We start from the raw sequence: 141,451 nt of genomic DNA, 5'->3' as shown, positions 1-141,451 counted from the left end.
CTTTGCTGTGTACAGATGTTAGTGTAACAGTGTGCTCATTGTTAAAAGTGGAGACAAACGAGTCAGAGGGATAATATCTGAGGTCAAAAAGAGGGTGGGGTGGATTGAGTTTCTAATGGCTCAGATGTGGAATTTTTACTTGTCATGTGTAAAAGTTTCAAACATATTTCTAGTTTTCTCAGTTTTTTGTGCTGCCGTGTCTTGTTTAACATCTGACCATAGATTCTTAGTTTGAGTTTGTATATTATAAGAAAATATGAAACGATTAATCAGCTATTGCACAACCACTACAGAATTCTTTTCTGAGTTTTTGCTGAACTTGACCTGTGTTAAACTTTAAACATTCTTCTATTGTTTCAGGTCGAGGCGAGATGTGCTGACATGCACTACTTGGAAAGCTCCCATTATCTGGGAGGGAATGTTTGACCCTAATCTTTATGACCAGTTTCACAAGCAGGAGGGAACCTCTGTCACTCTGACCGTGTTTGCAGTGGGCAGGTTCGTCACTGTTGCCATGCACTTCATAGATTGTGTTCCATATGAGCTGCCATTTATTTAGTAAATGTATGCGTAGGTGGGGTACGTGGTGAGATGTTGAAACTGCTCTCGTCTCTGTTACGATCAAAGGTACCTGGATGCTTACCTCAACACCTTCCTGAAGTCTTCAGAACGTCACTTCATGTTGGGTTTGCCCGTGACGTACTATGTATTTACGGACATGCCAGAGAAGGTGCCAGACATCAGGCTTGGTCCTCAGCGAAGCCTGAAAGTGATCAAAGTGGAGAAGCACTCTCGGTGGCAGGACATCTCTATGATGCGAATGAAGACAATTTCTGATGTCATAGAGTCGGATATTCGCCACCACTCCACACACGTCTTCTGTTTCGATGTGGATCAGGAGTTTACTGGGAGATTTGGCTCTGAGGCTCTGGGAGAGTCTGTGGCTCTGCTGCACGCAGGCTACTACCGCCTTCCAAAGAAGCTCTTTACCTACGACAACAACCCAAAGTCCAAGGCGTACATGGAAACCGGGGATTTCTATTACCACGCTGCCATCTTTGGAGGCTCGTGGAAAAGCGTGAAAGCTTTGACTGACGCCTGCTACCAAAGCATCATGGAGGATAAAAAACATAATGTGGAGGCTCTGTGGCATGACGAGAGTCATCTAAACAAGTACTTCTGGGTTCACAAACCAAGCAGGCTGCTTTCCCCAGAGTACTGCTGGGACGGCAAATTCGGCTACTGGAGAGACATTCGCGTCACCCGACTACAGTGGGCACCAAAATATTATGAGACACTGCGCAAACCCTAGTGTATTTTAGATGCCTGTGTATCAAGCTTGTCCTGCACTAACATATGTTACAGTCCCCCTGCATCTTGGTCCTCATGCAAATATCCCTGCAAAGGCACACATTTACATACATACAAATACTAAAGAGAAAAACATCAACATCTTTTGCCTTTTTCACTGAAGTGTATTACTTTCAAATGTTCAATGTGTACACTCCGTCCTCCAGTTACATTTACAGTATGTGATATTTTATAATTTAACAGTTACGGCTTTGTTGATGGACAATTTCATTCACCCTGAGGTGTAAATAATGAATTGAGAATTATCAATGTGAGTTAATCCTGTCCGTCTTTCCTTTTTTGGAAGGCACTTCATTTTTCTTTAGAGTTTCAGATGGAACTTTCCTATCCAAGATATTAAAATGTGAAAAAAGTTTACAATGTGAGTGACGGACATGATAACAAATCCTATTCAATTCCATCCATGCATTTCATACCAGTTACCAGCTGGCACCGTCAGAGTGATGTTCAGTCTGTTGTTTACTGAGATGGAAGGCCTGGACATGGGATCTGTTGTGATGATGATTGGGTATGAGAGATATGAGACATAGCAAAACCCTCAAACAAGGTTTTAAGTGGACTGAAATGACAAAGCTAATATTCTTTAGGGGTGGGAGTGGACTGATTAAAAAATAATTAATCTACTTAATTAGAGGCTTTGTGATTAATTAATCTCGATTAATCACATTTTAATCGCATAACAATATTTGCCCCACAAAGCAACATTTTTTAATTTACATGGATTTTTGTGGACAACTGAATCAAATAATAGACACAGACATGAATATTGTAAACTCAAACTCTTTTAAAGTCTGAAAAAATGCATTTAATTGTATTTCAATTCAAAACAGTAGAAAAAGAAAGAAAATATCCCTGGCCAAAACTGAACAGACCTAAATTTTTCTGGTTTCTGTGCTCGCTGCAACATGTTTTGCATTTAGATGGTACTGTAGAGAACAGAAGTGCTTTCATCAAGTTTCCATGAAGTAGTATTTTTTTAAATAAAATTTGCCTTCCCTCAGTCCTAGCAACAGCTCTGACGCGTGCAACTGTGTAATCGGTGTACCAGGAAATCGTGCACTGACAAATGTTCTGCGTTGGTTAGAAAGCAAACTGCGATTAAATGAGTTAATTTTTTGTAATTAATTAATCGTAATTAACGCGTTAAAGTCCCACCCCTAATTTTCTTTTCTTTTTAGTTTTCCAGTTGACTTGCTGGTTGCAATTTTCTTGTACTGGCCATGTATAAAAACGCTTAATTAGCTTTACCGTTGAGTTTTTAAAAAGCACTGAAGTGTCACTCAGGACTGTCGATATTGATCATTTTTATGCTTATATGAGCTCTGAAACATTATTATTTATGCATTACAACAGTGCCTGATGAGAATTTTAAGCAGATGTTGAAGTAAAATCCTTCTGTTGCTGTATTTGTTTTTATGTTTTATTTCTTTTTAAAGATGTGGTACTGAAATGTTCTTCTCTCAAACTCTTTCAATGATAAATGCACCAAACACCAAAACCCCCACGCTGTCCCAGAGATGTTTCTCAGTAAAAACTCAGTAAAATCAAATCACACATCAGACTCTGTGTGGACGTCAGGTTCATGTATCCCATCTCTGCTGATCGACACGAGCTCCCAGAGATGCAACAGCGAGAGGAAGGAGTCATATCCATCTGCTTGCTGAGACTGCTTTGTGTACTGTCCAATATGCCCTGAATTTCAGCCAGTTCAGATGACATCACACTGTGGACACAAAGTTCACAGACAAGCGATGGTGTATTATTTTGACAAACAAGTGCATCCCGAGATGTCCTGATGCAGCATCATACCGACCTTGACGTTTGCAGAGGGACAGATGTAAAAACCTTTTGGTGAGTTGACATTTTCTTCAGCTCCTAATCAGACTAAAGATATGGTCAAGTGTTTCCCAAAGGTCACAACAGTGTGAGTCGGTCAGAGTTTGACAAATTATGATCTAGAGTAAATATTTGATGTTCTATTATGAAAGGCGGGACAAATCATTCTTGATGACAAATGCTGATATTTGAACCCTGATATTTATCCCTTCCCTTCAACTTGATGCCAGAGGTTAAACTGTTGCACAAGATATTTTCTCTCATCTTCTTATTAAATAGTAGGGGAAAGGTCCCAGAGATAAGGCACAGATTCACCCAGTCTACAGCTCCTTTGTTATGACTAGCTGATTTCTAACAAGGCTGTCTCTCTGTAATATATAGGTCAGGACCTACTGTATAAAAGTGAATGTAACCTTACTATTGGCAGTTGATTCTGTACTTGCTATAGTGCATGTGTCAACTCCTTGCTGCAAGTAAAACTTTTGAACGAGACTCGAGTGACACTGTAATTCTTCATAAAAGAATTTCCCTAACATCAACTGATGTTTCAAAGTCAAGTTGCCTCTCCGTTCGTTACAGCAGTAATTCCACATCATGGTGTTGCTCATATATATAGATAAAACGGATTTAAACATTACCTCAGCAAAGTGCAGTGACTGCATGTTTTGTTTCCCAGCTTCTTGTTCTCCATCTCTAAAAAATCCACCCTGGAGATCAAAACAGTTTCAATCAGCACGTTTCCAACAAGTATGTTAACTGAGAATTTTGATTTTGAAACTACTTTTGCCATTTTCATTGAATATGTGTGTGGACTAGATGTTTTATCATGCAGTGAATTTATGTAATGTCAGCAACCTGCTTTTGGACAAAGATACTGTTAGGTTATGGTCTTTCTTGTTGTGCTTCTCCTCATCAAGCTGTTATGCTTGTGGCAAGTTCTTTCTCCTGGAGAGACAGAAAAAGCAATGAGATTTCCACTTATCATTTACACCACACACTTACACATCAACTACAGCAAGAGTCAACTGCCACTTCCCGGATTAGTGCTTTAGTTCATCAGCATTGCCACACCTAAAACCACATCCATCACAGAGTCTTACTTTACAACGAAAAACAAGGTGTAAACATGTCAGAGATAGAAATAAACAGTGATATTTGAATTCACTGCGAGCATCCAAAAGACTAAAAGGGCAGCACTGTTTAGAGAACACATCAAGATTAAGTCAAGATACATTTTTGAAAATCTGAAGTTCAAAAAGCTTTGAACACAAGCATGTTTAGAGTCGTTGGAATTCAGCTGCCCCACTTTGAACGTCTCTATTTCTTTCGTGCAGATTCACCTTTGTTAATGAGTGGGAACACAAGGACAGTTCTCTCTCTAGACATTTTATCTTCTCGTCACGCCATGAGGTCTCCTCATCAAATTTCTGTTTGGCTCGACATACTTTAGACTTGTGTTTTTCCTTCATCTCATGGTATTTACTGTAAGCAGATGGATACAAATATGACTTATTGAATCAGTTTTGGATTAAAAATTAAAATTAAAAGCAGGTTTCACTGTGGCGAAAAAAAAGCTAAGCGTTATCCTGGGATCCGTCACCATACGTTTTTTAGTAAGTGTTCAGTGTTTGCTCAAATACACATTTTATTAGATAGATTAATCATAACTACTGTTTTATCAACCTTATAAGAATATTATGTTTGCTGAATATCCTGAATATAACATACACTACATTGTCTAATAATATGTAGTAATGTGTCCGTTACCTTCGTTCTTTGTCTGGGCATTTAAGGTGCCTCACACTCATTTTGGGTGGACAACAGAGTCTTCATTGCTTCTTGATCATCAGAACACTCCTAGCATCCAAAATGGAAACATAAACAAGAACGGAAAAACAATTAACTGTCTCAGAGTTGAACACACAGAGGGAAACTGTGTTTCAGTACTCATGAATAGTCAAACTTAAACAACTAATATGAAACTAAATACGATCCTGACAATAACATAAGAAATGTGTGTTTGCTTTGTACAGCTGTGTCTGTAATTCTTTATCCTCTGTCGTAAACTGGTCTTCCAACTGACAGCAAGGGTTTCCACAAAGTTGTGAATCTGCCTGTTTTTGTTTAGACAGTCTACAAACACAGACATTGACAGATGTATAAACCTTTGCTTACTGTGACAGCTGGCATGCAAATACCGTATGAAGCTGTAAGATATAGAGATAAAATATCCTACCTTTGATCCTGAATGTTGGTGCAGATTTCAGCCATAAAGTTAACGTTGTGGGAATTATTCAGTAGCTGCTGAAGTGAATGTATCTGAAAGGATAAGACATCATTAGACAATATGTATTAGATTATAACAAAATCCACGACACAGGGATTACCCCGCCTCTCGCCCGATGACAGCTGGGATAGGCTACAGCAGACCCTGCGACCCTTAACAGGAACAAGTGGTTACAGAAGAAGATGAGTGAAAATACACGGCAGAGTATTTAAAATCATAAACATAATTATCTGAAAGGTCTCCACATTCTTTAATTTTTTTCTCACTTCTGACTTCTTCTCCAAAAGACATCTCATGTGAGAACTGAACTCATTCTCTAAATCTCTGAAGGTCTGATTGCTCTCAATCAACTCAGTTGCATTTGACTACAACCAACAGGTATATTTACTTAAATACCATATTTGATTGAGTAATAGTTTGGTTTGAACATAATGCTCAGGCACAGTGGGACGTACTTCAGCTAACTTATCATCTCTCTCGGCTTCAACTTGTTCAGTGATGAGCTGCTGCTCCTGTAGGACTGACTCGAGTCGCTCCACCTCCTTCTGCAAAGATTCAACCTGAGACACCAAATGTCTGTCTTGACACATGGTTCACACTGACAATCTTTTTTTAAAGTTTGAATGGGAATTTTTACATTTATTGGCATTTAATTAGTTTTTACAGATTTATAGAATTAGATACTCAGCAATTCAAGATTTCACGTTGACAGTTAGTGGAGGTTTAAGCAGATACACAGCATGTTGCACTGAATAATAATAATATTATATATATATATATATATATATATATATATATATATATATATATATATATATATAAAATAATTAATGAATTACTAAAATGCAGTGCTTCTATTTGTATTTACTTACAATTTCCTCTTTTTCCAAAAGGAGTCTTGTCTGTGCAGAAAGCTTCTCTTGAAAGTTACAACAGATCTGCTTCCTTTGTGCCAATTCTGCAGTTTGAGCCTGATAAACGACACAGTATGGCACATGTTCAACACATAGGAGCTTCCTTTGGGTGTGTCATTTTTGAAGGATTACAAAACGAAGAGGTTTCTGCAGGTGAAAATGTCTCTTTCTATCCAGTGTGTACTGTGTATTGTTAAGATAAGAAGTGGGGAAATTTACAGTGGTATAGCAGCACACAGTACAAAGGACAGTGCACACAAGAGATAAAACAAGGAATTTTTTTTTTTTTAAATAATGTTTGCAATGACAGCCCTTATGTGAGCTGTTTGGTACAGAGTTAAAAGTGTGACTGTGGCCTGACTTGCTTTCGCTTGACTTGTATTAAAAATGCTGCAGCATTTGATGTTCTGTTTTTTTTTTCCTACATTTCCAGCACATCTGCTAAATTAACCTTGAGCTATTGTCCTCAAACACGGAAGATAAGGAGTAGGCTACCTGTAAACTCTCTTGTCTGATAAAGTGACTAAACTGCCCACAGCTTTAATGTTGACTATGTTTGTCTAGGTTTTTATCTACACTGCCTGGCCAAAACAAAAAAAAAAGGTCACACACTTTGATATTTCACTGGACCGCCTTTAGCTTTGATTACAGCCCGTATTCTCTGTGGCATTGTTTCAGTAAGCCTCTGCAGTGTCACAAGATTTATTTCCGTCCAGTGTTGCATTCATTTTTCACCAAGATCTTGTATTGATGATGGGAGAGTCTGACCGCTGAGAAAGCCTTCTCTAGCACATCACAAAGATCCTCAATGGGGTTAAGGTCTGGACTCTGTGGTGGCCAATCCATGTGTGATAATGATGTCTCATGCTCCCTGAACCACTCTTTCACAATCTGAGCCCCATGAATCCTGGTATTGTCATCTTGGAATATGCCCGTGCCATCAGGGAAGAAAAAATCCATTGATGGAATAACCTGGTCATTCAGTATATTCAGGTAGTCAGCTGACCTCATTCTTTGGACACATAATGTTGCTGAACCTAGACCTGACCAACTGCAGCAACCCCAGATCATAGCACTGACCCCACAGGCTTGTACAGTAGGCACTAGGTATGATGGGTGCATCACTTCATCTGCCTCTCTTCTTACCCTGGTTCGTTGGTTCCCCACTATCCTTCCAGTTTTTAATAATGCGTTGGATAATTCTTAACCCAGTTTTAGTAGTTTCTACAATCTCCTTAGATGTTTTCTCTGCTTGATGCATGCCAATGATTTGACCCTTCTCAAACGGGCTAACATCTTTTCAACGACCACGGGATGTGTCTTCCAACACGGTTATTTAAGAAATGAGAAGCTACTCATTGCATCAGTTGGGGTTAAATAAGTTGTTGCCAGCTGAAAGATAATCACCGATGCAGTAATTATCCAATAGGAGGCTCGTACCTATTTGCTAAGTCAAATCCAGGTGGCGGCCTTTTTTTTAGCCAGGCAGTGTATTTATTACTGAGCAACTACTAAATGCAACTGCTTCTGTTAGCTGTGTTTTCTCACATATTGATCTAAACCTTTTGCAAAATTAAGCTGTTCTGTGTCTGTACCATCAGCATACATTCTTAGCACACCTGAGACAAAAAAATTTAATATCTGTATTAATGTAATAATGTAATATATATATATGTAATCTCTATTGAGCTACCAACTTGTTTTACTTGGGGAGTAAACTAGATCTGATTTTGTTATTTCAAACTCATGCTTCAAAGATTGTGGAAATAAAAATGGCTTTAATGTAGTGTTTTCTCATGACAATGTTAAAACTGTGTGAGGACTATTTATTAACTACCTCCTTCCAGCAGCAATCTTACCCTCTGCAGCAGAGAGCTTTTCTCCGCATCCAGTGAGCGTACTCTGCTCCTCAAGGCTCTGATCTCAAAGTCCAGACGATCATTCAGCTCTTTGGCCTTTCGCAGTTCCACCATTTCTTGTGAAATAAAGTCAAATTGTTTACTTATCATTTAAAAGACTTGCTTTCTTGTCTGTAAACAACTTTGAAGGTTCTTTTGTATATGGTTTACAATCAGTAATTCTTGCTGCTGTCAGTAATTCCTGATTTTCATATAGGCCATTCAAACAGGGTTAACTAACATGCTTCCAGTCAGAGATACAATATGCACAGTCATAAAATATTTTATGTTTGTTAAAATAGTTATTTAATAGTTAATTGTAAACCTGTCCAAGATAGACCTTGTCCCCCACACTGTGTATGCAGGAATGTTGGCTACAATAACTACCATTATTCTCTGCCTTTTACTGTAAACACATCCTGTGACATTTGGCAGTTATTTGAAAACAACTTACAGAATTCTTGCATAAAGAAATCTTACCATATCTTTCTACTTCCTGTCTGAGCTGCTCCACCTCCTCCTGGGCTGATTGCAGCTCAGGCTCTGAAAATAATAATAATAATAAATAAATAATAGCTGCTCGAATGAAAGTACTTCAGCCGAACTCTTCACGGTGCCTTCTTCTCATTAGTGCAGGGAAACTCATTTTTAGTTCAAGTCTGTTTAGGTATGATGGTAATATAAGTTTTGAACAACACAGTATTTATTATGGATTGTGCTGTGTCTGTGGTTTAGTCACAGCTGCTTGCTTTGAAAATATACTGAGACAGGCATGACATCAGACTACAGTGTAATCACTACGAGAAACTGCTTAATGGATGAAAGTTTGCTTAATAGTGGTAAGTGATGGTATACGCTCTTTGGGTTAAATGGGCAGATTCCAGCTCATCAGTCAAACGCCGGATCTCCTTGTGAGTCATGGCAAGCCGGCGGGAGCCCTCCTCCACATCCCGCTCCAGACGGGAACACTCCCTCCCCAAAATGCTTGCCTGGCCTGCCAAATATCTGGCCTCATTCTTCCAACACAGGCAGCACACAACATTAGAAAAGAACTGAGCTGGAGAAGGAATATGAGCAAGAGTGTTCAGAAATACATGCAAGGACAGACAGGACACCTTGAGAAGTGGACTGGATCAAGATGCATCAGTCGTGTAGTATCTATCTATTAATTTCTCCTTGCCATGCAAAGTGCACTAGCTTGTGCTTGTAACCAGTGTTGGGCATGTTACTTTTAAAAAGTAATTAATTATAGTTATTAGTTACTTCCCCCAAAAAGTAACTGAGTTAGTAACTGAATTACTCCACTATAAAAGTAACTAGTTACCAGGGAAAGTAACTACTACGTTTTTTAAAAAAATGTTTAAATACGTCTAAGAATTAGATTTTTTTCTGAGCGTAATGTACACTTCACGTGTACGTTCTTGCCTTTTACCTCAATGAGGTTAAAGTAGTGCCTATACTTCCACCTTGAAAACGGCAACTTTACCTCTGAATGCTCCGATCTCGCCATTGCTGCAGACTATCTCTGATCGCTTGTGTGATAATACTGCTAAGCACGCGTTTGTGTGTAAACAACACCCGCCCAACTGAACACTGCCCTGCCGCTGATTGGCTTACCATCTTACCCTACCTTAGCCAATCATCATCACTTATGCGGCAACCATAATTTTCAGCTAATCAATGAGAGCTGTGTTAGTTGTTGTTAGTACTGTTGTTAGATGCACATACATCAAATACATACAGGAATAAATGTATGTTTGCTCTGTGAAGCCTTGTGGAGTCCAAAGAGTCTTTTCCATGCGCTCTGCCCATGACGGTGTCCCCCCTTGTGGGTAGACTGTGAAACAACAGTGGATGAATACAGAGTAAGACATCTGACAAAATTAAAGATTTTTGAAAAATCATCAGCTTATCAGACAGTCAGTCATACTCTGCGGAGGCTACAAGAAAATATATGACCTACTGTGTCTCTTGCTCTCGCATAATGTGTTTAGCAGACTGGTTGTGTTTCCGTCACATGTCAGCTTGTGTGGATCCTCACTGGTCTCAAGTAGGGAGGCCCTCTCCACCAGGAGGTAAGCCACCTCAGGTCCTCCTTAGGGGAGTCAGGAGAGAGTCCTTCCTCACTAAATCCAGAGGCAATCTGTTCCAGCTCCTGTTAATAACAATATGACAAACATGCCGCTCACTGACAGGAGAACATTTTATTCATATAAATGTTTGTTTTATACTGTGTGCTACATGCGTATTTAATATAAACAGTTTGTAATTTTACCACAGATGATTTTTCCACACCGATGAGCAGTATGTATACACTACTCTACTTGCTGGCATGTTTTTGGGGAACAGCTGTTTGTTTCCGTGTAGACAGCTGACATTAAAGTGTCTGCTTATTCCTTCTGTGTCTGTGGTGGTCTGTAACCAGGAATAACTGCATTCAAACGGAATTGTACTTGACTTTATTGTGTTTACGTTAACAACGACTAAATAACGCTGCAACTACACTGGCTAAACAAACAAACAATCAAAAAAAAAAAACTTTATGACAGATTTAAGTAGAATAATATGTGGCAATTGATAACATTTCCACTTAATGTGAAGATACAGACACAAAAAAACAAGTTAATAATGAAGCTGTGTAAGGTGATGGCAACGTTTATCGTAGGTTTTGGCTAACGTTTAGGTTTTAGCTAGCTAGCTTTCAAGTTGGTTGTAACGAAGAAGAACTTGATGCGTTTGTTACCTCTGCTTGCTCCATTTGTTCTGCGGTGAGCAACAACTTTGTGCCGTGATTTACTCTCACATTTTAGCCTTCGTTTTCGTCCGCAAATGTCCGACACAGACTCCAAAAATAAACTCCCATTGGCACCGAGACCAACCGACGAGCGGAGCGTCTCCTCCCACAACACTGTAAACACACACGAGCCTGCCGTTGTTTTCTCTCTCCGTTGTAACGGTTCGAGCGGCACGTTCACTGTACTCCAGGCAAATTTAGGGATTTAATAAAAAAGAAAAACACTTAAAACGTTCACAACCGAACTAGGCCCAGAGTTAAAACATAACGTCGGTTCATGCTGCAGTGATGTTTTATACACTTGAATGGGTTGTGGTGGTGAGATGTTATTTCTTGTAGAAAAAAAAAAAAAAAAAAAAAACTCACTGTGATCCCGGTTTGTCCGTGCGTACCTAAAGGCGTCGTGGAAGACATTTAATATTGTGAATAGTTTACGGCCACTGCTAAACATCAGTAAAAACGTCAATTTAAAAAAAAAATCCGTTTCACATTTAAATTACGAATTTAGTTTAATTATTACTGTAATGTGTTATAGGTGACGGTTTAGGGCTGGCATTTGAGGTGCCACCTTTTTTATTTTTATTTTAAAAGCTTTTATTTAATCTTTTCAGACCACTACATTTTTAATTTATTTGACAGTTATAGTTAATATCTACTGTACTTAATTTGAGCTCTACCTATATCAACTATGAATACCTTAATGTGATGTTTTGCTCTTATGTGACTGCCCAACAGTATAAAATAGTTTTTTATAATTGCCACCACTTCCATGAATCACCGTGAAATGCTTCTTCATTTGAGAAAAAAATAATCCAACACTTACCTAAGTGAAAAAAGTAGGCTAGCCTATAAGGAGTAGAAAATACTGAAAACAAATGAAATATTAACTTATACGGTATCGCTACACTTACTTAAGTAAAGGATCTGAAATCCTCAACTAGTGGGTGTAGTTTTTAATGCTGTGGCAAAGCCATAGAAATACACATGTATTTATGTGTATTTCTATGTGGCAAAGCATGCTCATTATTGATAAGAGGTGCATGCATACATATCGCAGCTATGAACAATCCATACAATTAACAAACATTGATTTGTGATAAATACTGAATACTTATGGGTTGTAACATTTAATTCCTTGTCATGCTGATGAGACATTTTCCTCCTTCCCTTGTGAGACAATTAAGTTTATTTTATCAAAGCAGAATTTATGGGTAAATCTTATATTGCACGATGTGTGCTGTGTCTTGGGTGGTCTGAGATTTCCTGCACATTTACAGTCAAAAGTGGGCAGTAATGAGCCTCTATTTCCTGCCTTTCAGTCACCTCATGTAGGAACTAGTGTAGTGGTTTTCATGCTAAGCTGCACAACCGGGTGGACAGCAGGAGTACATGTGCAGCACTGGCACAAACATTTGGAAAAACAGATGTTACCACTGCCAGCCCACTCGTATAGCACTTCTTAGATGAATATGTTTCAGTCACTGTGTTTTCCCCCCATTTCAGAGCAGTTTGGATGGCCGCAGTGCAACTTCAGAGAATATATTTTTTGCTGCATGTCCAGAGGAATGTTATTTTTGGTGCTGAGTTGGTCCAGACCACAGATTTGAGGGGGAGGGCCGGGAACGTTTGAAGTAAATGGGTGTTGAGAACTCCTCCTAAATGTAAGTACACATTCCTCCTCTGTACACTTCTCTGAAAGTTCTGGAGCTGAAACATCAGCAAGGAAAGAAAGGGCAGAGAAATAGGAAGGAAGCGACAAAGAAAACAAAAGTCTGAGGGTCACTGAGAGGTTTAAGGAAACTAACTGGTAAGAATCCAATAAAAATTGGACTGTGCAGAAATTCTGTGCCTGGATTTTCTGACTCATGCAGCTGTAGTCTGATGAAACTAATGACTAAAGAGATGCATTCTTACTAATGTGCTGTCTTGTGGCATGCTCTTATTGTGATCTATTGTCCCGTCCTATCATGTTTTTGTGTTACCTGCCTAGGGACTGCGGATCCAAATTAGCATTGTTGCTATAATCCGGCATATTTACGTATATTGCTGTCTGAATAGATGTTCATTAATGTGCACTGTCCCCATCAAATAAATAAAAAAATAAATAAAAAAGAAGTGGACACTAAAAAATTTATTTGTACCAGAAAAACTACTACTACGACTACTAAAAAATATATTTTGAACATTTATGAAGATTTTGTTTTTCCATCATGATGCTTGCATTTTCTGTGGTTGTTATTTATGTTCTGTCTGCACCAGCTGTACCTCAAACTGTCACCCAAACACATGCTGTTTTATTAGTCCACAGTCTATAGTAATGAAAGCAGTATTTTTCCTCTTCGGACAGAGAACAGTGGGAAAACCAAACAAGACATATTCAAACTCCTGACAGTCTATTGGTACACTGAAGGGAATGCGATATACAGAAGTCTCTGTCTGTGTGTTTGCTGGCATGCTTGTGGCTTTACAAATGACCAGAGATTGTCAGAGCAGATGCAGAGATGCATGATGAAAGTGGCCAAAGTTTCCTCAAGAGGCAGACAGAGGGTCCATATGCTGGCCACTGCAGGAAGAGACAGAAAGTGTTTAGCAGTTGAAAATAATAGTCATTTGACTTGGGTGACATCCGTATCTCGTCTAATTCTGCTTGACAATGAGCCTTCCTGAGAAAATGTATTTTCTCTTTTCTTTCTTTCCCTCCTCTTGGTGGATATGGGCAGACTCAGAAATCTCTGACCTTTGGTATAACTGCTACCATGATAATGCCACAAATACCTGGATGTGTGCTGCTACCAATGAAAGTGGTAAATAATCAGAGTATTTGCTTTTCTGCATACATTTGCATGTTGTCTGGTTGAATTTTCCTTTTCTGTGTGACTGGTTATTGAATAGAATTTTTTTTATTGTGCTCTTCCAGACTGGCTGCAGTCTGTCCAGGCCCTCATGGTCCTCTCTGTGGTCTTCTCCTCCATTTCCTTCCTGGTTTTCCTGGGTCAGCTGTTCACCATGTCCAGAGGAGCTCTCTTCTACTTCACAGGCCTCTGTCAGGCCTTTGCAGGTAAAAACCAAAATCCAAATAACGACGTTAAACGACACAAAGTTTTAACTCTCATGTTTTCTCCTGTCATTGACAACTGTTGTTAAATTGTTTGAAATTACCGTATGCTTATATTAGATGTTAAGAGAGTAAACACATATAGAGGTGTTAGAGGTGATTAAAATAAGTTTCCAACTTGTTATATTCTATTCTTTAAAAATCATGCTTCTGTCGTCTTTTATAAATGGAGGTTTTGGTTTTAAAGGTCCACTCTGTAGAAGCACCCTCTAGTGGTGAGGTTGTAGATTACATCCAACTGAGTATGCCTCCTCACCCCTCAACCAAGTGGCAACTTCTGGGGCTGAAAAATGAAGCTCCTCAAATGACCACTCAAGGCTTTACCCAAAAACCAGTTGATCCTTAAAGGGGAACTACTGTTTTTTATATAGGTTTACTCACCTATATAACTTTGGTGTCATTTGGAGTCGTTCGGAAGATATTTAGATCCGTGTATATCCATATAGTGGGAGTGACTGGGGCACCTAAATGCAGCCTCTAAATAACACATTATCTGCCACGAAACTCGTTCATTTCACCAATATTTTGTTATGCTATGCTAGTGCTATTCCCCGTGTTTCGGTGCCCCAGTCACTCCCACTATATGGATATATGCAGATCTAAATATTGTCCGAACGACTCCAAATGACACAAAGCTATATGGGTGAGAAAAAAACGGTATTTCCCCTTTAAATACCATAAGCTGCACTGCATCCTTTTGAAATTATGAAACTGAACAAATGCACAATCCAAAGAATATCTTGTGGTTCACGGGACCACACATGCTCTCTTGTACACTGCTGTGCGCAGTAACTTCTGCATGCTGCGTCTCTCGTGCATCTTCCTCACATGTGTTCTCTGTTAGGGAGGAATTTGTGGTGATGCCGATGAAGAAGAAGAAGTACCAAAGTCCTGTATGTCTTATGCTGAAGGAGTTTATTTAATGTTTAGCTCAGTCTATTGTGTTTTTAGTGTTCAATTTCATTTTTAGTGTTCTGTTTTGCTGATTTGATGTTCTTTTTATGTAAAGTGTCTTTGAGTATCTTGAAAAGCGCTTTTAAATAAAATGTATTATTATTATTATTATTATTTAGGCTCGATCGAGGAGAACAGAAGATTCGTCATCACAACATAAGTGCATGAGTCCACCTCAATTCTAAGGGTCAAACAGTAAAGCTCAGACTCTTATACTGGAAAGGTGGGCAGAGGCAGCAAAGGGGAGATGTGTTAACATCCAATTGGCTATAGTACATAAACATGAAGATAAGGATTCACACCAGCTAGGAAATACAAAGTGTCATCCAGTGACGGAGGGCGTTATCATCTAACTCTACAGCTGTGTCTGCCAGAGAGTGAGATTGAAGACGCCAAAGAGCGACCATGGCCTTGGCATGTTCCTAAAAGAGAAAATAGGGCAGATAACTGACCCCAGCAGTAATCTAACATTAACTACACAAACTATCTATAGGGAAGAGAAATTATTCTCTAACATTCTCCATCTGTGTCACTGTCTCCTTGATGCAGGTGTAAAATGTGCCCGCTGACCTTCTTCTCCAAGTCAGACATGCAGATCCACTCCAAAACGCACACGGAGGCGAAGTCCTCACTGCACAAAGTCCTTTGTGAATGCGTCCTACCTGGCCCGTCACCTATCAAACCTTACCGCTGCTCCTACTGTGAGAAGTGTTTTCGCCAGCTCTCCCACCTGCAACAGCACACCAGGTCTGACATTTGAAACTGTTTCAGCATGTTTGCGACGACTGGTTTTGTCAGATTTTTGTAATCCACCAAAACTACTTTGAATCAGAGAGTGGGATCCTCTGTGAACCTTCAAGTTAGTGTTAACATGTTGTCATGACCTGGCTCAAGTGGCCACAACAACAGAGAGACACAGCATTTCAATCAAACAATACTTTATTTGTTTACCAAATTAATCCAAGTTAATATGCCAAATCAAGAACAAACATGTGAGATGTGGAAATCAGTAAAGTCGGTGGTGTATAATGGGCATGAGTGAAGAGTATGTGTGCAAATGTTGTGAAGTGTAAAAGACAAACAGCAGTATAAGCTGACATTTCACATGGATAGATTTTCTCTTGGCATGATGATACAAAATTAAATGTACAAAAAAATAATTAAATATGCAAAACTTCAAACTATTAGCACGTTAAACGTTTTAAAAAGGAAAGAGATTGGAGAATTTCTGCCTCCTCCTCCTCATTACTTCACGTGTTGAATTACCAGATTTGTGCATCAAGACAACCACACAAGTTTTTCTAGCTTCTTGTCTAACCTGTTTCTGGGCACTCATTGTTACTGTTACAGAATCCACACGGGCAATCGGCCTTATAAATGCGCCCATCCAGGATGTGAAAAAGCTTTTACTCAGCTGTCTAATCTGCAGGTAAATATGAACTGTTTTACCTGCACTGCCTGGCTTTGTGACATAACGTGAGGTGTTGCCGTTTGCAGAGCTGTATAAAGATGTCTCATTTTGTACGTCCTATTTTTTTTTTCCCCCGCTGAAGTCTCACCAGAGGCAGCACAACAAAGACAAACCCTTCAAATGCTTCAACTGTTACCGTGCCTATTCAGACTCTGCAGTCTGAATAGGCAGATCCACCTGTCTGCACATGCCATCAAAAATGCCAAGGCCTACTGCTGCAGCATGTGTGGCTGGGCGTACACCTCAGTGAGTTACAAGTTACAGTATTTAAATCTGAATGCACTGCTGCAGTCATATCTGAAACGCATTGTTTGTCTCTTGTTCTTTCCAGGAGACGTATCTTATGAAGCACATGTCTCATCACTCCCCTCAGCACAGGACAGAGTCTCCCTCCATCCCTATACGGATCTCCCTCATCTAAACCCCTTACCCGTCTTCTGCTGTCCTATCAGAGACATCTCCTGTGATCCCGCCTCTCTGGTCCTTCAATGGACCACACGACCCATGACCGGGTTCGAGAAATGTGCCAGAACAGTATTTTGAGAAGAGGTGCTTTTAATGAGTATGTCCTCCTTTCCTTTCTTGCTGACCAGATAGTATTATCGGGGGGACATCCAAAGATGATTTCTTAGCACTTTCAGGCCTGAAAATGACGGGCCTAAAAAAGTTTTTTCCTTTTTCTTTTTCTTTTTTTTCTATGTGACTTAACAGACATAAAGTATTGCTCCAGGCAGCTACACAGAAAACAAAAAAAACAAAACTGAATTTAAATTGTGACACAGTGTGACAAACTGTGTTTTAGGTAATTCAAAAAAGTGTATATTTCAAATTCAAATTCTAAACAAATTTTGCAGCGTTGCCATTCTGCAGCTGCCATACAGGCGGTTGTGTTACTGCCTAGAAAAACAAGGACTGGCGTATCAATGAATATTGTTTTTTTAGTGATATTTGACAGAATATTTTGCCAACAGGGCGGCACAGTGGCGAGGTGATTAGCACTGATGCCTCACAGCAAGAAGGTCCCGGGTTTGAATCCACTGGGCCTTTCTGTGTGGAGTTTGCATGTTCTCCCTGTATCAGCATGGGTTCTCTCCGGGTACTCCGGCTTCCTCCCACCGTCCAAAGACATGCTTGTTAGGTTCATCGGTGATTCTAAATTGGCTGTAGGTGTGAGTGTGAATGGTTGTCTGTCTCTCTGTGTTAGCCCTGCGATAGACTGGAGACCTGTCCAGGGTGTACCCCGCCTTTTGCCCGATGACAGCTGGGATAGGCTCCAGCACCCCCCGCGACACTTCACAAGAACAAGCGGTTATGGAAGATGAATGAATGAATGAATTTTGCCGTCATGTATGCATGTATGCATGATTGTTTTTTCACTTCATGTTTGTCTTTTACGTCTTAGCATGGTCTATACTGTAAATAAGCTATATTAACTGTCGACCTGTTGCAATAAATTGTTCTATAATCACAGTTTTCTCCTTAGTTTTCCTGGATGTGCCTAAACAAAGCTAACTCTTCATCACGACGCATGGCTGGAGGATTTTCAGGTGCAGTGGCAGTGCTCCCCCTATGATGGCCATAGCACCTGCCCAGCATCCTCAAGAAATGTCTGTGATTTGTTATATTCATATTTTAATGTCGTATTTGAATAGTCTTTTTCGTGTAGTTTAAAAATGTGAATTAAATAATAATTTAAAAAATATATTTTAGTCTAAAAAAAACACGAGACCCAAACAGGTGATCTTCTTTGGCCAGTGCTCGTCATCACAGAGCACAGATAACATCATTGATGCCTTCGCACTCAATCACTAGTGATACCTTTCCGATCCGATACCGAGTAAAATTCAGGCTGGTAACGGCAATACCAATCCGATACTTTGTGCAACTACACCTAATGTGTCTGGTAAATCTAAAAAAAGTTGTGTATTTCAAATCATAGCTTCATAAGGAATACAAGAGCTGAAATAGCTCCACACATGACTCCGTTTACGCTCTGCCACTGTTAGCGGTGGAAAAAAGATTCGGGATCCGGCTCATTGAATCGGCCACCAAAGAAGACTCAAGAATCATGAATCTAGACATCTATTGAATCGGCTCAGTTGAGTCCAGGGGCGATTCTAGACCTAGAGCTTTGCTGGGGCACAGGCCCCCAACTCCCAATACATTAAAAAAAAAATAAAAAAAAAATAAATTAAATGTGTGCGCAATATGAAATAAATGGCTAGCCTACGGGTACAAGCTTCAAAATCATTATTGTCACTGTCATACTGTAGGCCAGGGATTCCCAAAGTGTGGTGCGCGCACCCCTGGGGGTGCGTGAACTGCCTCTAGGGGGTGCGCGAGATGAAAAATGCAATGGCGGAGAAGAAGTTATCTTCTTCTACGCACCGTATATGCGCAACTAACAGAGCCAGCTGCGCTGCACTTGAAAATCGTCAGATGGATCCTCATTTTTATATCTGTTCCTGAGCCTATGCTCTTTGTTATTTATGTTGTGGGTCTTGTGTAACTTACAATTTAGTTAAAATTACTGGCGTTCTAATTCTGAGCGGCTAACGGCCGGTGATGCTAAAAACAACTAGCGACATACATTAAACAGTAAAGTAAGTAAAGTTGTAACAATTAAATTCACATGGAAATAGCGACACAGGGGTGAAACCAAACGACAATGATGGACAGTTTATCCGGAACTCACCTGTAAGACAGGTGGAAAGAAATAGCGCTCAGACACGTAGACGTCACGTCCCGAAGTTGTTTCTGAAGTGAGTGCGGGACCCCAATCACAGCCAAAGTCGCGTGAATAAATTACCATATTAAGTAGCCATGTGTTCATTGTGTATGGAGTGAATAAAGCAGCAATGAGTTGCCACATTAGGTACATACCGGTATGTGTAAATTCTGTAAATTATGCCATGTAGACATAAAACCCTAAAGTGATTTTTTTTTTACTAGTGAAATTTATACTGGGGCACTACAGACCAATACTGGGGCACGTGCCCCAGTGAAATCTGTCTGATGACGCCACTGGTTGAGTCCTACCACATTTGATTAATATATAATCAATAAACGGCACCATTCAAACATACGCACATTTTGCTTCTCTGCCGAGTGAGATCACAAAATGTACTACTCGACCTGACCGCTAGCAGCGCCACCTGCACTCAGCCAGCAGGGATTCATGAGTCGCGAAGTGATGAGTCCGATCCGTCACTCATGAATCCGCTGCGGATCCGCCACTCATGAGTCTCTGCTTAACCGAGAGCAGGGAGTCAACAGCCATTCACTCGGTCGGCAGAGAAACGAAACTTACCGTTGTGAGTGAATTAATAGCATCTGCATCCACTCCACATATATTTTAGACCATAAGAAAATAAAATATTATTTCGTAGTAGTGACCCTGTCCTCATTTTTGCACAGTTTAATTTTGAGCTTTAGGTTTAGGCTTAGGCTATTTAAGATACTTGATATGATTTTCAGTGGCTATATCACAACTGATAAATGGCAATAACCGGTAACTGTAATAATCCTGTTTAGCTGTTTACTCTGCTTTATTATGTCTCGAGTGAATGTACTGGAAACACTTTCTTTCGCAATCGGGCCATTTTGGGTCAAGTGACTCAAGTGACTCAAGTGACTCGCAAAACACGACTCATACAAGTGAGTGACTCAGACCGATCCGAATCCCTCAAAAGATCCGGGTTTTACACTACCAGCCACTGTGTCTACAGACTGACTCATTGACTGACTGATTGATTACGCACTTACCCAGGCGGAAGAAAAAGTAGTTCCCACCAACCGCGTATCATTTAGACAAGATCTCAGTAGTTTAGTTACTTTCCACTGTGCTCCTGTTAATGATATAGATTACTTCAAATGACTGAAGTATCAAAAGTATCGATATTTTGATTTGAGAATCGAATTTTGGGCATAAAGATCTGGTATCGGAGGTATTGATATTCCAGTATCGATCCGCACATCACTATCGATCTCAGCAACAGACGTATTGTTTTGTTGTGAAGACTTCTGTGGTAAGTGCAGGATTTTCCCCTCTATCGGCTATAAATTTAATTAATTTGGAGGTTAAAGCACACATCTTGGCTCTTCATAGTTACATCTATGATGCTCCAACAATAGGAACACTGCTGATTCATCATTAGACTAGTGTTGGTAACTGGCTGTGTGATTACGTGATCTGAGCGTTTTGGGCCGAAGCGTGCACAGTGTCTGTTGCTGCTGTTTCCTGCTTCGTTTTATTCAGGGCTCGACTGTGACAGAAATGTGTGAAATATTATTTTCAGAGGTTTACATTGGCAGGCTTATGTATGTTGTATCTGTAGCCCATGTGTTGAATACTTTAACATATATTCGCGGAACGAGTATAGTTAATGAGGGCGTGTACGCGTGTGTATATACCAAGGGTGGTCCGATGCGACCTCCATAATGAAACGCCCCCAAATTCAAAGCAACTTCTCTGAAGTGTTGAGCATCCCCATAGCACCTGCAACAGAAAATCTCTGGAGCTGCCACTGTTCAGGTGTGACAGAGCAAGATGAAGATACAGAAAATAACACTCTTTCAGCAACCGTATTAATGTTCATGAATAAAATATCAGTTCCCTGTAAGACACCTTTTAGTGATAGTTCATCTTACCCAAAAGTGTAAGGTTACGTTAGTGGAGATAGGCGATTCAAACCTGACTCATTGATTCTCCTCTTACTGAGGAGAGCCAAACAATTGAAATGTTTCACTTCCCTTCAACAAAGACTGAGACTGTGGAAAAAGGAACATATGTGTAACTGCATTTTAACCACAAGGCAAACTGCCATTTGCACAGTTAACACTAGAACTTGAGAAGTGTTAGAACAAAAGGGGAAGAGGAAAAAATAAAATGCTGAATTAAACATACTAGATTACAACACAATAAAAAAACTATTAAAATTAATAAGATTGGGCTTTAAGGAGAGGACAAAAGAATCAAGCAGATAAATTGCATCCTGATGAAAGATACATAGTGCAGTTATTAGCACTCCCACCAAAACAATCATGGCTTTCAAAAGACTTTAATCAACACATTTTAATAATAATTCAAAATCTGAAAATCGTATCACGTGTTTGTGTGTTCTTCTATGTACTGCCTTCCCCCTACCTTGAGCACACCTGCCTCTATTTGCTCATTGCGTTCAAGAGTGCAAGGACTGGGAGAGGATCTGCCATCATTGCTGTGATGGCCTATTTAGCAGGAGCTGTATGTATTTTTTTTGTTTGTTTTGTCACAGGATGTTAATGAGTTGAAAGATACTTAAAACAAACAACTAACATATGGCTATTTAATTCACTGTTCTTTAGGTCTTTTTCTACAAATAACCCTGATTTTACAACCACTGTTTTAAATTTACACCGTTCAGGCATTATCTCATAACCTCTGTGGATCGTAACATCCACACGAATGCTAGGTCTAAAAGTTTCCCAGCAGAACATTCAATTGTCACAAGATGGCCGATGTTATGTACTCCACTTGTCAGTGGTTTTAATGTTATGTCTGATCGGTGTATCTTCTTCTCTGGCACTGGCTCGTGTGCACTCCATGGGAACACACCCCCATGAAGTAGAGGTGGTGGTACACAGAGGTGCAAAAGAGAAGAACAATGCAACAAAAATAATTTTATGTCTAATGTGTCAAACTTCACGAAATCACCATGTCTGTTGTTCAACTTTGTTAAAGAGAAGCATATGCTTAACAATTTCTGGAGTGTTGAATTTCCACCTATGGAAGATATTCACATTTTATTGTATGTGCGATCACTTCTCACTCAGACAATTTCATTGTTAAATTTTGCTTACCTGCTCACTGCCATGGCTGACTGGGTTAAACGAACTGAACCATTGTCAACAAAGTCTGCCTCACCAGTGTTTTCTTTGCTACGACAAGTCAAAATGTCTGTTGTGAAAAGGACTATTGAGCCTGCCCACACACACTTTCTCCTGTGTGTGTTTGTTTGAAAGGAGCTGGGGAAGGTGTGTTGGAGCAAAAGCTCACCAGTTACAACTTGTTCCATAAATATGGAAGTCTGTACTCCCACAGCCAGTAATTTCCCCAGTGACTTATTGTGACTTCTAGCTGTTGCCGATCTGACAGTTCCAGCCTTCTCCTTCCTGGTTGCCCCTGCTTCCTGGTTCTGCAACAACTGTCAAAATAAATAAATAAACAAGATTCAACACGCACTGTGCAGTGATTTCTTGCTGCCTTTTCTTATTCATGGACCATCTGAAAGGGCAGAACTGGAGATAAGCAAACAAAACACAGCAAACTCAGGAGTGCTTACATCCTACAGTGTCCACCAATGGGTGTAGAAATCAGGCTGCTATTGTGTAATGCAGGTGCAGCTTTCCAATGATGGAGGTTTATAAAAAACAGGCTGTCCCAAGAATGTATGGCACTCCCTGTTTAGGTAACATTCAAGTAATTGCAAAAGTGTCCCCAGGATAAGAACACTTACTTGTGACAGCACACTCCCAAATGGGTTTGGATTAGCACTGTGATGGCCTACATTTACAGCTCACTTGTCCCAGATCGGTCTAATTTGGCACATTCCACACCCCACCCAAGGACAATAACTTGGGTGTGTTCTCTCCCCACTCTAGCTTTCTGTGTATATCAGTGGCACTGTTCATTCAACTTGTATTTGATTCTGTCTTCCCACATCTCTCTGCGTAACTGGATGGATGGTCGTAGAAGTCAAGACAAAAACCTGGTGTCAGGATTGGTTAGTGTGTTGGGGTAAACTGGACCAGCAAAACAGCAATGTTAGTTAACTAATCCAGAAACATTTTTGTGTGTTGAATTGACACACATGAACCATTCCTCTAAATAAAGGGTCTATAAATGTCACAGGATCTTTTTTTTTTAAAGATATTTTATTTTCACTGACCCCTTGCAATTACACCACGGACCACTAGGGGTCCGCGGACCCCCGGTTGAGAATCCATGGTCTTGAGCATACAGCGTGAGTGGGGTTCTCTTCACGAGGTACGTCCTTTCATGACCTTGTAAGTAGGAACTTTCAATAAGATCCAGGTTTATGAGTTGTGAAGTGTTTGATGGGTATTTTTTTTAGAAATGGAAGCTGTCAAGTTTATATGTTGTAATTTACTCATACAGAAGAATATGTCTTAAGAAAATGTTATTCACAACCAAATCATGCTTTCATTTTGTCTTTCCTTCATTAAGTTGGTTGTCATCTTGCCGAACGGTCTATACATCAACACTTGCCTTGCAGCGGTGTTGTCACGAGTAATGCTGTGTTGGTTGACACTAATTGATTAAAAAGAGCAACTGGCCACAATTTATTTTCAGTGGAAGCGTGTATGTAGCGACAAACCCATTACTTGCAGTACATCAAGGTTGAACTTCAACTTTTTCCAACCATGCAAAGATGCAACGACCACTCGTGTGTTTGTTTGACCAGACAATCTTAAACAAACACGCCACTGGTTCCCAGGTTCCTCCAGAAATAGAAACGTGACATTAAGACGTTCTTTTTACTGCTGTTGCTGCAGTAGTTCATCAGATTTAAGTTTCCATGAAGGGGGGGAAGTGGTTAAAACAAAAAGTTAAACAGTCTCTGTAAAGTCAACTTCCTCATTTGATGCTTGCTCCTCCCACTTCCTTGGAGTCACATCAGTGAGGCATCCAGCTGTGTTGAAGCTCAGTATCACAGGTCCTTCTCAAAAATAAATAAATACAAGATTGAATAAAATAAATAAATTGTAAATTAACCACGAACCTATTCATACCATATGGTGCAGTGTGACCTCATGTGCCACTACATGAGTGAGTGAGCAGCACCTGAGCAGAGGGACGGTGCAGCGTTTAAGAGTCATGTAGCCCCTCCTTGTGCAATGAGGCTCCATCTACTTGCGGACAGGGCAGACCGCAGTTACAAGTTGTCATAAACTCTTACTGAATATCCAAGCACAATTCGGGTAAATGAAACACCCACGGCATTTTTGAACGAACTGTGGATATTTAAAAGTAACTGGCTGCGACTCACAGGTATGATTTCTTATCATTTTTTGTTGTCGTCGTATTTGGAATACCTTAAAGCAAAGGTTTGAGCTCTGCGTATTTGTTCGCTTTAACTCTATTTATATCTAAGATTCACAGCTTTTTATTTTTATTATTTATCGTTTTCTTATAATAAACTGAATTGTAACTGACTGCGCTACCGGTAATGTACGGGGCTTGTTGGGATTTATTCAGACCTGGGGACATATGTGATTTAGAAATTGCACAGGATACGCGAACTCTGTGCTTTACTTAGCTTCCTATCCGTCAGAGGACCTTTCATACATCTACACTTTTTGACAGCTTTAGTTACTTTGCAAATTCGGATATATATTTATATGTGAGACTGTATGGAACCGAATTTACAAACGGTCACTAAATAAATCCAATCTGCAGCCACACTTCAACTATCTCATCATCCTTCCTGGTTTCGTTAGTCTGATGGCTTTGATTCACTGTATAACACAGTCTTCATAATTGTTAAGACCTTCGCAATTTTTACAAATTACGAGAGGTCCCCAGGTAAAACTAGTCCAGTGATGTGTCTTTGAATCTGAGATTTCATGCAGGCAGGGGCGGCACACCATACCGTCAACCATGCGGGACAGAATATGATCATATTGTAGTGGTAGGCCTACTTTAAATCAAGTGAAGAAATGGACGAAAACTGAACATCCAAGATGAGACACCTGGTGTTTCTAAATGCCAGCTTAATGACTTTTATTGCTGAATTGCTTACCAACAACAAGCCACTCATAATGCTAAACCAGGGTAAAATAGTGAAACTAAATGTAGAGCTATTTGGTAGCAGTAAGAGCCGGCCCACCCATTAGGAAGCTACTGTTTCCTGCCCGGTGCCCTGCTGCTTCAGACTTAGAAGTGGCTGCTATAGTACGCCAATTAATGTAGTCATTATCCCCTTCTTATAGCTGTGTAGATTTGCATCTTTTAACTTAAAAGCTGAGCCACTTTGTGATTCACTTCCTCCTCAGAGTCATCATTGCATCTATGAGCCCACAGCTGTCTTTGTTTGCAGACTACTGCAGAACACCAGCATTTTCCAGCTATGGGGTATCTATATCTATATCTTACATATTTAAATTTATAGTTAACATTATTGTGCCACATGGTTTTGCGTACTCAAAACATTTGGTTTTCCCTATGTGCTTAAATTCAATGTCTTTACTGTTCAATCTGATTGTCTCATCTTGCAGAAACTTTCAGAAGACAAAGATCGTTCTCAAATGTTTGCTTTGTTTTCCGATTGCTTTCACGGTTTTCTACTTATCATCTCCGACTTTCCGGTGAGTACCTAAACCAGCTGTTGTGGAAACTTAAGTCTTCAGCTTCCTTCAGTACAGAAACAGATTTCTGGATGCATTCTGTGACTTTAGGGTTTTATTGCGTGAAGATGGTGAGAGACTCAGACTCAAAGTCTACCTTATCTCTGCTGATGCACTGTAGGTTCATCTAAACGAGTGGAAGGGCAATGTTCATCAGTGCCATATAAGAGGTTGCTATTCGTTGTAGAAATGCTCAGTTTAACGTTTCAGTTTAAGAGAGTCTAAAACATCAGCTCTGGAATAAAGCGCAGTTGTTTCAATAGTATAATCATTAAATATGCAACTCGGTGTAGTTCCATTAATTAGAACAAATACAAGTATTTTTATTGTTATCATAATGTATTTTAATAAATTAAAACATGTTCTTTTTTATATATATATATCAGAATTTTAATAGGTCTCCTACCTATGGAGAGATGTTCTCTGGAAAGTGCACAGATGCTGAGTCTGGACAACCGTGTCGATGCCACCCTGAAGCTTGAGTAAGACTATTACGACCAACTCACGTCACACAAACCAACGTTTTAGTGTTTCACAACTGACACAGAACTGGTCTGCCAATTTTAAGGTGAAACCTAAAATGGTGAAAATGTCTGAGTCACAGGTTTGCCACAAGTTTCTCTTCAGCATGGTCCAACTTTTGGACTTTAGTAAACTGTGCAGGAGACATGTGAATCTCTTACAGCGACGGATGTGATATACTAAGCAGCAAGTAAACAGTTTGACCTCAAAGTTGTCTGTGTTATAGACAGGAAACACAGGCAAGTGGGAGGATTTGAGTGACTTTGATGTGACTTTTGATGACTAGGCGACTGGGTCAGAGCATCTCTAAAACGGCAGCTCTTGCGGGATGTTCAATATCAAAAGTGGCGCAGTAATGAAAAACCTGTGAACTGGAGACAGGGTCAAAGCTCATTAATGTACGTGGTGAGCGAAGGCTGGCTCGTGTGCTCTGATCCAACAGATTAGCTACTGTCAGTCTGTACAGCTGGGGACCAGTCGGGGTGTCCATGCTGACCCCTGTCCACTGATCACACTGCACCAGGATGTACTATAGGAAGAAGGCAAGCTGGTGGAGGCAGTTTTAAATGGGTTGTTTTAACGCACTAAATGGATTCAGCTTCATTATGCTTTGTTATTTACTAATTTCCTCCACTGTATGTAGGTTATCTGTTGAAAAACACATGAGTGCGTGCTTTCAGAGTTGCTGAGTGATCTGGGCTGTGTACAGATGTTAGTGTAATAGTGTGCTCATTGTTAAAAGTTGAGACAAACGAGTCAGAGGGAAAATATCTGAGGTGTGTCAAAAAGAGGGTTGGGTGGATTGATAGTTTCTAATGGCTCAGATGTGGAATTTTTACTTGTTTGTCATGTGTAAAAGTTTCAAACATATTTCTAGTTTTGTTTTTTGTGCTGCCGTGTCTTGTTTAACATCTGACGATAGAGTTTGTGAATTTAGTATCTGAATAATATAATGTAAGAAATTATGAAACGATTAATCAGCAATTGCACAAAATGAAGTTGATAATAAAAAAAAACACCCACGTAAGATGGCACAACCACTACAGAATTCTTTTCTGAGTTTTTGCTGAACTTGACCTGCGTTAAACTTTAAACATTCTTCTATTGTTTCAGGTCGAGGCGAGATGTGCTGACATGCACTACTTGGAAAGCTCCCATTATCTGGGAGGGAATGTTTGACCCTAATCTTTATGACCAGTTTCACAAGCAGGAGGGAACCTCGGTCGCTCTGACCGTGTTTGCAGTGGGCAGGTTCGTCACTGTTGCCATGCACATCATAGATTGTGTTCCATATGAGCTGCCATTTATTTAGTAAATGTATGTGTAGGTGGGGTACGTGGTGAGATGTTGAAACTGCTCTCGTCTCTGTTACGATCAAAGGTACCTGGATGCTTACCTCAACACCTTCCTGAAGTCTTCAGAACGTCACTTCATGTTGGGTTTGCCCGTGACGTACTATGTATTTACGGACATGCCAGAGAAGGTGCCAGACATCAGGCTTGGTCCTCAGCGAAGCCTGAAAGTGATCAAAGTGGAGAAGCACTCTAGGTGGCAGGACATCTCTATGATGCGAATGAAGACAATTTCTGATGTCATAGAGTCGGATATTCGCCACAACTCCACACACGTCTTCTGTTTCGATGTGGATCAGGAGTTTACTGGGAGATTTGGCTCTGAGGCTCTGGGAGAGTCTGTGGCTCTGCTGCACGCCTACTACTACCGCCTTCCAAAGAAGCTCTTTACCTACGACAACAACCCAAAGTCCAAGGCGTACATGGAAACCGGGGATTTCTATTACCACGCTGCCATCTTTGGAGGCTCGTGGAAAAGCGTGAAAGCTTTGACTGAGGCCTGCTACGAAAGCATCATGGAGGATAAAAAACATAATGTGGAGGCTCTGTGGCATGACGAGAGTCATCTAAACAAGTACCTCTGGGTTCACAAACCAAGCAGGCTGCTTTCTCCAGAGTACTGCTGGGACCCCGACAATGGCTACAGGAGAGACATTCGCGTCACCCGACTACAGTGGGCACCAAAACATTATGAGACACTGCGCAAACCCTAGTGTATTTTAGATGCCTGTGTATCAAGCTTGTCCTGCACTAACATTTGTTACAGTCCCCCTGCATCTTGGTCCTCATGCAAATATCCCTGCAAAGGCACACATTTACATACATACAAATAGTAAAGAGAAAAACATCAACATCTTTTGCCTTTTTCACTGAAGTGTATTACTTTCAAATGTTCAATGTGTACACTCCGTCCTCCAGTTACATTTACAGTATGTGATATTTTATAATTTAACAGTTACGTCTTTGTTGATGGACAGTTTCATTCACCCTGAGGTGTAAATAATGAATTGAGAATTATCAATGTGAGTTAATCCTGTCCGTCTTTCCTTTTTTGGAAGGCACTTCATTTTTCTTTAGAGTTTCAGATGGAACTTTCCTATCCAAGATATTAAAATGTGAAAAAAGTTTACAATGTGAGTGACGGACATGATAACAACAAATCCTATTCAAGTCCATCCATGCATTTCATACCAGTTACCAGCTGGCACCGTCAGAGTGATGTTCAGTCTGTTGTTTACTGAGATGGAGGGCCTGGACATGGGATCTGTTGTGATGATGATTGGGTATGAGAGATATGAGACATAGCAAAACCCTCAAACAAGGTTTTAAGTGGACTGAAATGACAAAGCTAATATTCTTTAGGGGTGGGAGTGGACTGATTAAAAAAAAATTAATCTACTTAATTAGAGGCTTTGTGATTAATTAATCTCGATTAATCACATTTTAATCGCATAACAATATTTGCCCCACAAAGCAACATTTTTTAATTTACATGGATTTTTGTGGACAACTGAATCAAATAATAGACACAGACATGAATATTGTAAACTCAAACTCTTTTAAAGTCTGAAAAAATGCATTTAATTGTATTTCAATTCAAAACAGTAGAAAAAGAAAGAAAATATCCCTGGCCAAAACTGAACAGACCTAAGTTAAACGGCTCCAGCGGTTTCTGTGCTCGCTGCAACATGTTTTGCATTTAGATGGTACTGTAGAGAACAGAAGTGCTTTCATCAAGTTTCCATGAGATAGTATTTTTTTAAATAAAATTTGCCTTCCCTCAGTCCTAGCAACAATAAGTGCCACTTAGGACTGTTTAAACAACTGTCGATATTGATAATGTTTAATTTTTATGTTTATATGAGCTCTGAAACCTTATCATTTAGGCATTATGGCTAAATAATTAGGCATGGCCCCTATCCATGCCAGTGCATCTCATTTTTCAATAAAATTGTTCTTCAGCTTGCAGAAAAAGAAATAAAGCCTTGCTAAAGCCTACACGAGATGTAAGGATGTAATTTACTGACTCTGGACTACGACAACATTGTCCAGAATGTCCAATATGTTGGGAGGGCTGCGACACAAAGTTCATTGTCTCAGTTGATGTTATCGATATATTTGAAATACATTATGACACCAATTAACTGAAGGGCCCAATTCGTTCACAAACCAAGCACCCTACTCGGGCCCTGGGTAGTCAGGTCCCCTTTTCCCCCCACTACCACGCCCACGTACATAATACTGTTCAATAGTGTTCAGAATGCAGAAAGATGAAAATATATACTGAGTTTCGATGGAAACATTTAATTTCTCAATCTTTTGAGGTTACACCACTATGTGTTATGTCTTAGTTTCAGGGTACTGCTTCTGCAGGGGATAATAAAACAATTTAATTTGCCTTTTTTCCGTTTGTCTGTATACTGTTAAAGTTGAGCAGCAGTAGCAGTGTTGGATACATGTTTGAGCTCAGTCCTCATTAAATTAACCAATTTAACTAGTTTTAAATAAAAGTGAATCTATAAATTCAAAGACTGAAATGGAAGTGAGGTGTGAAGTTTTAGCTGATCAACAGATGCAGTATCTTCTTGATTTTAGTTCAGATTAGTTCGATCAGTTTGTTTTAATGGACAAATAGATTCTGTTTGTGTTCTGTTTATTCATTAATTTCCCTTACTTACAAATAAAATACTTTGTGTACAGTATATTTAAGGGGCAGAGAGAAAACCTCAGGAATGCGCAGTTTCAGAGGTGCTGAATGAAGCCGAGTGATCAGGGAGACTCCGCATGGACGTCAGGTTCATGTATCCCATCTCTGCTGATCGACACGAGCTCCCAGAGATGCAACAGCGAGAGGAAGGAGTCATATCCATCTGCTTGCTGAGACTGCTTTGTGTACTGTCCAATATGCCCTGAATTTCAGCCAGTTCAGATGACATCACACTGTGGACACAAAGTTCACAGACAAGCGATGGTGTATTATTTTGACAAACAAGTGCATCCCGAGATGTCCTGATGCAGCATCATACCGACCTTGACGTTTGCAGAGGGACAGATGTAAAAACCTTTCGGTGAGTTGACATTTTCTTCAGCTCCTAATCAGACAAAAGATATGGTCAAGTGTTTCCCAAAGGTCACAACAGTGTGAGTCGGTCAGAGTTTGACAAACTATGATCTAGAGTCAACAATCAAATCAGGCAAATCATTCTTGATGACGAATGCTGATATTTGAACCCTGATTTTTATCCCTTCCCTTCAATACCCTTCAAACAAACACACCCTTCTATTTAATGCTCCATTGGGATTGGGAGGTCCATCTAGATTTGTGGACAAACATTGCCAAGGTAACAACACTAACCAGAGAGAGCAAACAGTGACACCACAAGTTATGTGACGAACACTGGCTAGGTGATGGATTAGGAAACTGCTGCTGCAGCTGCTGCTAACATTCAGAGAGGATGAAACGAATTCCCATATCCAGCACTCCACATGTGGACTGCAATAATCACAGCTAGATAATGAGGAGATATTCACAAAAGTTTGACAAAAAGTTTATTAAATCAGAATGGCTTAATCCACCTTGACAGTTAAAGAGACATTTGCAGGACCTAGAGGTTTTATCACAATAATTTGACATGTTCCTTGTCTAACACTCTCAAGTCAATTACAAAATATTAGTAAAACTAATGAGTGAATTTCTTGGTTATTTGGCAAGTTGACATGCTAATATACCAAAACTGTGTCTACTTGATGTCACTTAAATTAAAGTAGGTAACAATGTCTCCTGTCCTAAGGTACCACACTCAGACCAGGCTTTGCTTGGTCAAAAGCAAACTTATCATCAGCTGTTGGAAAAACACAAAGGTTAAACTGTTGCACAAGATATTTTCTCTCATCTTCTTATTAAATAGTAGGGGAAAGGTCCCAGAGATAAGGCACAGATTCACCCACTCTACAGCTCCTTTGTTATGACTAGCTGATTTCTAACACGGCTGTCTCTCTGTAATCGTCTATAGGTCAGGACCTAGTGTATAAAAGTGAATGTAACGATACTTTTGGCAGTTGATACTGTACTTGCTATAGTGCATATGTCGATTCCTTGCTGCAAGTAAAAACTTTTGAACGAGAGAAAAGAATTTCCCTAACATCAACTGATGTTTCAAAGTCGAGTTGCCTCTCTGTTCGTTACAGCAGTAATTCCACATCATGGTGTTGCGTAAATATAGATAAAACAGATTTAACTGTTACCTCAGCAAAGTGCAGCGACTGCATGTTTTGTAGACTGCGTTCCAGGGCGGCTAGCTGGTTGGACATGTGGAATATTTTGTTTCCCAGCTTCTTGTTCTCCATCTCTAAAAAATCCACCCTGGACATCAAAACAGTTTCAATCAGTTAACTGAGAATTTTGATTTTGAAACTACTTTTGCCATTTTCATTGAATATGTGTGTGGACTAGATGTTTTATCATGCAGCGAATTTATGTAATGTCAGCAACCTGCTTTTGGACAAAGATACTGTTAGGTTATGGTCTTTCTTGTTGTACTCCTCCTCATCAAGCTGTTGAAGTAGTCGCCTCCTCTCAAAAAGCAGTTTCTCATTTTCCATAGTTATGCGTGTGACAAGTTCTTTCTCCTGGAAAGACAAAAAAAGCAATGAGCTTTAGTTCATCAGCATTGCCACACCTAAAACCACATCCTTCACAGAGTCTTACTTTACAACGAAAAACAAGCTGTAAACATGTCAGAGATAGAAATAAACAGTGATATTTCAATTCACTGCGAGCATCCAAAAGACTAAAAGGGCAGCACTGTTTAGAGAACACATCGAGATTAAGTCAAGATACATTTTTGAAAATCTGAAGTTCAAAAAGCTTTGAACACAAGCATGTTTAGAGTCGTTGGAATTCAGCTGCCCCACTTTGAACGTCTCTATTTCTTTCGTGCAGATTCACCTTTGTTAATGAGTGGGAACACAAGGACAGTTCTCTCTCTAGACATTTTATCTTCTCGTCACGCCATGAGGTCTCCTCATCAAATTTCTGTTTGGCTCGACATACTTTAGACTTGTGTTTTTCCTTCATCTCATGGTATTTACTGTAAGCAGATGGATATGGTTTTTGAAATTAAAAGCAGGTTTCACTGTGGTAAAAAAAAAAGCTAAGCGTTATCCTGCCATGTATCGGCATATGTTTTTTAGTAAGTGTTCAGTGTTTGCTCAAACATACACATTTTATTTGATTAATCATAACTACTATTTTATCAACGTTAAGAATATTATGTTTGCTGAATATCCTGAATATAACATACACTACATTGTCTAATAATATGTAGTAATGTGTCCGTTACCTTCGTTCTTTGTCTAGGCATTTAAGGGTATCACAAATCTCCTTCTTAAGTGCCTCACACTCATAATGCTCAGGCACAGCGGGACGTACTTCAGCTAACTTATCATCTCTCTCGGCTTCAACTTGTTCAGTGATGAGCTGCTGCTCCTGTAGGACTGACTCGAGTCGCTCCACCTCCTTCTGCAAAGATTCAACCTGAGACACCAAATGTCTGTCTTGACACATGGTTCACACTGACGATCCTTTTTTAAAGTTTGAATGGGAATTTTTACATTTAATGGCATTTAATTAGTTTTTACAGATTTATAGAATTAGATACTCAACAATTCAAGATTCCACGCTGACAGAGTTAGTGGAGGTTTAAGCAGATACACAGCAGCATGTTGCACTGATAAGTTAAATTGTGCAAATTAATGAATTACTAAAATGCAGCGCTTCTATTTGTATTTACTTACAATTTCCTCTTTTTCCAAAAGGAGTCTTGTCTGTGCAGAAAGCTTCTCTTGAAAGTTACAACAGATCTGCTTCCTTTGTGCCAATTCTGCAGTTTGAGCCTGATAAACGACACAGTATGGCACATGTTCAACACATAGGAGCTTCCTTTGGGTGTGTCATTTTTGAAGGATTACGAAACGAAGAGGTTTCTGCAGGTGAAAATGTGTGTCTTTCTATCCAGTGTGTACTGTGTATTGTTAAGATAAGAAGTGGGGAAATTTACAGTGGTATAGCAGCACACAGTACAAAGGACAGTGCGCACAAGAGATAAAACAAGGAATTTTTTTTTTAAATGTTTGCAATGACAGCCCTTATATGAGCTGTTTGGTACAGAGTTAAAAGTGTGACTGTTGGATGGGATGAGCATACAGGTTCACCGTCAGATGTTATGTTCACATTTCGGTATAGTGTGACTTACTTTGGCTAATTCATTGGCCTGGTTGGCCTGCACTTGGACAGTAAGTAGTTGCTGCTGCTGCTCCTGCAGGGCTAACTCCAGCTGCCCTGCCTTCTTCTGCAGAGATTCAACCTTAGAAAAATATATTAAAACAAATATGCTTAAGTCCATCCACTGTATGTTTGGACAATGACAATATTTTTAGCTGTTAATTGAGCTGTACAATTTTAAGTAAGACTCTCCACTTTATTTTGAGGGTATTCACATCCAAATTTTGATGAGGTTTTTTTTTAATGGTACCAAAGGTGATTAGACACTTTACTCAAAAGCTTTTTCACGGAAAGGTGTGAGATATTCATACACTTCTTCTCCATCAGTTACTTAGGTAGCATCTATTCAGAACATATGTTCATAGGTCCTGAAAACACTATTTGAACAAGCAATTTTTAGGTGGCTTTTTAGGTTTTATTACAGAAAAATACCTTAGAGAGATAGCAGGAACATTAGTAGTGACAACAGTTTGGTACATTCTGAGGAAAAGAATGAGCTATACCAGACAAAAAATAATACCAGACAGATGTTGTCCGAAGACAACAGTGGTGGATCATACCAGGATCCTTTCCATGGTAAAAAAATCCAAGCATCCAAGACGAAGGCATATCATTATCCAAGCTTTCCATAAACAGAAGCTACACATGGTTCATCACATGGTCATAAACCTCAGGAACAGAATACTAAATTAACCTTTGACCAAAAAAAAAAGCCAGAGCAGGTCTACAACAGCATTCTTTGGACAAATTAAACTGTACCAAAACGAGGGGAAGAAAAATTAAGACAGTATTAGACAGCATGAAACAGTTGATGTTCCAAAACATACATCATCTGTAAAGCATTGTGGAGGCAGGTAGACGCATGGACATATCTAAAACAAAGCTTAAACAAAGACAGCTGGACTTGTTTTTTGAAGATGAGTTCAGTTATCCATTATGGAACGACAGTGACTTGGGTCAGTTAACGCCTCTGCAATTAGAGGATGTTGTTCAAATGAATCTGGATATTATCTTCAAATCATCTGTCTTCTCTGGCTAAAGTATGTACTTTGTTCAGTCCAGTTGCCTTTGTTTTAGATATACCATCATCTGAATGGCTGAGAATCGTTACGGACACGATGCATGGGCATGATTGGCTTCCAATGACACTGGATCACTAGTGTTTATGTATGATGTGACAGAACACAGAAGCAGGTATTCTGAAGTATGTACAGATACACTGTCTGGTAAGATTCAGCCAAGTGATGTAAAGTTGACTGGACTTCACAGTGCAGGTGTTAACACCCATGTAGTGTACTTCGGCAGCATAAAAATAGAAATCTGACTCTCCTCAGTCAGTTTAAAGTAGCCGCTGAACAGTGGGTTACTATTTTATGTTTAAACAAAGACACTTACTTCAGTCATCTCTGTTGCCTGTTTGGCCTGAACCTGCACAGATATGAACTGCTGCTCCTGCTCCTGCAAAGCTGACTCCAGCTGCTCCACCTCCTCCTGCAGAGACACCACCTGACACAAAAAGACATATAGCAGGGTACAGTTCACCTGCAACTATCGCTCATATCTTATTATATTTTCGAATTATTTTCATGTTTAACCAATTTAAATTTCTCTCTACTCACAGATTCTACTAACAAACTCATTGCTTTTGCTCGACTTTCCTTAAAAATGCTGCAGCATTTGATGTCATGTTTTTCTTGTTAAAACCCGGTTCCTACATTCCCCACACATCTGCTAAATTAACCTTGAGCTATAGGAAGATAAGGAGTAGGCTTCCTGTAAACTCACTTCTCTGATAAAGTGACTAAAATAGAGGCACATTACTCAGACTGCCCTATGCCCTATGACTATGTTTGTCTAGGTTTTTATCTACACTGAAAAAAAGTCGCCACCAAAAAAAAAGATCACACACTCTAATATTTCGTTGGACCACCAATTATTTCCATCCAGTGTTACATTAATTATTCACCAAGATCTTGTATTGATGATGGGAGAGTCTGACCACTGAGCAAAGCCTTCTCCAGCACATCCCAAAGATTCTCAATGAGGTTAAGGTCTGAACTCTGTGGTGGCCAATCTATGTGTGAAAATGATGTGTCATGCTCCCTGAACCACTCTTTCACAATTTGAGCCCAATGAATCCTGGTATTGTCATCTTGGAATATGCCCGTGCCATCAGGGAAGAAAAAACCCATTGATGGAATAACCTGGGGCCTCATGTACGAAGGTTGCGTGCGCACAAAAACGTTCCGTACATACTTGTTCACGGAAAAGTTCAGATGTATCAAGAGTGAAATTGTAAGTGCCTCATGCTAACGCCATGGCTGGCATACGCTGGCTTCTACAGATGTTGATCCTTTGGCGACACTTAGAGGTGATGCTGGGAAACTGTCATAAATGTGAAAACAATTAGTCGACCCTGAGCGGAGCCATGCAAGCCGTGTGGGACGGAATTATCCGCATGTCAGTCAGGTATATCAAATTCCCATACAATGCATCAGAACAGGTCAACATTAAAGCACAATTTGCAGCGAGAGTCGGTTTTCTGAATGTAATCTGAGCTATCGACTGCACACACATTTCCATAAAAGCATCATCACATGATGAATTTGCAAATGTCAACAGGAAACATTTTCATTCGATCAATATACAAATTAATGTGATACGCAAATGCAGTTAACAAACATTGTGGCCAGCTGCCAAAGAGCTGTGATTTTTGCCTCCACTCCAGTGAGTAGCATCTCCACTTCGCTTTCTGTCAAATTCTTCTTTTTTCTCGTCTTACTCATTCTTATGCTTTCATTTTCTGATCGTGCAGAGAGGGGAATCTCAGGTGCATGGTCAGTTTAAATTGTATTTGCATATTTAAAAGGGACGTGGATAGGGAGGGGTCGGGTACAACATGTGCACTCAATTCCACGTTTATTGGGATGTACAAAGGAACTGTGCTTCTGGATCTGAGCGTGCGCCACGTTTTAGAAGGAAATCCACGCAAGTTTTTGTACATGAGGACCCTGGTCTTTCAGTATATTCAGGTAGTCAGATGACCTCATTCTTTGGCCACATACTGTTGCTGAACCTAGACCTGAACAACTGCAGCAACCCCAGAGCATAGCACTCCCCCCACAGGCTTGTACAGTAGACACTAGGCATGATGGGTGCATCACTTCATCTGCCTCTCTTCTTACCCTGGTTCGTTGGTTCCCCACTATCCATCCTTCCAGTTTTTAATAATGCGTTGGACAGTTCTTAACCCAATTTTAGTAGTTTCTACAATCTCCTTAGATGTTTTCTCTGCTTGATGCATGCCAATGATTTGACCCTTCTCAAACAGACTAACATCTTTTCAACGACCACGGGATGTGTCTTCCAAGATGGTTATTTAAGAAATGAGAAGCTACTCATTGCATCAGTTGGGGTTAAATAAGTTGTTGCCAGCTGAAAGATAATCACCGATGCAGTAATTATCCAATAGCAGGCTCGTACCTATTTGCTTAGTTAAATCCAGGTGGCGGCCTTTTTTTTAGCCAGGCAGTGTATTTATTACTGAGCAACTACTAAATGCAACTGCTTCTGTTAGCTGTGTTTTCTCACATATTGATCTAAACCTTTTGCAAAATTAAACTGTTCTGTGTCTGTCCCATCAGCATACATTCTTAGCACACCTCAGACAAATAATGTAATATTTGTATTAATGTAATAATGTAATGGCTTTAATGTAGTGTTTTCTCATGACAATGTTAAAACTGTGTGAGGACTATTTATTAACTACCTCCTTCCAGCAGCAATCTTACCCTCTGCAGCAGAGAGCTTTTCTCCGCATCCAGTGAGCGTACTCTGCTCCTCAAGACTCTGATCTCAAAGTCCAGACGATCATTCAGCTCTTTGGCCTTTCGCAGTTCCACCATTTCTTGTGAAATAAAGTCAAATTGTTTACTTATCATTCAAAAGACTTGCTTTCTTGTCTGTAAACAACTTTGAAGGTTCTTTTGTATATGGTTTACAATCAGTAATTCTTGCTGCTGTCAGTAATTCCTGATTTTCATATAGGCCATTCAAACAGGGTTAACTAACATGCTTCCAGTCAGAGATACAATATGCACAGTCATAAAATATTTTATAGGGATGCACCGAAATGAAAAATGCAATGGCCGGAGAAGAAGTTATCGTAGAAGAAGGAAGAAGATAACTTCTTCCTACTGTGTATGCAGCCAACTGGGCTGCTCTTGAAAATCTTCAGATGGATCCTTTTTTTTTATTTTATTTTCGCTCTTTATTATTCATGTTGTGGGTTGTGTGTAACTTTATTGCAATTTAATTCACATGACTGGCGTTATCATTTTATTTCCATAACTGTAACTGCGGTGTTATGATGACGGGGTTGTGTTAAGGCAATGAATTCCATTATCTGGTGTGTAATGCCCTTTGCCTTGGCCTTTAACCTTTAACCCGCCACAGATGGAGTGGGCGTGCTCTTAATCTTTGTTCTTAATTGTTAACCTGTCCAAGATGCACCTTGTCCCCCACAGTGTATGCAGGAATGTTGGCTACAATAACTACACTTCCGGTCAAAAGTTTTAGAACACCCTAATTTTTCCAGTTACTTATTGTAATTCAAGTCATGCCTGTCCAATGAATAGCTTGAAATGGTACAAGGGTAAGTACTGAACAGCCAGAGGTTAAAAAAAAAGGTTTGGTTAGCCAAAACTGAAAAATAATGTACATTTCAGAATTATACAAAAAGGCCTCTTTCAGGGAACACGAAGTGGGTTAACAATTTAAAGCTGTTCTGCAGCAATGAAGGTTGAATCAGCCTTGAAAGCTGGTCCTACTAATTCCAACAGATGTTTCAACTTTTCTTGATTACTTACAACCCCCTCTGTCTGCATAAAAGCAGTGTTGGAACACCGTGTGGTACCAGACCCTCATGAGCATCAGGTGAACAGTATTGTACTGCAGAAAGTAGTGTGTTGCTACAAAAATGGCGAGAAAAAGGCAATTAACAATGGAAGAGAGACAGACCATCATAACACTTAAAAATGTAGGTCTTTTCTACAGGCAAATTGCAAAGAAAGTCAAGGTGTCAGTGAGTACAGTTTTCTTCACCATCAAAAGGCACTCAGTTTCTGAGAGTTAACAGCTTGTGTGATAGGCGGCTCACAGGACAACAGCTTCAAGCACAGCTTAATAGTGGTCGTAGTAAGCAAGTCTCAGTTTCAACTGTGATGAGAAGACTTCGAGCTGCAGGTTTGACAGGACGAGTTGCAGCAAGAAAGCCATTGCTAAGATGTCAGAATACGACAAAGAGCCTTGCCTGGGCCATGAAACACCGCATATTGGACTACTGAAGACTGGAAGAAGGTATTATGGACTGATGAATCAAAATTTCAAATCTTTGGTTCATCACGCAGGATCTTTGTACGCCGTTGAGTAGGCGAGAGGATGCTTCCACAGTGTGTGACATCAACTGTCAAACATGGAGGAGGAAGTGTGATGGTCTGGGGCTGTTTTGCTGGATCCAGGGTCGGTGACTTGTACAGAGTGAGAGGCACCCTGACTCTCAATGCTACCACAGTAGGGCTGAACGATTAATTGCATTTGCGATAATATCGCGATATGATAAAACGCAATTTTCTAATCGCAATTTGCGCGATTACAAGGTGGTCACGTGACGCGAGCGACGCGGATGATAAGCTTCTGACCTGGACGATGTCTCGCACCCACGACGGTCGGCTTGTTTACCTGCAATCTGCTACTGCTAGTTTTTTGCAACATGGCTGAATATTTGTCCGACTCTGAGGTTGTGGACGAACCTTATCGTAGCAAATTACAGGTAAACAAGCCGACCGTCGCGGGTGCGCGCGCCGCTCAGAGATGACATCATCTGGGATGATGTTAACACGTAACTCCGGACTCAACGGGGAATAGCACTAGCGTATCATAGAAAAGTATTGGCGGAATGAACGAGTTTCGCTGCAGATAATGCGTTATTTAGAGGCTGCGTTTCGATGCCTTGACCACTCCCCCTATGTGGATATACGCTGATCTAATTATTTCCTGAACAAGTGCAAATGAAACAAAAGTGATATTGGTGAGTAAACGATATTTTATGCTAGAAATAAGGTCCAGGTTGTAAAAAACAGTAGTTTCCCTTTAAATGCACAGTGGCAAAGCCACATATGTTTCTGTAATGAGCAGTTAAATAAAAATGTCATACATCTTTGAATTTAGTTCTAACAAATAGGCCCAGCCTATGGGAAAGAACATTTTACACTAAATGTATCTAATATTGTGTTGTTCATATTTAAATCATTCATTATGTTTTGCTGGGAAAAACAGGATAAAATAATCGCATATTAAATCGCAATCGCAATATTGGGGGAAAAAATCGCAATTAGATTATTTTCCCAAATCGTTCAGCCCTATACCACAGCATTCTGCAGCGCCATGCAATACCCTCTGGTATGGGCTTAGCTGGTCAGAGGTTCATCCTCCAGCAAGATAATGACCCAAAACACAAGTCCAAGCTATGCCTCAACTACCTCAGGAAAAAAGAACAAGATGGTAAACTTGAAAACATGGAGTGGCCAGCACAGTCTCCAGACTTAAACCCCATCGAGCTGGTTTAGGATGGACTGGACAGAAGAGCGAAAGCCAAGCAACCTACAAGTGCCACACATTTATGGGAACTTCTGCAACAGGCTTGGGAAGAACTTTCTGAAGAATATTTGATTTCTATTGTAGAAAGAATGCCACAAGTGCCACAATACATTTTGGTCTATAAGTTGATTCCATGATTTCTTGTTCAACTCAAATTGCTTATTTGTTCTATGCTTTCATTTCAGAGTGCAATGAGACACTAAACTGAATAATTTTCAGTAAAAAAATGGAAAAAGTGTGGTGTTATAAAACTTTTGACCGGTAGTGTATATATCTATGTATGCATAAAAGATTCATTTGAACTGCATTAGGGCTGTAGTAAATTATTCTCTGCCTTTTACTGTATACACATCCTGTGACATTTGGCAGTTATTTGAAAACTACTTACAGAATTCATGCATAAAGACATCTTACCATATTTCTTCAATTTTTCTACTTCCTGTCTGAGCTGATCCACCTCCTCCTGGGCTGATTGCAGCTCAGGCTCTGAAAAATAACAATAATAATAATAATAGCTGCTAGAATGAAAGTACTTCAACTGAACTATTCAAAGTTTCTTCTTCTCATTAGTGCAGGGAAAAACTACAGTTTTAGTTCAGAATCTGTTCAGGCATGATGGTAATATAAGTTTTGAACAACACAGTATTTATTATGGATTGGGCTGTGTCTGTGGTTTAGTCACAGCTGCTTGCTTTGAAAATATACTGAGACAGGCATGACATCAGACTACAGTGTAATCACTACGAGAAACTGCTTAATGGATGAAAGTTTGCTTAATAGTGGTTGATGAATATCTCTCACCATACGCTCTTTGGGTTAAATGGGCAGATTCCAGCTCATCAGTCAAACGCCGGATCTCCTTGTGAGCCATGGCAAGCCGGCGGGAGCCCTCCTCCACATCCCGCTCCAGACGGGAACACTCCCTCCCCAAAATGCTTGCCTGGCCTGCCAAATACCTGGCCTCAGTCTTCCAACACAGGCAACACATTAAAGTGATTGACGAGCTCTAAAAGGAACTGAGCTAGAGAAGGAATATGAGCAAGAAGGTTCAGAAATACATGCAAGGACAGACAGGACACCTTGAGAAGTGGACTGGATCAAGATGCATCAGTCGTGTAGTATCTTGAATTTCTCCTTGCCATGCAAAGTGCCCTAGCTTGTGCTTGTAACAGAGCTTAATGACACTGGAACAGAAAAGAGGTTGCAGTTAATGTGGATGCTGCTGAACTTTTTAAACATGCAAAAATGTCTCTTCAATTCTACATTACACACAAACTACAGTCAGAGTAAGTTTCAGCTAATCAGTGAGAGCTGTTTTAGTTGTTGTTAGTACTTAATGGGATGCACATACATCAAATACATACAGGAATAAATGTATGTTTGCTCTGTGAAGCCTTGTGGAGTCCAAAGAGTCTTTTCCATGCGCTCTGCCCATGACGGGGTGCCCCCTTGTGGGTAGACTGTGAAACAACAGTGGATGAATACAGAGTAAGACATCTGATTTTTGAAAAATCATCAGCTTATCAGTCAATCATAGTCTGCGGAGGCTACAAGAAAATATATGACCTACTGTGTCTCTTGCTCTCGCACAATGTGTTTATCATCAAATGAAAATGCCAAAGTGGAAATAACGGCTGACAAAGGAAGAAAACACTCGTTCTAACCTGGTGTTCACTGGTGTTCAATGCTTGTGCTTCTGTTCCCAGCAGACTGGTTGTGTTTCGATCACATTTCAGCTTGTGTGGATCCTCACTGGTCTCAAGTAGGGAGGCCCTCTCCACCAGGAGGTAAGCCACCTGTTCACTGGGGCTGCTGTGAATCAACTCTGTGAGTCCCTGCTGGTACAACATTTTAGCCACCTCGCTTATCTGGGCATCTGTCATGATAAAAAAAGATAGAGGAAGGGGGAATCTGTAATGTTTGTTTACTGATTGAAATAAGGGGACTTATGTTGTTCTAAGAAGAAAGCTAACATGATTTTGTATTACCTCTATAATTTGTGTGTAATCAAATTGACAGATTTATGAAAGAAGGTGGCAGAAAGTGCTTCTGTGTATCATGGGAAAATACCATTAAATAATTTTGATTTGATTATGAGTGGCAATCCCAAGGATTTCAGTACTGGTTGATTAAGTGACACCTGTAGTCACTGGTGAAAACAGCAAATATGGTTTAATAAAGTAGCTAAAAGAATTCAGTGAGCAGCAAAACAAAGAACTGTCATTTCAGTAAAGTCTGACAATAATTTGCATTTTCTCCCATTCTGTGAACAGTTTTCATCTGATTTTATGTTGTATTTATGTATATAAGCCTGCAAACAGCACTATTAGTGAAAGCAGTTTGTAACCCCACAGAGAAGTTGCAGGTTTGCAACCTGTCACCTGCAGCTCTTCATCCAACAGCTCACTATGGATGCTCCTTCTTAAAATTTCAAACTGACTGGCCCATCAAAAATGACAGTTTCTTGTTTTCTGGATGCATTATTGACGAACGACAGCAGTAACTGACAAATAAAAGTTCCTTTCCTGGAACTTGTTCCTAATGATTAAATAATTCAAGTCTGTATGTGAAAACTTTCCAACCTTGGAGTGACACTAGGCGCCGCATCTGCTCCTGGAGCTGGTCGTTCTCATCTTGTATCTCCTGAGCCAAAACATCTTTGTGCTCTGTGAAAATTCGGATTTGCTCCAGAGACTTGCGTACCTTACAGGCAGAAAGGAAACCAACATTGTTGTCGCTCATCTTCACAATTCCTGACATTCTCTAGTGATTAAGTGTCCAAAAAACAAAGCTAAAAACAAAGCACTTGTTGAGCTGAGTAAATGACTCGTAGGGAGTGTGGGTTTTTATTTGGTGGGCACCACCCACAGATGTTCCAAATAAAAATCCAAACATCCCACAAGTCATTTTAGAACCGAAGAAACCACTTGGATGAGTTGGGTCTTCAAGAAAGCTCAGTTCCTTTGCCTTTTTTTTCAGGATGACCACGACCTGGATGACTGATAACCCTCACAGATAACTTACCTCTGCCATCTCTGCCACATGTTGTGAGCGGTGGGTTTCCAGCTCCCTTGTCACTTTGCTCAGATGGTTTCTCGTGTGCTGGAGGGCCCGCCATAGGAAACACAGCTGATCCTCCTTCGGGGAGTCAGGAGAGAGTCCTTCCTCACTAAACCAAGAGGCAATCTGTTCCAGCTCCTGTTAATAACAGTATGACAAACATGCCGGTCACTGACAGGAGGACATTTTATTCCTATAAATGTTTGTTCTATACTGTGCTAAACACGTATTTAATATAAACAGTTTGTAATTTTACCACAGATGATTTTTCCATACCGATGACACAAGCTGCAGATTATGTAGCTATACACTACTCTACTTGTTGGCATATTTTTGGGAAACAGCTGTTTGTTTCTGTGTAGACAGCTGACATTAAAGTGTCTGCTTCTTCCTTCTGTGTCTGTGGTGGTCTGTAACCAGGAATAACTGCATTCAAACGGAATTGTACTTGACTTTATTGTGTTTACGTTAACAACGACTAAATAACGCTGCAACTACACTGGCTTAACAAACAAAAAAAAAACTTTATGACAGACTTAAGTAGAATAATATATGGCAAATGATAACATTTCCACTTAATGTGAAGATACAGACACACACAAAAGAAAAAACAACAAGTAGACCTGGAACAAGTTAATAATGAAGCTGTGTAAGGAGGTGGCAACGTTTATCGCAGGTTTTGGCTAACGTTTAGGTTTTAGCTAGCTAGCTTTCAAGTTGGTTGTAACGAAGAACTTGATGCGTTTGTTACCTCTGCTTGCTCCATTTGTTCTGCGGTGAGCAACAACTTTGTGCCGTGATTTACTTTCACATTTTAGCCTTCGTTTTCGTCCGCAAATGTCCGACACAGACTCCAAAAATAAACTCCCATTGGCACCGAGACCAAGCGACGAGCGGAGCGTCTCCTCCCAGAACACTGTAAACACGCACGAGCCTGCCGTTGTTTTCTCTCTCCGTTGTAACGGTTCGTGGCAAAGAGCGGCACGTTCACTGTACTCCAGGCAAATTTAGGGATTTAATAAAAAAAACACTGAAAACCTTCTCAACCGAACTAGGCCCAGAGTTAAAACATAACGTTGGTTCATGCTGCAGTGATGTTTCATACACTTGAATGGGTTGTGGTGGTGAGATGTTATTGTAGAAAAAAAAACTCACTGTGATCCCGGTTTGTCCGTGCGTACCTAAAGGCGTCGTGGAAGACATTTAACTGTGTGACTAGTTTACGGCCACTGCTAAACATCAGTAAAAACGACAATTTGTAAAAATCCGTTTCCCATTTAAATTATGACTTTAGTTTAATTATTACTGTAATATGTTATAGAAAAAAATTAGGTGACGGGTTAGGGCTGTTATTTGAGGTGCTACGTTTTTAATTTCTATTTTGAAAGGTTTTATTTAATCTTTTCAGACCACTACATTTTTAATTTATTAAAAAATGTACTGCATTATTTTACTATACTCAATTTGAGCTCTACCTATGTCAACTATGACGAGCTTAATGTGATGTTTTGCTCTTATGTGACTGCCCAACAGTATAAAATAGTTTTTAAAATTGCAGCCACTTCCATGTATCACCGTGAAATGTTTCTTCATTTGAGAAAAAATAATCCAACACTTACCTAAGTGAAAGAAAGTAGGCTAGCCTATAAGGAGTAGAAAATACTGAAAACAAATGAAATATTAACTTATACGGTATCGCTACGCTTACTTAAGTAAAGGATCTGAATTCCTCAACTAGTGGGTGTAGTTTTTAATGTTGTGGCAAAGCATGCTCATTATTGATAAGAGGTGCATGCATACATATTGCAGCTATGAACAATCCATACAATTAACAAACACTGATTTGTAATAAATGCTGAATATTTATGGTTTGTAACATTTGATTCCTTCTCATCCATGATACATTTTCCTCCTTCCCTTGTGAGACAATTAAGTTTATTTTATCAAAGCAGAATTTATGGGTAAATCTTATATTGCACGATGTGTGCTGTGTCTTGGGTGGTCTGAGATTTCCTGCACATTTACAGTCAAAAGTGGGCAGTAATGAGCCTCTATTTCCTGCCTTTCAATCACCTCATGTAGGAACTAGTGTAGTGGTTTTCATGCTAAGCTGCACAACCGGGTGGACAGCAGGAGTACATGTGCAGCACTGGCACAAACATTTGGAAAAACAAATGTTACCACTGCCAGCCCACACGTATAGCACTTCTTAGATGAATATGTTTCAGTCACTGTGTTTTCCCCTCATTTCAGAGCAGTTTGGATGCCCGTAGTGCAACTTCAGAGAATATATTTTTTGCTGCATGTCCAGAGGAATGTTATTTTTGGTGCTGAGTTGGTCCAGACCACAGATTTGAAGGGGAGGGCCGGGAACATTTGGAGGAAATGGGTGTTGAGAACTCCTCCTAAATGTAAGTACACATTCCTCCTCTGTACACTTCTCTGAAAGTTCTGGAGCTGAAACATTACCAAGGAAAGAAAGGGCAGAGAAATAGGAAGGAAGCGACAAAGAAAACAAAAGTCTGAGGATCACTGAGAGGTTTAAGGAAACTAACTGGTAAGAATTTTAACTGAAAAAAAAATCTTGCTTGTGTTGGACTGTGCAGAAATTCTGTGCCTGGATTTTCTGACTCATGCAGCTGTAGTCCGATGAAACTAATGACTAAAGAGATGCAGGGCACACCCAGAAGTGGACACTAAAAAATGTATTTGTACCAGAAAAACTACTACTACTACTACTAAAAAATTTATTTTGAACGTTTAAGAAGATTTTGTTTTTCCATCATGATGTTTGCATTTTCTGTGGTTGTTACTTACGTTCAGTCTGCGCCAGCTGTACCTCAAACTGTCACCCAAACACATGCTGTTTTTATTAGTCCACAGTCTACAGTAATGAAAGCAGTATTTTTCCTCTTTGGACAGAGCACAGTGGGAAAACCAAACAAGACATATTCAAACACCTGACAGTCTATTGGTACACTGAAGGGAATGTGATGAACAAAAGTCTCAGTTTTGATTTTTTACATGCAAATTTTGATTATAAAATTGAAATATTTTTATTACGTGCATTATCCCCTGTCTAATCTAGCTTCCAACAATAGTAGAAAAACTGGAGGCAACATTAAAAACTTTCTACTGTAGTTTGACAAAAGCAGCCAACAATTTAAAGAAAAAAAATCTGCTTTTACCAATTTTTAACTGCTGAGTGAACGGAAAGTAAAACTCTTACTTAATGATGTTACTTCCCCTTGGAAGTCTATTAAAGGGAGTACATTTGTGCCAAGATTCATGACAAAAGGAAACAACGGTAAGTCATAGCATTGGTTGTCAGGGTTTCACTACATTCTTGTTTACAGAGGATACAGGGTGCCGATGGTCAGATGTTTTCCTTAGAGACCGGACAGACTCTGAAGATATGGTGAACACCCTCCCCTCTCTCTGCCTCTGTGTTTGCTGGCATGCTTGTGGCTTTATAAATGACCAGAGATTGTCAGAGCAGATGCAGAGATGCATGATGAAAGTGGCCAGAGTTTCCTGGCCACAGGCAGACAGAGGGTCCACTGTTCTGCCTCTCCACTATAAATGACAGGAAGAGACAGAAAGTGTTTAGCAGTGGAAAATAATAGTCATTTGACTTGGGTGACATCCGTATCTCGTCTAATTCTGCTTGATTTATTTATCCATTCATTTATAAAAGGTTTTATCCATTAAAATGTATTATACAGTAATTGTATCATTTGCAAATAACATCACAGTGTGCTTTGTATACCAGGCTCTTCTTCACATCCCACAGCAGCCATGGTCTGTCTGCTCGTCTCTCTAACTGTGCTACATTTGGGCACGTTGGCCATGCTCCTCATCGCCACGCTGGAGAAGGTGAGACCCAAGTGGAAACTGGAGCGTTAAAGTATGTTTCCACCTTTCCACAGTAGATGTCACTGTTACTCTGCGTTGTATTTAAGGAAAGCCTAACTCAGAAATGCTACACATCAACATACTAACTGTGGTTTAGCAGCGATGGGCCTTTCTGAGAAAATGTATTTTCTCTTTTCTTTCTTTCCCTCCTGTAGTCTTGGTGGATATGGGCAGACTCAGAAATCTCTGACCTTTGGTATAACTGCTACCATGATAATGCCACAAATACCTGGATGTGTGCTGCTACCAATGAAAGTGGTAAATAATCAGAGTATTTGCTTTTCTGCATACATTTGCATGTTGTCTGGTCGAATTTTCCTTTTCTGTGTGACTGGTTATTGAATAACATTTTTTTTAATGTGCTCTTCCAGACTGGCTGCAGTCTGTCCAGGCCCTCATGGTCCTCTCTGTGGTCTTCTCCTCCATCTCCTTCCTGGTTTTCCTGGGTCAGCTGTTCACCATGTCCAGAGGAGCTCTTTTCTACTTCACAGGCCTCTGTCAGGCCTTTGCAGGTAAAAACCTAAACCCAAACTCTCTTGTTTTCTTCCATCATTGACAATTGTTGTTAAATTGTTTGAAATTATCGTATGCTTATATTAGATGTTAAGAAAGTAAACACATATAGAGGTGTTATTTGATTAGTCTCCAACTTGTTATATTCTATTCTTTAAAAATCGTGCTTCTGTCATCTTTTATAAATGGAGGTTTCGGTTTTAAAGGTCCACTGTGTAGAAGCATCCTCTAGTGGTGAGGTTGTAGATTACATCCAACTGAATATGCCCCCTCACCCCTCAACCAAGTGGCAACTTCTAGGACTGATTAAGCCAGCACGCAAGTGCCAAAAACTGCAGTTCCTCAAATGACCACTTGAGGCTTTACCCCAAAAGCCAGCTGATCTTTAAGCGCGGTTTATACCTCTGCGGGTCATAGATGGCGTAACCTATGCATCACGTCAGTGTGAACCGTTTATACTTGTGTGCTCGTCAGACTGGCTCGCGCACTAGTTGGCGTTGTGTCTTTTTTGCCATTCGGGTTCATTTTTACTTTTACTTCCTGCTTCGCTTTCAACAATGGTGACTGAAACATTTCGCCCAAGACAAGTAATGCAAATGTTGGTATGTCCGACCTCCTCTGTTAACCTTTCCTCAGTGTGTTCCATCTTTATTGATCCAAAACAATAAATTAGAAAATTGTGGAAATGGAGAAGCAGCCGCAAATACTAAAGCGGAAACACACTTCTACCAAGTGGACCTGTCACAGCTCTTGCTGTCTGCGTCACCGTGACGTGCAGATTCCATTTCTGAGGAGGCGCACGTCAGGCCACAATGTTAGGCTATGCCATAACTACGGCGTTAAATTGGCGCAGAAGTTTAAACTGCGCATTGTAGACCTCCATGTTAAAATCCCAATTTTACAGCAGAAACAAACATGAACAGGCTGGTACAAAACAGATTTTATCTCTGTTTTAAGACAATTAAATTTTTAAAATTTTAATTTAGGTTAAGAATAATTAAGGGCATGGCCACTTTGAGTAACATGCGAGTGCCATCTCAGATTCCTGCCATCTCAGATTCCTGGTGGTCTAGCTAGACGGCATCTGCCTGCCTCAGCGCCTCAGAATTGATACTCCATTCTGGGCTACGGCAGAAATACGGCCAACAGATGTCCCTAAATCCCACAGACTGGTCCTTCAACAAATGTTAAAGCCTGTTGTTGTAAACGAATCTCATGATGTTGTCAAAACCAGATATGAACTGACCCAAAAAACAAGAAACCCGTTGTCTGTGTAAGCCTAAAGTAGCTTGTAAAATAAAAATTTTAAAAAAGCGCTCAGAGCTGCAGATCTACATTTTAAACCAAACGAGTACAGTGGCAAACCAGCAATCCGCACTATTAGGTCAGTGCCCATCTAACACTTTCAGTGCCCGGCTGTTTTAGAAAATAATCACTTTAACCTCTAAATGTGTGGCCCATTTATGAATGGCCCATTTTTAAAGATTCATAGGGAACAGTGGGCTTGAGATTGAGTGTAAGCTTAGGGAAAGATGGGCTGGCACGTTTTATCTTATAAAAATCACTCAAACTGTGACTTTGTGACAAAAATAAAGAAATAAATAATAGATAAATTAAACTGTCTTTGTGACTCTTGCAGGTTTCACGGACTTCGCCGCATGCCTCATCTTCACCTTCCACAGAAAGGAGATCTTGAACGACTCCAGAGATCTGAGCAAAGGACGCTTTGGCTACTGCTTCATCCTGGCCTGGCTGTGCGTCCCTCTCCTCCTCGTGAGTTCAGTCCTGTACATCCACCTGCGCAAGAAGCAGTGAGGCAAACCACAGAAGTGGAAACGTCTTATTAGGGTTATGGACCTCCGTTAAACCTCTTCGGTTTAACGGTTAGCGCATTTTAGGACTGAGAATGAAGTTGCTTTTTATTTCTTGACTTAACATCTACGGCCCCACATACTACAATACATGGTCTGTGAGACATTGAGTTAGCGTGGCGGCTTCTCGGTCTGAGAGGCATGTTGTTGGAACACTGACCAGATCTAAAAAAAAAATAAAAAATACAAATAAGTCCTGGTTTAAAATACAAAGCTCATATTAATGTGTTACATGAAGGATTCTGACAGAAATATTCGTTAATAAATGCAGATTCACGTGTTCAAAATGTGCTCAGTCGTGATTATTGTTTTGAACTCAGATAACTTTTTTTGTATATGTGTTTACGTATTAAAGGGCTTTACTAAGGAGTACTCGTGTGTTTGAAAGGTTAAACCTGCCTAAACCCATGTTTTGTTATGCATAAAGTGTCACGTGTGTAACACAGACTAGGTACAATCCTCTGACATTATGCTGTAGTTGTGAAATGCTGCTCCATCTTTGTCATCTGATCACTCATCATATTTAGTCATTGTTTACTTTGTTAAAGTATGCACAAAATATCTTCTAGAGAATAAGATTAAATGACAGGAATCTGGCCGGCAGCACTTCCGTGACATCAGGTCTCAGAAACACGCAAGCAATTTCCATATTAAATCAAAAGGAAACTGCTGTGGTTGCGCCTGTTTCAACTTTAGATGAGGAGTCAGATAGAGCATTACATATGCTCTGCCTACAATAAACCTACCTGTCAGGCTGGACCAGTCTACGCTACGAGGTCCATGCTAGGCGTCTTAGAGCATAAAAGGTTATATTGTTCACATACATCTAGGTGAGGCAGAGGCTGAAATCAGAATATTATATCAAGAGACTGTGGTTTAGTTTCAGATATTCCTGTTGAAGCTAAGAGTTTTAGGACTGGGTGTCAGAGCAGAGAGACAATCTGTCAGTGGCGCAGAATGACTGGAATCTGAGAACAATGTCAGCAGCAAGGAGTGGAAGGGTTAAGATGAGTGAGACGACACGCCGGGGAGGGGACAAGACAAGAAACTCCGCGCCTCAGAGATCATTTGTAGTATTTGAGCCGGAGAGACATAACAGCACTGGAGGTGAGTTTCACAATGTGTTGATTTGTTCATATTGTCTTTTTCTTTTTTTCTTTTTTTTAAAGCTTGCAAAATAACTGATAAATCTTTTTTTATTTTTCTCATGTATTTTGGGACAAGGCTGCTGCAGAGAGGTGAAACCACCAAGGCTGATGTGTTTCTCGACTGAGGTGCTAATAGAGTTTTTGCAAGAGGAATGAATGAAATTATCATTTTAACTAGATTAAAGGGCGACAGGAGTTGACCTGGGATGGTCTTGATCACACTCGACTGCAGTCAGTAGTGGGAACTTGGAGAGTTAGCACTTATTCCCAGAGACACACCGGGCTGCGGTCATGTCAAACTCCCAAGAACAAAGTCTGAATGAGAATGTCGTTTTCCTGCCGGTGGATGAGTCCTCGCCGGAGTTCCTCCACTGTGAGAGGGAGCGCGAAGCCGTGGAGAGGCTCCTGAATGCAGGACCAGAGGCCTTCTACGGCTCCATCGACACAGAGCGCTCCGGCTGCTTCTTATCTTCAGAGGAGGTCGGCCAGATAACCAGCTGGGCTCAGAGTTTTCATCATAGCCAAGCGCAGGAGGAGAATGGAGTGGAGGGAAACTTGGAGATGGGGGAGTTCTGCTCAACGTACTTCCCTGGCCACACAGACCTGCCTACCCCAAACCTGGAGCTGGGCTGGCCTGAAAAAAACCCCTGGGTGCCAAATGGAGGCGTAGCAGTCTACACGAGTCCTCCTGCTATGGGAGACCCTCCTGTCCGGGAGATAATCCGACGGCACTTGCAAAATGCCCGCCAAGTATGCAAACATGAATTCACTTTTAATAGACAGCACATGTTTATTTTGTTATATAAAATACAAGTATTTAGTTACTACATTTTAAACATTTAAATGAATGAGATAGAAATATACGTTTTGTTTAGTTGTAAATTAGGGCTTTAGGATTTTTGGGATTTTACCCTTGAAGCTACATGCACCATCTACAACACCAAAAAACACAGCTTAACTTTGAATCCATAACAATGTGCTGATTTAGAACCTTTTTTTTTGGTACTGCACAGGCTAAGCAACATTTTGTGTGCTGTACAGGTCATAGCAGTTGTGATGGACAGATTGACAGATGGTCCCATTATTGGCGATTTGCACAATGCTGCCTCCCGGGGTGTCCCTGTCTACGTCATCCTGAACCAAAGGTCCAGTCAAGAGAATTTCACGTTCAACAGGCTCAGGCATCCGGTGAGTCAACACTTGCCCAGCGGCACACACCTAGCAGCCATCCTGTGGTGCATGTTTGAATAGGGCATAAATAGAGGCACAGAGCAGCGTGTTGTGGCCTGTTCTTTTTAACGAAAGTAAGTCTACATTAAGAGACATTAAGAACCTGACACCTTGCATTCAAGCTCCAGTGAGGTATACCGTAAACTGCAAGTGTGTCTTCTTTGCTTCGGCATGCTTGTGTTAGGAATGTGACAAGTAGATTTAGTGGAACAGGTTGCACGGCATTCAGAGCTGTCTGTGTTTTCTTGAAGTGGTGAAAACCTGCCTGACAATAAAACAGAAAAAAAAGTAAAACATATTTTCATGAATGCTGTGTATGAAATGGATGAACATGCAAGCTAAATTTCAGAGTGGTCAAAGGATCTCAGGCAAAAAAACTATTCTAGTTGTGTTAGCTGCATGGCGTCAGGGATGGCAGCGCCAGCTGGACGTGGGCCCAGACTGAAATGACTCGTCTGGGAGAGGCAATGCCAGAGTTTATTTGGAGTTTTTTCAAGGCAAAGATTTCTAGAAGTTTGGTCACGAATAACAAAACTAACCACACTGCGCTGCTAGCTAAGTCGACTAATTTTATCTGTTCAATAAATGAACAATGATATTAAAAGCAGTTGTCCCTCCCACATAGTTAAGACTAGCAGTTATTATCATTATCTCCATTCTTTTCTCTTCTTCTTCTTTATTTTTCCTTATTTTTTCACTCATGTAAAGATAACTTCTACTAATTTTTATTCCTGCGCAGTTGTCATACTTAACGCAGTTGTCATACTTCATGTGCAGGGTTCGTTTCAGGTGGGGCCTTCCAAGGTCTCCTGTTGTCATTGATGAACTAAACACACTGTCACTGCTATAGTTTAAAGTTTGTCAGCATTAGGGGGCCTCCTACTGTCCTGGGGCCCCAAGCAGTTGCCTGCCTTGCTTATGAAAAGCTGCATCTCCTTCTGTTGGACGCTCTTTCCGTGTAAAATCTATACACATATTCACGGTTCTAAGAGGAAGAAGCTAACACACTATTTCATGGATTAGCACAAAATTTGGTCTCAACCTTCGCGGTTCTCAGATGATGTGTCCCCGTGATTCATATGATCCCCTGAGCTTTGTCCAAGCAAAATTACTGGGTCAGAATTTCAGTGCTGTTGATAACTTAACATTATTATAACAGGCCCAGTTAAAGCTTTGTGTTTAATGCTAATTAGTGCAAACTCAACCAAGAATATACACTGATCAGCCCCAACATGAAAAAAAACAAGAAACAAACAAAGACAGGAGAAGTAAATAACACTGACCATCTTGTGACAATCCAATGTTCTGCTGGGAAACTTTTGGACCTGGCATTCATATGGATGTTACTTAGACATGTACCACCCACCTAGACCAGACCAGGCACCCCCACCCCATAGCAATGACACTCCTTGATGTGCTGCCATCAAGGCACAGACACACACACAAAAACTGGCCTCCATATTCACCTTTATGCCTGATTGGTATTGCTGGAGACATGGTATTCATATGCGTCCTGAGTGATCTGATCACAAATGGCCAGCTTAAAGCTTACAGATCTGAATTTACCCATCTGGGTTTCAATCACTCCACATTTGGAGGTGCCTAGTTCACACATTCTGTCGACTGATTTCTCCCACTATGCTTAAATATATTTCATTGCAGTAGTCTTGAGTGAGTTAAACATTTAAACCTTTATGACCCGGAAGCCAGTGCAACAGGATCAAGATTTATCTGCTATTGGAATGCAACTTGCCTCCCTTTTTGGGACCTTTCCAAGTATGGGGCATGCATTGAAGATGCCGCTTGGTTTGTTTCTGTTGCAGTTGAGGGGTATTAGGTGAGATTCAGTGAGTCCTTGTCATGACGCAGCGGTTCTCAAAGTCGAATTATGCTCTTGATTTTTGCCCAAGTTCTGAGTTCTGTAACGACTGGCTTTAACATTTGAAACACCTTTGCCTCAGTTCCTCACAGACCCTTATCTTCTTTACATACCGAGTCCTTGTTTATCAAAATAATACGCTGCCATTCGACACCAAGTGGACCATTAAAATTACGTTGTAGATTTTCAAACAGTTTTCAATCTTGTGATATGACAGAACATGCGGGTCCGAGTCCTTGGAGGAAAAACCTTTTGCTCGAGAACAGGAAGAATGGTGGTTGGGGAGATGAAAGAAAACTTCCTCCTGCTGGATTTAGAGACAGTGATTCATGGCAGCTACAGGTAAACAGGCGTGACTTTTTAACGTTGATCCCTCACATGCAATACAATCACACGAGCGTGACGTAACGAGTCTGTTGCTGTGCTCCTCACAGCCTCACGTGGACAGACGCCCACCTGCACCGACAGCTCATCACCGTCCTTCGTGGACCAGTTGTTGACTCTTTTGACAGGGAGTTCAGGACTCTGTTTGCCGCTTCCCTCCCGGTCCCTGACACATGGAGGGCCACAGATACCCTAGTAAATATGCCTCGCAAGCTAAAAGACTTCTCAGATATCAGGTTCCAAAAACAGCTCTTTCCGGAGCGTGAGATTCGACACTCACCATCCCCGCCTGCTGTTTGCATCCTGGACTGGGAAGCCATGGGTGTTGTTAAGACAGACTCTCTCGGCAGCCATCTTGATGAGGAAATCACAGCCAAGGAAATGCAACTGCAAAACAACATGCTGTTAAAGGATAAAAGCACACCCGATATGGATGGATTTACTAGCGATGAAAACCAAATTGTGGAAAAGAGAAGGTACTGTGCATGGATCTTCTGGACTAAACCAAGCTTTACACCATCATTTCTTGACGTTGCATACTTAGGTTTTAAATTATGATTTATTTCTTACTTAAACTTAATTCTATATTTTGAGATATATTTTTAGTTTCTTTGTAATTTTTTAGTTTCCCCCTTAGAGAACAGCATAGTTTCCCAGTTTTTGTGCTACAGGTTGCTTCCAACAGCTTCCAACGATTTATTTTGTGCATTGACAGGATCTATGAAAATACATCTCCAGTGACAACCACCACGCCACATAAATCAACTTTCAGGTGAGTCTTGTTTTTGACCTGTTCTGTCATCACTCATTATGAAAAAGTTTTTCTCTGATGTTTTATGCAAACCTCTAAATATTCTCATTGCAGCGCGGATCCCCCGCCAACAGATGACGCAACTATTGAAAGGATGAAAAGGTAACAAAAAAAAAAGGAAATATGGAAAATAAACGATTGTTAAAATGTTGTGTTCAGACTAATAATAATAAAAAATAACCTGCAGCAGGTTGGAGCAAAGAATAGAGAGAGCCGTTTCCAGGAGCGCGTCCCTAGACCGGAGGACTCATTTACATGACAGAAACACGGAGCCAACACAGAAACTTTTCCCTGGTAAGAGAAGAGAGCTGACACGGAGGCGGTCTATTTTGGAAAAGGAGGAGAGCAGAGCAGATGACATCAGCTCCAAAGTGGAGAACACGCCGTCTTCTAGAGTAAGTAACTGTCCTTTGCTGACAAAAACATTCGAGTTAGCCTTGACACAGAGCTCCATTTGGAAGTGAGATGCATTTTTTCACCTCTCAGAGACCTGTAATCTTGAGGGTGCCGCAGTCCGAGAGCTTCAGCTCTCTGAGTGACATTATGAAGAGGATTCAGCAGGGTTCTTCTGGACTGCTTAGGAGAAAATCTAATTCTGCAGTGGCGGAGCAAACACAGTCCATGATGGACCTGAGCATACAAAGCAAAGAAGCAACCCCCAAAGAGAAAGGAGCCCCAGTGCCGAGGTTTAAAACCACCGTAAGTGAAACTGACAGAAAGAAGATTAGGAGCTTGGTTTTTAATCTTTAATGCTCCTCATTAGAGGAAAACCAATAAAGGGTTCATTCATTTATTCATTTTTCTGTAACTACTTGTCCTCTGGAGGGTCGCGGGGGGCTGGAGCCTATCCCAGCTGTCATTGGGCAAGAGGTGGGGTACAACTTGGACAGGTCGCCAGTCTAGAACAGGGCTAGCCCTGCAGGGTTTGACCTACAGCCAATTTAGAGTCACTAATTAACTTAACAATCTAACTGTGGGAGGAGGACAGAGCACCAGGAGGAAACCCACACACAGAACATGCACTGAAGGGCCGGTGGATTTGAACACGGATCCTTCTTGCTGCAAGGAATCAGTGCTAATCACTGCACCTCTGTGCTGCCCCTAGTAAAGGGTTGTTTCACTCAAATCAGTGAATAAACACATTTTTCCGCTCCATTTGTGCTCCATTTTTAAATATGATCCCTGTACATTCAGTGATCCACAGAAAGAACTTGGCAGTGTTCACCTGGTTTATTTTTGTACAAAACAGGTTTTGCCATTGTGTGGTCTTGAAAATTACAAAGCAGTAGCATCTTTTGTATTTCATCATATGTTGAGCCCTCAAGACTTGAACAATGATTGCTGAAGGCATCTCCAGACGCAAGATCCTACTAGTGGGAAAGGATAAAAAAAATAATAAAAAGTTTATTAATTTGTTGAAAATTTAGAGGAATAAAAAACTGTCTTCAAAATCTTACTAAGTAAAGGTTTAGTGAAGGAAAACTGAAATATACTAAAATACTGTTCCTATAGCAATGTTTCCATCCTTTTTGGTTTGAGATCTCTGTCTACTCGTGATAATTCATCCCCCATCCTGGATCTCACCACGTGTCAAACTGTTTCCTTTGAAATAAACTTAAGAACCACTGTAGCTATAAAGTAAAACACAATTTCCACATATGTTAACAGTATTTGACGCTGTCATCTGTTTCTTTGACAGTATGACCCGGATCAAATGACACCTGCTTTAGCCCTGATGAAGAAGAGAAATGATCAGTACAAATCAGAGTGGTACAGAGGTCAGAAAAGCTTCCTGCCCAGGGAGAGGCCTCGCAGCTCCAGCTTTGCTCACAGCATGGACTGGAGGAGGCCGATGCCAGAGAGGGAAGAAGAACAGGAATAATGAACGAGGAGGAAGAAGAGGAGTGTTGTGAACAACTTAATCTGTTACGAAGGAAAGGCAGCTGCCAGCACTGTATATGTAGTGTTAATAATTTAAACTATAAACCGAAATAGACTCTGGAAATCAAAAATAATGTTAATATGCTGAATGTATGCAAGCTGTATCTGTTGATCTAATGTCCCACTGAATCTGATCATTAGTAAATATTTGTCACAGTGTTTTAAATAATAAAAGACTTAATGCTGCTCAACCTGAGCACTATAAAATGTTTTAATTGATAAAAGGCTGCATTTTTCCGTCCTTGCGGTCAAGTAAATATGGATAAGAGATTGTGGAAGAGCATCATGACTGATATTTGTATCATCCCTGATTCAATAAAGACTGTTTAATAAGTCACACATAGCAGAGAATATGAGATAAAATTAGTTTGAGTCATAGATTTGATGTCAAAGATATTAAGGTTATGTTGGAGGGTATCATGAAAAAGGAAGTATATGTTAAATATAAGTTTGTTTGTGAGTGACATGCTGGTGCTTAGATGGTAAGATCAGTACAGAAATAGATAACAGGGATATATCTAATACTGTAGACAATGATATTCTTATTTTTTTATTTTATTTATTTTTTTTGTCATGATTGTGTGGAACTAATAGTCGCATTTATATTTAAAATGTATTCATAACTTGTAAATTGGAAAGATATGGACGTGATTCAGTCACGGCACATCCACTGTGTGTTGTTCATTGTTTGTGATTGTTTAGTCAGTGCCAGTGCCTTTAAGATAGGAACACATGCAGAATAAAGATTAAAAAAAAATATTAAAAGTTTACAGCGCACTCGACCTGGATGTGTGAAATAAAGTGACGAAACTGGTGGAATATCTAATATTTGGGGTTATGGGAAAAGACTTGTTGCTGCAAACAGTTGGAAAAGTCACTATTAATGTCGAACAGTAGGGGGCAGCAGTGCGACGAGGTGCGCCTCACCAAAGAAGAAGAAGAAGAAGAAATCACGGAAGCACATGGTAGTCTGTGTGGAAATATTTTCTGTTTAGTTCTAGTGATATAGATATTTACTTCTTTTTTTTAAACTTCGTTTGAAGATAAAAAAAAAAAGACTGGCACAGAAAGCTGCCAAGTTTCTAACGTCCTGCTTTGTTTGCTGTCGTGCAGCAAACTAGCTGAATTTATTCCCATCATGGTCCGAACACAACGGTGAGTTTGACTAAAGTTAGCTTATTATTTTATTATTATTGTGGATTACATGTGTAATATAACTGATTCTTTTATTTATTTTATTGATATCATTAAACTGTTTATGGCTCGTATTGTTTTGTCTTTTGTCTGCTGTGTCTGATACGCTCTTAGTTTTAACCCAGAAGCATCACATTTAACACTAACACCTACTAAACACCACTCCTGGGTCGTTATATTTAGCATTAGGTGACCTAGTTTAGCTCTAATAAATTTAGCAATAAGTAGAAATGATGCGCAGAAATAAAGCTGGAGTTCTTTAATGCAAACGTCCTTTAAATGCAGCAGACTAAACATTAAACACCTTCTTTTACTGCTCAGGAGAAAAACAGTACAGAGGCCGAAGAAGACAGAGCAGTATGATGAAGATGACCCTGAAGCCTACAAGAAAATGCCGGTCCCAGATAAGGTAAGAGGGACAGCGTCTTCTGTCTTCAGCCTCTATCGGTGTTGTTTTACATCTATCAACATAGATGATGCACCTATGTTGATAGATGTGAAACAACACAGGGAATCAAGACTTTCCTTAAAGGCCAGTGCTTGTGCGTATTTGAGCGTGTGACCTTTTTTTTTGGTCAGGCAGTGTATATCTTTAACTCAAGTTCATGGGTTTGGCAGTTTATAAATAAAATTATCATAAAATTAAAAAAAAAGAAATCTAATTCAAGGCATATTCACATCAAACAGACACAGTGCATCAACACAAACGATTTATATGCTTGCTTCATTGTGTATGAACCAAGTATTTTAACAACGTCTTCTTTCTTCCTTTCCAGAGATCATCCCAGTACACTAAGGACACGATCGATGAGTTCCACGACGAGAAGATTGCAGTAAGTTCCCCTCGTTGGCTGTTCTGTGTAAAGTGTGGCTCTCTATTATTATATTCTCTAACTTTTTTTCTTCTGTGGTGTCCTTGTCACAGAATCTTCTCGCCCGCGGTGTTCAAATGGAGAGCGACCAGGAGGAGCTGGATGACGAGGTACGTGGTCGTTTGGATGTAGCTTACGCTAATAAATGTTGTTGACGAATAAAGTGGAGCTCATCTGAATTTCACAGGAGGAAGTGATGGCCTTGGATGATTCTGAGTCGGAAGATTCTGAGGAGGAAGAGGAGGAGATTGAGGAAGAAGGGACAGACATGGAAAGTGACATAGACGGGAAGGATGAAGAAGGTAAAGTTATAATCATACATTTTCGGGAAGTGATCATTTTACTGTTGAGCTAGCCTTTTAAATTAAATTATGTTTTTTTTCTCCCTCAGATCTTCCTAATGAAATGGCATGGGGCACCAAGAAGAAGATGTTCTATAACTCGGATTATGTGGCCGCTAGTAAGCATTTTTTCCCCCCCGGGCTATATTGTTGATGCAATTTCTGATAACTTTATTGCCTGTGTGGCTGATGTTTTGCTTGTTATTATGTTATTCCAGAGGGGAAATCACAAGAAGAGTTGGAGGCTGAGGAGCAAGAGGAAGAAGAAGAGGCCAAAAACATCCAGAAACGCTTAGCTGCAAATCTGAGCGAGGAGGATTATGACTTAAACTTTTTCCAGGTATTTTTATTGTGCCTCCCTCAGGTAGGCCCTGCAGTTAATTCCTCATTATAATACCTTCTGTTGTTTTATCTGGATGCAAATAAAGGAATTTGCTGCCGAGGAGAAGGATGAAAACAAGGCTGTAGAAAAAGAGGAGAGGATTGTGAAAGACCTGAAGCAGATGTCTCAGAAGGAAAAAATGAAGCTGTTGAAGAAGGATTCACCAGAGCTGCTTGAACTTATTCAGGACTTCAAGGCAAAGGTAAGACATGCACCCAAATCACACAGCCCTCTCATCTGTCTTAAGCCATCTTGCCATTAATGTGAATTCTTACCGTCTCTCTGTGATGCTTGCAGCTTTCTGAACTGAAGAACGAGCTGCAGCCACTCGTTCAAATGGTCAAGGATGGAAAGATCCCTGCGGGAAAGGTGGATGCTCTTAGCTTTATCTGTGAATTTGTTACCGTAGTTTGAATTCTAAAGTAGTTATTTTCTGCATTTTTTTCATATTAATTGAGCTCATGAAAATGTGAAAAACAGTCAAAATCAGTGGTTTTAATGTTATGGCTGATTAGTGTATATTTGTTCATGTTGATTTTTTGTAATTTATAGCAAGAAATGTTGGTGTTGTTAACTTGCAGTGTGGAGAAGACACATACCCATCATAACGTCTTCTGATTATTTCATTCAATTCTGTGAATCTAACCACTTTTATCTAATGTCTCCTAAAGGGTGCAGACTACCTCAAGACAAAACAGCAACTCTATCTCAAGTAAGCTGTGATTAAATTGTAATTGCATGTCGTGAAATCACATCATGACCCGTCACTGACCGACTGACGATTCTTTCCTGCCACAGTTACTGCACAAACATCAGCTTCTACTTGGTGCTGAAAGCAAAACGAATCCCTGCTCACAGCCACCCTGTGATTGAAAGACTGCTCACCTACAGAAATGTAAGTCTACACATTAATATCAACACTTGGGGCCTGTTACAAGAGCTCAGGTGTAGGACAACCAATGAAATCGAGTCTGGATGTAAAGAAAGCTTAACAGAATTTATTGAAATACAAAAGGTGACTGAAAAAAACCTTCGAAGCAGAAACAGTGGGGAAGGATTGGACCACGTGATTGTGTCAAATAAATGAAAGTAATATAACAAAACTAGGCCTGGCTAACACCCTCCCATATGGAAAACAACAAACAAAAGGCCGAGGCCATCTTCTCTACTAGAATATGTTACCAAAACTACACAGGGTGGGGTGTACTCAAAAGGGTCCACATGTCTCGATAACAAGGCATGCAACAGAAATCTAAAGAACAGTCGAGCAGCCTGAGATGGGAAAGAGTTTGGTTCCATAGCAGATAAGTTTTAGTTCACTCAACTCTCAGGGAGTGAGGACGTGTGATTAGAGAAGTTATGTTCATGTGGTAAATAACAGAACTCATCACGGATAGAGTGCTGATACTACAATTCACCATGGCAACAGGTAAATGTTGAACTTACTGGAGGGAGAAATAATGTGTCACCAGTTCCCATCTAGTCAGTGAAAGAGTTATTTGGAGAAGAGAAGAAAAGAGATGTACATTTTATTACTGTAGATGATAAAGTGTTGGGATGTGAGTTTGCACTGAATATTCGAATCTTATATTTGTTCAGCTGTCACCTGAAAGAGACGCGACTGCAACTGACAGTGATTATATCAGTCAAATTAAAAATACATTTATACATCTGTTAGTGCGACCCTGAGGTTAAAACTGTATTTCACGTCTTTAATTCAACATGTAGTAAAAACACATTACATGCATTTGATATTAACAAAATATGAGCACAACACGAGTAAGGATTATTTGCCGATCAGTGTTCAGAGCTTTGCACTTTTTTTTTTCTCAACCGTCATGTCTAATGTTGTCTGTTTATTGATGAACGATGGACCATAAAACGGCTGGAAAACATTGAACTTGTGCAGGCTAATTAACCTGTTTTAGAGAAAGCATGTTTGCAAAATGAGGATGGATATTTTTCCTTGGTCAGACGGTAGCTTTTAACTTCTGGTTTCATAGATTGGTTACGTGGATTTAAAATGTACTTTTTTTTTTATATTGGCTGTAAGAACGAGGAAATAAAACACGTGTCAGACAGCTTCCTTAGGCTCAGCAGGAGGGGAGGAGACGGATATATTTATATACTTAGGGCTTGTTGAAGAAAACATGTCAACGGGCAGGTCAGGTTGACTGAACTGAAGTTACCATGGTAACACTGTTAACATGACTGGGGAACTAAAACCCAGATTTATCCTCAACTCAACCAATGCTGCTTTCAACCTCTATGTCATATAGTCAACAACATGCACTGATTTAAATGGATGTAATTTGTAATACTTCTAGTTGACTTAACTGCATTAACCTGCATCATGAAATCTCTTCACAGACTCATCCACATTAATTACAAAACTCTTCAGAAAGCAATCCTCTGTCTCACTCTAAAATACTTTACCTGCAGCTCATCAATGATCTCGCCGAAGTAGATGCTCGGCTTGCGCCAGAGTTTCATCAACTACTAGCTGGGGAGCGGAAAGGTAAAACCACCGGCAAGCCAGCAGAGGGCAAGAAGACCAAAGTCTCTAGTAAGAAGGAAAAGGTGAGTTTGTTGTCTTTGGTGTAATAGATCTGAAGGACCTCCTCACATTGAATCTGTTGCTACTGTTCAACATTAAACTTAAAAGCTAATGAGTGCCCACTGGATACAGGATTCAGGAGAAGCTGTGGGCGAGGACGAGGACGACTCGGACTCCGACCTGGATGAGGAGGCAGCTTTGCGTTTCTATAGAGATGTGGAGGAACGGCTGAAATTAAAGAGGAAGAAAAATGTCCCAGAAGCTGAGGAGTGAGTATGATTTGAGTTTTTAGTTAGTAGTCGGGACTAAACCAACCAGGGAAAAGTCTTGATACATTCTCAATTTGTTGCAGGTTGAAGGAGGAAGTAGGTGAAGAGGAGGAGGAGCTGGATCCTGATGCCAAGAGAGGGATCACTTATCAGGTACTGAGTGACAACTACTCACACACTAAAAGAGTGTTCACACTTATGAACTTGTACTCAATATTGGTGATTAATAGACATTTAGCTGGCATTTAATTCAACATTTCACCACAGGAAAGATTGTATCTTGGACTAACAAGCCTGAATTAGTAAACTGATAGGTGCTTTGATTGACTTGAGCGTTCAGTCTTATACAAGAGCTGGTCTTCTGTGTATACTTTCAAATTTGTGAAATCCTGAGGGGTAAAGTTTAGAGAGCATGTGCCTTTTTCTTTTATACAAGAGCACCACCTGCTGGACAGTCTCAGTAATACATATGACATATTGGATCTGTATAGTTTAGCACAAGAATATGGATTACAGCGCATTTGCTGAAGTCTGGTGTATGTACTTGAAAGTAAATGTTAGCAAGTGTTAGCAAAACGTCTTTCTCTCCCAGTTACTAATGTGACTTTAAATACTCATTATTTGCTCTAAATCATGAATGAAATTTCTTGTTTTGTTTTTTTCTTTTCAGTGTTTGACACAACTCGTACTGATGGACTGTTATTCTAATCATGTGTCTCTATCTATTCCACAGATGGCTAAGAACAAGGGGCTCACGCCAAAGAGGAAGAAAATTGACCGCAATCCCAGAGTCAAGCACAGAGAAAAGTTCAGACGGGCTAAAATCCGCAGAAAGGGCCAGGTATGTATTCTGTACATGGATGAAACTAGATTTAGTACGTTGCTGAAGAGCATCAGAAAGCTTCTAGTGACTGTAAGCGTAATGCATGTAATCAGGAGTGTGTGTGTTTTTTAAGTCACATTATGAGTATTGAAACTTGTTCATATTCACCAGGTCCGTGAGGTTCGTCGGGAGGAGACGAGATACAGCGGAGAGCTGTCTGGTATCCGTGCTGGCGTCAAGAAGAGCACCAAACTCAAGTAACCAACAGAGAGTCCAACATGTGCTGTCAAGTTTAGCCGTGAGGTTGAAAGTATACCAGTGGACTTTAATTTTAAATGTTTATTATAGCTGAGCCTTGTAGTAAAGCATGTTTAACTGTAACCTTAAAATGTTTTTTCTGACACGGATTATTGGACTGTGCGAATAAACATTTAAAATATGTCAACCACTTGAATGTGTCCCATATAGAAACAGAAATGTATTCTTGGAGACTCATTTTTAGAACACGGAAAAGAGACACAGAAGGCTTTGTGTGTGTATATTTAGTTATTACCAAGCTTATGCAGCCATAAAACACACTGAATATACAGCAGCTTATCAGAAGTAGAAGCAGGTATGAATTCAAGCCCGGGATCAGGTGAGAGCACAGACATGACCTGTGGCTGCATCGTTGACTCAGCTGTACAGACGGTGACCGTCAGCCCACTTGTTGAGCGATGAACTTGGTGTGTGCTGACGTCAGGTTGCTCACTATCCTCTCCTCTATCTCCACCTCATTCTTCACGTCCTCCTCCGTGATGGTCAGCTCAGCCTGAGTGTCGGGGGTCACCACCACCACGTAGCCCCGTCTAGAGTCCAGTACGTTGGCCACCACCGCTTGGTGCCTGTAGGTGTCCAGAGCCCGTCGGGCCTTGTCCAGCAGGATGGTTGCATCTGTCTCAAGCTTGAAGGATGTGACAAAGGCCTGAGGTGCCCAGTCCTTCACCAGTGGGGACAGTATCTTAGGGACCATCTTCATGCTGAGCTGAAGGGGAAAAATGAGTGCGAATAACTACAAACTTGCATGGTAATTCATTGAGTACTTGTTGAGATCTTTCAGCCTGGATCAAAGTGGTGGACCAGCAGACACTGACATTCAAAGAGAGTTGTGCACAGAAGCATTTTTTCATTTTCCCACTCACCTGAAGAGGCCCATTAGAAGACTGAATTTTATGTTCAGGCATCTCAGACGCTGGGATGTAGAAATCAGACACAGCTGCAGCCAAGTAAAACATGGCCTTGGATCCTGAGTGCAGAATAAACAGGTGAGATCAGATTTTGGACATATGCTAGACAGATCCAAAACTTCAGCCGGTTAATGATCCTTAATCAGTACCTATTGTGCTGAGAGCCTGCGCTGCCGCTTTGAGGAGATGCAGATACTCTGACAGGGTGCTGAACTCAATGGGCAGAAGGAGCCTGCCGTCTTTCACCTCGTGGTATCGCTTCAGCACTCTGGCAATGTTTGGGAGCACCTGCTGGTTAACCACCACTTCACCGTCTGTCCCTTCTCCACCTCTGAACTGCAGGGCGTCCAGCATGTTTATGGTTAAGAACGTGCGCGTGTAGGGGTAGAGTGAGCGATGCCTGTGGAGGAAAATGACAGCATAGCCCGAGTCTATGAAGTACTCTGCAGAGGAAGCTCCTCGTCTGCCGCTGCTGAAGTTGTCGAGGAAGCGAACAGTGCGGGACTCGAGGGGAACCTTGGTGCCTCCGGACGTGATGAGGACCACCCTACGACCCGCCGCTGCATGGTGCTTGGCGAAAGCAGCCATCTTCTCTTTTTCCTCCTCGACGTGGGAGGGAGCAGCAAATTCTTCAGCTAACTTCCCATCAATGGAAGATATTCTGGGTTCAGCCATCATCTAATTAGAGAGAAGAAGCATCATAAAGAAAGAGGATTCTGTAATCAAGAGTAGTGATGGAGACTGATGCTCAGAACATCTCACTGGTTAAAGCACTTTTCTGTGAAGATTCTCTTTTGAGTGTCTCTGGCCTGGAGTTGTGTGTTTCCTGTGGAGCTCCATACTACATCTGTTGTTGTGGTCTCATCGACCTGCCCAGTCTTCATGGCCTCCTGCAGTTATCCACTCCTACCTAAACGAACAATTCATATAGGAGCTGGGTTCTGCTCAAGGTTTCTTCCTGTTAAAAGGGACTTTTTCCTCGCCACCGTCGCCTTCAGGCTTGCTCTGGGGGTTTCAGGCCGGGTTTCAGACCGGATGATGTAAAGCGTCTTGAGACAATTTGTACTGTTACTGACGCTATATAAATAAAAACTGAATGGAATTGAATAAACATCTAAAACCAAAACCAGGACAACACCAAGGTTTGCCTGAACAAGTTTGTCTAACTGCAGGTGAATATCCGATTGTTAAAAGACCCTCGTCATGTTAGTTTCAAGTGTGCACCACCAACCAATTACAAGAAACACCTAATCTCCACACTAGTCATTTAGAACTGAAGAAGCAAGAAAAAGCGCAGTTTCTTTTTTTCCATTATTTTCTAACAATAATGTCTTTTGTGAGGTAGTGGGGTACATTTTTAAATGCTAAGGAATTATGATATAATGAGGAATATACAGACACATTGGCAGACAAATGAAATTGCATTATATTTTGAGTGCAGACTAAACTATTCAGGACATTCTATGAGCAATAACCAACTGGGGACATGGAAACAAGAAGTGTTTAATAACAAAAAAGTGCTAACTTTTGCGCAATGGGCTCATATTAAAGACCAAAGAACGTGATAATAAATTATCACATGACCCATAACTTTCTTTAAGTGCAGCAATTATTTGCAGCGCTGCTACTTCAACAGATCTGCCTGGAATACTAATGTAATGTGGATTAGATATTGAGGTATATGGCAGCCAATGAGAAAAAAGAAAAGACATGTGCAATGAAGTTATTTCTCGTAACTGTAAAATGTCCAGTTAATTACATATTTCAATCTACACTGCACCGTGTGCAGAAAACTCACAACACTACGCTTTACATTAAAGGACGCTACATTTACTAAATTTCTTTATTAGAAGAAAGTAGGGAAAACTGTCTGAGAATAGTACAACCAATTCTCCAAAGTTTAACTTCAACATCTCTTTGAAACAGTCTCAGTTAAAACTTATTATATCATCATATCTGATTATACTTTTAGGAAAATGCCCTGCTTGTATCAACAGCGTTTCTGTTCAAGCAGTTGTGCAATGTCTTTTGTGGGTCAAAGGGAAACCTTAAAGATAATACTGATGAATTAATGAGGAATATACAGAAACCACTGCAGCCAAGTTAAATATATATGTTTTTACTAATAATAGTCATAGTCTTTACTTTGACTTGATTCAACAAGGTTCATTAATGATGGCTCAGCTCCATGCAGTGTCCCAGTAAGCCATGACAGTCAACAAGCATGCAAGAAAAAAGAGAAAAAGTGGAATGCAACCATTATTAATACACGTGGAAAAATATCTATTGCATTAACATATCTACATAAAAACCCAAGCACTCGGTATGCATGAGTGAACTCACGCTTTTTTTTTCTTTTTTTTTGTTAATTTATATTTATATTCTTTATTTTGCGAAAGCTTCCTGGAGTTTAACTGACGACTCTGGTCTCATCGGATCATTTTTTTAAATAAATAAATAAGGTGGACACTTTCCCTGCATGTCTCTCTGAGTTCAGTAACATGACGGGTGAGATGAACAGGGCAGGTAACTCATAAAACACACTCTTTTGCAAAATAATGATAAATAAAATCACACATAGTGACCTTAGCTGCAATTTGGTAATACTTTATAAACGAGACGAGAAAGTGAATGGCACAAGGAAGGCGACATTATACTTACAGTCAACACTGCAAGGTGTCCTACTCCGTTTTCCGTGCCTGCTGTCAAACAGGATACCTCCACAACAACTTCTGCACTTCCTGAAACCACTGAGTCGAACTCTACGGTTTTTATAAATACAAGGAAAACTCATTAGCGCCCCTGTGGTCGCACGTGGTACTACAATTAACACACATGGCGCTTTCACATGGAGTCAGCTTGAGGCAGCAGTGCGTCAATTATTTTCCACTTTCGTATGAGGTGTCAGACTTTATGAAAGATTAGCATCATCACTCAGACGCAAAGAGGCCAAGGGGGAATTTCTAATAAAGGGGATCTTTTTTTGGATCGGATTGCCCCACTGACTCAGCGTAGTTGCTCGATGCTGATCGTGTGACTCTTTATACAGTTTTCTTTATGGGAAAGAGTTAAGAATGGATTTCTGGTGAGTTTTAATACAAGCTTTCTGAAGGGAGAACAGCCAGTTGTTGTTTTTGTTTTTTTAATTAGCCGTGTGTTGGGATGTGCTAATAAATTGTACTAATAACTAAAATAAATTTAATAATAAGTTTCTTCTGTTAGGGACATAGTCAACTACCACTACTTTAAAAACCTTTTTACAAAATAATTAGGCTGTACATCTTTAGTATATAATAATAATAATAATAATAATAATAATAATAATAATAAATAGCAAATCTATCTTTGTATTCGGGCTATTTTGTACAAGTTAATTTATTTTAGATTTTTGACATTATATTGAGGAATGATTTGTCAGCCTTACACTTTCATGTGCAGAAGTGTTTTGGCACATGTCTGACAATAAATAAATGATAAATGTGCACAGAAAAGTGTCTGCTTGTGCGGTCGGGGTCAGTCACAAATGCTGTAAATATTTTGGTTTAAAGATTATCGATCATTTACCACAGGGTTGACGAGCCGCAGTTCCCCTGATCAACCCACAAGACGCGCTGTTGCACCGTTGGATAGACAATCATTGCACTGTAGCTTCTCTGCTTGTCATGTTTGATTGCATTAATAGGCCTGATCAGTTCCAGATCACCATGTTAGACTGTATGTACGTGTATAAAAGAGAAACAGGCACTTTCTTACTGAGATACAACCAGATCAATAGCTAGATTAAGGGTCAGTTCAGGTTTTAATAAATAAATAAATACAGAGAACCTGTCAAAATGTTGACAGGAAAAAAATACATATTCACAAAAAACAATAGCTCATATAAGTATAAAACAATATACTGTGAAAATATTAAAAGTGAACATACATTCAATGTTTAAAAATAAAAGGAGACTTGTGATTGTTTGCACGGCCTTTTTCACCAACTTTGTAACATAGTGGAGAGGCTGACATGTATTTGGTATATATGAGTATAATCAAATAATGTCCCCTTCACAGGTAACGTCTGCACCACCTTCTAAACAGTCTTAAACAATAATATATAATTTACAACAATTAATCATTCACAGACGGTAACTACACTTTTTTAATTTCTGCATAATTGATAAAACATTACACAGCTGCCAGATATAGCATTTCACAGGAGGGATGGAAAGAAAATTAAGACACGGCCAAAATGAGCTCACTGCTGACTAAGAGCTGTATCGCCGAGGATGTAGAGGTTATAATTTTTCTCTGGGAATTTATTAAAAAATATGCACTTATGTGCAGTTTACGTTGTACGGTGGAGAGTTAGACATGGTGGGCAGCAAAGGGTATTTTTACTTTGAAATGAAGCTAAACAAAAACTACAAAACTCTAATTCTAATTAGGCAGATATTTTTATTATCTTGAAAAATATAATGGGTGAATTCAGAATTTTCTTTCTTTCTTTACTAGATCAAAGACAGCACTGCTGCAATAAAAGTGATTCTATTATTCTTCCCAGATAGGTGTACATGATTAAAACTGAGTAATAAACTTGAATGCGGTGGCCAATAACCTTAAAATATACCTATTTCAGTAATGAGCCATAATGTCTACATCTAACAGCATATAACCTAATAGTATATAATAATTATTTTCTACTTTAATGTAGATATCATTTCTTAAAAAGACACAGGGTGTCTTTACTAATGGTCCATAAATAATTAACTTTATAGATCAGCCATTAATAAGAACAACTTGTGGGTTTCTAGGTTATTAAAAATGCATCTGATAGGTGAGGACCCGGTGTGTTTTAAGGGTATTTAATTAATCAGAGACACCAGCTATTTTCTGGAATAATCTGCTGTAACTTTGGACCAAAATTAATTCATTAAAACTTATTAGCATATGGACTAACTGAAGACTTAATGGTTCATTAAATAAAATGAACTATTCATAGATTGCCAACTGAATTATTACCAAAAAAGAAGAGACACACTCACATTCAGTGATATTGCACAACCTGGCAACCTCCTATTCGCACTGACTTGCAATGAATGTGATTTATTACCCATTAAATAAGATCTAATTAAGTCGTTAAAGTCATAATAGTTTTATAAAATGTGAGTCACCAGACAGTGGACTATGTTCTACTTTTTTTCTGCTTTTATTCGACTTGTTTTATTGTCTATTTATTTATTAGGCTGTCTCTTACCTTTCAGTTAAGTTCCCTTCCAATGCTCTCTAAACAAAGCGGCTGATTGATCAGGTTATCAGTTGAGGTATGTTCACGCGTGGGTGTGTGTGTGCGTTTGACCGCGCGCTAGTTTCTGTGGCGGCAGAGGTGGTGAGAGGCAGGGGGGGTTAAAAAATAATACGCTCATGTGCGTCGTCGCATGTGAAAGTAGTTCCGGGCACTTAACCCAAACGGGGGAGAGTCCCGGATGTTGGCTCGGCCGCCGAGAGAAAGGCGAACGGGAGAAGGCGGAGAGAAGCTGAGGAGGGACACCACGGCACGGCAGGCACACCGGCGAAGCTACGGCGGCTCTTTGCACAGGACGATAACGTCAAGAGCGCAGGACACTCCTGGAGGGGGACCCGCTAACCGAAGAAGAGGAGGTGGAAGGACGGGGAGACAGTTTCTCTGAAACTACCGTGAGGATTACACAGAGCCCGCGTCACAGCAGCTTTCACCCAGAGTAAGTGAGCTACACGGGCATGGAAGTTGAACTAAGGCCCACGAAATGGACGACTTTAACGGGGAAGTGAGCTGCACTGAAGTTCTGGGGATTGAGCCCGGTGAACAGGCCCACACACACAGCTTTCCGCTCGTTGTGGCGGGGCGTGCGGGGGACACCTTTTTATCCGGTCACTTGTTTTCCCCGTGGTCAGTGTTAGTACACCCCGGCCGTGTTGCTGCAACTCTCCCAAGTTGACAGCTCCTGCGTTAGCCTGCTAGCAACGCCGTGCAACCGGTGACAACTGACAGGGCAACTTTGACAGCTAGCTAGCCAGTTTTGGTAGCCAGCTAACTTTAGCTGAGCGTTGTCGGCGCTTTCTCCGGGACTAGGTGTGTGTGTGCGCGCGCGTGTGTGCGTGTTTTCCCTCGCGTTAGGTGGATATAATGACCTATCCCAGCCCTCCAACAGCTATCGTTAGCTAGCTGTTTGGTATGTGAGACGTTGTGTGTGTCCAGCATGAAGTGTGCTCGCGCGCGTGTGTGTGTGTGTGTGTGTGTGTGAAGCCCAGTGTCATTTGCCTGCGTGCTCTGACGGTATTTGACTCACAGCTGTTGCAGTGTGTTTTCTCGTCTGTCAATCGTCTGTTTCTCAGGCGGCTAATAAATTCCTCCAGAAATTCCTCGCACCAAAAAACCAGGGCTCAGGCTAGTCATGTGGCCGCACAATCAACAAGTGCAGGGCATGTTTAAGATGATTTATTATTTATTTATTTATTTATTTATTTAGTCAAAGCCCCTGTAGGGCTGTGGGTTGTCCTGAGATGGCACTGGCGGCGTTGCAGTTAAATATTTGCTCCCGTGTGCAGAGACAGGCGTGCTCTGTCTTTGCTTTGATGTCTCACTACTTCTTTTTTTGTGATCACAGGGAGCAGACACAGATTAGTTAATGCTGCCACTTTAAACCAAACAGCTGTGGCATTTGCGTGCAGCTGTATACAAAGCGGTGTCCTTGCTTTATCCTCACTACCGTTTTATTAGGAGGCGGATGACTGAACTCTTAATTTGCCCCCCCCCCCCCCCCCTTCCCCTTCCCCGTCCCGTCCCCGTCCCCGTCCCCTTCCCCTTCCCCGTCCCCGTCCCCACTGGCAACTTGTGCAGATTTGTATCAATGGGGTTATTTTAATGATCATCTTGCACTGAGGTGCAAATAATTAGCTAATCATCGCACAGCCCCGTGCTTAATTTATTTTGCCATAAAGTCAGCATAAAAAGGTTGAATTTATGACTAAAACCAAACATTATAAATTCCCCCCCAAACATCCCATCACTGCCAGACCTTATGCTTCAACTAACAAAATGCCCATAGCGTTAGTCAGCACCCACAATCAAAGGTCAGACCTGGTTTGCTTCTTAATCACCCATCCTTTAAATAGAAGGCCTACAGAGCTGTCTGGATTGAGGCTATCTGTGCATGCAGCTGCAGAAGACACATAGCGTTTAAGTGTTGACGTTGCTCCAGCCAGCCAGAGTAGTCGCATCCAGCATGTTGTCTTGAAATGAGTATGCCCGTTTGTTGCTTTATCCTGTTAACCGCAATTTGTCTTTCAAAAAAAGTTTATGTTGAATTGTATTACTTGTGGAAAGAGATCTGAACTCGTGCATGAGTCATATTTAGTCCTTGATGTCATACATGAAATTCTTTTTTTTTTTTTAATAAGCGATAATTTATGTCAGTTGAAGAAACTAAAAAACTGTGATGGAACAGCTGACATGGACAGTGGATGTGACACTTCACTGTTGTCTGCTGACTTGAATAGAAATGAAGTACAGATCGTGTGCAGGTTAAAGACTTGATACGCATTTTGCCCGTGTTAATCTAGTATAGACTTAATGGACTGAACAGTTGAGAAGAAACTATAGAGAAGGTTACACACCTGTTTATTTTCACAATGACCGACTCGGAGGATGCACGTGGTTGTAGCTTGCAGAGGTCTGTAAAAACTCTATTGCTTAATGTTTCAAAACAACAACAACACTGACTTCTCTAAGGCCTTGTGGTCTTCTCTCAGTGTGTTTATGATGCTGGTAGCACATTCATCCATCATCTCTGTAGAGGAATTACTCTGTCGTCATCTGTAGAAGACAAGAAATACAGACTAAATGTAAATAAATACTGACATGTCATCTTGGTTTCACTGATGGTGTTCAGCCTGTAGGCGATATGGTATAATTTAATAGATTAGGTTGAAATATGACATGAGAAGGGGCTAATAAGGATATATGTCAAAGGTCAGGAAGAGCGTATAGAGGAGTGAATTTAGAACGGCTTTCTGCTTTTTGAATACGGGCTCCTCATTTGGAATTCAGTATGTGGCCCTGTGCCTAGCTGCTCTCACTGAGAGGCTTTTTAATTTCTCCCCTTGTTGAAGTGATTATTCAAATGACCGTCCGTGAGGTGCAGTTATCGGACTACTGGTAGAAGTTGAGCCTGTGGCAACATGAATGCCCATCACAGCCCCCCCACTACCACCACCACCACGCCGTGTAGCTGGACAGCGCCCAGTACGCACCCTCAGTGGCAACCCCTATTAAATCGTCACATCTCAACCCTCAGGCTGAAAACCTTTTGTGTGATGCGATTGGCAGATGGCAGCGTGTTCATGAGGACTACCGATGCTGCTGGTCAAAGGCCTCTGTTTAGTGCTTTTACGACGACTTATTTTTGGTTTGAATCCAGAGAGGGCCTGTTTCAGTTTCAGCTTTCCTCTCTGGAATGTGATGTTATTTTAGTCATTTTTTTCTTCTTCTCACTTTACTCCATCATTTCGTCCTTCAGTGAGTTTTTCTCCTTGGAAGACCCTGTTTTTTGTTTCAACAGCTGTTTACCCTGCGTGGCTGCCCTCTTATGTGGCTCAGGCCAAATGACTGGGCAGTTTTGCTCGAAATTTCAGCCTCGTGCTCTGCTTATATCCAGCGTTAAGTTTTGCTCTCATAGAAGCTGTGTTGGTGAGAAGGGACCGGCTCAGTCTTCATTAGCAACGCTGTGCATCACTAGAATGCAGATGAGCTATGAAGCCATTCATCTGCTGGAAATGCCTCCCTGATTCCAATTTGAATCTTGTTTGCAGTCACATTGTGTGAGCCCACTTCTCCATGTTAAAGAAGTCTCTTTATGTGAGAGATCAGAGGGGGATAATTGCACTTAAGTGAACCTCATTTAGTGCTGGCCAGAGCAATTACTGTAACTGCAGTTCTAGGCGTTTTTGGGGGCCTGAAGCAGCTGTCATTGAGTCTCTGTAGCTGAGATATCAAATGGTGAATAGAATGGCATTGGCATAGCATCATGGGAACGGCATATCCTTGGATGGATTTTAATTAGTTTTTGCAGGTTTTTGCTCAGCTCCTTTTTTATTTTTTTTCCATCCGAAGAAAAGCGTAATTAAAAACGACAATTAGAAATGCATTATTTTAGTAATGATAGAAAATAATTTATTTGCAAGGTGTTGTAAGGTGAAAAAAGTCAGCAGTGCTTCTTCAGGCAAAACCCCCTGGGCTTGAGGAAGATGTTTTATCATTAATGTTATTCAGGAGCCAAATTTTGAGTTTTGCTCAGCTGGGTGTTTTAATCTATTTTTGCTGTAAATTAATGAATTTTTAAAGAGCCCCTCGCTAGATACGGGTGGATGTGGGAATGCAGCACTGGTTCAGTTTTCAAACGAGCCTCTACTCCACCGTCATTCCACCCCCTCCACCACCCACCCACCCCCTCACGGGATGGAGAGAGTGAATTTACTGAAGCACCACACTTTCATTTTTTATTTATCCAGCGAAACACTGTCTTGTTCTCCTCATCCCACCTCCTCCCGTTCTGTCTATTGAGTTGAATTTGTCAGTGAACTAGTCCCATGTACTCCGGTTCATGTCCTGGCTTTGGCATTGGATGAAGACATGAATCAGTGAGGGGAAAAGTGTGATGTTGAATTCAGCTGGCCCGTTGCCCAATATTATCGGCGCATTTGCTCAGATACATGTTTTATCTGAAAGTGTTTATCCGTTTATTTCCCCAGTCTGACTAATCAGGGACGAGCTCTCTGCAGGGGAACTACTGTAACTACGCACAGCAGAGCTGGCTGGGTAAGTTTAGAAAGTGTAGGAGAAAAGGGTAGGGTGGGGGTTTGGCGGCTCGTGCAGTGCATGGCGGCTTCTGTGACTCATTACAGCCTCGTGGTTGCAAAGAAGAAAAAAAAAGAAATCATCTATTAAAAAGCTCGGTTTTATTCTATCTTCACTATCTTTGGAAGATGCACAAAAGTGTTGATATGAAAATGTGTGTTAGGTGGTTGTAGTGCAGGGACTACAAATCAACTCCATTAAAAGGGAGTTAATGTGGTGCTTAATGACATTGAGATGTTATTTACTTGGGTTCTAATAAAAGCCAAATAATGAATAAGACTGGCTCATCTTTTCAGTGCCTTGAAAAATTGATAATCCTGCATATTGTGTGCTTCGTCCTTGAGGTTTGATATGCCTTCCATATCACTAAGTTTTTTTGTGTTCTTTATTCAGTAGTTGGAATTGATATGCTTATATGATTCACACTCTTAGGAGACCTTCGTGCAGCGTGCAGGAAGGAGAGCTCGCTAAGCTGACATAGCTTAAGTAATAAGCGTGGAGCTTTCATCGTAGTGTTTGGTATCTGTTTTAATCATTACAACGGCTCCTGTGGCAGATATAAAATTCACTTTCAGGTAAAAAAAAAGGCGGCATACCTAGAGACCTGCCTAATATGGAAGAGACGGAGCCTCGCTGTCAGTTTTGAATGGAGAAACTAAATATGGTAGCGGCAACAACTAAACAATGCAGCTTTGTTTGTATATGAGCAGCCACCGAGCTGCTGTTTATGACCGATCATACAAATGGTGGCAACAGCTCTTGTTCTAAAGTCTCTTCAAGAAATGACAATTTAATAACATGATACCCCCAGGTGTTTCCTTCTAGTCAGTGGACTGCATACATGACATGGCAATTTAGAGGTGATACTATAAAAATGACACGTGGAGGGTGACATAAACCGGACTTGATAGAGTATGGTAATCTCTGGTTCATGGTACAAGCATCGGTAAAAAGCTGCACATCGTGTATACAGTTTGTCCGGGACTTCAGACGCACTGACTCTTGATCCAGTGAGATAGCAAGGCTTTGTTGTGAGCTACAAACTTACAGTGAAGAGGTGTTTCCAAACTAGAGTCAGAGTGAATCAACTGGGAAACACTTTTAATTCAGCTGCTGAAAATGTTGCTGTTGATGTTTGGCGGGATAATCTCCTCTGTAAACGGTGCTTGCTTGTTTACTGCCACTGTATTATTATCTGTAAAGGAAGTGTGCAGTGCAAGTTGCAATTGTGTCTGCCCTCATAGGTTTATTGGCTTATTACTGTGTGCTGTGTGCGCGCTTCTGTGGCAATATATCCAACATTGAAGGATTTCTCACATGTTTGAATGTCATTCTGCAGACGCTGAGAAGAAAGTCAGCCTAGGTCAGGTTTAATTAAGTCCACAGTCCTAAGCCTGCTTAGGAAGGTAGAGAAGTGGAGTGTTGAGGATGTGGTTTACTGCCACATCAGGTTCACTCTCTGCTTACAGTAAACTAATGGGAGACAAACCACTTGTCATGAAATCACAAGACAACCTCAGCCTTGTGTTGGATGATCAGACCTGATGACTGTGTATGGTTTCTTCATTTGTTTTGAGATTTCAGACAATGTTAATGTGGGCTGGTCCAGAAATAGCTTCACGTAGAAGTCTGTGTATGATGTGGTGTGTGAGGCTCATGATCTGTAAGGGCGAGTGCCAAGTTTTGCAGATGTGGTGTTAGCTGGGAAGGGATTGTGGTGGATCTGCTAGACCTGATGGTTTAGCACTTTTTCTTCATATCTCTTGCTGGTGCCACATCATCCCCTGCATACTCAGCGGAAACTTGCGTAAAAATCATCTCTCTGTGTTTTTGTCAATTATTGCCCCCCCCCCCCCCCCCCCCCCCCATGTGAAACCTGAAGGACTAGGCTTAGATGTAGTACTTGGAGTCTCCATCTGTGATTCAGAAAACCCTTAGCGGGAGCCAAGGATTCTCTCTGTGGAGTTGGAGGAAATGTTGATCTGTGTGGACCAGGAAACCCACAAAAGCGATGACTCGCTCTTGCCCAATTGTTACCACCCCGTCCCTCTTTCTTGCTGTCACACGTCGTCCGCCTCATAATTGTTGTTTCATTATGTGTCCTCCCTTCTTTTTCTCTATCTGTCTCTGTCTTTCTCTCTGCGCCATACTCTCCTGTGCTCTTCACTTAGCAAACAACACGTCTGTAGAGAATTCTGAAGAATGCATCTTGTTGCTCAGATGAGTCATACTTCCTCTAGCCTGCATGCCTCTCCCTCAGGGTGGATGAATGAGAGGGCGGAGAGGTTAGCTGGAGGAGGGGCTCAATGGCTGAGGCGACATGGTCTGTGCCAACGGCCCAATGTAATAAAGAAAGTATCAGCGTGTTGGTCACAGGGCCTGAGACTCCTACATCAGTGCTGCCTCACAAACGTTGTCGTCCCTAGGTGGCTGTGTGACTGACAGCTTTGACCAGGCTGAGTCACTGCCTTCAAAAACTAAGGGTTTGGATATCTCAGACCCCACAAGTCAGCCACTCTGCCAAGGTGCTGTGGCCCTGGGAGGAGAGCCCGGGGGCTTGGGCTCTGGAGAGAAGCGAGGCTGCACCTGCAATCTGAGAAATCTGTCTCTGCCTCGCTGAAGGCAATTTATATGGTGGCTTGAGAAGACTTGGAGACGGGTTTACATGCAGTTACTATGTATAAATGTTCCTCAGGAGGACTGACCACAATATAACTTTTTGTCTAAATTCTGAATGCAGCCAAATACGTAGCTTCAGTTTGTTTTAACTACCAAGATTTTAATTTGGCTTAGTGCCAAACATATGTTGATATTTATTTGTTTATTAATTTATTTATTAGTTTTTTTTTTAAATAAAACTAATGAAGTAGTATCAGTACACCATTACACCCCTCTCAGCTCTACTTCTGTCTCTCCTATACCTGCCCTTCTTGGTCTCCTGCCAAAACCTATGACTCACAAGAGACTGAGTGACCTACTTTTTACATCTTCTAGGAGTGCCAGAAGATCTTTTTTTATTTGCAAGACAATACACGGGGTAAATATAAGTCAATTAAAACACACTTAATGCACCCATTTTTGGATTTAAGCACCTAAAGGCTGTGTCAGCATGGCAGCCACCTCAGAGGATTCCCTTCATTATCACAAGCAAAAAAGATGCGTAGTAAACACTGGAGCTTTGATATTTCATTAGAAGCAAACTGAGTTTAAGGCCACAACGGCTCTCACCGAGCCAATTTAAAAATATAACTCATTTAAGTGCTCTCGTAATCCTGCTATATCCGTGTGCTTTTACGCTGCTTATTCCCAGTTTATCCAGGTTGTCAGAGATTATGGTTTCTGCATGGAGACAAATTATTTATCTACTGAATCAGTGAAAGTCGCCTCAAGGCCTAGTCGGTTTGTTTTAGTAATGATACTGTCTTGGCTGCACTGTCAAGGTAAAGTTTGAACAGATGCTTCTTTATATTGCATGGATTAGGAGTCGCTCTGATGCCTGGTTTACAGTTTGCCTACCTCTGAAAAGAAAACAAGGCTGGGATCAAAGGGCACAGGATCTCTGAGATGGTTGGAGAGGTTTTTTTTGATTGGAAAAAGGTGCCGCTTTGTGGCAGAAGGAATTTCCACTTTAATCGCTAATTGCCGTTTTTTGGTCGTCTCTCATTGATGCAGAAACAAGCTGTGCAGTTGAATGTGTTGTCTTGGCTGCTCTTTTCCCTTCTACCAGGCTTGGTTTCTTTGATATGTCAGTTTTGTTTTAGTCTGCCGCCTTCGTCTTGACACGATTGGCCCCGTTCGCTCCGACCTCCTGGAAACCCCCCGGCATGCCCGCCCCAGGGTGTGTGTTCAGTCATTTATTCGGCTTCCTCTAAAAGACTGCCATGCCTTCACTTCCCTTCTAGTTTCCCTCCTCTTATTAAGATGCACAAGGCAGAGCGGCGTTTGGTATGAAAGGCTTAGTGCTGGGGCGTTACTGCCGTGTACAGTGGGGGGTAAGGGAGCGACTGTAAGCATTGGGACTTTAATGGCTTAATGTGCTCTGTATGGCCCGGCCACGCTCCAGCTAAATTTTGCAGGCAGCTCACTCTACTCTGATTTCTGCCTTTTTTGTGCAAGTTCGCTCTGAGAAAGTCAAAATTATGCTCCGAAAAAAGTGATTATAATTGGAAAGGAACAAATTATCAACTCTTTGGTTAATTCTGATTGCTGCTTGGATTTATGTGTGATAATCCCTGTTTAGTCATCCAGAGTGACTCCCTCTTTGAAACCTTTTTTTTTTTCCTCTTAATCTTGTCTGTTCTGCAAAAAAAAAAAAAAAAAAAAAAAAAAAGTTGTGTATTGGCTTCCTTCTAAGAGGTCCCAGCGGTGAACCACTTTGACCAACGCTCAAGCATTTTGATAGCCTTTCTTTTTCGCTTTCAGTGAAATCCTCCTGTGCCCTCATAAAGCCCAAGCTTGGAATTTCTCAGTCCAGTGGCACACCTACATTGTTACCTATTTACTATAATTAGTCTACTACTAAGCATGTCCTTGTATTTGCTGGTTGTGTGGTTTCCTTGAATATTGTTACTCAACCAAGAAGCAGGGCTACACACACACATCAACACTGTCAGTATTGATGCCAGTCATATTTCATTGTTACTTGCTCCACCTATAAAATTTGGCAGCACACACAAAACAACAATCACCATAACACCGCACATTATTTGCCGTGGATCCACAGGTATGCAAATCTGTGGAGCAAGCGGCTGCAATGAATTTTAATTAACGTGAATGCATTTGCAGTCATAGAGGTCGCGTAGTGCAGCAGAACGAGTGCACAAATTGACATTAAGTGCTAATTTGTATTTCACAAACAGAAATGATAATAAGTCTATATGAGTTGATATGACACACGGGCAAGTGACGTTTTTTTAATCTCTTCACTAGAGGGCAAGTCTTCTGCTGCCATTTTGGCTCCAGATATATGTCAAGCCTTTGAGATACATATTGTAAGGACTCTGCAGGGCATAATGTCTGCAGGTTTCTTTTTGTTGTTCACTTAATTTGCTCTATATTTAACTTCTCGCTGTGATATATAATTTGTCACAATGAGGGTACGGCGTGCCACATTGTCTATTTATTGCGCACAGGATGTGGTCTTGTGTAGGGACTGTACAGTTGCAAAAATAACAATTGGGCAGCTTGATTTAATTCATATTAGTGGAGCCACTGAACCCATTATCATATCAGCCTAAAGTAAAGATTGTTTCTCACATTTTTCGGACCTGAAATTATAACAAACATTGCGCCCACGTGGTTCATACGTTGCACAGTTTCCAATTTGCCGGCTGTAATGCAAATGCTTTTTGTTGTGCGGGAAGGAATCACTGAATGGATTCAGAATAAGCAACAAAAAATGTTCATGAATTCAAGGGGTTAAACTGTACAAGACTGTACTGTGTCCCGCAAATTGATCAGAAGCACAAAGCTAACACTGTGTAAAGTCATATAGTAGGTTTATCTTGTGATACTCATTGGAAAAATGGTGTAGATAAAGGTGTAGCTGAAAAAAAAAGATATATTGCAAGTGAAGTTTTGTCTGAGTTGGAGAGTGTTATATGTTTGGTTGGAGGCTATTTGTTGTGGTAACAGTAGGTTTCTTATGACGTCTGTACAGCCTCAGCCACCACCGTCATCACCTTTGCTCCGGGACAGCGCACACTGCAAAGAGAGAGAAAAAAAAAAAAGGAAGAAGAAGAAAAGTCAAAGTGAAATACTGAACTGTCATTTCTGAATGGCGGAAAACATAGTCTGAGGTCAGATCGTATATTTCTGAATGACAGACTGCAGTTTTGCAGTCAAGTCACCCTCCTGTTAAAAGTTCAAGTTTGATAATTGTTATTTATGTTAAATATGAAAAATTTGTGTCATTAAACAGATCCTTCCTTGGGCCTTCCTTTGGATAGTGATTTTGTTAGGAGTTTTGAATTAAATATAATTTTTATGTAGGTGACAGATTGTACAGGAGCTAACAACGTCTTGCGTTGTGTTGGGGATTTCAATCGATACTGGTTTATTTTGCAGTTTATTATGTTCAAATACAATAAACTAGCGTTTCATTTTTAGGATATACATACGCCCTTTGTGGTCAAAATAGAAATATGGATCTGAAAGTGTTGAGGCAAAAATAATCTTAAGTTCTCATTTTTGATTTCTCCTTATTTTGTTTATCTGCTTAGTAAGACATCATATCCTTATGAGTCAGAGCAGACTGAGCTGGATTTTCCTTGTCCTCGCCATTCTATGTGGTGCAATAAATATTTTTTAGACTGTTCATTTTAATTCTTGTTGACTTAATTTTAGGTAACTTATGAAAAGGATATAGATAAGTTAAACTGCACAAACATTTCATAATTTAAAACCTTTATTTAGAACCAAGCCTCTTTGCTGTTTCAATGGAGTGAGGTTTGTGGTCAGTGGGGAACGGTAAAGGTCGCGTCAGGTCAGGAGTTAGCTTGCACGGTATAGGACCGTCTACCCTTCTCTTTCACAATGACTCATGTTGCATGGCACATGATGCACCACTTTCACCAAGTGAGTCATCCTGAACAAAAGCACCTAATTTGAAGGAGACCAAAAACAAAACATGGACTTGTTTCTACGTTTTTTTTATGGTTTTGCTGTTTATTTAACAAAGTATGTGATATTTACTCATTGTTACTGACCAAGACGCTTACATAGTGTTTGTGTTTCTAGTTATTTATGCAGCAATGATAATTCTGCAATGGTATCAAAACGAGTTAGATTTTTTATTTTTTTTTCGCTCAATTCATTTGTAAGTTAATTGTCAATTAAAATCTATCCATGAATAAATAATAATAATAATAATAATGATAATAATACTAAACGAAATATCCACAACATTTATTCTAGAGTGCTAGTTAATGTTTTTAAAGTGCTTAATTTTCCATCCAACTGGGTGGAAACTGCACAGATGGTCAATTTGCGCTAATGTAAAATAGATACAAGCAGCAAATCCTCAAAACTATCTTAATAAATGACCAATTATTTAAAATATTTTGCTGAGAATTTGGTCTTGAGAAATTTTATATATAAAAAATTTAATTGTAATTTATTGTCAATGGTGTGTCACACATCCAAAAGACAGGTCCAGGACACGCTCATAGAAAAGATGGCCATCCGTCTTGATCTCTTGATCTCTCAGCAGGAATGGAGACTAATGGCACAGTAACACAACTTCATCCTTCCCAGTTGAGCAATCTTGATTGGTAATGTGCAGGAGGTGAGCAATGTGCTGGAAGGTAGACTTCTGTTTTTCAATTTATTTCCTGCATATAGATATATTTAAACTGAATACTGTGCGCCGTAAATTCTTTCCGGGGGAGTATCTCCGCGTTTGTTTGTGTGTACGTGTGCGTGCATGGCCCCTTTAAGAAGCCTGCATTTGTTTGCTGGCTGTGTCTGGGGCCCAAAGTGGAGCTCTTTCTGTCAGATGAGTGAAGCTCTGCAGAGGCAGCCACTGGGAGTTCTGTTTCATCTCCTCTCTTACTGCTCTGGAGCAGACATGCAAATCCGCTGTAATGAGCGCAGCCTGTGTGGTGGTGGTGGTGGTGGAGGTGGTGGTGGTGGTGGTGGTAGTGCGGTGGGGAGAGAGAGGGGGATGAACTCAGGAATTTAAACAGGAGAAGGGGAAGGTGGAGGAAAAAAAAGGTGATACACAGACATCCTTGCCAGAAAGTGGAGCATGAGAATTTAAGGGGTTTAGGAGAGGGTTATGTCAGGAGCGCTGTAAGTGACAGAAAGTGAAATCAAACATTCATTACCCTGCTGTAGCTTCTCTTTTCCCTGTGTTGTTAAAACACAAAGGTAAAGATGCAAATGATGCCACAATAATTAGCCCTATACCAGCTAGATGTGGTGTGAAATTAAAAAAAAAAAAACAGCTTCATCGTCACTCTTGAATAAGTACATATAATGAGGCTTTGGTTAAGATTCTGATGAAAGTTCAGCCATGTCAGGAGTTTTACAGATAACTAAAAAGAGGTGACACGTTAACTTATTATAGCAACGAGTGACGGCGTAGTGTCACCAGTACACCAATAGTTTTAAGATAAAACTCACACGATTCACTCACTGTCTGCATGCTATCATTTATATGTATATTTCGCCTTTTTTCCTTGCTGCAGTCTGTGGAGTGTATCACAAACCTCATCAGTCTGTCCAGTAGGTGTGCGAATGTAATTTTATTCACTCATAAAGAATTAAATCCCTAAGTCAATGTCGGGGTGCTTTGGCCTGCCTCCATCCAATAATGTAAAGCACTCAAGACGTTTTGATGAGCTCTGCAGATCAATCGAAGGTTAACAGACACTTCACATGAGCTGAGACCTACAGTATGTCTTTAACTCCCCATAACTATTCATGAAGCACGGATATTTGGATTTTGGCCCACATAGACCAAGAAACAATAAGCGCAAGGATCTAAAAGTCTGAGTTGCTCTAAAACTAACTTAGGAAATAAGGGCTCTGTTATCATTTTCTGCCACATTTCACGAACCATGAAATTGTAATGGATTGAAGTGCTTTGTCTGAGACAACTCTAGCATGGTTGTGTTGTTCCTCGTCATGCACTGTTGTGTGACATATGTTGGAAACAAGATGCACAAAAAAAAGAAAGCCAAGAAAGGCTAGGCATCAATTTCCAAAATAGAAAATCTGCTCTTTTTTTTTTTTTTTTTTTAGCTAGAGGATGTAATCACATTGAAACAGTTGGCAAATAAACTGAACTTCTCCTTTTAATTTTTCTCTCTTGTCATTTTTGGCTCATCTGCTTATCAAGCTTTTGTATTAACTAGTCAAAAGTCGGCCACAGACAAGTAATTGTTAAAACAATCGCTAACAATAAGTGCAGTTTTTCCATTTGGGTTTAGTCGGAAGCGTTTATTTGACGACTATGTAATTACAGGCCTGTTGATGATGCATTTGAACTACAAATGTTAAGTTGTATGGTCGCTGTCATGTATTGCCATGGGAGCAGAGACTTTATGGGGAATGAATTCTGCGGCCCGAGTGTTTTATTGTGTGGTACACATGTCACACAAAGAATCAATAGACAGGTTGGACAATGAGCTGATCAGTGTCTCTCATGAACTCTCCTGTTGTGTGTATTTGTTGTTAAGCCGTCATGGCCAGTGTTTTGCTAGTGTAGAAGTCTTAACCTTCCTCCTCTAAAATTAGACTTCCCCATTGGAAACGCCAAAGCCAATTTCACAATAGTATGACAGTATCTCCTTCTGCTCTTGCCTCCCGTCTGACGACACTGAGATTGCTGCCTGCCTGTGTCTTCACACTGAAGGGAGTTCCTCTTGTTTCGAATGGGTTGGGCTATCCAGGTGCGCGCTGGGTGGGGATGTCATCGGAGTTCCTCGGGGTGTCTGAGCCGGTTGTGGCCTTTATTTGTCACCGACTGACTACTCTGAAGTTCAGGGCCCACAGTAGTGATGTGTGTTGTCCTGCAACCGGTGGACTTAAGTTTGAAGAGTGAGACGATATGGTTCATTCATGTCTTGGTGAGAAGCATAATTTTCTTCATACTGTAAAGCTGAGTCAGCTGCTTTGCGACATCTTTTCCGAGAATCTATTAAACACTATACGGTATTGTGTTTTTGAATTCCATTTATACATGCTCATGAGATTACGAGCTACTTTTACAGACTGTCGGTGGACTAATTTCCCTAGTACAAACAAAAATCTGCTCATACAAAAGTCACTTCCTGCCTGTTGCTGGCAAGCGTGGGATAAGTGTTTATCATTTAGGTTTGTTTTCTGAACAATTTTCATTTGGTTTATTTTTCCATTCTAAAGAAATCACACCAGCTATGGTAAATTTTAAAAAATAGTTTATATTTCCATTAACCAGTATGTGGAAGAAACGCCAAATGGCTGTGGACTGTTGTAATGGGCAACCATCAACCTTAAACTAGTCTTGTTTTTTATTGTATTTGGGTTGTATTCTATTGAGCTCATGTTCTTAGTAAGGAAAGGTGCAAGAGTATTTCACCTATCATGAAATCTTGCCCTGTCAGTTAAGTATTGAAAAGCCATATGCTTTTGACTCCAGGCCTAACTCACGTGTCTGCTGTTTATTATGCTAAATCCTCTGGTTTTGTGATGACCTATTGTGACTCTTGTGAGACATCAACCTCACAGTGAGGAATCTATTTCTTTGCCGGTAGGTATTTTGACTGCAGAGCCTAAACCAACAATGACTGCTGCTGCTTTTCTCCCCTTATCCACACCCAGATAAATAGCAACATTGTCTCCAGGAAACCAAATTAATTGAAATTATCTGGAACGGAGCAGGGTGAAGAGAACAGGTATAGACACCAACACCTGTCTGCTCCATGTTAAAACATATTCTCGGCCAGTCATTTCCTGGTCAGCCTCAGTTTCATGTTTTTTACTCTACTGCTCTCTCCTTAATCAGCAGTAGACGAACACCAAGCTGCCCCTAAATTACCATGGAAGTCATTTGGAGAATGTCCAAGTAATTTATTAGGTTTCATAAACACAGACGATTACTTGTGACGTAGGGCCGTGTTGGTTAAATTCAGCTACTGATTGGATTGTTTTCATACTGTATTCTGTTTCAATTGTAAATGTCTCTTGAAGCATGCGGTGGTTGTAATCCAGGAGATGATTGATTAGTTGGCTTTATGTTTGTATGTACATATGGGCTGTTAATGACCTGCGTATTACGTATTTGACAGAGTGATTACTATGTCTGGAGGGCAGAAACCTCCTGTCTGGTCATGGCTGCTCCGTATTAGCAATACTGGAGAAGAAGACCAAAGAAAATATGAAATTACTGACCCGTAACTTCTAATCCCACTAATATGTTCTGTGCTGTCTTGTTGTGCAACTTCCATTGCAGTGTGCATTATCACTCGGGGAGGAAAGGGCACAGATTTATGGCTTGTGGCCGCCTCTCAGCAATTTGCGCTCAAAACCTTGATCATAGTTTGCTTTTATATCCTCCTTCATTCAATAGACTTGCATGAGTCTTACATTTGTCACTTGTGTCGCTCCAAGTGTTTAACTGTTACATGTCATGTTCCCGTGAGTGGGAGAGTGTGCATCTGGCATGTTATCACTGGGCTGTGTTATTATCTGCAGGTACAGTATGACTCCAGGAGCATTTTAAAGAGCCTGTACGGAGGCGCAGTAAACCAGCGAAATGGGACATGAGGAGTCAAAGAGCAGCGCTTCAGCAGCTTAATGATGTAGAGGCATCCAGCTCCGTCAGGCAGTAAACTCTTTAATATGCTGTTAATTATTTCTGAGAGATTGAATATTGATTAAAAAGCAAAATGGTTTTAATTATGACTCCATCTCTGGTGCCATCCTAAATGAAGACGATTTTAGGCTTTACGTGAGAGGAACATATAACAGATCAACTGAACCTCAAGCTATTTTAACTCCATCTGAATTACTTTGTAGATCCTAGGTTTGAAAGAGAGCTCGGCATAACCAGTGTTAACAGCTCCAGCTTTAGAGCTGCCCATGCTGATCCACTGTCTTTGAAATTCATGGCATGATTCATGTTGTGTTACACTCTCAAAACATGCATTTCCCAGTCAGGTAATTCCTTTAAATCACGCTTGGTTAATTTTAGCATGGTTTCATTTTTAAGCACTTGCTTGTACATGTTGAGCCATATTACATCTTGAGTTGAGTGAGAGGACAAGAAGTTATCTCTTAAGAATCACATTATACTTAGTGGACAATTTAATATATGCCTTGGAATGATCCATCCTTTGTAATTCTTATCACGTAACAAATGACTCTGGGTTAATTTCTATTATCAATTAATGTGTAGATAATTTCTATTTTAAATTAAACTGCCAGATATTTTTTTGATTAAATGATTAATTAGTTAGTTTGTAAAATAATCATGAGTGAAAAATCCTGTCACAATTTCCTGACACCCAAATTAACATAATCAAATAGTCTGTTTTGTACAATTAACTGTCTAAACCCTGAAGACGTTCAGTTTGATATCACATACAATAAAAAAAAAAAAAAAAGCAGCATATCCTCACAGTCAGGGAGCTGGGAACTATGGATTTGGACATTTTTGCTAGAAAAGAAAGACTTCAGTGATGAATTGATTATCAAAATGGTTGCCAGTTACTTAATACTGGCTGAATAACCAGTTGATGATCAGCGATTTTCCAAGAGTCTTCTGCTTTCTAATCTCAGGATGATGGACCCATGCTCCTCTTACCTCACCGCTCGCCTCAGAGACAGGCTCAGACATAGAACTGAATCCAGTCAATGCAGATGAGGATAGGCCCTCAAGATTGCCACCAAGCACTTGGCCTGCCAGTGCCTTAAGTGGTCTGTTTGTGATTCAGCAGCAGGGTCTTGCTGGCTGCCAGGCTGGCATGGACTCAACCTCCCAGGGGGACTGTGTTAATGCGGGCCCCCAGGCCGTGGGACTGGGGTAATTGGGTTCGCATGGCCGGTGTCAGGGCACTCCTGCCACCTCCCAAACAAAGGCCACCTCGCAGGCAAGCTGTTAGGGATAGAGAGAGAAACCCCTCCTGATCATTGTTCTGATTCACTGGAACGGCCCATTCAATTATTGGAATGTAGTATGTGGTCTTTTTCTGTTGACCTGCAGATTGCACAATGAGCAGAGGGCCTTGTGTTCATGTGCTCTCCCTTTATCTGCCCAGATCTCTGTCCGTCTGTCCTTTTATCTATTTATACTGTACATCCAGCCCACACTAACCCACATTAACATGGAACGTGGCCGAGATATGCTCTCTAATGTCTGTGCTATCTAACAATACCACATCTATTCACATTTCTCATTTATCTTCATTCATGTTTGGTTTGGCTGCGTCTGGGTTAAGGGTTACAATCCCTGTTGCTCACTTTGTGGCTTCTCCTGACAGGCTGGAGCTGTTCACACGATCCCCAGACTTCTCCCAGATCTTTGACTAGTCTGATCCTCTGTCTCTCTGCCCAGCTGGCTTGTCTTTCTATCCGTTTGCAGCAGCTGATGCTTTCTCTCTTTACCCCGTATTTAGAAGGCCTCTCTTTGTTTGGCACCGACTAATGAGACAAAGGTGTCTCTCTTGCCTTTTTAAGGTTCGGTGGGTTTAAAGGATCTCTGGGTTTAGCTTTGCTTTGTTGACATCTCTCTCTCCGCAGCATTTAACTGCCCCACAGCCACAGTTGCGTTCCCGATTGATTGGCAGAATAATTATGGACTTGATTTGTTCAACCACAGGCGAAGTGGGATTGAGGGAGTAGGGGAGCAAAAAGAGCGTGTGCACCATTTTTCTTTTTTTAAGAGCACAGCAGAGAGGTCTGCTTGCCTGCATCTTAAGAACCAACTTTAACAAAACGTAGCCTACTTATAATACTGACACACAGATTGCACCGTAAAACACACGCACTCGTGCACATTCTTGTAAGCGATGAGAGGCCTCAGTTGGCGGCCGTCTCTGCTGTAGGCTGCAATAAGCTGAACAATGTGCTCAGCCGCGTGAGTGCTGAAGCGATAATTGACATATCCTAAAAATGCAAGTAAGGACTGGGTTATTAATGCTTTCTTCCTGGGGGTGGTTTCAGCGGAACCATTAAGCCTTTAATTGAGAAGGAAGACTGACATTAAAAGCTGTTGCCTTGGCATTGCTGTTACCTCCTTTTTGTTTTTTAATGAAGATGAGGCTTAGGGTAGTTCGCTGCATGATTACAGAGCTCACGTGCAATCACAATACTCAGACGCGTTGCTATTTTAGTTTGACAGATCTCAAAAATAACTCCTTAAGTCTTTTGCCTGCAGGGGTGGAAAAAGTGAGGAGTCTCTCTTTGACTGAAGGGCAGGTGAGCAGAGTTCCCACCCCTCCCTGTTTATCCCCCTTGCAATCGCTAGGAAAACAAGGGCTTCTCCCACGCTGGATATAAAGCCGTTGATATGGAAGGTATGACCCGGGTTTCGGTCGAGAGTACTTGTTACCAGGTTACATCACTGTTGTTGTTGTGAGTGCGTGTGCCAAATCTTCAGGCATAACAGAGGGAGAACACTTAGCGATTCCCCTCCCTTTTGCCAAGTTACCATCACACTACAGGAAGATTCTTGTCATAATGAGCTCTCTCTCTTTCTGCTCTATCACCCCCCTCCACCTCTCCACACGCTGAAGTCTGGGCAACATTTAACAATCAGTGGTGTAAATATTTATTGTGGTCTGTTTGAATCCTAGTGACATTGTTTTTAATGCAGCATTCATCACGTCTGCAGTCCTGAAGTAGCATATACGGCAGTGCAGTCATCACAGGTCTTAATGGTTGTGTCTGTGTAGCTGAGCAGACACATGCTGTTAGAGTGTTACCCGTGACGGATGCATGACTGCAGTAAAAGGGGATTAATCGCGGAAATTGCAGATAAGTGCAGGAGAGCGCTGGTCTGGTACCTATCAACAGCCTTCTGTCTGCAAGTCGGAATGAGAATGTGAGCTGAAGAGCCTACTCTTTTCTCAGAGAGGAAATGATGACAGTAATGCACAGGTATTTGGAAGGAAGTTGTTTTGAGTAGGCAGCTAGGTATTCTAGGTAGAATATAAAACAGACCATCTATGGGGGAGTTTTATTATATAATAGTAAAAACACAGCATTGTCTATTTGTGTGCAAGAGTTTGTCTTTATATAGACACCTGAGATGAAACTGAAAATGACAAAACACTACCTACTGTACATAGGAAATAGACGATGTTAATGCTTTTTAAAAAAAATAAATAAATAAATAAATACTTACCACGCATTTAATAAAAGTTGCTCAACATTGTTATAAATAACATAAGATTACAGTTTTGGCAGTGTTGTCACAACTGTATTGCTAACACTGTACCTGGTGGGATAAAGTCTGGATAAATTACGAGTAGTCACAATCATATTACCTTTTGAAAGTTTAAACCATTCCTTAAATTAGTACCCTAATTGACCTTGAAGAGAGTTAACCATATACTTTATAGCCATGTTTAAGCATATTTCTTCTCAAGCAGAGATTAAATTATATTTGTATTGTCCTTGGTAGTTGCCGTAGTGAGAGCAGACACAGTGACAAATGCCCGTTTCCACTTGCACACTATGCACAGAGCATACAGATAAACTGATGTCTATTTATTTAGTCAAACACAACACAAATTAATTTTGCCAGGTTTATTGACTTTACATTATTAAACAGAAAATTGGCAGGTGACGGAAATTTAATGTGCACGCTCTCTGTTTCAGTGGGACTACTTGTCCTTGGCTAATATTTCCGGTGCCGTGTCTTGTCTTTGAATACTGCTCCGCACTAGGATTGGGGCCTGATTTTTGTTCATGCGTATTTTTCTTGAATGAGACTGTAATTCAATAGTAAAACCAATTTTATTCACCTTTTGTGTGACCTACTTCCCCTTTTGTGTGCTTCCTGTACTAATGCCTCAGTCAGTAGTTCCTTATTTTCTGCACAATGTGTTCCCTGTAAGTTTCATTCAGTATTCATTCAAATTTTAACACCAGTGGTTTGAGATGGGTGCTTGTCTTTCAGAAGTCACAGATATAATTGTCATTTGCTGCTTGAGGTCTGAGGTGTTATTAATGGCAGATACTCAATATATATGCTGACGTGACAGTTTCTTAAAATTATACAGACTGTAGAACACAACGTTTCCATTGCTTTCAGCTGCTATGCATTATAGCACAATTTTGACAGAAGCAAAACTGGACACATTTGTCACGATGAATTACTTGCATCAGCAGGTGTCAGGTTTTTGCAAGGTGATTTTCATTCAGAAAGAATTCAGAAAAACACATTTAGTTTAATTTAGATTTAGGATATTCTGCTGTATTTCTTTTTGGAAAACGCTTACCTGCATGCTACATTTTGACTGTTACTGCTTTACAATATATTTTTGCAGTAAAACAGCAGAGGCAGTGAAAAAGTGAAAATGTGGAGCGGTATCTTTACGTTCTTTTTGCCGTGACATGCTGTTTTTATACGTCTTACAATCAAAACTTGCCAAATGAGATCAGTCCTAGAGCAGTGGAGACAATTTTTTCATCTCACCTCTTAAAGGTAGATTAAGTAAAATATTGCCCCCATCCGGTCCAGTTTCATAAGCTGCTAACAATACTGGAACCACCAATTTCCTCAATCCAGTCGATCCTGCACAACAGCTCTATTTGTGTTTGGAGTATTTCTAGGTAACCACAGTGAACCAGAAACAGTTTTGAATGACAACATTTGTACATGCGATGGCTCAGAGGTCAAAAAGGCATTTGACAGAAAAAAAAGGGTGTGCAAATTCCTTGACGCAAGAGCTTGTAGAAAGTCAAGGAAAGATAGTAGTTCATACCATAAATGACAAATACATGCACACTAATAATTACCAACACAGTAAATGATGATTATTATGTATTATTATATGTAAACTATCACGTCAATACTTTGTGTAGCTCTGTCCATGCCACAAACCGTCTGTAGATGCGACGCACGTGAACTCTCTTCATTTGTCATGACGTGAGTCCACGCGCTTTCATACACTTTGCTACAAGTTTTTCATCGCATCGTGCTTGTTTGGATCGATAAACAATGACCAATTAAGAGACTGCGTGATTGGGAAATTTTCTTTTGCCGAAGGATATAAAATGTATCCTCACAATTATGATTTCAAAGAGAGATGATTCAGACATTGTTCGGCTATTCCAACAAGCCCTTTGTATGATGTGTACTGATATAATTACATGTATTGGTAACTGATTACTTGCAGACACATGTGCGTTTAGCAACTTCCTAAATTAGTATTAGAATTAGGTTGTTACTGTCATTATGAAGACATTTAGCTGCCATTCACTGTAGCAATATCACAGTATTGAAATATTAATTTCACCCTGAGCCATGCATTGTTAGGGGTACTAACATTTTAAGTGCTTGCTAAGTACAGACATAAATTTTGCAAGAGTGTAGAAGAGGAACAGCACGGATTGTATGACACAGTTGCTGACTTGCATCTCAGTACGTACTTGCCCAACATGATGAAGTTGACGTAATCTGCTAAATTGTGTTGGGTAATCCCTGGTTGTTACTCAGCTTGTTTCCTCATTGGGGATTCTTGAATAAAGGAGGGCCTGGCACACGTATAATAGCCACACTGTCAGTTTGACTGAGCCACTCCAGACTTAGTAGCTGAGGCACAAAACACAATCACTGATTTGCCGTCAGTGCTCTGTTGGCAGCAGGGCTGTTGATAAGTCTTGTCAAGAACTTGGTGAATTAAGATGTTTCACAAACGCTTTCAATTTCTCATCCAGAACTAAATCTGCCATTTATCCCTGGAGGACAAAGAAACTTTGAGTGTTGAATAGAGAATGAATTTGACCATCTATTTCTCCCTCTGAGCTCTCGAAAATACTCCCAGCGCCCCATTCGAAAAACAAATTGAAGTCGAGAGCGAGAAAATGACGTTTTCTTTTCTGTTTTTTTTTTGGCAATGACAGTGAAGAAACCCCATTTTTCCTGGAGCGGGATCAAAGCTGCTCCATGTGTGTGGCATCGCAGTCGATTCCCTTGGGCTCGTAATCAGAGAGCCTGAACTTGGAGAACCTCGGATGCAGACCATTGCTATTTTCTACTCTGCCGACCAAATGCCAGCTACGTTGTGCTTCATCTTTTCTGGGTTTTCTTCTCATGTTCCCCGCCTCCTAAGTTCTCCTGTGCCTGCCCCCAGACCCGTTAGTGAACATACTCAAGACAGTCCTCCCTGACACAGCAGCAGGCTGGGGCTTGTCCCTGCTCTGGCTGTCCCACTGCCTGGGTAATGAAGGCAGCAGGGGGGCCGTCTTACTGCCTGCCTGTGTTGCGCTTCATCATTCCTGCCACAGCCCAAGGTTCTCTAATTAAGACGCCGTCTTTGGCCCTGCAGATTATGTAGCAGCTGGATCATTAGCGTGGAGGTTCAAATGGCATGTGTCTCTGTGTATCGGGCGGAGCGCCTTTCATCAACCCTTGAATCAGTCTCCTCACCTCCGGCAAGCCACCAGAAACATCAGCTTTCTTCCTCCTTGCTGGCCCCAGTCATAGTGAGCATTAGGTGTCTGTGAAAACATTTACATCAAGATGTCCTTTCACTGACTTCTGTTTTTTATCAGGTACACCTACCTAAATCAAACACTCATTGGCTTCCTATTTTTTTTTTCCTAAGTATGTTCCGGCTTTTTTTTGGGTGCATAAACGGCATCTAAAGATGAGTTGGTTCAGTTTTACTTAAGGTGAAACGAGCATAAGAAATGAGCATCTGAATGCTTTGGATTGTTTTTTATTGAACTGATGTAATCAGCACTTTTAACAACGGATTTAACAGAATTTTGCTTTATTGTCAGAATCTATTTTTAATCTACCATCGTATGCAGGCAAGGCTTAGAAATTGGATTAGCTTTATATTACAGTTGGCTTTTATTCATAGAGGAAAATCACCGTGATTAGCAGCACCCTGTGAGTCACCTTTATTTCAGCTACTGGGTGGAGATACCTCGTGTATGATTTGTCTTTTTTGTGATGAGGAACTGTTCTTCATCATTTGTCTGACTCAGTATAGTCAGTCAACAAGTCTACTCATTGTCAGTCGGCCCATGACCGCAGAGGCTGGTGTTGTTACTTTCAAGCCTTCAGTGTTTTTATTATGGCCTCCGAGCTTTGAACATCCACAATGAAAGTGTTAACGAAGAAAGACTCCAAAAGCCCAGCAGCAAGTAAATAACCAGCTCTTTTCTAAGTGAACAGATTAAAATAAAAGTCCATCTAAAATATAATTCAGGTTCACAAAAAGCTTGATTTTGGACAGTTCAAATTCTTTCCTAAGGGGCCATTGTCACTGTCTGGATTCAGTATCAAAGCAGCCAAAGAAAAGTTTGACTGTAGATTCAAGGAAATATGAAACGTGTTTTCAGATGGACAGAACAGTTCTGCTGCAAGAGTGGTATTACGTTTTAGTTGCTATGTTACTGACATGTATTCAAGGTGACCACAACTGTTCTTATCCATTATATCCACTATTTCAATGCTGAAGGTGGAAATCTTTTGAAGCGCACTACAGAGGGTCACTTTAAAATATAAATTTGATAAATAGAACTGGAAAAGGATTTTGCTTAGGTTGGAAATTGAACAGTACCTGATGGGACCAAACTCTGACTATAAAGGAACTTTTAAGACCTTCCTTCATTAATGATCTCCCACAGATGTGTTTTTTTTTTTCTTTTTTTTTTTCCCATCTCTGAATTCTGTTGGCATGTTTAAAAATGCCTTCATCATCTTCTTCGCCTGTCCACACTGATAGCAGATATTGAATTGGCTGCTGGGCACTAGCTGACCCCCGCTGCGAGAGATCAGTGGAAAGGGACAGCCATATATCGCCTTTGACCAACTGCCGCCGAAGCAGTTTGCCCAATTTAGGACTTTCTTACTGTTCCTGTTACATCTCATATTTAAAGCAGAGGCCCAATAAATTGTCTTCTCTTATTCTACATCCCTTGCCATGTCTTTCAGTATGTTTGTCAGTAAACGGATGTAAAACAAATTTCCAATAGATATTTTTTGAAGGCTTCAAAACCATTTTGAGCATTTTCAATAGGCAATTATATAAATATTTGCAAAATTATATTCAGATTATAAAAATTGTGTTAAATGGTAATGGTTGGGTACAGTTCCACATAAATATACATATTTTGAAAGATAGATATTCTTATGCTGAGTGCTGTCAAGGTGAGCTTTTATACCCAGCCTGACAGTACATACTCAAGCTCACACATGCTCACAAACAGACACACACACAAACACACACTTGTGTGAGCATGCTTAGTCAAGAGAAAAATCCCACAACTTGGTGAGGATTCCTCCTTCTTCTTCTCCCGACTGCTTTCTCTCTTTCTTTTTTTTTTTCCCCCACCCTCCACTAAAATCCGCCAGATTGCAGTGTAATCCTGCTCAGGTTTTTTCTTCCACACATCCCCATGTTCACTCTACGTCCGCAACTTTAGGCTTCTCTACTCTGCTCCTCTATTTTAAGACAGGGCAGTGTGCCGAGAGGGACAGAGAGACGGGCTGTTGCGGGCTACACTTTGCACAACACGACCAAAGCGCCCGAAGACCGTTTGCAAGGCGACATTAGCTGGCTCGTTTATGGCAGAGGCTCTTTTTGGGGGAGGACAGGGAAGGAGGCAGGCAGGGAAGAAAGGAGAGGGGGTTTACTGCCCTCAAGAGAGTCGGAATTCCTCCTGAGCCATTCCCCCATTTGGCTGGCAGTTGTGAAAACAATTGCCTGGCATTTACTCTCTCTGTGCAGATGGAGTCCCAGCTATGAGTCAGCTTTGAGAGCAGCAAGTGGTGCAGAAAGTGGTGGGCTTGCGATCTCCTGTACTGTGAATTTGAGCATACTTTACAGAGGCGCTTGGTTTTTGATGTTGTGCAAACTCCACTGAGCTGATTCTTCGCTTGCATTTGTTTTTCAATCCATGCAGTGCTCCTGAAAGATATATTTTTAATTTTCAATGTTAAGCTGCTGCTTGTAACAAATACTGGTTGACTAATAAAGGCATGTCTGTTTCTTGTTTGTCTAGAGTTGACTCACAGAAGATGCTATGCTGATGTCCTGAGCTGAGGGCGCCCTGACTTCATCCGCACTCGTCCCCATTTGTTATTCAACACCTAGTCTGCACTCCATCGGTCGACAAGTACCAACAGCGGCCCCAGCCACCGCCACCTTTTCCCCGCCCCCTCCTGCCCAGCCTGCCGTCACAATGACGTCGGAGCTGGAGAGCAGCCTGACCTCCATGGATTGGCTTCCTCAGCTGACCATGCAGGCGGCCATCCGCAAGGCTGATGCCCAGAATGCCCACGGGCCAGGCATGGGCAAGAAGAGTACCCTGCTGGATCCTAACACCACGCTGGACCAGGAAGAGGTGCAGCAGCACAAGGATGGCAAACCTCCCTATAGCTACGCCAGTCTCATCACGTTTGCTATCAACAGCTCGCCAAAGAAGAAGATGACGCTGAGCGAGATCTACCAGTGGATCTGTGATAACTTTCCCTACTACAGGGAGGCGGGCAGTGGCTGGAAGGTGAGGAAAAAAGAGACATCCACTCTTAATTTTATGCCTACAGGAGTTTATAAAATTTTACCTGGGGGTTTAATATAGACAGTCTGTGACATGTTGCTTGTTTATGAAAAATATGAGCCCAGTAGTTATTTACAGAGTGATTTATAGACCAATAATGGCAGTCACTTCCTCCATCACTGGAGAGTAGCTCCTAAAAGGCAGAAGACTGATGTGTTTTAATAGTGTTTGGGCGCCTGTGGAGCGCCATGCTACAGAAGAATTAGTTAAATCAAACTTGGACATAGTCAGTACTTAAGGTAGAATCAATTAACTGATGTTTTTTTCAGCCATTTGTCGACTATAACAAAAATATAGAAAATCTTATATAGAAACATTTTTATTGCTGTTTAAATTTAAATAGGTTTCCCCTTTTTGCTTTGTGTCAGCGTGTTTATTCTTTTTATTCACTTGTGAATGTCCTCCTGTGACATTTAATTTTGTGATGAGCTGTTGACAGCGTTTGTAGAGTAAAATATGATATTCTGTAACTAAAATCATTGTTTTGTGGGTGCTGGGCATCTCGTACAAAGTGAGATGCCATTGGTAATCACCAATGTCACTTCTGAGGAAACCTAGAGAGAAACTGTAAGTGTGCCAAATCACACTAAGTGCCTTGCCCCATCAAATGAAAAATGGTGCAGCCCTGAGAGAACCATATGAAGTGTAAAACCCTGGATTAATATTCACAGAAGTGGCCCCTATCTGTGCGAACACAGACTAAATAGCCCATTCATGGGTGGTATTATTCATTGCAGATGCCTTGATAGGAGAAGGCCATTATGCAGAAGGAGAGAGCCAGTGCTGTGTCATCATCTCAAGGAGCCCATGATATACAGAGATGAAGCTATGCTGATTGCCTTTTAAAGGGCCCAGATGGAAATTGATATTAGAATGAGTTTTCCAATCAGTCGACGTTTATTGGAAATAGAATCTTAGGCACTGCTTTATTGCAGTCAGACAAGATGTATGAAGCCCATTTCCTGGGGCGACAAGATCTGGCGTGTGCACAGACTGCATTGAGGTGTGTGTGCGTATATGTATGCTTGTAGGTAAGGGCGAGATGAGAAAGCATGTGTTATTATAAATGGATTGATTTTAGCTTTTGTGGCAAGGCCTTTTTTTTTTTGCAAGGAAATGAATTGTTTTATTTTGCAACTGTTATTTCCTCTTTTACCTTCATCATCCCTTATTTAGTTGTCAGCAACACAGCAGCATATGTGCCGCCAGTCTGCATGTATTCCAGCGCTGAGTTACAGGCATTTTCACCAAACACTTGATGTCAGCTCTGTGTTTTGTATACCACCTACCCTATTTGTGTGCAGCGAATTGTTAAATTCAATGCCAAACGATTTTCTCCAGACATTCTTCGAGGGTTGCAGCAGCATTTTCCACTGTCTTTGTCGCTGGATGTTGTTAACAAATCCAGTCGCAGGTCATGTAGCCGTCATTAGTCAGTCTGCATCTATTAAGATAATTTAATCGATCAACTTTCCTTTTTATCCAGAGAGCGGATATGAGTAAAAGATCAATTAAGTGGGTCTGAATGGACTTGACTTGCACCACAGGCCTTATTGTTGAGGAATATAAGGGTGTGACTGAGTAGTCAAACTAAAATAACTCTAGATAAGACCTAAAATTTAGCTGACACTCAATCCCAAGCACTGTGAATTAATGCACTTTTTATACATTTTAGAGTGGGTGTCTTCAGTGGGAATCAAACCGATGCTGCTGGCAGGGCTGGCGGTCTGCTCTACCCACTGAGTTACAGTTCCATACAGCAGAAAGAAAGACGTTATATTAATTCACCAAAGCTGAGATAATGTGTATGGCTGTTAATGTGTTCTTTTGTTAAGTGTGGCTTTTTCCAATGTTCAGTGAAAACATGATTATTATTGTGTAAAAAAAATAAATAAATGTTTAAAGCCTTAGAAAAAGCCTATAATAATAAATAGTATTAAATAATGATCAGGAATTGTCTAGAAATTCTAATTGAAAATGGGTATCACATGAACTATATTAACAATTATGGTCCTTATGGGACACAACAATGTTTCTATACATTTTTAAGTTTAAATTTTTTCTCTATTTTGTTAGCTAACAAGCAAAAGAGGTTAAATCAGCTTTGGGATAAACTTATCAAATCAAATGTCAATGTTGGACATGAGCTTGCAGTGTCCCCCGAGCATTAGATCATGGAAGATGTTTTCTCTTTTAGTTTAAAACAGTACCTATTAGGGGTGCACGATAATTATCGGCCCGATATCTGGAAATTATGACGTCATTCCGATAAGTCTGATATCATAACGAATGGCCCCGATAATATATAATATATATTTTTGTCAGTACTGCAGTGTGAGTGGTTGTTTTGATCAATCGCTCCAACTCCCACATGAGACCTGAACGGCCTGAAGTGAATGCTGCGTTCAAGTGGCATCGGTATAATCGGAAAAACAACATTCTGGCTGAAAAAAATCATTAAAATACTCCCTCATGTCGGAAAACAACTCGTCAACTCGGTCATGAGTTTGGTAGTAGCTGCCATTACCCAGGATGTTACACATAAACCACAGAGACATAAAAGGTCGGAAAAACGACTCTCAAACCGGGAACAGGGAACTTCCGTCACCACTTGAATGCAGCACAACGTGTATACGTTTGTAAATAAACAACATGGCGGCGGTGGTGGTGTGGGACTTTTTCAAAGTTTCCGAGGATGACATGTCTCTGGCTGTTTGTAATAAATGTTTAAAGAAAGTGCCACGAGGTGGAAAAATCAGCACCAGCTTTAATACCTCAAACATGAAAAGTCATTTGAAACATAGCCATCGATTCGATGGGGTTTTGAAGGCGTATGAGGACGCCAGCGCGGCTTTTGCTCATTAGTCTTCCTCATCTTCAGGTATGTTATCGGTTATCGGCATTGGTATCGGCCTTTTGAAGCGGAAAGTTTTCGGTTATCGGTATCATTTTTAGAAGATAATATCAATATATCACAGAATTTGTTTGCGTCATGTGTGGCAGAGTGGCGTGGTGGTTAGCAGTGAAGGTTCCGGGTTTGACTCTGTGGGCCGACTCCATGTTCTCCCTGTTCCTGCGTGGGTTCTCTCCGGGTACTCCGGCTTCCTTCCACTGTCCAAAGACATGCTCATTAGGTTAATTGGTAATTCTAAATTGGCCGTAGGTGTGCATGTGAGTGTGAATGGTTGTCTGTCTCTCTGTGTTAGCCCTGCGATAGACTGGAGACCTGTCCAGGGTGTTCCCCGCCTCTCGCCCGATGACAGCTGGGAAGTGGTTACAGGAGAAGTGGTTACAGAAGATGAATGAACGAATGAATGAATGTTTGCGTCATTTGTCAGATTGAAAGCTTTAAGTTAATCCACATGGTCGTGTGTATTAAATGTATTTAGTAATTACATCGAGGCTTGAGCATATAATGCATAGTTGACATTTTTGTTTCATCTGGGACTCCATCAACGTGTCTCCATAACTGATTACTCTGTCAGTGTTTACCTTCATGCCCAATCACGCCAACTTCCGCTGCCAGCCATGCTGAAAAAGAGATTTTAATTGGAAATAGCCCAGCCGCAATCATCAAAAGTGTACGAATTCTTCAAACAGAGACCCAATAAATAGATGCTTTGAAAAACTGAAATGGCCACCCTCCGCAACACAATTCAGAGACGTTTTGATCTCAAAACGATGAGACAGCAGCACAAGTATTAAAAGTATTTTGTGTCATGGTTGTGTAAATATTTGTTGTGTTTCAGTCAAGAACCTAACAAAGACTCTCTGGATCAGATGCTAATGGCTAATATAGCAAAGGTGCTTTCTAGTTCATTTGCAGCTTGTAAGCAGTTAGTTTAGGTGCATATGGACTCGGGCTGGGCGATATGGCTGAAAAATGTATCACGATATAAGTGTTTCATATCAGTCGATATCGATAATTATTGATTCGTTTTTTAACCTATTCTACCCGGACTTCTCAACTGTGCTGAACTGCATCCGTTATTTCTTTATATCGCTTTGATGTTTTGTCGTATGGCACTGCTGCCGTGTAACTCTTGATCAGAGGTTGCGCTAGACTTTTTCGTTGTCTGTCATTTTGACTGACAGGATCATAACAATCCCGTCATAACCCATTTTTACCCGTCACTTTAATTTTTTAAAAATGATAACAATGACATATTCAATAGCATTTCATTTTCATTCATTTTTAATTAATATTCAGTAGCGGTAGAAAAAAAAGATTCGGTTCATATAACCGGCCATCAAAGACGACTCAAGAATCATGAATCTAGAGTCTATTTAACCGGCTCAGTTGAGTCCTACCACGTTTGATTGATATATAATCAATAAACGGCACCATTCAAACATCTTACATCTCACTCGGCAGAGAAACAAAACGTACCATCCGACTTGACCACTAGCAAACTAAGGCACTCAGACACTCACTCACTTACGCACAATACGCAGAGAAACGAAACTCAACCGACTCATAACCGCTGCTCGTGGATCCCTGCTTAACCGAGTCAGCAGCCACTCACTCGGCCGGCAGACAAACGAAACTTAACCGACTCTTAACCGACTCTTACACTACTAATCAAGAGAGACAAGAGCCAGTTAGTATGCTCACTCGCCACCAAGTTTGCAGACAACATCGGTCTGACTCTTGTCTGACTTAAAATAACCACAATATTGCCAAACTGGTGACGTGACCTTTCCTTTTTTTATCTACAATTTCCTCTCGCACTGTCGCACTCATATTCTCCTTTCGCTCCATGCCGTTCTTTTTTTGTTGTTGTTGATGCCACCAACCTGGCTTAGCTGGGCCGTGATAGGTCGAGAGGCTAAAGCCCTTCCTCTGCCTTCATCCCCCAGAATGACTTGCAGTTCTGGCTCTGGGTTTTCTTCCTATTTTTCTCTAACGGAGTTCAAGTGAAATTATCGAACATTCTATCGCGCGTATTTTCTATTGATATCGATCACGTGTCTATCGCGATATATATCGTTATCGTTTTATCGCCCAGCCCTAATATGAACGATGTAGATTTCCTGTAACGCTGCGCTTTTATTTGGGGTATCCAATGTTTTGCAGATAAATAATACAGATTCATTTTTAATTTTCAGCTCCATGGCTCAGACTATGCTAATTAAAAGCAGAACACAATAAAATAGCACATTTAATAATTAGATCTGTGCTGCATAAAGCTTAACCCTTTGGATTAATCATCCAGTTTTTGTTTGATAAAATTAGATATTTATAGATTTTATGTTAAAATGAGACATGGGGTGGGGCTTTACCGTTGCAGTGCAATATTTTTATCCACGCAGATGAAACTAAATTTAAGATGTTGGAATGGAAAGCATCTATTTTCGGGTTTCAGGTGTCATAGAGATTTGACGTAATTGGAATGATGTCTTTAGCACAAGAGCAGGTTATGGAATTAGTCAGCGTTGGTGAAGATTGATGTTCCCCGACTACTTTCTAGTTTAGTCAAACCTTGCATAGATCATCAGATTCTGGCCTAAATGTGGGTTGCAACTGTAGAAATACCCCTCACATTCAAAAGTGTGAAAAACCACATCACTCTAACCAGGATGCTGTACAGCACAGGAAACACTGAAAGAGCGGTTTAAAGATGTGCTCATCGGCTCGAGCCTGCGTCACTTTTTTTTTCTCAGTTCTTGTTAATAGGGTTTTTTCCCCTCTTATAGCTTTTTCTGAGAACCGAACAACTGAAATAAAGTACATAGAATCTGTATAAAATCTTTTCATTGCTTAAGACATTTAAATGAAATCCAATACTGTTTCCACGCCCAGGGCATTTGAACAAGCTCCAGTAGCCTTAGGTCCATTCCTAATGTTTTTGTGCTTGGAGAATTTTCACATCCCATCACACAAATGATATTTTCATCTAAGCCTGTGCAAAAGCCTTAGGAAAGGTTCCTCTCCCAATCATCAGGAGGTCACATGGTGCTTGAACCGCTATGAGAGTTTTTGGCTTCAAAACCTTGAGATACTTAGAGATTTGGAAGTAGCAGAATACCTAATTGTACTTGTATGATTGTGTAACGTGCACACAGTTGTTATGTTCTTCCTGCACTGTGGCTGTTACTATGATATGAATCCACCTATAGTGTGACTGAGTATGCATGTTTGTGTGTGTGTAATTAGTTGGAACCAAGCATGCCGGGGTGGGGTGAATGTAGGTCGGATGTAGTCATCGCTCCTCTGTTCCCCTGGAGATGTCAGGCGCAGGAATTTGGGACTCCACACACGCATGCGTCTGTTCTGTATGATAATGCAAGCTGTGCCTCTGAGATGAGACCTGGCTAATCTGGGCACCAGCAAGTCATTTAATCATCTCAATAGAACTCCATTAGCCTGCGCTTTTAAGAAATGTCAATAAGTGCTGTCAATAAAAACAGATAATTCATCAAGGTCAAAAGACGCGAACGCTGCCTTCGAGAGTGCAGAATGTGTGCTCGGCATCTATGAGCAAGCAATTAGTTGGTGCTTTTCTTCACACTCTCTCTGGCTCTGTGAGGCACTTTTGATTCATGTTTTGCAGGTTTGTCTAAGCAGTCTTGTGCATGATTCAGCTCGTATACTGTAGCCTCAATGTCCTTCTGTTCTTTGCATGTAAAGCATGGATTTTTGAAGATCTGCCAGACTGCTTAAAAATATTTCACACACTAGGATTCCTAGATTCCACATACACCGTTCAGCCACAACATTAAAACCACTGCCAGGAGAAGTAAAATAACATTGAATGTTTTGTGACGATACAATGTTCTGCTGGGGAACTTTTGGACCTGGCATTCGTGTGGCTGTTACTTAGAGACGTGCCACTCACCTAGACAAGGCCAGGCACCGCCCACTCCTTGATGACAGCAGCCAACCCCCAGCAGGATGCAGCGTGACACAGGAACAAACACAAAATCGGTTTAGGAACAACTAAACAGCAAAAACAGCACAAGGTGTTGACCTGGCCTCCAAATTCACCAGATCCCAAACTGATCAAGTATCTGTGGGATGATCCACAGAGACCCCTCCCCTCAACCCATAGGACCCAAAGGCCCCCACTAACATCATTCTGTTGCCAGACACCACAGGACACCCCTCAGAAGGCCCATGTCCATTCTCTGATGAGTCACAACTGAGACCTACACAATATTCGGAAGGTTGTCATAATGTTATGCCTGATTGGTGTATGTTGAAGCTTGCAGCACTTACCTATAATGCAATATACTGTCTTCTCATATTGTGTGCCATCCCTTAGATTTTAAAGCCATTACAGACCTTTAAGCTGTCTCTTCTCTAAGACCATGTCTTTGTCCCAGCCAGTGGCACTTAACTCAAATGTGACTTGTAACACCATAAAGGGTTGACTTTGGGTCAGATTCACTGTTCAAGAATTCACAAGGATATGTTGAGACTTTTCAGATGTATTTCTTTGAATCGTAGATAAAACAGTAAGATTTATGGTGTGAAGGTTCAGTGTGAGTAGTATAAGAATGAGTGGAATAGGTTTCAAGTCTGTTGTCATCAATTCTCGAATCTGCACCCTCTCTTCGCGGATGTCGTCTTGCGTGTCATGAATGGCAAATCAGCGTCCTCTCACTTTCGCTGCAACTGTTTGTGGGGTAGATGTTATATAGAGGATGTGCACATGTGTTGCTTCAGGACACCTCTAGGGAGACGGCTGCAAGGGAAGGGTATTCCCCTGATCATCCTCTACCTGCACGCACCGTGGGGGCCGGGATGAGCAAAACATTATTAATCTATGATCATTTAAAGACCTGGTTTAGATAACAAGCTGGTCAAATTGGCCACTTTTTTAAACTCAAGAGTCTTTAGGTGAATTCAGTGATGTTTTACTAGTGTTAAGTTGTGATCTGTGTTTAACTTGTCAGCATTAAATGGATTATTTTTTTTATTATTGATTAAGTAACCATATAAAAATGGACACATCGAGATTACTTAAAGATTTTTTTAAAAAATTAGAAAATACTAAAGAAAATATAAATTAGAAGATGCACAGACTTACATGGACCTTTTTAAAAAATAAATACATATAATGTAGTTAATCAGTGTACAGTACAAGTAATGTATTAAAATCTAAGTATTATAAAAACATGAGCTTAGCTCTCAGGTGCACAACAGTAAAATCATACTAGATGGACTCATTTAAACAAACTGCACTCTTTAATTCATTCATGTCTTAACCACCCCTGACTGCTGCACACAGTTTCTCAAAATAGAGGACTCCGCTCACCTCAGCTCAGTCAGAGACAGAGTGACAGTATGTGTGATTTATTTTCTGCTATATTTTCTGTTTGGAGAAGGAAAAAAAAATAAAATAAAAACTCTCAAATGCTGACCTCCACGCTCATCTCAAACCTTACCCCGGCTCCTCGTAGGCTCACTTCAGGCAAAGTGTGTAAATTCCCTTCTGCATTTCTTCCAGGTGAAGAATGCCAAAGAAAATCAGGAGCAATTCTCAACCAGTTTAAAAATGCTTGAAATGTTTGCTCTTGAACTTTAACTGTTGAGGAGATTGTTGCTACTGGCATGATTTTATTTTTTCACTTTTACACCTGTGTACAGGAAAAGAAAATTAGCTGGGAGAGAATGTGGGCTACTGTTGATTGCCTAACAAACACTGAATCTCCCTCTGCATTTTCACTGAGGTCCATAGCTCTTACATGATCTTGTTAACGGGGAAATATAGCTTTGGTCTGTAAATCGTTGAGTGTGCAAAGATGGGGCACAGAGCTGCCTTCTGCAGGGGCCCTGGACCTTGCTTTGATCTCATTATAAAATGCAAATACACAGCACCCTAAACAGATCAAAGGTTCAACTTTCCCATTGGATCTGAGGCTTAATAATAGCAGCCTGAAGCAGTTTTCTATTTTTTAAAGAAGTGATTTGGGTAGCCACTGGTCCTCCAGGACATTATTTACTCTGGAGATAATGTTCCTGCTTCTGACTGGTGACTAGCCACAGCTCAGAAAATCCTTGCTCCTGTTGCTTATTTAAATAAGGCTGGTCAGGTATGAGCATTTGTGCCTCCTGCCCCTATCTCCCACAGCAAGCTTAGGTTTGCAGGGCCTCAAATCTGAAAGTGTAAAATTGCTTCGGTGCTAGACTCTGTGATACCTTCATCTACTTTCTTAGCCTGTATCATCATTACACCGTAAAGCAAGCGTTTAAATTTTAAGCACTTAGCTGATATTGAATATTTCAGCAGCACCACCGATACATATTTTGACTGCTTTTTTTTATTACATGCACAGCTCAATTCAAAATTGATCCTGAAAACTTCTCTTTTCTAGTCCAGCCTCATATCAACCTTGGCTCTGGTGCAGTCTGATGAGTGATGAGGTTACACAACGGTATTTTTAGCACCTTTGTCTTTTCCTGAATTCCTTGTTAATTGTAGAGACAGCAAAAGTGGCTGCGTACTGGCCTGGCGCTGACTTTTTCAGGTAGTGGGAGGGGTAGTGATTCACTCGGCAGCCAGTTTGATCCTGCTGTGAGGCGGGTTCCCGTGTCAGGAAGCTCCAGCCTGGCCACCCGCCCACCAGCCTCACCTTGCACCCGCCTACCGGCGCCCCACCGCTCACGCTCTGGCCCTTAGAGTGGGCGGGGAGAGCAAGCTGGCAGGCCTTGGCATGGATACGTTTTGGCAGAAGCTGCTGTCCCCACACTCCACTGAGTGAAGTGCTGACTGCAGTGCAGAACATAAAAGGCCCGAGGCTTCTATCGCTTCCTCTTGTGGCCTGCAGGCCTGTGTAGAGATGTTGGCTTCAATTTTATTTGAAACTCTAGCTGTCTTTTTGCCTGTCATGACCACAGTCTCACAGTTCATCCAATATAAATATATAAATATATATATCTATATATATATATCTCTATATATATCTATATCTATATATATCTCTATATATATCTATATCTATATCTATATATATCTCTATATATATCTATATCTATCTATCTATCTATATATATATATATATATATATATATATATATATATATATATATATATATAATCGTTTTAAACAGTCATAACCCATAACAGCCCCCACTCATCCGCTCTTTTTACTCGGCTAGATGTGATATATCAGCTAGTTGTAAAAGCTGTTGACCATCGTCATCAATTGATTCAGTCAACTTCCTCCTCTGTGATAATGAGATCTGTTGAAGTCGATATCTGACTCACAGACAGGGACACACTATTTGTGCCACTGCCTTTTCTCCCTTCTTTCTAAGAATCATTCATAGTGCAGATAACACTGGACAACGATGGGCCGTTGGTCCCTCCACACATTTTTCGGCCACGGCTTCGGGCCTTTGAAAAGACACTTAATCTGCTGGCGTCGTTAAAGCAGACTCTTCAGTTTATAATAATGGAGAAACATGAGAAGCCAAGGCTGTAGGAACTATCAGTGTTGATTTAGCCTGCTCAGTGGCCAGTTTTCCTCCTTCTCTTTAGTTAGTTAAGGCATAAACCCTTTCTCAGTTGGATAGAGGGTTGGATATAAGAACTGTAAAGCCCACTGACATATTTAGCGGAGTGGCATTAATAAGACACACAAGACTTGTATATTAATAACTGGGGAAAGGGTTAGCATCTGGATTTGTGTTTATTTTGTCAGAGGTGTCCATTCATTTTGTCATTTCGATCGGGACCTTCAGCAGGCATCGCCCTTACTTTGTCACAGATCCACAGCCTGAAGCGCCGTTTGACTAGAAAATCACCCCCGTTGTCAGAGTTAAAATTATGAACTGCAAGGAATTTGAAGCACAACTCATAACTGGAAAAATCATTAGCTGGTTCTCAGATTTTTCTTTCAGAGGGGAGGATGAAGGGCCGCATGGAGCTGCTCAGAAAATCTTCAGTCATCATTCTGTGGCTAGAAAGATGGACAATAATAGCACTTTGCCTTCCCTTTATTTCTACCTTAGTCTCCCCAGTGAGTGGATTTTTCCCCTCAATTATATTCCTGCTCGGTTGGCTGTCACGTTGGCATGTACATTAAGAGCTTTAAATTGATGAGAACAATCAGGATTGCCAGTATTTCTTTATAGTCTCTATACTGTTTGTTTTTGAATGTGTTATTTTGATTCAGTAATTTTGAAAAAAATGAAATAGTTTCATTTTAAGAGTCTAGAGTAGTCAGGTCAACAGTTTAATGACTGCTTTAGGTGTGTTGGCCAACTGAAGCATACATTCCTTCCTGTAGGCCGTTAAAGTCTTTTGGTGAGCAGGCATTGCCTTTAATAAACTACCTCAGCCCTGCGTCTTAAAAGAAATAAACAGTTTCTTTTCTTTGTCCACGTGTAACAGTAATAATGTCCCTTTATTATTTCACATTTCCATGTGTGGTATTTAAGAAGCAAACTGTCTTTGCAAAACTTAAAAATTTGCTAACTGTACACATTAGCTGGAATCATTAGTTCAGTGATTGATGACGATAAAATCAAATCCTTCCCGCCTCAAAACTGCTAATAACAAGGCAGTGTCAGGCTGAATAATGGCCCGGGAACATAATGGCTTTTCAGTGTGAATATCAGGCTACATTTTGTTTACACAGTGATCACAGATGGTTCCTTTTAACATAGCCTCTTGTATGCGCACTGATTTTTTTGCCTCGACAAGGAGGAGTAGAAAGGAGAGAGGTACGCTGATGAATTCTGCGTGCTATAAATAGAGTGCAGTCCTTGGAATCCGCCTTTAACACTGAATCTGCCCTGTTAAATTCATCTAAGCTGGACTGGAGCGGCCACTGCTGCCGCTGGCTCCGTCTGTGTACAGAACACATTATAAAATTACATTTCACAACTCTTTCAATTAAACAACATTTTAATGGCTGTCTTTTAGCATGAGGGTGATTGATTGATGTTTTTGATTTTTTATTATTATATATTTTGTTTTTTTTTCATTTTTCCTCGCTGTTTTTAAATGTAATTAATAATATTCATAATTAAGGTAGCCTGCTCTCCCTGAAGAACGGTTGCCTCCTGTGAAGCTTGCAGCTAATTTATCTGCCAGCACTGTAGCTCGCACACAGCACTTCCTCTTTGGAAATGAAAGGAAAAAAGGCTGCAGGACTAATTAGCAGAGGCTGGAGGAGGATCTTTTAAAAAGTCTAAAGCAACCTGAGACTGCTGATATGGTCAAAGGTCTGTAGCCTGACTGAGGTAAGCCCTCCAATGAATATCCACTTGGAGCAGCTTGGAGCTGAGCCATGCCGTCGTACGTCCAGACTGTAGGTCATTCACATCTGATAGGAATTTCAAAAGGAGTGGCCTGGCCCAGATGATTGGCATGTTGATGAAATCTGCATGGCAAGTAATTATCGCGGGAAAACGTCTTGCCAGTGCTATTCCATTTCATCTTTGTTTTCATCCCTCCTCTCTCTTCTCTGGCAATTATTTAACCCCTGTCACCTCGTGTGCCAGCCTCCTGCCGCTAATGGCTTCACTCTGCACCTCACAATCCCTGCTCTTTTAGAATGAAAGGCAAGCAGCCTTGTGTCTTTACATGACTCTTCTGCCTGGCATTAACAGCTGCTTATTGATAAAGATGTCACCGTGGCAGAGAATTTGTAGGAAAAGGTTGTTTTTTTTTCTAGTCTTCTGAAGCTGGATGGCTGTCTCTTATCCCAAAACAATATTTGATCATTCCGCTGGTGCGTCCTCAGTGGGGTCAGCGGTCTGTGAGAGGGGGACAGTGACACAGCTGTGGCAGCCGAGTGGAACCAGTGATGGATGACATGCCAGAACGGTCCACGCTTCCTTCCCAGGCGCCGTTATTGACAGGCACAGCTCTCGCATCTCACATTCAGCATCAGCAGGGCTAATCGCGGGTCATGCCGGCCACAAATGTGACACGTGAATATCGCTCCTGTAATTGCTCATTTGTCAACGTCACATCTCACAAAAAGTGGGTTTCCGCAGCCATATTACTAAATGAAGCTTGCTGTAATGGACAAACATAAAAAAAAAAAAAAAGAGAGAGAGAGAAACCAATTAAATTAAATCGCAGCACATGGCAGTGCAGGCATTTCACACTGTGTCGCTTCATGCAAATTTGCCATAAGGAAGGTCCTCAGGATAAAAGCTTTGCTGGCGTTTAAAGTGGCTATAATATTTTTGTATTAACAATGGATCTTAATGTGCAAAAAGGGTCCGTTTTGCTTTGGGTCTTGGATGGTAAAAGCTACATGCAGTTTTACTACAAAATTGTGTCGGCTCCTTTGTAGGGGTATGTAAATTGTTTTGTGAACGTGTGTGTTCATGTGTGCGCTCACAGTGATTATAATCCAAGCCCTGGCTCTAAGCCCTTCCGCCTGTGCTCCACCAGCCGCAAGGCCACAGCCTCTCCCCACCAGTTAATTGCATCTGAATTAGTCCATTAATGTGGCCGTGTAGAGGGATGAAGGGTTGCACGGAGGTGTCTGGCCTCTTTTGACCACTGCAATGTATTATTAATGGGTCAGCAAGTCTGGCAGCTCTGCATTAACTTGGCTAATGGACTGCAGGGTGGGTCTGTGATTCCCTTTCAGAAGGAAATCAAATCTAATACATATGACAAAATAAAGCGTTTCTTAGGTAGGCTCCCCCCTCCCCAGTTTGTTAGCGAGAGCAGAAGTTTAAAATGAGGCATTGCTTCTTATGATTCCTTTGTGGATTTGTTCCATGCTGGCCGGTTTCTGTGGGGAGTCCAAGGTTACACAGAGTCATCGCGCCTTGTCTGTTATGGACATGTACAGTAATGTAGTTTGCTAATGAAAACCCAGCATCAGATTATATTAAAGCGGACAATGGTGAATGGTTTCTTTTTTTATCAGCTGGTGTAGTAGCCTTCAGGCCAAGTGTACTCAAAAGTCTAGGAACAATAAGAATAAATAATAATAAGAAGAAGAAGGACAATAAACCACTAAATAGAATATTATGCTTTATCTATCTGATCATGGGAGATACGCATGCAAGCTATTTGGGATGTAAACTCACCAAAGGGAACATGAGCAGAAGAGCAGTGCTCATCTTTAAAATGGAATTTCCATCCATTTATAAAAAAAAAAAAAACATTTATTTCATTTATTCTGATGAGTTTCTAGTTGTCCTGCTTAAGCACAGTAAAAGTATTTTTTGATTTATTAGGGCTGTTTCTGTGTTACAGTGTCTTTTGTCGGCAGTCAAACTAGTGGCAGTGCAAATATAGAGGGTTAAAGGGTTCATGCGACTCTTATTTATTTGCCGTCTGATGGGAGTGTGCATGCTGAGAAGCAGCATAAGCTTTATAATGTTTGTGTAGACATGCAGCAACAATAGAAGGTCAAAACGTTTCAGCTTTTTCCCTCCGCTTTGATATAATGTGTTTTCAATAGGACTAGATCTGTTTTGCATTTTATCTTCCAAACATCTCATTTTACAGTCTTGGTGTTCAGATGGAAAAGTCACTCCTTCCTACTTAAGCCTACAAAGAAGAGAATATACGTTGAAGAAGCGGGCGTACAAAAAGCTTTTCTGTGGCTTTACTTAATTTGTCTAACTCTTAAGTGGACAGTTGGCACTACCCCGTCACCATTAGTAGCTGCAGTCATTTCTTCATTGTTAGTGGGCACTGTAGTCAGCAGGCTGCTGTGAGCCATTGTCAGAGGATAGCATCAGAGGCTCTTCTTCTGGCTGATAATTAAGTGGCGTACTGACAAACGGCTTTCATCAGATCCCTCATGTGGAACTGAGAGCATGCGAAGGCTTTCAGGGAGGATAAACCGGAGGACGTCACTTTGCCTCCAATCTTTCATGGCCTTGTGCTGCCTCTGCAGTGGAGGAGGAAGAAGGGAGAGAAAAGGCGTCCAGTGCAGCACGGGAGAAAAGCGCGAGTCGGTGTCGCTCGGAGAACTAGACTTAATTTACAGCACTGAGCAAGGCGGCTGCGTTTGCTGTCCGTCTGTACTGTTGCAGTTTTCCAGTTTGTCTCGAGTGACCAAGCATACAGTTGTGTGCTACATCTTTCTCCCCTATTTGAGAAGCTGTCAATTATTTTTGTTTCCTCAAGGCTGACATTACTTCAGAGTATTTTAGACGAGATAGATGGAGTATTATTGTGACAAGGACATAATGTGTGCCATCACTTCAACTTCCCTGCATCCTCTGTAAACCCAAGTGTCAATGCAGCCATTAGTAGGTTTTACTTATTTTCATATTATAAAATGTTGCTACGTGAGCAAACAGTCGTCCATTAACGACAGTTATTTTCTGAAGCTAATTTTATCTCAGCAGGTAAAGGCGAGATAGAGTTTACATTTATCAAACTTGTTCAGTTCTAATTATCAGACGTGACTTACCAGCAGCTGCTGTAAATTCACAGTTATAAACAAATCACCATTTAATATAATTGCGCATTTAAATGCATTTATTAATTTGATGGATGATAGATTTATTTTCACTAATTTAGTTATAATCCATAAATTTGAGCTACGGACTGCAAGCAAATGGTATTTGAGGTACAGACAACTTCAAGAAATACACTGCCTGGTCAAAAGAAAAGTCGCCACCAAAAAAAAGGGCACACACAATATTTCGTTGGACCGCCTTTAACTTTGATTACAGCACTCATTCGCTGTGGCAGTGTTTCGATAAGCTTCTACATTGTCACAAGATTTATTACCATCCAGTGTTGCATTCATTTTTCACCAAGATCTTGTATTGATGATGGGAGAGTGACCACTGTGCAAAGCCTTCTCCAGCACATCCCAAAGATCCTCAATGGGGTTAAGATCTGGACTCTGTGGTGGCCAATCCATGTGTGAAAATGATGTCTCATGCTCCCTGAACTAATCTTTCACAATTTGAGCCCAATGAATCCTGGCATTGTCATCTTGGAATATGCCCGTGAACATCAGGGAAGAAAAAAATCCATTGATGGAATAACCTGGTCATTTAGTATATTCAGGTAGTCAGCTGACCTCATTCTTTGGACACATAATGTTGCTGAACCTAGACCTGACCAACTGCACCAACCCTAGATCATAGCACTGCCCCCACAGGCTTGTACAGTAGACACTAGGCATGATGGTTGCATCACTTCATCTGCCTCTCTTCTTACCCTGATGCCCCCATCACTCTGGAACAGGGTCAATCTGGACTCATCAGACCACATGACCTTCTTCCATTGCTCCAGAGTCCAGTACCATCTGGAACCTATCCCAGCTGGTATTGGACATGTGGCCAGTCTATGCTAGGGCTAACACAGAGAGATGAACGCATATCAAGATAATATGTGATTGGACTGTGGGTGAAAGCCAGAACAACTGGAGAAAACGGAAAGGGAGGCCCCGAGTAACCGGGAGGTTCGAACTCACAACCTTTTTGCTGTAAAACTACATTATCATGCAGCCCAGCATTTTTTCTAATACAAGATCAGCTCTCATATAATTGTTATAATATTAACTAATAGTGTTGTATTAGAAAATGGCTCAATCCTGCCTCAAACACAGGCATGATTTCATCCCGTGAAGACAAGAAGGTTTATTTTATTGACTTGATTTTAATCTCCCCATGTCTCAGACTTTTGCACCAGCCTCATCTTCTGTGCTTTTATTGACTGGTTTACTGTTGAATAGCACTTGCCATCACTCAATCCTGCCAATTTCCAAAGAGGTCGGGCCCATCATCATTTCTCCTGAATTCTTCCTGATTCATTGCCAATGACAGCCCCATCGAAGGTCAGAGATGCTTTGCAATAATCCACTTAATAGAATCATGCTACACTTCTGCATGCTGCACGGTGCAGCGGCGTACTGTAGCAAGAGTGGCAACACCAGAGGCTGTACAAAGCGCTTTCACTGTGTGTGGTTTGGTTTTGAGTGAGAGAATGAGACAGAGTGGGAGAGGCACAAATATTGGCAAAAAAAAAAAAAAAAAAAAGAAAGAGAGACAAAGACGGATAGCTCTCTGAGGGACTGCGGTCAAATAGGCCTCATATGAGTGGCTCAGGGCTTTTGTTGTAGTGTGACCTGCCATTCAGTGTTGCATTAAGTGAATTTTTCCCCCCACAGCTTTTCAAATCTGCAGTGACCGCCTCCCAATTTATAAGGGGAATTTCAAACGTAGCGTTCAAGCCAGGGCTGTAACCTTGAGTGCACCTAGAAAATAATGCAGAAGTTTTTTTTTTTTTCCTGTAATTTCTACAGGTCCATTCCAAAGTTGGCCTTAGAGCGAAAAAAAAAAGAAAAAACTCAGTTAGAAAAGGATATGTGGGTGCAATTGCCTGAGTGAGATTGAGTTCAGAACATTTATATTGGAGCTTTTGGTCTCTAACCCCACTGCTTGTTGAAAAGGGAACATCCTTGGTGCAGCATTCATAAACTTCTTATACGCCACTAGAGAACTATGGGGGTTTTGTGTTGGCTCAGCCTATTGTCTGCGCTCTATAGGATGCTGTATCCTTGGATCACCCTCAGGAAAATTACTTGGCAGACAAAGTTGCATTGCTTTGCTTACTTGGTATTGTAGAGGATTCTACACTATGTGAATTTGCAGGTTTAGGCAAGCTTACGCTCTATTTTGGCTACGTGTTTGCAAATTTCACTGTTTAATGTGTATCAGAGAGTGGTTTATATGGCCTGTTGCAGTATCAGGAATAATACTGCAGTGGATAAGTGTTTGTCTAGAGTGAATATCCACCTACACATTGTTTGACCTACCTTTCTTGCAGTTGCAATGTATGGAGTTATCCTCTAGAAACAATAAACCTGTGGCGGCTGATGCCAACCACTGACCCGTGTTGTCACGTTAATTGGCTTCCCTGTAGTCGCATCCAAATTTTGACAGCTTTTCATTAGTTGTTACTTTCATTAATTGCACTCTGTAGCTCTTTGGAAAAAAAAAATAAGAAAAAAAAAATCTCACTTCTGCAATTGTCCAGAAAGTTATTTTTTTTTCTTTGTTGCTGTCACTGTCCTCTCTGCTCCTGATAACAGGTCCTTTTTGAGTCTACACATGTAATAGCTTATCAAGCTAATTTCTTTCTTGAATGCATTGCCCTCATTATTCGAGTCTGCCAATGAAAAATGAGTTTAATTTAGCCAAATGCTCACTGTGGAGGGTGGGGGGCGGGGGAGAAAAATACAATTTCCCCATAGTGTCATCTCCTTCTGCAGAAGTGGCTGTTGAGTTTTAATTACTATAATACCTCAGTGTGCCACGCTAGATGACCTGGGTGTACATGGCAAACATTGGTCGTTGATGTTATTCTTCTGTTACCTGGTTTCTTTTGTCTTTGCGGCACGGACATCGACATGGAGCTCTCCTCAAACCTGAGAGTAACAGGTTATTATATTTATGACAGATTTCACCTTGGCATGTATATTTCTGCGGCAGACAAGCAAACTGTTCATGTTTTATTAAGGCTACATACAAGTGAGTAAAGATCAGAGACTAAGGGGTTTAAAACCTAGCATGCCAACACATTACTACTAGATGCCAAGGGAGGCAGATCAAATGCCTTTGAAGATGGTTGAAAAAAAAAAATGAAAGTTGAAAATCGTTCGAGTTGTCTTCATTGGTATTTGAGTGTGGGCTTTAGGTCTCTCGGTAGCTTTGCTTGATGCGAGAGAGAGCTTTGTGTTGTGCTGGGCGGCGAGCGTTGGCAGACTCCAGAGTCTGACAGCATGGTGTCTGTGGGGGAGGGGTCACTGTAATCAGTAAGGATTTAAGTAGTGCTAAATAGAATTAGATATGTCTTTTATAGGTGCTTACCATAATTATTTGACGCTAAAACGCAGCTTCGCAGCCAATACTGAAGCTTTAGACTTGACGAATGTTCTAAGTCACGGTTATTACTCTTTTTGTGCCCGTTGTGAGGCTGCAGGGTAAAACAGGAAGTAATAGGGGTTTAAATGTTTAAAATATTAACAATGAAGGAAACAGCAGCCTATGTCATACCTGTCGTTTTCAACAGATCAATCAGAAGATCCTTGTTCCTATGGCCTCATTATCCAAAAAATGTCAGAGCTCTTCTGAAAGTTGGCTAAATCATCTGGTGATCGCACCTGGACAAACGTACCTTTCTCTACCTGTGTGTACGTGTGTTCAAGCATGTATTTACTTAACTTTTTTTTTTTTTTTTAAAAACGCAGTGTCTTACTGAGAAAATGCTGTGGCATCCCACATGCCTTCCCACACCCACTACAAATAGACAGCGAAGGTGCTACATTCCCTGGCCTTGGTGCTGCTCCCCGAGGCTGAGGAGTATGTTCTGTGTTGGTGGGCATGTCACAGGGTCCTTATGAAATAACAAAGGCCTAAAAATACAGTAATCTACCTGTATGAGCAAGAGAGAGAGGGTCAGAGAGTGTGTGTGTGTGTGTGTGTGTGTGTGTGTATGTGTGTTGCGTGCGTACATCTGTTACTGTATCTGTACTGATTCACTTCCCGTTTCCTTTATTGTGGGCTTGTTTGCCACACACAGTTCATGCTACTCCTTACTGTAACTCTATCTTTCTTTCTTTCTTTTCTAGTTTAGTCTTCACGTCTAAATCACATGCCTTATTTAAGAATGCTTAAATAAATACTTCTGAAAATCATTTGTTGATTTGCTGAGGTAACTGGCTCCATGTGATGAACACTTAAAACCAACTTTCATAATAGATGTTTAACTTACTGAAATCTGTAGTGCATGCATTATATCAAAACCAATTACTGTAAGCTGAAAATGTACACCGTTCGTTGACTAATCGTTTCAGCTCCGATTCTCTCTGCTTGGGCTGGAAATCTAGTTGGTTTCGTCTAATTTTACTGACTAACGGATGATTGTATTGAAGGAAACGTTCATACAGCCAATCCTGAAATGAAGGAAATGCTTCATTGTATTACAGTAGATGGACTTCTTCCTTTGTGCGATTTATGCCCTGTATTATTTTCTCACAGTGATTACGTTTTGATGTTTTACTACTGTCTCTCTTTGGGCAGTATCTCCAGCACTATACATGTTCATTAACATGTTCATACCTGTATACGCATCTGTATACAGGTCTTTTTCTCAATCTGTCTGGTTTCCCTTTCCTTATCAAAATTCATTCACAGCAGAGCTCTTATTTCATTATTTTTGAATAGATTTTATGTCTTTTACATCCATCCATCATTCAGTCTTGCTGTCAGGTTAGTCAGAGGTTGAGGTCCTGTCTTGCAAGCATTAGTACTTTCGAAAGTGTTTGCATCGGTTCATTTGATTTGTTATTCTGCCTTCTTCTGTAAAGCTACTCGACACAAGATATTAGATGTGGCAACAGGTCTGGGTGGTATTCAGTTTAATGGCTTTTTCCCCCCACTCTAAAAGCCCTGTGGTCTATTCTGTCTTCTATGTAATTGTTAATGTGAGAAGACTTGTTGATTTTATAAACAAAATGAGATGAACTTAAAACGGGAGGCATACAGTAAAATGGAAGCGCAATGTCACCCAAATTAACTTCGCCGTACACTCGGCTTGAAACTGTGGTCGTCTCCCGAGACCTGATCTTTTTTTGGAAATGTAAATTGAACGCAGGAGGAGTACTTTTTGCTCGGAATATTTGCCTTTATGAGCAGCTCCTGTAGTGGAGGTCACTGTAATGTTTAACCACTGGTTCCTGACACTGTTTACTCCCGCCTATTTTCCCACACACTGCAATGCTAGGGAGAGCACTTTGATCACATAGGCAGCAAATCCGGCAGCATTTAAGCTCTCCTCCTTTGGAGTTTAAACTAAACACTTTGAGAGCACCTCTAGGTCGTCCCAGACTCTCGCTTGGACTCAGGAATGCTTCCAGTAAACTTACAACTGGACTAATACCTCTTTGTTGCTTTTTGTTAGTTGTGGGAAATATACTGTAAGAGTGGGCAGAGTGTTGGTTGGTTAGAGCCCCCGCACTCTTTATTTTTTCAAGCTTCGTCTAGAGGCAAAAAGTTGCAGAAAGATGGTGTGAAGCTGGTAAAGCCTGGAACCTACTGCGGCATTGCTTCATTGACGTTGGACCGCAGTATGAGTCTTCCTCTCCCTCAGTTGCTGGTGTTCGTCCCAATGTCATAACTTGTACGTGTGCAAGCGCATGTATGTCCCAACATGCCGAGTTCGCTCCCTTGGGTCCCTGACCATGTGCACAGGGTGCCTCCTCCTCCCCAGCTGTGAGGAACAGGGCTCTGACATGGCCTGTCCCTTTAGCTCACTCTGAACGTTTGACACGCCGAGCGCAGAGGTCAGCCTGACCTACTTTCCCCTGGCGGCCCTTCTGCTGAGCTGCAGCTCCTCAGCAGGGGAGGGGGGCAGCGAGGGCGGAGCTGCTTACGCCTCCACTGCTGTCCTGGTGTGTTAAATCACCGCCATTTGTTAGGAGACACGTTCCAGTGTGTGTGTGTGTGTGTGTGTTGTTTTTTTTAGGTGCGTAGGAAGCATCCCACGTTCATGGACATACGCACCCACATACGCAGGCTTGTGTTAAGGTTGGATATGAAGTGCTCTGTGGGGGTTGCAGGTAGATGCTGGGCAGCACTTGGGCAGGTCCCCTACAGTGAGCTCTGTCTGAGTCACTTTATGTTCAGCTGTTAACACCCTCTGACCTCTTCCACCTACTTCATTTCCCATCACTGTAGATCCACTTCTACCCAACTTAAAGCCTACTGTCTCAGAGCAAAGACCTGTTTTCACACAGACGTGAGTCGTAAATCTTAGGATCTGCTGCTCAAACGCTGACATATTGTTTCTAAACCTTGTTATAATTGGCCTTTATTTTTCATCAGCCTATTGTTGTCTTGCTCTACGCCTACTCAGCAAACACACTATAATCTAACTAATGCAGTGGCTGTCATTGCCATCATGTTTTATTTTTTCTGCCTCTGTTCTAACATTTCAACGTTCTGCTTTTGTTCTGCTTCATCTCTTCGCCTTCAAATGACCCACAGCCTGTTAGTTTCACACCACAAATGTGTCTGAAGCAGTGGAAAGGGTTTATCTGACACAATATGGGCCTGTCGGGAAGAGAAGAGAAGAGCGGGCAAGCAGAGTTCATTAAAAAGTAAACTTCTGATGTAGCGGCAGGCCTTGACTGCTTGAGTGTATCAATGATTTAGGCCCAGGAGAAGGTCCGTAATGGATAGAGCCACCTCTCAGTGCAAGTTCAGCTGCTTCTGTCCGCCTGGCATCAAGTGGCGCACACACTCAGACGCACAGAGGCTGTGAAAGGAAAAGGTTTTAAGTACTTAAGTGTGTATGGCGTTGTACAGCCTGCAACACTCCCTCCCTCTCAGACTGCTGGACATGTCTCAGTTTTTTTAAAAGTAGCATGGGCTGGCTAAACTGAGAACCTCTTATCTGTTTGTCACCATCCACTATGTATGATCACACTCTGCGTACACATTGTTTTGCTTATCTGAACTAGTGTCACACACAAGACAAGACAAGGCACAGTGTGTAGCTAAAAGTAGAAGGCCTGTATACAGGTCTTGAAACCTATGCAAGGAAGCCAGACAAGGATGACCACCTGTCTCCCTGAGAGTGGGCAGCATCTCTAAACCCGCGGCAGTGGGGGTCAATCAGTAAAAGCGTGCGGCCTTGGACCCTCAAATCGTTAAAACTGTCTCACTTACTGACTTTTCAGGTGTGAGCTTTTTTCTGTGGCGTGGCAATGCACGTTCTCGCTCAGAAAAAAAAGTCATGTCCATGTGCCTGGATTACATTCAGACCACACAGGGGCTCTGATCGCAGTGCTGTAGCCTGAGTGCTTCTGTATCGAGCTTTCAAGATCCGATAACAGCGTGACCAAAATATATTGAGGTTTGAGATCTTTCAATAAATGATATTCTGGTGTGTAACAGCGGCTGAGATGTTTGATAATGTTTTGTATGCCTCTGTCTTTGAGAACATTTCAAATATGAGAAGGTTCTTTTTCTTTTCTGTGTTTTTTATTGTTGGCTATCTTTGGGTTATGATGGTGTAAGAGATGATGGATTTCTTGATAATTGGAACAATTGCCGGTAAAGTTTTAATATTTGAGAATCTTTTGGTTTTATGTGTTTTTAACAGTTTTGAGTCTATTTTATTGCAGTTTCTAAACTTTTGTGTGTAGGTGTCAGACAGCCTGCCTCCTTATGACTTGTGAAAGTCTGGAGTCTCTTATTACCGTGTCTATTATATTCTTGGCTGTTGTTTTTGTCTACAACAATCCAGTTTCCTCAGTTCAGGTTTTTAGGTGATACTCCACCCAAACTCTTAATATCAAACACTTGGCCTTGCTCTGTTGAAAGGCAGCTATAGTTATCTTGAATGAATTTGTGTCAGCTATATTGGATTACAATGGAAGAGAGACAAAAAATGCGAAAATGGCTTGCAGCATTATCCATTTACCGTCCATTCTCACGCTCACTGTGTTACAAACAACGGTAAGGCAATATTGTGACATTAAAAGAGCCCTCCCAAGATATAGTTTATTGAAACCGTGGATGTGCTCAACATTCAAGTGCTTTCAACCTTGATAGGAAGTACAATAAATGTCGGCATGGACTGTCAGATTCTTCAAAGTTCAGTTTTCAGACTGTGACAGATTAAGGGCTTTGACCTAAGTGAAAATTTCAGTGGAGCCCTAACTGAGGGGGGCGGCTACAAGATGATTGACCTTGGAAAGATGGACCAGCCAAATGTCTGGAGGTAGAGGAGCTCAGTGGTTGCAGCATAGTGAAAGACATGGCCATGGCTCATGGACAGAGCAGCTTTTCCTGCCTAAAAGCCTTAAGAAAGTTAGGTTGGTTTTACTTTCAGAAAACATTCTTTTTCGACCAGAATACTTCTGATAATGACACCACGTGAGCTGCCACGGAATACTTTTGTAAGGAGAACAGTGTCAGACTTCTTGTGGATTACATTCAGAGTGATTTAACCAGCAATATTGACAGAATTACAACCAGACTGTCAGTATCATCTCCTCTGTCGTATAGTTGCCTGTAGTGTTGAACCAGCAGCTCCCATCTCTTGCACTTGGGTGTCTTTCACTCCTTACCCCTCTTTGTGCCCCCCTCACTGCATGCGTTAAACTCATCAGAGAGTCCTACTGCATTTTACTGCGACCATCTGTCAATACCACTCCATAAAGTGGAGTGGAGGGACATGTGCATCCATTGGCTCTTGTAAGCCCTCAGCTGGTCCGGCTCCAGCTGGTCCTGAGGGTTTTGCTGTTGCTGCTTAACCCCGGCCTGGAGCATCACTCTCTAACCCTTTGTGGCTACTTCAGCACACCTCGCCTCCCCCTGTCAGGCAGTTGGATGAACCTCCCTCTTCACCACTGTGGAGTAGCTTGTAACACTGTAATGAGTTAACTTTCAGAATGATCTACATAATTTATTTCCTGCCCCCACAGGAGCCCCATGAAGCATTAATTAATATCAGACTCTGCTATCAGCAACCGTCCCAGTGTGGGACTCCTTCTGGCTCCTATTTTTGGCACTGGTGGAATTCGATATGTTGTGCAACCAGAATTCAGCTGGTTGGACTCTGATGAAAGATATGGCTTCCTGGTGGCTCTGTACACAAACTGAGCTCCTGTATATGAGTGAAATCTGGACACCGTCGTAAGCCAGAGCTGATGTCAGTGAAACGGGCTGACCTCAGTGATAGAAGCTGCGACTGAACCGAAATGATACAAGCCAGCTAGTTGCGTGTCCTTGTTGCTGCTGGCAGCGATGTTCTCCACACTCGGGTGCTACAGATTTGTTAGTGCAATCTGATTTTTGATATGTGTTTACTCACCTTGTCACAATTTTCTCTCTGTCTGTTTCCCCACAGAACTCAATACGGCACAATCTGTCATTGAACAAGTGTTTTCTCAAAGTGCCTCGCTCCAAAGATGACCCGGGAAAGGTGAGATTTAAAAAAAATTATTCTAATAAAATAATATCTGTTAAGTTTCTGGTAAGCACTCTCTGCTGTTACAACTATCCTTTTTTTTTGGTGTGTGTGTGTGTGTATCATCCTATTCCTGGTAGAAAAATGTTACCTTTGAATGACTGCCAGGATTCTGACAGTCTGGAAATGCATGGTATGCTCGTAATCTATTATGAACCTCCCACCCCCACAGAGCTGCATTTCAAATGTAAGGAGAGGCTAGTTTTTTGGACAGCAGATGTTGGTGAGGAGGGAAAAATGTCAAGCACCGGCCGTAACAGGGTAGACGTCAGGTCATTTCCAGAATCTGGCATCCCTAAAGTAGTTACTCAAGGTGAGGCTGCAGCTTCCTCGGGAAAAAAAAAAGAGAAAGAAATCAGACCTCATTTGCCTCCCATTATTCTTCTCTCTAAAGGGATAGTCCATGTTAATTTGACATTTGAATCTCAGTAGGACCACCTATGTATGCTGCTTCAGCTCGACTTACTTCACAATATCGTGCGACATGAACCTGATAAGTAGCATCCCCCGATGAACCGAGTTCTTCATGAAAAAGGAGCCTACAGGCCTATATTTACTACGATGCTGTGCATAGGTTGAGCCATATGTAGCCTAACCCAGATATCATCCCGGCACTGTCAGAGCACATGGTACATATGCTTAGGGAACCTCACAGATAATTACACACACACACACACACACGCACAAGAACGCATGCATGAAGAGCTACGCCTAGCTGTGTAGAGGATGGGGACTGAATGCTAATTTCATGTTTTGCTGTAATCCTCTGATATTGACACTCCTGGGAGCTGCTCCACTAAATACAAAATAATCTATTGCTGTATGGATCCCATTCCAAATGCATGGCCAACATGCTCGCATCCTTAATGTTTAATTTGGAATTTTCCTCACTCCCTTCCCCCCCGAAGACAACTTCAAAGAGGCGCTAGCCGCTCTTGATATGTTGCATCAATATTGTAATGTGGCAGGAATATGAGAACTGCTGGTTGGATGAGATAGGAGAGTCGTGTCGCTCTCTGTCTGTCTCCCTCTCTCTGAGATGGTGTAAGAGATGACAGTTGCTATTGTAAATACACACACCCCGTCTACCTTGGAGATAGAAATGCAGCCCGTTAAGGTTTCATGTTAATAATCTTTTTTTTTTTTTATCAAATTGGTCTTGTGACTCTACTTGTAGTTGCAATTATAACCTGCATACTATTTTGTTTGTCTTTCCTATATTTACATACAAAAGAGGAAGTAGATGACGTAATTTATGGTGATGCATGAAAATGAGCTGCGTCATTTAGGGGAAGAAAACAGGTAGTGTACATCTGTTATCAGGATTTGTTTTTTTTTTAAAAAAAAACATCCTTACGGCGGCCTTTGTTTTGTGACTGCAGAGATTATTGTGGCTTTGCTCTGTTGTTGCCCCACACTCCAAGGATACACTTGGCTTGGCGTTGCTACAGTATATTGCAGTATATTTGTGAATAATTTAATGACTCTTTATATGTTTCCCTTTTTTTTCCCTGCCAACTCTCTGGGGGTGAGGGTAGGGAAATGCAGAAACTCCCATCCCATGAGGGTTGAGTTAAAGTCTTCTTCCCTCCCTAATTAAAAGAAACACCACCCAGCCTGGCTTTGTCTGTGTGCCACCTAATTTTGAAACATCTGTATCTGTACCCCGGTATTTAACCCCTGCATCCTGAGAACGAGACAGATCACATGTCGAGACAGCGTGTCTCACCTTTTACAGGCACTCTCCAGTGAAGCGTCTGATAGGATACACGGGCATATAATGAGGTTTCTGCTGCAGTTTACTGTAGCCTACATCAGTATTTGATGTTTCTTCATCTTATGTTGATTGTGCTGTGAATTATTCTTCCCTCTGAGGAAAATGTTAATTGACCCCAAAGCCTCACACATATTAAAAGTTATAATTTCATCCCCCAGACTAATATAGGCCAACCCTGGATTTTCATTTTAACAACTACAGCAGGGTTTTTTGTGAGGTGTGAAAAAATTGCTAGATATAACAAGAGCAGGCCATTGTGTATGCTGCAGTATAGACACTTGAGATAGAGTTTCTTCTATGGCCTCTCCTGCTGTACAGAGAATTTCTTATGGAAATATCAATTATTCTCTCTGCTAAGGAAGTAATTTTAAAGGTCCTGATCTCACTTTCTCTTGACAATTGAGATTTTATCGGGGGTCATATGAAATATTAAAAATAAATTCAGAACTCGCGGGGCCTTAGGGTAAAGAAAATCTCATTTTTAACAACTGTAAGCAGCGTTTCTGTTGGCTTCGAGGAGGAACACCATTGAAAAATAAATTAAATGGGGCCGAATGCAAAGATAAATAATGCAGCCCGGTTGTGGAATTACTAGCTACAGCCCCAGAGCCAGCCCCGACTGTTCTTTCCTCGATTAGCCTTGCTCAGACCTTAGAAGAAAGCAACACGGCAGGGCTAGCGCTGCCTCGATTCCTGGACTGAGGCTGTGGATCCTTCATCCTTGGCAACAGCACTCTGACTTCAATACCCGAGGCTGAGGAAGTACAGCTTCAGGAAAGGCTTAGCATTTCACCACCACCAGCTGCCCTCACCACCAGCCTCTCATTGAGGAGCAGCCACAGAGGAGGAAAAGCCAAACCTTTCCAGCTAACAAAGCCCACCCACACATTGCACAAATTCTAAACTCGCAGCTATCAGCTCAAATAAAAGCTTGGGCTTTAAATATGTTGTACTAGATGGTATATTTCAGTGCAAACGAGAGATCAGATATTTGTGATATCAGAGCTAAAATGTATTAATCTGATTATCTGAATGTATTTTTTATTTTTTTTTAAATCAGACAAATAAGAGACAGACCGGAAAGAATGAGAGGTGGTGAAACTATTTTACGTTCCAGTTTCCTGCACTTTAACAGTTTTGACAAGAAATGGGTGAAACTTTCTAGATTCAGTTCAAACTTCCCAGATGAGAAAGACATTTTTTTTTTTTTTTTATCAACTCACAAGCCTTTTCCTCTCTGTGCAGGGCTCTTACTGGGCCATCGACACCAACCCAAAGGAGGACGCTTTGCCTACACGGCCAAAGAAAAGGCCGCGGTCTGGAGAGCGGGTGAGTTTGACCAGAGAAAGTCTGCTTACACTTCTGTCTTCTTCTCTATTTGGTTCACGGCATATCTGCATCTGCGCCGTTGCGTCTCTACTTCTGCCTCAGTTTTATTTTGCTCTGCTTTCTCTCACACTTTGCTTTTAATTCTTTCTCTACCACATGCAGACATTCACATGCAAACACACACACGTAGCCTCAGCAGGACTTCATAGCCACGCTTTATGCAACTGCCTCTCCATGTTGCTTCGCTAGCCTGTCATGAAGTGGACTCCTTATTAATAAGCTATGCCCCAGGCAGCCATTACATACATTATATTTTGCAGTCACTTTTTTTAACAAACATCAATTAATGCAAGACTGTGCGCGCGGGCTATTCTGAGCGGGAGCTTTTGTCTTTAATTATGCATGAGCTTCGTCCGCCGCTACGTACAGCTGTACAGGTTTATCGTGAGCGGCTCAGATTGACCTGGCCCTTGGGCATCCCAACGCAACGAGCACTTGTCTCCTCCTTCCCCAACAATGTGGCTGACCAGAGGCTACGATGAGGAGACACTCTGTTAGCTGGCATCGGAGACTCATGCACACCGTTGTCTCTGCCACACACATACACAAGCGCATAAAACTTAAAATGCTGTACATGTAGTTGCCCTGCAGCAAAGAAATACTATCACATTCATTTAACAAACTGCTTTGTCGCTGGTGAGAGATTTTACATACAACAAATGTGGAGGTACATGGAAAACAACATAGTTTTTAATATGCAGCTCTGCCAACAGTTTTAACTAAAGCTCTCCTGATGCAGTTCTGCTCATTTGAGTGTGACACAAAAGAACGCACCAAGTGAGGAGTGTGTGTTTTCTGTAGGACACAGACTCTGTGCTTAACCCCTCCCCCCGTTAGACACTGTCTGCCTGCAAGGCATTCCATTAAGAGTCTCAGACATTGAAATTGAGAGTTTGTGAAATCTCATTTATGTTTATCATGAATTAAAAATGGTATTGTTGGCAGCCAATCCTCTTACAGTAAGCAGTTTTGGGAGACAGGCATGCCGGAGTTATCTCTCACAACAGTGTGCCTATACTGCTTGACGAGTGTGTATTCTGTTGTGTGTGTGTGTGTGTGTGTCTGTTTGGGTGCGGAGGTGAGGGTGGGGAGGGAGGCTGTCTCCATCTTTTCAGAAAGCGGAGTTCAAATGTGACCTAAATAAAGGTGTTGCTCTGTCATATAACAATGGTTCTGGTTTATTTATTTATTTTATTATTTTTGTTTTTGCGATCTCGCAGATGGATATATTTCTGGTACGAGCAGAAGATTTGTTACAAACATAATACCAGTCGGTCATCCTATGCAACCTGCAGTAGTGGGATCTCGTGTGTTTAATAATTGGATTATGTTGACTCTTTTTGTTCTGCCTCCATACCCCCGCCCCCCTCTAACCCCCCACAGGCTTCTACGCCGTACAGCCTGGAGTCAGAGTCTTTGGGGATGGAGTGTATGATCTCTGGAAGTGCCTCTCCAACGCTGGCAATCAACACTGTGACTAACAAGGTACTACAGCCAGCCATCCAGCCTCCAGCTCCAACACACACCTGGCTACACGGCTGCACCCTGACCCCACCCACTTCTCCAACCACCTACAGCACTATTCCCCACAGAGAGAGGAGCACTCTAGTGGAGGGGGAGATACAGGCGCACACATTCACGCACAAGCATATGCTCCTGTGCCTAAAGCTTCTCTTCAGTGCAACCCACACCAAAATACACAACTATCTGCCCTTCTCTACCTTGTTCCTCTACAAAAACAGGCGCCGGGCTCTTGTTAACTTCAGCGCGGAAATATGATGCTCACAGTGATACTTAGCGTTTGCAACCTGATAGACCTCACACAGTCTTGTGCACACTTGTAATAGAATACGTGGCGTTTCTGTATTCGCACCTGTAGTGGAGGTTGACGCCCGGAGTCGTGTTTCTCATTCTGTGACCGCACTACAGGTGACCACCCCTGCTGCCGGCTCCGTCTGCTCACAGTAGCTTTAAAAAAAAAAGAAAAAGCATCTATAAAAGCTTGGAAACACTTGTACATCATAGAGCAAAGCTACAGGGACTGCTAGCTGTTAGCTGCGAGTGTGCCGCTCACTCTGAAATTTAAATAGGCTTTTTAACCTTAAGCTCTCATCCTCTGAGCCCAGTGGGGGCAGCTCTCAGGAGTACTTTTAAAAAGCCTACAAGAGTCGCTTATTCATTTGCTGCAAGCATTACAAAAAAAAAAAAAGTCTAACGTGAACAGAAGTGGAAAGATGAGTTAGTGTTTGTGCGACGGGGCCTCTTATGTTCTGAGTACGAGGCAAAAGTCTGAGCATATGTCTGCGTGTGCCTATAACTTGTGTGCACATGTATGGCAGAGTATGTTGCACTAGCGTTTCGGCTTGTTTTGACGAGCGTGTCGGTGACAACTTGCTTGGGGCTGTTTCTGTGGGGAACAGAAACAGCAGTTTTTCATGTTTCTGTAACGGAAAGATTCATGGGCCTGAGTGTGAAGAAAGATGACCCATTTCCTCTTTGATTGCTTCAAACAGGCACCAATCTCCACCAGTAGCGACTGCATAATAAGGCCCTAATGTGTAGAGCTGACAGTTAAATCTGGACTCCTGCCATCAAATACCTCCAGTCAAATAATGCGGAGGAGCCGCATGTAAACAGCACAACACGTCTGCTGTCTGCTTTCAAGAGCTGATGAAAGGCGGTTTTGACTTGTGTGCTTTTGTGCATTTGATTGTTCACTTTAACGCCGTAACAGTTTTTGTCACAGAGGACAAAGTGGAAGAGCAACAGATCTGAGGCCCTTACTCCTCAGAGAGAGAGCTTGTTTCTCACTGTCTTACACTGTAAACACAGGACAGGCCACGCCTCTTTCGGTGCAGTGTGCCAAGCCACAGGAATTCCCTCTCTGTTTTTCTCTCTCTCTCTCTTTCTATTCCCGTCTCTCTCCCTCATTCCCGCCTTCTCCGATAGACCAATGGGAGAGGCTGGCAGGGTGAATACTGAACCAGCAAGAATCTTTGCTCTCTTTCTCTTTTCTGTTGGACATTCCTCACAAGATTGCACACTCCCCCCCCCCTTCTCTTTTTTTTCTCCTTTTGCTTTTCTCACATAGACTCAAGACTTTTCTTTCCCCCCCACCAAAGGTTCGGTTGAGGCAGCCACAAACACTGGAGTGAACGTGATAAAAGTTTGGCACTGAAGTGCTATGTTGGAGGGAAAGAAGGGATTGTTGGAATTATGCTGATGAATAGTCTGGCGCTTTTCTCCCCGTCTCTCTCCCTTGTGCTCCTTCTGTCTCTCTCCCTCGGTCTGTTCAATCCTTGCATGCAGGGATTGTCCTTAACATTGGCTGGCATTGTTGGAGACACCTGAGCCAATCTTGCTTTGATTTCATAATCCATGTCTCATGCTCCAGATTAGGCTCCCATGTAAAAGACACCTCTGGCTTTTTACTTAATTCACTGCTAAGAATAGAACTCTGACTCGCTTGCCTGCTAGCCGTACACAGTATTTACTGTGGCGCTTGCTCCTGCCTGTACGAGCACGCTTGAATCTGTCTGTGTGTATTTGTGTTTGGTAGTCTACCTGTGTGCACATCCATAGCTTTAGAAATGTGTGTCATATGTTAGTGCATCCCACGTAAGTGGGAGAGATGTGACTGGGTGTTAGTCTGTGATATGTGTGCTTGAGTGGGCGTCTTCACTCGGGGGACTCAGGGGTCTGGGTAAACCACAAAGCAGTGAGGTTTTGAAATCATCACACTTTATGGTTGAGTAGAGTAAAAATAGATTGTGGCGGGAGACTTAAGGCTAAAAGCCTGTTTTATGACTTCATTACACATAACATTTATATTTCTGAGGCACGCTGTTTTTGATTAGCATTGTAGAGCTGATTTTGTAGACGTGCTTAAGCCTTCAGTCTTAGCTGCTCATTGAGTTCCCCTTCACGCTAATGAACACTGGAGCCAAGCCCACACTGAGTGGAGGAAGGCTAGAGTTGCCTAATGAGCTTCCCTTACTACCCCCCTGTCTTCCTCTCCCTCTGCCTCACCCCTCTTCCTTGAACAGTGTTGCCTAGATAGCATTTGCGCTCTCATTTTTTTATTTATATATATATATCATTCTACCAGTGCAAGCTCCATATTAAAGGCTTCATATGATCGGATGTTCTCAGTCTGCATCCTGGATTCGAACCACAGTGTCTGTCAGCTGCCAGTCAGTCAGAGCAGACGAGGCTGTCTGAGTTTCCTCTCCTCCTTGCAGCCTCTGTGGTAGCAGGCTGTGGCTCGGCAGAAAGACAAGAGGCTTCAGTCCACTGCTGCTGCTGAGAGGCAGGGTGCTGGGAAGGCCTGGTCCAGTGTGCCTGCCTGAAAGCTACTGCAACCTCTGTCTCATTGTGCTGAGAACAGAGCCCACTCTGTTCCACTCACAGTGATGAGCAGAAGCCACCATGTTGCACTCAGTCATGGACGGGCACACACACCATCCCTCTTCCACTGCAACACCATCACGGCATTAGTGCCATTCCTTTCTCACGAAACAAAACTCAGCACATGTGCTATTCTCTGTGGGTATCATTATAGTCATTATCTGGATTGTTCTTCTTACTATTGTCTTAATTGTCTGACGGCGCACTTTATTTGGGAATGGTGGGAGGACGGAACCTTGTTAGACGATAATTAAGATTGTCGTCCTGAAGTGCCTCGGCTAGTTTCGCTCCTGCATTGAAAGGTCAGTGTCTCGGCTGCACTGAAATCCTTTGTTAGCTGTCCCAGACGGATTTGCGCTCGGTGAGCAGATGTGGCTGACATCGCCAGTAGCTTGACCTTTAGTGATGGGAATGTCTCAGCTGTCTCCAGACCCCTTTACACATTCAGATGGAGCCCCTTAGTGACTGTGGAGGGTGTTGAACAGCACCCTGTGCCTCCCCCACACACACTGACTTAAATGAAAAACAACTCCGGTATTTTGACATGTCATTCCATGCAGCACATACAAATCAACAGGCTTTGTATTCCGCGTGAAATCATATTGTTCAACTTCACGCCAGCATCACCTTTCATTGTCGTTTTCTCCAAGGAATGAGGACATACTCCCTCCACAAGCACATAGGTGACATTGATAGCATTAATTAGTGTATGTATGCGTTTCTAAGGAAAAGCTAATGCACATATATTTCTTTCAGGTGGCGTTGTACAACACAGACCAAGAAGGGAGCGACAGTCCAAGAAGCAGCCTTAACAACAGCCTGTCTGACCAGAGTCTGGCCTCTGTCAATCTCAACAGTGTGGGCAGTGTGCACAGCTATACACCGGTAAGAACAAGGATAAATCTTCAGTCGGACTCATTTCTACAATGATGAGGGTGATTTGGAAGTCTTTATGGGTACGCACCCTTGCAAAACTACCTAAATCCAATGTGGGTAAATTAACTTTCAAGAAAACACACCCAGTCCAAGAAGGACCCAGAGGACAGTCAGACTCGGGCTTAAAAGACCCATGGATAATTAGACATGATCCAGTTGACTCAGACAGACCTAAAACAAGGGAGAACACATAAACTTGCAGCGGCATAATGAACCACAAAAAGCGACTTGTACTTGTAAAAAAAAAAAAAGCAATGTATGTCTCCCTGCACTTCGTAGTTCACACGTTTCTTCTGAAGCGATTATGATACACGGCATGATCAGAGCTGACATACTGACACCAAGACGTGAGACCTGCAGCTATAGAACAAGCCCCTACCAGACCCAATTAAACTAAATATAACTTCCAGGGCCAAGTTATATGCAGTCTAATTGGTCTGGTTAGGCTGTACTGTTGAATATTTGCAGCTATTGATCTGTGTCATGCACTAGTAGACAAAACAATAAAGGTGCCAGTGCAGCATCCTGTTTGCCTAATACGCTGTGGCCTAGCCGTGGCATAAAGAGTGAATCAAGCGTAGGCAGATGGTACGTTTGGTTTCTGGAGCTGTTCCAGCTCATGATATTTACATGTAACTGAATATTCATATAAAATTGGTAATAGTTGTTTTTTTTTGAGCGCTCAGCACTAATCCAAATGATGAATTGTCATTTTAGCTACATTTTTCAAGCTGTGAGGGAGCCACACTCCCTAAATGAATGAAAATGAAACACTGCCAGTTTTAGACAGTGTACTGTATCCATATCTTATCTGATCAGAAAGCCCCAGGAGGCTTAGATCAGAGGAGCCAGCCGTAGACGGCAATAGACCGAGGTTCAAGGTGGACATGAGCTCGAGTACAACATCAGGAAGGGGGTTAAGGAAAACAGAGAAAAATGAGCACGCTTCTGGAAGCCAGACAAAGAAAAGCGCTTCCTCTGATGTCCTCCCACCAGAGATGCCCCCTCTTTGGTGTGGTCCTCCTGCATCCTAGAGTGCTCCCAGCTCCAGGCGCTGGGCATCGATCGGCTCAGCCTGATGGATGTGCTCTTCTCTCTCTCTCACAGCCAAAGCAGCAGCTCGCAGTAAACACTCAGGCTTTATTATCACCTCTTCACTCTTACCCAAGCCAGTCTGCGAGCCATGCACTTCAGCAGCCTGCCCACATATTGGAAGAGGAAGATGTTACAATCAAAAATTGAACGTGACCGCTCTTGTAATGCTGGTCCAGAGTGGACACGGGTCAGGTCATACTTTGTGAGATATCGCTGCCGTGGAGAGTCTCGTACACAAACTCGTTGCTGGAAGGAACTCTGCCTGCTGTCTCACACCCAGGGCCAGTGCATAACATTGACTGCCCACACAAATACATGGGTAAAATGGCCGGTTATTTGTACAAGGTATTGGTATTGATTTTGTTTTAAATACATTTTGCGTAGCCACCTGAGTATTGGCTTTGTGTCCATCTGAGTTGCTCTCTTAATGTTGTGCGAGTCAGGGCAGTAAGCATTGACATATATTGTTACGGTTTGTGTAATTGTATATGTTGTATGACTGAAACCTCCTCAGACAGAAACAAACAGTATTACAGAATCGTACCATCCTGATATTTTTGAATTGAATGTTTGACGACCGCTTTGCATTAAATATTCTAGTGGTTTTCTGTTTTGTGTTTCTGTGGCTCCATAACCAGATGCGCATGGCAGGTATCTTTGAAAAGTATGTATTATTAATGTTCATGTTCAAACATTATAGTGCACTCGTCTTATTGTCAGTAGTCCCTTTAGTCTGTGGTGCGCTTGTAGCGGAGCTGTAGCAGGTGTACTTCAACAAAACCCTTCACATGATTTTAAAACCGTCTCATTTTGCAAATCTTAAACATTCCTTATCTCTACATTTCCACAGGTGACCAGTCATCCAGAGCCCGTGCCCCCGTCTATGAGCCTCCAGCAGCCCCCTCAGTCCCAGTACAACATGCCAGACAGGGACAAGCAGCTTCTGTTCTCAGAATTTGAAGATCTCAGTGCCTCCTTCCGCAGCCTTTACAAGTCTGTTTTTGAGCAGTCCTTCAGCCAACAAGGTGAGTGGCCTCACGGGAGCATCAAGTGGAAACCCAATAGAGAGCCTAAGCTTCACTTATAAAGGAGCAAGATGATTCTCGGAACGATTTTCCTAATGTGGGTTTGTTCTTAACAGCTGAGGCTATTGAGAGTCTTTAGGCATTAATGAGGCTTACCAAGAAGTGAGCAGGTATTCAACAGGCTGATTAGCCAATGGAGCACATCTATACCAAGAGTGAGATTTTATGTGTTAAATATTTAATTTAAATCCATAAAGAGACGTTACTGCATTTATTTTACAGTTAATCCTCTACTTTATATTTTCCACATCAGATGAAATTCATCAGCGTGTCGTCGTGTTTTTTAATGTAGGTTACGTTTCATCAGAGGCTACAGTCAAGCCCTTTGTAAATCTGATGGATTTGAGGTTCATTTGTCATAATGATGGGGAATTTGTAATACATAATGGTGGATGGAGCAGAGCTTTCCAGAAGGCTGAGTCCCTGCAGAACAAAAAGCAGTTTTGCTTGTAATCTGATTGACTGATAAACATGGAGCACTTGACAAGCGGTTTATGAGCAAAGTAGACTGAGCTTTCTGTGTATAACCTACTTTCACAAATCAAATGCATTTCATGCTAATGTTTTCAAAGAGTTCCTCTCCTTTAATCTATCATCTGTGTTTCATTAGTTGAAAGTTGTTACCTTTTTTTATGCGCATAAAAGTGAAATCTCTTAGTCAGACAAGCTCTGGCAATTAAAAAGCGTAAATAATCGAGCTAGAGGATTTCACACTCTGCCGCCATAGACAGTGAGCTAATTCACTGGCTTTGATAATAGGTAATGAGCTCGCATTATTATTCTGGTGCCGCGTTAATTGCTTTCTGTATTTCCCTAGTTGGACAATGGGCTTTCTGTGCCGATAAGAGATGCACCTTTGTCACCCCTGCAGTGAGTGTTACGTGCCGATTGTGGAGGTACAGGGCTAGAGTCAGCTCTAAAAGCACTCCAGTGAAATAGGTTTACTGTGCCAAAGCTGTGAAGGACAGGGCCTCTTAAGACCACTCCCCCGCCACTCATATGATTGCAGTTGGGTGTGCAGATGTTCGCGCTCCAGTCATGTCTGTTAAAGTCAAATTTGTCAAAGACAATGCACGACTGCGTGTCTGGAGTGGAGAGGCGATGGCAACTCGAGCTTGTGAACCTCAGAATCACAACCGATGCTGAGTCATTCCCTGATGCAACAAAATGGCAGCTGGTCTTTCTCAAGTGTAGAACTACTTAAACACGGGAGGCCCACAACCCATTACTGTAAGGTGCTAAGATAGATGACCTCAAGTAGCTGTTTCTTTACATGTGACTCTTTGTGTTTGTGCTCAAGTGCTTTACACTTGTTCAGCTCATTCTGAAGCCATACGAGTGTATTTATGTCTGTTTTCAGCAGCCGTGGCCGCAGCTAAAGAGTCTCATTACTAATTAATTTGTCAATTATTTTGACATTCTGCGAGTCCAAGGTCCCAAGGTGACATCTTCTCACTGCTTTTTCTTTAATCAAAAAAAATAAATATCCAGATCCCAATTATATTCAATTTAAAGTGAAAAGAAACCTCACAGTTGAGAAGCTGGAACAAGTGGTTGTCGGCTATTTTTCCTTAATGAATGATTAGTTGATCATCAGTGAATTGAACATTTCTGATGATTAATTCATGGTTTGAGACGTTTATAGGCCAAAGGCTCAGCCATTTCCTTATTCCAGTCTCTTCACTGTGAATATTTGATGATCTTTCCTGTTTCATTGTAAACTCAATATATTGGGTTTTGGGGTTTTCCCTATACTGTTGCTTAGACGACTCTTAACATTTAAAAATGCTGAGTTTTTGGAATTGTGTTCTGATAATAACCATAAGTTGCGCCGCTGTAGAAGTGTTTGCATAACATCCTGTGGATCAGTGAATCTTTAAATGACTGTATGTTATAGAGCTCTCATGTCTTTGTGTTGGTGTGTTTTGTTTCCCAGGTTTGATGGGCATACCGTCAGAATCCTCCCAGCAGACCCACACCTCCTGCTCCTATCAGCACTCACCCAGTGGCACCATTAGCACTCAGAACAACCTGTCAAACAACCAACCCAACAGCCACCCCAACAGCCACTCCGCCAACAGTGGGCAAGTGCCGCTGTCCCATCCTGCCCAAGCCCACCCTGGCCACGGCTCACCCCACACACAGCACCTATCGCAGCACGGTGGCCCCCACAACCAACACGCCCAGCACAGCCAACACAGCCAGCACCCACAGCACCAACAGCACTCCCAGCACCCGCAGCACGCTGCACACTCCCAGCACGGGCAGCACCCATCGCAGCATCCGCCCCACGGCCAGCACCCACAGCAGCACACGCCACACCCCTCCCAACATCCGCAGCACAGCCAGCACCCTTCTCAACACGGACAGCAGCATCAGAGCCTCTCCCACCAGCCCCATCCTACCCAGCAACAGATGGCCTGCAACACAGGTAAGACCCTCTGTCTGTCGGCGACTTCCCCCGCGAACCAGTGTCGCTGCGTGTTGTTTTCTCATCATCCTGTCCATCACACAGACACAAGTGACCTAGACAGCGTGTTTACAGCTGAACCTGGATTTGTATCAGTCCTCGTCAGTGAGAAACTGTTGTAGCAGCTAAACAGTAAATCATCATCTGATTTATTATCTGTGCTGTTGAGAACAAAGCAATGCTGAAGCCAGTGACTCTGGCTGCCTTTACAGTCACCTGGCTCCTCCTAGTGGCCACACCGCAGTACTGAAGTCTTCAAAAGCCTTGTAAACTGATTTATTAAAGGACTAGTTGAAGGACTAAATCTGTATTATACGAGGAAAATTACATGGATGTCATCGCTTATCTTGTAATGTTACAGATAGTGTGCTGTGTGTGTGTTGCAGGTTTACTGTCTGACTGGTACCCAAATCTGGACGCACTGAAAGAAAGCTGTCGTATTGCTAGCAGCTATAACTGGGCTGATGTCGACCTTTCACCTTTCCAAGGTGCGGTTTGGACACTACAAGTAGACCTTACTGCATTTACAATAATCAAAAAATATAATGAGTTTGTAATTTATTTGTCAAAATTAAACATTTTACCAGATTCCAGTTTTCTCTGTCAGCTTCCCCTCCAGTCTGCTCCTAAATGATCTGAAAGAACAAGCGTTTAGAGCTCAACACTGATAGTACAGTGCTGCCCCTGCTTTTGATTGAGTGCTGAAGTGTTGACACTGTGGAGTTGATTACGAGTTTAATTAAACTGAGCTCTTCAATTAAATAACACAGCCTTCAAGTTTAATTACCAAAACACCCAGCTCAGCAGGTCAGTTTATCCAATTACAGTCTAGGATTGCAAGGTAGGATGTTTTTAAATATCACCCACTGAAGGTTACTGACATAATGAATATATATTACGACCAAGTTTTTTGGTTCACCTTTGCAAATTAGTTTCCCATTTTCTAAATTTATATTGCGTGAACAGCCAGCTGGTGCAGTTTCATACATTTCATTGTCACAAAGGCATTTTAGCGCAGGAAGAAGCTGTCAGTAGCGTCTGATAGTATCTCTGGTGTCTGTGTGTTTAAATGTGTGTTTTATTGCTCCCAAGGGTTGAGAGAGAGTATGAGACAAGCAGAGTTGAACAACTGGTCTCTGGAACCGACCCAGATCGCAGACCTCTGCTCGTCCATCAACCAGTTTTTTGCCCGCACCGGTGTAATCCAGCCACAGGGGGCAGTGCAGCCTCCTGTCTGCCACGGCACCATGCACACCAACAAACCCAGCCAGCACCTCAACACAGGTGAAACAGCTGCTTCTTAACCCCACTGCCTATTTGTGATCAGTTTATGACTTGGGTTTTGAAATGATGATCACTTACTTTTTTTTTTTTTTTTTTTTTTAAAGTATTATTTATATTATCATTAGGTGACAGTCGTAGAGGTGGAGCTAAGGGGAGTAGGTGGTGCATGGGGATGAAAGCTAGCACCCACTTGTCACTCAAAGCAGCCACACCCTTAATAATACATAACTTTAAAGCTTGAGATAACATTTGTCATACAAGAGGAAAAGGTCAGAGAGACTAAAACATTTGCACCAGGCTTCAAGCACGTTTATGTTGGACGCTGGACATTTTAACATCATGGTCTGTTGGGATTGACTCACTTTTGTTGGAGCCAGCCTCAAGTGGCCATTCAAGGAACTGCAGTTTCATTTATTTTTTCATTCCAGGAGCTTGGTGATACAGTAAAGGATAAGACAAAGAAGGTTAATTTAAATAAATAAACAAATAGAATTATAATTATTATTATTACTTACTGTTTTACCAGAAGAACAACACAGTGTTAGCCTGGTGTAGCACACCATTGGGGATTCATTACAGGGGATTCACATAAAGCTCGCCCAAACGATTTAATTATACCAGCAGATCTTTGCCTCATCATAGAGCTGCTCCACACCAGCGTTCCTCCACAAAGAAATTTAGTAAACCTACATGGCAGGGTCTGCCCGCAAACATGAATGATATTCAAGTGTATCTGAACAGGTTCTGGTTTAATGGAAGTTTTAAAATAAGTTTTGATTTACTCATCAGGAAATCTCTACATGGACTCCAGACAAAGCATGCCCATGATGGGTCCTCCAGCATATCCCCACATGCCCCCTATGAGCAGCGCAGGACCCACTATGACAGGTGACATGTTGCCACAGAAGAAACATGATTAAAATAATTACTTTTGACAACCCCTATGACCTTTTACACACATATCCACTTATTTATTTTAGTCTGAATCGGTTTTGGCTTAATCTGACTCTTTTTTCCACTTCCACTCCAGGACACCATGCACAGATGAACCAGCAGCACATGATACCTGCCAGAAACTTCCCGATGCATCGCATGCCAGCTGACGACATCCAGGATGATTTTGATTGGGACTCCATTGTCTAGCCCCCAGACCTCCTTTTTTTGCAAAACAAACGGGAGCGAGGAGAGGAGGTGGGAGCCGGAGGAAGCCAGGCTGAGCTGAAAGGCCGCAGGTGGAGGAGGCCACTGTGGGTGGGATGCAGAAGAACATTTGACGAAAGCTTTGGAGAAATACAGACTTCAGATTCCTGACAATTTTACAAAAGCAAAACCTAACTAGAAAAATGTTACTTTGAAGACAATCATATTTAGTCGGACATGTTAAAGTGATTGCTTAAAAACTTGTCTAGAGACGAGTAGAACTCATTCACGTCTAAACCACATGCTCCTCAGCTCCTCAGCTCCTCAGCCCCTCAGCCAGCCCTCTCCCCGTCCCTAGCGAGCAGCCTTCCAAAGTCCAAACCCCCTCTCCCCACCCGACCCCCGTTCCGTAACTGTTATGTGATTTGAGCGACGTGTTCAGCTTGTAATTCTTCTCGTGTTGACATTGGCCTCAGCTGCCTCTTGGATGAGTTATCTCCCTTTTTTTAAAAAAAGATTTATTTTTCATTTTTTATTTCTAAGAAACACAGGCCGTCTCTGTGAGTAATGTGATGGTGCTTGTTGGTCACTTTTGGGAGGAAGTGGGCCCCACTGTGGCAGAAATTGGTGGTAAAGTTAGGTTTACAAAAAAACAAACAGGGTGTTAAATGTTTAGGCAGGATTCATATGAAACAAACCGGGAGGGAGATCACAGAAAGCACATCGGTGTCTGTTATTATTACGGCCAGCCAGTGTGATCAGGCTCATTGCAATAGTTATGGGAGCGCAGCGACTCTCTTTCTTAGTTCTCTGTCTCCAGTTTTTCAAGATGAATGAGTCTGTTGTGAGTGAACAGAAGATGAGAGCGAGGAAGTCAGACATTTGAGCCTCTTTAAAATTCATTCAACTTTAAAGATACATTTTAAAGATCATCAAACAAAATATCATCATTTAAAAGAAGTAATGTGTAATAGTGTGACTGTCACATTGTGTTTCCATTACACAGTTTGTGGACCACAGAGCACTGAAAGAGTGAAACGTCAGCCGATGTCATTTACACCGATCAGCCACAACATTAAAACCACTGACAATTCAATGTTCTGCTGGGAAACTTTTGGACCTGACATTTGTGTGGATGTTGCTTAGACATGTACCACTCACCTAGACCAGACCAGGCACCCCCACCCCATAGCAATGACACTCCTTGATGGCAGCAGCCATCCCCAGCAGGATGCAGCCTGACACAGACACACACACAAAAAAAACAGTTTAGGAACAACTCAGAAAACATGAAAATCAGCACAAGGTGTTGACCTGGTCTCCAAATTCACTAGATCCCAAACTGATCAAGTATCTGTGGGATGATCCACAGAGGCCCCTCCCCTAAACCCATGGGACCCAAAGGCCCCCACTAACAACATTCTGTTACCAGACACCACAGGACACCCTCAGAAGGCCCATGTCCATTCTCTGATGAGGGAGACCTACACAATATTAATTAATGTTATGCCTGATCGGTGTATATAAATAATACATTAGCTGAACTCTGGTATCAGTGCCCACTCTGGTTTACAAGAGACATTTTGTTAAGAAAATGTTACAAGTCAGTTTAGTTTTTAAAAAATATATATAGTTTGAAATGATGGATATTGTCATTAGGAAGCTAAAACCAATAACTATTATCTTTGCATAAAGACTTTAAACAAAGGGAAACATGTCACCCAGCTCCGTCCAAAAGAGACTAAATCTGCCCACTTATACGTCATCTTTAACTTAATATGTTCATATTTGTGCCGTTAAAACCAACACTGATCATGATCCAGATTGTTTCTTATCTCGGCGCAGTGATCTCCTGCAATGATAAGAGATATATTATGTTAATTAGTGAGTTTTAGAGGTGCTGGTCAGTGAATTTAGTTACTTTTGGGCAGAACCTGGTTAGCTGTTAACCTTTTCCTGTCTTAAGTGACTCCTTGATGGCAGCAGCCATCCCCAGCGAAAGCTTTCTTCATATTTACATCACAGACGTGAGAGTAGTCTCAATCCCCTCATCTAATTCTAGCCATAAAAAGTGTATAAGCATATTTCCCAAATTGTAGAACTAAGTGTCACTGACTTGAAACATTGCTTAATAAAATGTCTTAAAGAAGAAGTAACAGAAGGATCATCGACCTTCTCGGAGAGCACAGTCTGGTGTTTGTTTGATTAGTGATCGCTAGAATAAAAGTCACATGTTGAACTCTTTCTTTACAGCAGTCAGAAAGGCCCTTGTTTCACTGCAAGTTTCTTTGATTTGAAGAAGCATCCAAATGTCTCCGCCCTTGTGCATCAAAGTGAGTTTTTGATGCCGTGTTTACTGTCACTCCTGACATTTAAATTATGGAGATTCCTTTTTTTTTTCTTTCTAAATTAAACTGCCCAATGTTTTGTTGTGATAGATAGCGTTAAGATTTTGCTATTATACAATCATAACAGAATGAGAAATGTGACTCATACAGTACATACAGTGTGTGTGCGTGTTGGCTGAACGTGTGTATGTGTGTGTGTGTTTTGGTTTCATTGTAATTTTAGGGCTATGATTGATTGCTGCAATCATCTCTATGCTATCTATGAGCACAAGCGCGGATGCACACAGTGATTAAAGGCTAGATTTGAAACGTGCATTTATGTGGAAAGGGTTTCTCAAGCACAGAGCAGGGAGATCAGTGGTTCTGGAAACCTGTCCTCTGTGTCCTGGAACAAGTGGCTCCTCAATCAGACAGGTGCTGAACTTTAGAGACACTATGTTTGTTTGTTCTCTCTTTTTTTTTTTTTTTTTTTTTTTTTTTTTTTTTAAGGAAAAAAAAGAAGGCCCTTTGCACACTTCTAGTTTTTGTTTACCATTTTAAGATGCAAAGCACCTCCTGGAGCTATTCGCATATTTACTCAAAGCCATTCATCCACTTCTTCATCATTTCACTCAAAGTTAGGCTGCCTGACATCTAGAGGCGTTGTCCACGGTCGACAATGAACAGAATTATTTCTCCTCTCTGCGTTTTCGCTGAACTTTGTACGGTGCTCTGCATCTATGACACTGTGTGTCTTTCTTTAAAGGTATTTGGGGGAAATATTAGCTTGCTTTCTTTTGGAGATGTAGGAGAAAATGTCTGGACGGTAAACATGAAGCTACAGCTGCTAGCTAGAATATCTCTTATCCTGTCGGGTTGCTAGAGCAAGAAGTGGGTGCACCCTATCGCAGGAGTAACACAAGGAGTCAAACAACCATTCACGTTCACAGTGTGCCAATCCAGAACCAATTAAGCTAACATGCGCGTCTTTTGAATGTGGGAGGAAGCCGGCACAGGCACAGGGAGAACGCACACAAAGACCCCGGTCGGCCAGAAGGGTTCAAACCCAGAACCTTCTTGTTGTGAGACGAAAGTGCTAACCGGTGCTTAGCTTAGCATAGCTTAGCATAAAGACTGGAAATGGCCAACAATCATGTAGCCTGAATCTGTTAAAATCTGCCTGCCATCCTAATTAACATTCTCATATTAAAGGCAGTTTATGTTGTCCGTTCAGAGTTGAGAATCACTGTTGCATGCTTTTGTACCAAAACAAACACAGACGGCATCTGTCAGATTGCACTGTTTATATGGAGCGCAATTTACACTGGAAGGGCCAAAAAAGGAAAAAAAAAAATCTTCTTTTTCTTTATCAGTACTGCTGTGGTAGGTTTGATTTTATCCTGCAGAGGCATTCGTTCTCCTGCCACAGTTCAATCAGCTCCTCTCTGGTTTTAGTTGCCCAGTGTGCTCACACACACACATACACACACACACACACACTAGCCATTTGTCTTCTGCTGTACGCCCCGTCTCTCTCACCAGTGATATCATTCGTCTCCGATGAAATTTGTTTTTGAAATTAAATTTATTTCAGGCTGAAATCCTTTACAGAGACGCTAAAGAAAGACGCACGAAAACAGTGAAAAAGGCTGAAAACACGTACAGCATATTGCGTGGTATTTGTTCAATAAATAAACATGTGAGCCACATCCTCTCCATTCTTCGCCTCAGTTTCACAGAATATATTTACCCCACAGTTTCCAGTCTTTCTGCTAAGCTGCAGCTTCGTATTTACCACACAGACGCCCCGCTCTCCCAACAAAGCAACCCAAAATTTCCAACAGTTCCTCTGAGATAATTTAGCTACTAGGGACTCCAGTAGTAGGCGTGGTTTTAGTTTCACATTTTGGATGACAATCATGAATTTTTTCTTCTGATTTTATTTGACGAAATGTTAAGTTCTTGTGAGAAAAGGCACTTTCGAGTCTCACACGGTTGTTCGGTAGTGATGTAATAGAACCATACTTGTGAACATGTAGGAGATTATATGGAAGCCCCGGTTTTATACTGTCCATCTTCTGTTAAACTGTCCAGAGCTGCACTGTGCAGAAGAAGTCCTCCTCTTTGACCGGATAATACTGCCATTGTTTTTTTTAGTTTGTTTGTTTTTATCAGTCATACCTGTCCACCTCTGCTTCTCTCTTGCCATATTTTGTGTGTGTC

The 141,451-nt window shown here is 41.3% G+C and overlaps 10 protein-coding genes across 26 annotated transcripts in view; 7 read left to right on the top strand and 3 right to left on the bottom strand.

The window, feature by feature from the left end:
• LOC311486412 (alpha-1,3-galactosyltransferase 2-like) overlaps window positions 1–3,896 on the top strand; it is a 10,599-nt gene extending 6,703 nt beyond the window's left edge. For 4 of the 6 annotated variants that reach the window (XM_084542247.1, XM_084542246.1, XM_084542245.1 and 1 more), the window contains 2 exons: window positions 361–498; window positions 628–3,895. In XM_084542247.1, the coding sequence (XP_084398373.1) occupies window positions 361–498; window positions 628–1,312 (823 nt within the window). In that variant the 3' untranslated portion in view covers window positions 1,313–3,895. Of the gene's footprint in view, window positions 1–360; window positions 499–627 lie in introns of all 6 variants that reach the window. The other 2 variants (XM_084542249.1, XM_084542248.1) reach the window with 1 other exon arrangement.
• LOC311486413 (uncharacterized protein) lies at window positions 2,955–11,253 on the bottom strand. 8 transcript variants are annotated; one of them, XM_084542252.1, is made up of 12 exons: window positions 11,050–11,253; window positions 10,270–10,461; window positions 10,048–10,143; window positions 8,268–8,849; window positions 6,367–6,465; window positions 5,444–5,526; window positions 4,975–5,064; window positions 4,548–4,689; window positions 4,063–4,152; window positions 3,846–3,914; window positions 3,185–3,255; window positions 2,955–3,094 (listed from the first exon to the last, which is right to left on the bottom strand). In XM_084542252.1, exons 4-7 carry the CDS (start codon window positions 8,415–8,417, stop codon window positions 5,037–5,039), a joined length of 360 nt encoding a protein of 119 aa, XP_084398378.1. In that variant the 5' UTR covers window positions 8,418–8,849; window positions 10,048–10,143; window positions 10,270–10,461; window positions 11,050–11,253; the 3' UTR covers window positions 2,955–3,094; window positions 3,185–3,255; window positions 3,846–3,914; window positions 4,063–4,152; window positions 4,548–4,689; window positions 4,975–5,036. The 8 variants fall into 8 exon arrangements, with proteins under 8 accessions (XP_084398378.1, XP_084398380.1, XP_084398379.1 ...); XM_084542254.1 differs by lacking the exon at window positions 3,185–3,255 and having other exon boundaries at window positions 3,005–3,094; XM_084542253.1 differs by lacking the exon at window positions 2,955–3,094 and having other exon boundaries at window positions 3,147–3,246.
• Window positions 11,254–11,822: 569 nt separating this feature from the next.
• On the top strand, window positions 11,823–18,715 carry LOC311486548 (epithelial membrane protein 3-like). 2 transcript variants are annotated; one of them, XM_084542430.1, is made up of 4 exons: window positions 13,172–13,904; window positions 14,018–14,158; window positions 16,520–16,598; window positions 16,723–18,715. In XM_084542430.1, the coding sequence occupies exons 1-4, from the start codon at window positions 13,754–13,756 to the stop codon at window positions 16,805–16,807; spliced, it is 456 nt and encodes a 151-aa protein (XP_084398556.1). In that variant the 5' UTR covers window positions 13,172–13,753; the 3' UTR covers window positions 16,808–18,715. The 2 variants fall into 2 exon arrangements, 1 of the variants encoding a protein (XP_084398556.1); XR_014699002.1 differs by lacking the exons at window positions 13,172–13,904; window positions 16,520–16,598; window positions 16,723–18,715 and adding an exon at window positions 11,823–12,907 and having other exon boundaries at window positions 14,018–14,279.
• Window positions 18,716–24,554: 5,839 nt separating this feature from the next.
• Window positions 24,555–28,635, top strand: LOC311486946 (alpha-1,3-galactosyltransferase 2-like; the record flags this gene model as incomplete). The annotated part of the gene is made up of 6 exons (XM_084542974.1): window positions 24,555–24,693; window positions 25,698–25,776; window positions 25,920–26,009; window positions 26,435–26,530; window positions 27,684–27,821; window positions 27,951–28,635. Exons 2-6 carry the CDS (start codon window positions 25,772–25,774, stop codon window positions 28,633–28,635), a joined length of 1,014 nt encoding a protein of 337 aa, XP_084399100.1. The 5' UTR covers window positions 24,555–24,693; window positions 25,698–25,771.
• A 1,980-nt stretch (window positions 28,636–30,615) lies between these two features.
• Window positions 30,616–44,930, bottom strand: LOC311486945 (uncharacterized protein). Of its 3 annotated transcripts, XM_084542971.1 has the most exons (17): window positions 44,674–44,930; window positions 43,887–44,060; window positions 43,445–43,565; window positions 42,527–42,738; window positions 42,227–42,322; window positions 41,664–41,829; window positions 41,277–41,348; window positions 37,997–38,112; window positions 35,601–35,711; window positions 34,177–34,287; window positions 33,719–33,817; window positions 33,265–33,458; window positions 32,871–33,012; window positions 32,415–32,551; window positions 32,168–32,285; window positions 30,953–31,014; window positions 30,616–30,862 (listed from the first exon to the last, which is right to left on the bottom strand). In XM_084542971.1, exons 1-17 carry the CDS (start codon window positions 44,686–44,688, stop codon window positions 30,649–30,651), a joined length of 2,160 nt encoding a protein of 719 aa, XP_084399097.1. In that variant the 5' UTR covers window positions 44,689–44,930; the 3' UTR covers window positions 30,616–30,648. The 3 variants fall into 3 exon arrangements, with proteins under 3 accessions (XP_084399097.1, XP_084399098.1, XP_084399099.1); XM_084542972.1 differs by lacking the exon at window positions 32,871–33,012 and having other exon boundaries at window positions 33,354–33,458; XM_084542973.1 differs by lacking the exons at window positions 32,871–33,012; window positions 33,265–33,458.
• A 914-nt stretch (window positions 44,931–45,844) lies between these two features.
• LOC311487004 (epithelial membrane protein 3-like) lies at window positions 45,845–50,508 on the top strand. 2 transcript variants are annotated; one of them, XM_084543085.1, is made up of 5 exons: window positions 45,845–46,479; window positions 47,678–47,798; window positions 47,993–48,095; window positions 48,209–48,349; window positions 49,990–50,508. In XM_084543085.1, the coding sequence occupies exons 2-5, from the start codon at window positions 47,721–47,723 to the stop codon at window positions 50,163–50,165; spliced, it is 498 nt and encodes a 165-aa protein (XP_084399211.1). In that variant the 5' UTR covers window positions 45,845–46,479; window positions 47,678–47,720; the 3' UTR covers window positions 50,166–50,508. The 2 variants fall into 2 exon arrangements, with proteins under 2 accessions (XP_084399211.1, XP_084399210.1); XM_084543084.1 differs by having other exon boundaries at window positions 45,851–46,479; window positions 47,695–47,798.
• Window positions 50,509–51,291: 783 nt separating this feature from the next.
• Window positions 51,292–58,080, top strand: fam83e (family with sequence similarity 83 member E). The gene is made up of 10 exons (XM_084543083.1): window positions 51,292–51,328; window positions 51,446–52,119; window positions 52,411–52,557; window positions 54,696–54,820; window positions 54,913–55,338; window positions 55,578–55,634; window positions 55,728–55,775; window positions 55,861–56,068; window positions 56,160–56,372; window positions 57,373–58,080. The coding sequence occupies exons 2-10, from the start codon at window positions 51,661–51,663 to the stop codon at window positions 57,553–57,555; spliced, it is 1,866 nt and encodes a 621-aa protein (XP_084399209.1). The 5' UTR covers window positions 51,292–51,328; window positions 51,446–51,660; the 3' UTR covers window positions 57,556–58,080.
• Window positions 58,081–58,314: 234 nt separating this feature from the next.
• On the top strand, window positions 58,315–64,730 carry utp3 (UTP3 small subunit processome component). The gene is made up of 16 exons (XM_084543776.1): window positions 58,315–58,769; window positions 59,130–59,217; window positions 59,585–59,641; window positions 59,734–59,790; window positions 59,868–59,982; window positions 60,072–60,140; window positions 60,240–60,361; window positions 60,450–60,605; window positions 60,701–60,772; window positions 61,075–61,115; window positions 61,202–61,298; window positions 62,846–62,983; window positions 63,093–63,229; window positions 63,313–63,382; window positions 63,963–64,070; window positions 64,224–64,730. Exons 1-16 carry the CDS (start codon window positions 58,753–58,755, stop codon window positions 64,311–64,313), a joined length of 1,434 nt encoding a protein of 477 aa, XP_084399902.1. The 5' UTR covers window positions 58,315–58,752; the 3' UTR covers window positions 64,314–64,730.
• On the bottom strand, window positions 64,582–67,052 carry ppcs (phosphopantothenoylcysteine synthetase). Its single transcript, XM_084543777.1, has 4 exons — window positions 66,053–67,052; window positions 65,428–65,956; window positions 65,234–65,337; window positions 64,582–65,076 (listed from the first exon to the last, which is right to left on the bottom strand). Exons 1-4 carry the CDS (start codon window positions 66,116–66,118, stop codon window positions 64,750–64,752), a joined length of 1,026 nt encoding a protein of 341 aa, XP_084399903.1. The 5' UTR covers window positions 66,119–67,052; the 3' UTR covers window positions 64,582–64,749.
• Window positions 67,053–70,778: 3,726 nt separating this feature from the next.
• On the top strand, window positions 70,779–139,685 carry foxj3 (forkhead box J3). Its single transcript, XM_084543271.1, has 12 exons — window positions 70,779–71,001; window positions 95,826–96,326; window positions 121,199–121,273; window positions 124,341–124,424; window positions 125,868–125,969; window positions 129,648–129,776; window positions 131,773–131,947; window positions 133,944–134,438; window positions 134,864–134,965; window positions 135,570–135,761; window positions 136,551–136,649; window positions 136,792–139,685. The coding sequence occupies exons 2-12, from the start codon at window positions 96,006–96,008 to the stop codon at window positions 136,902–136,904; spliced, it is 1,887 nt and encodes a 628-aa protein (XP_084399397.1). The 5' UTR covers window positions 70,779–71,001; window positions 95,826–96,005; the 3' UTR covers window positions 136,905–139,685.
• The last annotated feature ends 1,766 nt before the right edge of the window (window positions 139,686–141,451 follow it).

This window comes from Chelon labrosus (assembly GCF_963514085.1).
Source record: "Chelon labrosus genome assembly, chromosome: 4".
In the NCBI taxonomy this organism is placed as follows: domain Eukaryota; kingdom Metazoa; phylum Chordata; class Actinopteri; order Mugiliformes; family Mugilidae; genus Chelon; species Chelon labrosus.
This window is presented reverse-complemented; position numbering and strand designations above follow the sequence as displayed.

Coding starts and splice junctions, on each gene's coding strand:
- LOC311486413 (XM_084542252.1), bottom strand. CDS start 8,417: ATGATAAGTAAACAATTTGACTTTATTTCACAAGAAATGGTGGAACTG. Junction 5,527..6,366: donor TTTTGGAAAAAGAGGAAATT/GTAAGTAAATAC, acceptor TTATCCTTTCAG/ATACATTCACTTCAGCAGCT. Junction 5,065..5,443: donor ACCAACATTCAGGATCAAAG/GTAGGATATTTT, acceptor TTTGGATGCTAG/GAGTGTTCTGATGATCAAGA.
- LOC311486548 (XM_084542430.1), top strand. CDS start 13,754: ATGAGCCTTCCTGAGAAAATGTATTTTCTCTTTTCTTTCTTTCCCTCC. Junction 14,159..16,519: donor CCTCTGTCAGGCCTTTGCAG/GTAAAAACCAAA, acceptor TTACTGTTACAG/AATCCACACGGGCAATCGGC. Junction 16,599..16,722: donor CTCAGCTGTCTAATCTGCAG/GTAAATATGAAC, acceptor CCCCCGCTGAAG/TCTCACCAGAGGCAGCACAA.
- LOC311486945 (XM_084542971.1), bottom strand. Junction 43,566..43,886: donor ATGTGGCAGAGATGGCAGAG/GTAAGTTATCTG, acceptor TCTGCCTGTAAG/GTACGCAAGTCTCTGGAGCA. Junction 41,830..42,226: donor GCAAACATACATTTATTCCT/GTATGTATTTGA, acceptor CTGTGTTGGAAG/ACTGAGGCCAGGTATTTGGC.
- LOC311487004 (XM_084543085.1), top strand. CDS start 47,721: ATGGTCTGTCTGCTCGTCTCTCTAACTGTGCTACATTTGGGCACGTTG. Junction 47,799..47,992: donor TCATCGCCACGCTGGAGAAG/GTGAGACCCAAG, acceptor TCCCTCCTGTAG/TCTTGGTGGATATGGGCAGA. Junction 48,350..49,989: donor CCTCTGTCAGGCCTTTGCAG/GTAAAAACCTAA, acceptor TGACTCTTGCAG/GTTTCACGGACTTCGCCGCA.
- fam83e (XM_084543083.1), top strand. CDS start 51,661: ATGTCAAACTCCCAAGAACAAAGTCTGAATGAGAATGTCGTTTTCCTG. Junction 55,339..55,577: donor CAAATTGTGGAAAAGAGAAG/GTACTGTGCATG, acceptor GTGCATTGACAG/GATCTATGAAAATACATCTC. Junction 56,373..57,372: donor TGCCGAGGTTTAAAACCACC/GTAAGTGAAACT, acceptor TTTCTTTGACAG/TATGACCCGGATCAAATGAC.
- utp3 (XM_084543776.1), top strand. Junction 59,218..59,584: donor AAATGCCGGTCCCAGATAAG/GTAAGAGGGACA, acceptor CTTCCTTTCCAG/AGATCATCCCAGTACACTAA. Junction 60,606..60,700: donor TTCAGGACTTCAAGGCAAAG/GTAAGACATGCA, acceptor TGATGCTTGCAG/CTTTCTGAACTGAAGAACGA.
- ppcs (XM_084543777.1), bottom strand. CDS start 66,118: ATGGAGCTCCACAGGAAACACACAACTCCAGGCCAGAGACACTCAAAA. Junction 65,957..66,052: donor AAGAGAATCTTCACAGAAAA/GTGCTTTAACCA, acceptor CTCTCTAATTAG/ATGATGGCTGAACCCAGAAT. Junction 65,338..65,427: donor GCAGGCTCTCAGCACAATAG/GTACTGATTAAG, acceptor TTCTGCACTCAG/GATCCAAGGCCATGTTTTAC.
- foxj3 (XM_084543271.1), top strand. CDS start 96,006: ATGACGTCGGAGCTGGAGAGCAGCCTGACCTCCATGGATTGGCTTCCT. Junction 96,327..121,198: donor AGGCGGGCAGTGGCTGGAAG/GTGAGGAAAAAA, acceptor GTTTCCCCACAG/AACTCAATACGGCACAATCT. Junction 135,762..136,550: donor CAGCCAGCACCTCAACACAG/GTGAAACAGCTG, acceptor TTTACTCATCAG/GAAATCTCTACATGGACTCC.